The 144,179-nt window shown below is 40.1% G+C and overlaps 1 protein-coding gene and 1 long non-coding RNA gene across 2 annotated transcripts in view; one reads left to right on the top strand and one right to left on the bottom strand.

The window, feature by feature from the left end:
* Positions 1-42,928: 42,928 nt before the first annotated feature.
* IQCJ (IQ motif containing J) lies at positions 42,929-85,622 on the bottom strand. Its single transcript, XM_082461068.1, has 3 exons — positions 73,118-85,622; positions 58,389-58,469; positions 42,929-47,510 (listed from the first exon to the last, which is right to left on the bottom strand). The coding sequence occupies exons 1-3, from the start codon at positions 73,318-73,320 to the stop codon at positions 47,228-47,230; spliced, it is 567 nt and encodes a 188-aa protein (XP_082317194.1). The 5' UTR covers positions 73,321-85,622; the 3' UTR covers positions 42,929-47,227.
* Positions 85,623-134,241: 48,619 nt separating this feature from the next.
* LOC309660449 overlaps positions 134,242-144,179 on the top strand; it is an 11,090-nt gene continuing 1,152 nt past the window's right edge. The window contains exons 1-2 of the long non-coding RNA XR_014263407.1: positions 134,242-137,335; positions 140,691-144,179. The exon at positions 140,691-144,179 is cut by the window's right edge and continues 1,152 nt beyond it. This is a non-coding gene — a long non-coding RNA (uncharacterized lncRNA). The remainder of the gene's footprint in view (positions 137,336-140,690) is intronic.

Here is a 144,179-nt window from a genome sequence, read left to right as displayed (position 1 = left end):
GAGATCTCAGGGAGCTCTAAGAGCAACAACCATGAAGGAATAAGGTAGGAGAGAGTCAAGGGGGGCGTGGGCTGTTGTCAGAAGCTGAGAGGTAGAGGTGGGGATTTCTCAGGTGAACTCCTCTGGGTAGTAACAATGGTTTGGCCCAGCCTGGTATTAATCAGAGCCAAGTCGTCCAAAACAGAGCATGATATGGCTGAAGAATAAGGTCTGAGGCTAGAGACAAGATATAGGGTTAACTCTTCTGAGTGACTCAGGCTATATCTGAAGGAATTACAAAGAAGAAAACAAATCCAAAAGTTCAAAGTCATTAGAGATGCCAGTGAAATATGTAAATATTTCTCCAAGAAAATACTTTCTGCTTCTTTAAAGCAGATAACATGCACTGGATATGTTAGCATGTGCACATTTGTATGAAAAATGAATCTTGTTGCTTCATAGACACATGGCAGCTAAAGAAAGACAATGTATAAAACCCATATGAGAACTAGTTAGACTGTGGGAAAAAAAATATAAGAATGAAGATGTTGTTCAAGATTCATTTATGAAAGGAAAACATTGGAAACTTGAGAATCAACGAAGTATAATGATTAAGAGAATTGTGGGATATACCTATGATAGAATATTATATAGTTGTTAAATTGATGGTTATAAAGACTATACAATAACATGGAAAATATTTATTATAATAAATTAAGTAAAAATCAAATGTAGGATTCAGATATACAGGTACACCATGATTCTAAGTGTGTAGGAAACAAACCTAAGATGAGGACTTAAATTTACAGTTGGGTTTATGGAGGATTTCTCTTCTTTCTATTTTCTTGAATTTTTTATAACATGGCTATATTAAAATTTTAAATTATTAATGTTCAATTTCAACTCCTTCCTACTGCTTAGGAATCATCTTGTTGGACACCTGTAGGTTTCCTAAAACAGCTCAAGAAAGGAGCTCACAAACTCCCTTCTTCCAGCCTCAATCCCACCTCCTCCGCCCAGTTAGTGACCTTGCCTTTGACCAGAGGCTAATGAGTGGGAGGAGTATTCCAACTATTTTGGGGAGGGGGTGGAGATTTCTAGGAACTGGGTCACTGCCCACTTTTTGGCCTTTTATGGTTGGTTTTGGCGACTGAGGGTGTGTCATTTAGCATATGCTTATGTATAACAATGAGCACATAACGAGGTACAAGGTCCACTGGAAGTCGAATCATCTGCTATCTTGGACCTAGTTGGTTCTAACCAGTTTATGTCGTGTCCTCAATGGCTATGTCATTCTTTGAAAGGTCATGCCCTGCCCCCTTCCTGTCTCAAGAAGTCTGAAATAAGTGGGTTTCACTGGGCTAAAATCAAGTGTCTGGAAGCCTGCCTTCCTTCTGGAGACTCTAGAGGAGAGTGTGTCCCCACCTTCTAGAAATTGCCTGCATCCCTTGGCTCCTGGCCCCTTCCTCTGTCTTCAATGCCAACAGCATAGCATCTCTCTCTCTTACTCTGACTCTCCTGCCTTCCTCCTGTAAGGACCCATGTGATTACATTAGTCCACCTGGACAATCTAAGATAAACTCCCCATCTCAAGATCCTTTTAATCACATCTGTACTGTCCCTTTTGCCATGTAAGGGAACATATTCACAGGTTCCAGGAACATCGTTTGGGGTGGGGGGCATCATTCTGTCTACTACAACTGTTAGTAATCTCTAAGAAAAACATGTGTAGCCAAAGGACACCCTCATATGTTGTGTCTGGTTAAGGACATTGTAGAAAATAAAACCAAAGACTCAGATTTTTTTTTTCAAACTTAGAATTTAAAAAGAAACTGCTATTTATAAGAATTGTGCTGCAGGAAGGATGGATGGAGTCTTCCTCAGTCAGAAGCTTGGGCCTACCCTAACTCAGTTCCATACACATCAAACTTACTGGCCTTCTAAACATGAAAATAGCCTCTGAGCAGTGACCTGTGGTCAGAAAAGAGGACCACCTCTTGACACACAAGAGAAACAAGACCATTTGATGCTTAGCAGAGGAGGTAAAGGTAAATTTTGTAGTCATCAATTAGCAAACTCCAAAAATGTTATTTGGGGACTTCCCTGGTGGTCCAGTGGGTAAGACTATGCACTCCCAATCCAGGGGGCCTGAGTTCAATCTCTGGTCGGGGAACTAGATCCCGCATTTATGCCGCAACTAAAGTGTTCACATGCCGCAACTAAGAAGTCCACATGTCACAACTAAAAGATCCCGCATGCCGGAATGAAGACCCAGTGCAGCCAAAATAAATAAATAAATAAAATTTTTTTAAAAAAAGGTTATTTGAAAAAGAGCCAATTCCAGATCTTTCAAAAGGATCTCCCTCCCCTCTCCCTCCCCCCCCCCCCCACCCCTCAGTTGTTGCATTCAATTGTCTGCAATATCAGAGAAAGGGCTACTTCCTCTTCCACAGGCTAACTCCTTCCTGTCTCTGGAGATAGAAGGCTCTGCCTGTTCTTCACTCCATACCGTTGCTTGTGTGATTTCCTCTTTTTAACGACACCTTCATCTCTTCTTCCTAACTCCTTAACGCTGCTCACCTGAGCCAAGGTGTAGCCATCCAGCTCTTCCGTGATGCTTTCCGCAATGCTCCTGCCTCTACCAGCCTCTCCTGACAGAGAACTTTCCCGAACACCACTTACTGTACGTGGTATGTGCTCTAAAGCCAAACTCCCCGAGTTTAAATTCTTGCTTCTCCACTAACTAAGTCGTTTACCCTTGCTATGTCTCAGTTTACTCATCTTTAAAATGGGGACAGTAATAGAACTTACTTCACAAGCACTCAATAAATGCAGGTTTTTATTATTTGTGTTCCTTGGTTGTTGGGGTGTTCAATTTGTTTTCCTTGCCACAGTGAAAAATTTTGGCGACTATTTTAGTCTTATTTGTTTTCCCCTTGTATAGTAACCACTGTCTCTGTTTGCCCAGGACTTATGGGTTTCCCAGGACATGAGATTTTTAGTGCTAAAACTGAGGAAATCCCAGATAAATTGGGATGGTCACCCTGCATTCATGCCTCAGACAACGTTTTACATGTAGGAGATGTTTAAGGAATTATTATTGAATGAGTGTGTATGTAAAATACATGCAAAATCATGATACACACACAGAAATATTTCCTGTATAAACATAAATCTACAAATCAGTATTCAATCTAAAACAGTGAGTTCTCTTTTCCTGTGTTGATACAGCAACTGATATATTAAACAAATCCTTTCTTTAACAGATAATGTATCCAATATTAAAGGTAGCTTTTCCTTGTTCATTTTACAACACTGATATTAGCCTTCTATAATGGTTTATATCATCCTTTGGGGAGATGCAAACTTTTTAAAACTTTTGTCCAAATTCTGAATCTGTATTAACTGCCAGGTTTCCTTCTGCCCTTAGAAAATAACTAGATTATAATTAATTATCTCTGTAGTTTAAGTTATTTCTGCAAGCTGAAACCAAGTACATTTCTACTTGTTTAGGATTGAGGATTCCTCATTCCAGAAAATCCTAGCCAATAGAATGTGAAGTTGAAGCAACTTTCCATCTTGCCATCACAAGCTTAATTCTCCTCCCCACCCCTAGCAACCAATATGCAAGCATAGCAACAGCAGCTGGTACACCGGAACAGCATTGTTTAAAATAAACACTCTCCCCAGTTGGCATTTGCAAGTGATCTCTTTCTTTCCATCGTTTAAAATATAAGTGTGAACATATCTTAAGAAAATGTAAAACAAATGAAAATGAAAACTGCTTGGAAAGGTATGCAGGAGAATAAAAATCATGAGAAAATGCTAACTGCCAAAAGGAATTTATGCTTTGCCCTTTATCACCACCGGAAATTCCATTCCCAGAAGTACTGAAAGTTTTTCCTAAGGGTTCCCAAAATTTAGAATTTTCAAGATCTCCTAAAAAAGTCATCCCCATAGAATTCCATTTTTCAAGTGTTTGGAGAGTACCATGTGCTAGGAGACACAGGGATGCAAAGATGGAAAAAAACCAAAAATCATGAGGCAAGTACACAGATAACCACAAAATATAAGATATAGAGAGAGGCTACATAGAATAATGGTTTGGAGGATGGTCTCTGAGCCAGACTGACTAGGTCTGAACTATGGCTTAGCCACTTAATAGTGGTGTGACTTCATAAGCCACTTAACCTCTCTGTGTTGCATTTCCTCCTCTGTAAAATGAGGGGCGATAGTAGCACCTACTTCCAAAGGTTGATGTGAGGCTTAAGTGAATTAATTTATATCAAGTGCTTAGAATAGGGCCTGACACAAAGCAAGTGCTGTATATGTGTGTATTATTATTAATTTTAAGATAGAATGTTACAGGTAACATAAGACAGATTAAGAAGACATGCAAAGGATGGTTCAGAAAGAGAAAGCACATCTCAGGAGAGCGAGACAAACTTCAAGGAGGAACTGAGTTGGGTTTTAAGTCATTGACAAGGACAATAAGAGAAGTGTAAGCAGTGGGAGAAGTGACCCAAGCAGAGGGAGAGATGAGGCATTAGAACTTGAGGAGGAAGAAGGCAGAGGGGTCATGGGGGGCAGGGAGGGGGCATGGGGGCCTCACCCAATAAGATGCTCCTCACTGTCTCTCTGAGGGTAAGTACGACTCTGTAAGGCCTGGAGGTGGGAACAGGCCACTGTGGTCAGTGCAAAAGCTCTGAATTTTGATGTAACTCCACGTGTTTGGAAAACGTTAAGGGTTCAGTTTTGGCCAAATAATAAGTGCATGGAGTTGAGGGTTGGGTGAAGGAGTACAGGAGAAGAGCAAAAGAGGAAGCTGAAGAAGGGGCAGAGGGAGGCCAGGAAAGGCCAGGAAGTACACCGACACCATGCTAAGGAACTTGCTTCATTGTGCAGGCCATCATTTCTCAGAGTGAGTGTGGTCTCCTTGGAGCATTCCCCTTAGGATTTATTACAGTGTTGGTTTAAAATGCAGATTTCTTAGGAGGAAGGGAGGATATTGAGATTAAGTGGGAGGGCTGCAGAAAAAGGAGGCAGGAAGGTGCTTCAGGGGAGGAGAGGACAGACCCAGAGTCATCTTCTGAAGTTCCTGCTTCTGACCCCCACCTTCCCAAGATCCTCCTTCACTATAAGGTACAAGTGGATAAGGCAGCTAGATCGGGCAATTAATAGCTCTCCTGCTTTCTCCTCCATGGGTTTGCAATTATCACATGAACCAGTGAATGTATGCTTAAACCTTCTTTGAGGTCCAGCGCATGGGAGCTCACATCCTTAAATAGTAGCCAAGGCCACACCAGAGAAGGAATTACCCTCTGGCCATCTGTCAGCATCAGAAACACATGTGTTAGATCAGGAGTGACCTGTAGACAAACAGGAATCATTGCAAGGAACCCTCACCCCAGTGGGAGTGACCCACTTGGAGAGCCAGAAAGGAATGACATGGTACAGGTCACACCATGTTGTATGAAAAATAATGCAGTGGCAACAGGAACACAAACAAAGATGTTAAGGATATGAGCTACAGAGCCAGAAAAATGAGAAACACACATTTCACTTTTTTTTAAGCTCTGGTAATCAATCTAAAGAACGTCTCTTTTTGGTGTAGTAAATGCCTATGTGAGATCATCACCATGGTTTGATGTGTGTCCCTTTAGATTCTACTCTTTTGCCTTCATTTTTTGTTGTATTCAAAGAGCCATCTGTATCCTTTCCTTAATTTGACAGAACAAAGGCTAGGTCTGTTGTAAATTCCATTACTCAAAGCAGCACCTGTACAGGCTCCCAATTCATGTTCAAGTGGGTGAAAGGAAAAAACAGTTCTAGCTGAAGCTCAGACTACCAGAGATAAAGGAGATCCAAATGACTGAAACATTAGGGGTATGTCTTCCTGTGCAAATTAATCTGATGGTTTTGAGAGAGCAAAGTACGCACACACACACACACACACACACACACACACACATACACACATGCATGCACACACACGCAGGCAGTCAAATAATCTTGTTTGTCAAATCAATGAAGAATTCACTAAACCATGTATTTTAAAATTAAATAATGATTTAATGCTCTCTCTGTTAGAAGGCTTGAAAAGTCTGATTCATTATAAATCTCTCAGAATTCATATCATGAAAATGTAGATCCTAGAATTTTCAACAAAGAGTTAGGTGGTAAGGATATCCACACACTGAATGTATGAAAAAAAAAGAGTGGGGGAGAAAAGAGAGGAAATTTAGATTTCCTCCTTACAATAATCCCATAAAGTCAATAAAAAACATCCCATCCAGTGGTTTGCATTCCAAAGGCTCTACAAAACAACATTTCTGATATCTAGTACCTGGAAACAGTGCAAAGGTAATAATAACCATAATAACAATTGTGTCTGCAAACCATTTTCTATTTCATTTAATTTTTTTCCTCAAAGAAATCCTATGACAAGGAAGGACAGGAACTATTATCTCTGCTTTTCTAAATAAAAGTAATAAGTAAAGCTCAGAGAAGTTAACTGACTCAACCAGTGAAACCCAGTTGTACGTGAATTCCAAATATTGAAATTTCCAGGCCCACATTCTTCTTCTTCCCAAAGTCTCTTCTCAACAGAAACTGTTATTGAAGGAAACAGCAGTCACCCAAGCTGGGGTCTGCGGCCACCTCCCACCTTCTCCTCACCTTCCATCCCCAAAACCCTCATCTCACAGACATTGATGTGTGTCTTCCTGCTCCTACCACTGTTTGGAAGGTATTCCAAGGACATGGAAAGCTGCTGTCCCCATCGTAGCACATAAATTTAAATACTCATGGTATAAAACAACATATTTTTTAAAACACACACTTCATACAGTAGACTACTAAGAAGAAGGTATATATGTACTCATTAAAATGGGTAAATATTTAAGATAAATTAAGTGAAAAAAAGCAAGTTATAGGAAGATATGCATGATCCTTTTAGGGATATTTAACATTGTGTACTTTTTATAGAGACAGATACATACACATATACTCCTACACACATATATGTAAATGCAGCACATTGCACACTGAAGCTAACTGCAGTTACTTCCAAGGTTTTGGAAAGGGCACCACGTTTGGGAGTGTAATCAAAGGGGCTATGCCATGGTGTTGAGCACCCTGGCTCTGGAGCCACATGTGTGGTTTTGAATCCAGCTCATACAACAGCCATGTGACCACAGGCAAGCCACTCAGCCTGCTGTGCCTCAGTTTCCTCATCTGTAAAATGAAGATGATTACAGGGCTGATATAAGGACTACATGAAATAATAACATGTAATTCACTTAGCATCTGGTACATTAAAAAACAAAAGCTCTCAATAAATGCTAGGTACTAACTGTTCCAATTTTTATAAGAAGAATGTATTGCTTGTATATTTTCTTTTAGTTTAAGTAGAGTTTGAGATAATAACAGAAGAGAAGATGGCTGGTTTAGTTTCCTCAGGCGACTGTAACAAAGTACCACAGATTGGGGTTTTAAACAGCAAAAATTTGTTGTCTCACTGTTCTGGAGGCTGGAAGTCTGAGATCAAGGTGTCAGCAGGGTTGGTTGCTTCTGAGAACCATGAGGGAGAATCTGCTTCATGCCTTTCTCCTGGAGCTTGTAGATATATCACCCTGATCTCTGCTTTCATCTTCACATGGAGTTTTCCGTGTGTGTGTGTCTGTGTGTCCATGTGTGTCTGAATCCAAATTTCCCCTTTATGTAAGGATATCATTCATATTGAATTAGGGTCCACCCTAATGACCTCATCTTAACTTGATCATCTGCAAAGACCCTATTTCCAAATGTCACATTCACAGGTACTGGGGGTTAGGATTTCAACATGTTTTGAAGCAGACACAATGCAACCTGTAATAATGGGAGAAGACCAAGTTGGAGGTTATTGCAGTAGTCTAGGTTTTTCCTAGAATGCTGGTGAAATAGATTTTTTAAAATGAAAAAAATGCAGTGAGATTTGGTGACTGGATATAATGGAGAGAGGCAGAGACCCTGGGGTTTCTGGCTTAAGCATCTGTTAAATGCTGGCAGTGGCATTTACTGAGATGCAGTGAGGGCTGGAGTAGGTGAACTGGGGGTAAATACAAACAGATCATCAAAATTAACTATAACAAAATGCCCATATAGCTTCATTCCAATAAATATGTGGCATGAGCCAACCAGGTTTATTTTAAAAGGCTGAAGTTTATTTTTTAGATTTTGTTCCCTATGCTTTTAGTCTCCTTCACAATTTCTGACACTTGCCTTTCAGTGTCAGGGGTCGTTTATAAACACCTCTTTGTTGCTCTCCATGGCAGCTTCTACACTCTAGGCTTTGAGTACCAAGTGTTCAAGTGGCTTCAGGTGCAGACCTGATCCACAGGAACAGGACTGAGTCTCTGCAAGCAGTAAGAGAGTGTCCATTTCTTTTGTTATTCTATCTGCATCTAACTCAAAGGGCCCCTAATAAGTGTTTCCAGCATAAGCTACTGTAGCAAAGTAATGCAATAGGGAGAAATCTTGGCAATTAAAAATTTTTTTGAATCTCTAAATTGTGTGCTGAATTATATGCTGTAGTATCACTAAGACACTGGGGAGCCCATGGGTGACACATATGATTTGCTGCAAGAAATTCTGCAACAATATTAACAGCTCTAGGTTTATATGGGTGACTTGTGATGAAAGATGCCTGTGGCAAAAACAAGAGAAAAGGAGTTGTAGGGCGTAGTTTGGGAAGTGGTAGGGTGAGCAGAGGCAAGAACCTTCTGGACTGTAGGAAAGTAAATTGGAAAAAAAAAAGTTTTCTTCCAGTCATTGAGGAACTGTCAGTAGCACTAATTTTACATCAGTTAAGTAAGCTGTAGAATCATCTTTTCTGTGTTTGTTCATCCATTCAAGAAATATGTACTGGGAGTCTCCCATGTGCGTGTGCCAGGCACTCTTCTGTATGCTGAGGTTACATCAGTGAACAAACCAGAAAAAAGTTCCTGCCCTCATGCAGCTTACACTCTAGTGAGCAGAATACAGGCACTGAACAAGGAAACAAATGTATCGTAACGTGTCAGATGGGAATGAATGCTCTGAGGAAAGCACTGTACAGAGCAGAGTCTGGTGACAGAGGGGGGTTGCTAATTTACAAAGAGTGGTCGGGATAGGAAGCGAGTGTAATGTGATGGGAGAGCCAGGCCTTTGGCATCTGACAGCCCTGAGTTCAGATTCTGGTTCCAGCCCTTACTGACTGTGGGGCTGAACAGGTGGTTTAACCTCCTTTAAAAATGAGAAAGGAAATGCCTGTCTTAGGGCACCAAGCCCGGTCCTTGCCCTCCTCCCTCCTGTCTCAGGAAAGACACTATTTATTATTGGAAATTGAGGTTTGGAACAATGAAACATAACTGTGCAACCTGGTATGAAAAGCAAACAAATGCCTGAAGTTTCTACCTTCTTCACATTTAAACCTCATTTTACTTAGTGTTTTTCTCCTGTCATTGATGCACAGGAACAATATTAATTATATATTAAAAAGGATTAAATACTAGTGAATTCAATTCAAAAAGTTTTATGGGATATCTTTATGTATAAATATCTTGATAGAAATACAAAGGTCAAAAGCAACTGCATCTGCCTCTGGAAGGAAAAACATAAGCATGTACAGTCGTCCCTCAGTATCCATGGGGCATTGGTGGCAGGACCCCTGAGGATACCGAGATCTGTGGATGTTCAAGTTCCTTATATAAAATGGCATAGTACTTGCATATAATCTATGCGTATCGTCCTGTGTACTTTAAATGATCTCTAGATTACTTATATACCTAATACAATGTAAATGCTATGTAAATAGTTGCCTGTGCTTTTTGGAATTTTCTAGAACCTTTTTTTCCCTAATATTTTTGATCTGTCGTTGGTTGAATCCATAGACGCAGAACCCATGGATACAGAGGGCTGACTGTATAGTTCTAGCACAGGGAAAGGGCAACGTGGCAATAGATATGTACAAAGCGAATGTCACAAGGTTGGGGGGAGGGGTTAAAGTGCCATTTCTCAGAGGCTGCGAGGTAAGAACTTGACGTGGGCCTTGCCTGATGAGAGGAAGGGTGCTCCAGGTGGACATATCAGCAGGGATGGGAGAGGAGCCCTGCTGGATGCAGAAGGAGTCAAAGGAAAACATCAAGGGGGCAGGAGAGTAGAGGGTGCTGAAAATGTTGCTTTGAAACGGGCAAATCTTATTTCGAAATCAGGAATGAAATTGAATGAGACAATTTGGGGGCAGCTGCAAACCTCCCTTATTGGACACTTCTTTTATGTGGGGTGTGACTTCTACCTCGAATCTTTTAAGGGAATAGAAACATGCTGAGGATACATGCCATTTCTAGCTCCAAAGCCTGAATTCAGGTCACCTGGCAAAAGGACACTCTGATAAGGTAAGATAAGGAGGAGAAAAACTACCTTTTTCCCTCCCAGGAATGGTTTGGTTCTGATCCATTCTAAAATGCTTAGTAAGAGTATTCCTAATTCTTACACCCCAGCAGGACATAGGATGAAATACTTATGGAGACTGGGCAATGCAAGTTGCTAAAAAGAGATTTGTTGCCACCCTAGCTTTTCAACTGTAGTTTAAGACTCTAAAATCTACTTCAGGCTACTCTGGGTAAAGACAAAAAAATGGTCTCTCTCATTCTCTCTCTTTTTTTTTTTCCTCTGAAAGGTGCAATCTTGATTCTATATGCAGACTTTAAAATGTTTTGAAGGTGGAACTCTCAGCAGCAGAAAAATAACTGTAAATACATTTTGGCAGGATTTGAATAATTTTTCAACTTTCTGCAGCATATGCAGACAATAACCAAATAAAATTATAAATCAGAGTGTGCCACTTGAGAGTTTTGTTGAAAGAAAAATGTCATCTCAAATCTCAGCCAAAAGGTAGGCTATAAATAAATACCTATATATTCTCAAGTTAAATTTCCAAAGTTGTTTCACCCTACAAAGGGGAATATTTTAAAAGCATATCATTATCAGTTCCGGCTCGTGAGAGCTCATTGAAAACCCCAAATCAAATTGATGATATCAGTGTTTGTCATTTACTGTTGATACAGAGGTGGAACTACATAGTTATTCTGCTACCAGTAAGATAAAAGCAATCCACATTTATTGTATACTTGTGGGCTTTGGAAGCATGCTACTTGCCCTAGTACATGAAGCTATCAGAGGAGTACCTACCAAAGATCCTATGAGCAAATAATCCAACCTCCTTATCCTGTAAAAGTGGAAACTGAGTCCCAGAGTGGTCAAATAGTTGTTCACATGTCCAGCACCAGGTGACCCATTCAAGATGGATGATCACACAACCCCCCAAAGACATAGAATCTGCAGAGTTCTGTCTGTGCCTTTAGGGTGGACCCAAGAACATCTTGCCCTGTAGTTTCTGACCTTGATTTCTAAGCATGTATCTAACTCCAATTTATGCCCTTTGGTTCTCGTAAGCTCCCTGTATTACTTTAATTTTCCTCTAAAGAAAATAATTATCTGAAATAAGTTTCTGCCTATTTGCTTCTCACCTCCCTCCCTCCCATGCAGAGAGAGAGAGAAAGAAAGAGAATTATTTTCTATCCAATAACTGAGTCAAATTGTCCGAATGACATCCTGAGAATAATAGGCTTTCAAGAAAGCTCAGCAGCTAATTCGATATCCAGGAGAACAGAGGAAAGGAGGTCTGGAGGGAGAAAAAGACACATGCCTCCTATTTATCTGAGATCCCTTTTGCATTAGCCACCTGCTCTTTGCCTCATTTATAATTCTTCCAGACAGACTGCTACTTGGCATTGTCAACAGTGACCTATCAGAATTGCAGTATAGTTTCAGATCACAGATTGGAATAGGGAAAGGCCAGAGCAAGAAACAAAACTGTGGCTTCAATACCACCTTTTCACCTCTATCCCACCTTCTTACCTCCATACAAACATCAGCATCCATCAAGGTGAATGAATGAAGCAGATCTGGTTGCCCAGATAAGTTCACAAAGGCCCCGGGATGCTCTTGCATGGTCTCACCAGCCTTTTTTCAGAATAGATGTTTTCCCTTCTGAGTTGGTACCCATCTGCACATGGGGAACATGGCTGGGAAATGGATCTGGGATCATTCTTTCTACTAAAGAGGCCATAGCAAACGGTCAAACAAGGAACGAACTTCAAAGGCAATGCTAGAATTTGTTGTAGCTTATCTGGAAAATGCAGCCATTTAACACAGACTAACTCTACAAAATACCAAAACAACCAACCAAATAGGAACAAATATTTTAATTATTGTCTATCATGTGGCCCTTATGAAAGATTGTTTAATAGCTATTATTTTCAATTCATACAAAGAGATAGTAATTATGAACACCATCCTATGGTGCTAAGATTACCATCAGATGAGATGGTTATTGAGAAGATGCCCCTTTATTGGCAATCAACTCCAAAAAGGATAAAAGGGGAAAGCCAGAGACAGAATGATGAAGTCTGCACAGCCCAAGGAAGGTTGGTGCTCTTAGAATAGAGACCCTATTATATCCCATGATTCCCTAAAACAAACCCAAACTGAAATATGAGGCCAATATCCAGAAATCCTGTGCTATATAATATACCAATAAACAAATACATTGAAAAAACAAAACAGAAAATATGTATAATGTTGTAAAGTAACTAGGAACATATTAAAATATTGTTTTAATTATTTAGCTAGCACTTATACATGTGCCATGTGTTGCTGAAAGCAACTTGACAAACACTATCCTATCAGTCCTCATAGCATTTCTACAAGGTACATACTACATCCAATGCTGAGTTCTACCCTCTGGGTTCCCATCTTCTCCTAGGTTTTGGAAATTAATTCCTCCCTCTCTTGATAGTTATTTGATGTCCTTTAAAAGCACTGTAAAAAAAAAAAAAAAAAAGAAAAAAAGAGCACTGTAGTCCTAATGTCTTCATATTGAATGACTGGCAAACACTAAGGAGACATATCACTTATAATAAGGGATAAGTATTTGTCTCAGTTGAGTAGCCAACTAACCAAGACTCTTAATTTCCCAGGTCATAATCTCACTGTTCTTATGTATTTTTATGAAAAATATGAACATACAAAAATAAAGAATATAGCAATAAACCCCCATTATTCATCCTCAGATTTAGCAAATATCAAATATCAAGATTTTCCTACACTTCCTATCTCTCTCTCTTACCCTCCTCTCTTCCTTTACATTCCTTCCTCTCCTTCTCCCTCTCCCTCTCTCAGTTATTTTAAGGAGAATCCCAGACATCAGCTCATTTCACTCCTAGAATTTCAATATGTGTCTCTAAAATAACATGGAGATTTTTCTCAAATAATTTTGGTATAATTATTGGTGCATAATGTCATCATTGCACATAAGACAAGAAATAATACTTTGGTGTTATCTAATACCTACCCATACTCAAATTTCCCTGATTGTCTCGGTCAGTTTGAGTCAGAATTCAAACAAGGCCCACATACTGTACTTGGTTGTATGTCCTTTATGTCTCATTTAATCTAGAGTAGATCTCTATTTTTCTTTCTTCATCCCATTGATTTATTAAAGAACCTGGGTCAGTTGTCTGACAGAATATCACACATTCACAACTTTTCTGTTAGCTTTCTTCTGAGGTCATTTAAGTTGTTTCTCCATCTGCCTTCTTTCTTTTTTTTTTTTTAACATGTTTATTGGAGTATAATTGCTTTACAATGGTGTGTTAGTTTTTGCTTTGTAACAAAGTGAATCAGTTATACATATACATATATCCCCATATCTCTTCCCTCTTGCGTCTCCCTCCCTCCCACCCTCCCTATCCCACCCGTCCTCAGAGACTTGACTAGAATTGGATTTTACTGTTTTCACAGGGATATGTCACAGGTGGTGCTGTGTAATTTGGATTGAATTATGTCAAGAGGACACAACCTTACTGCTGCTGAGATTGATCAATCAGTGGGTTCAGGTGATGGCAGCCTGAAGCCTCCTTGGTACAATTACCCATCAACCTTTCATCTTGTGGCTTCAGCCATTTATGAGCATTGCCTGACTCTGTTGTTTCATTTGGGTTGCAAAATAATCATTCTTTCCATATTTATTGCTTGGAATTTTGTAAGGAAGAAATTTCCCTTTTTAGGTGGGTGTATTTGGTTGTCCAAAAATATAGTTTATACCGGAAAAACAAGAATATATGCTTAATTCTTTCATATTAGTTGTCTAATTTTAGAGTGAAGTTGTTGCTCTAGTTATTACAGTGGTGTCCAATAATTTCTCCTTCTATTTCTATAGTTTTATTATGACCCCTTGGTTTTCATGTGTTTATTCTGTGTTCAATAATTGCATTTATTTTCCCTTTCATGCTCAAATTGTCTCATCCTTGGCCAGTGGGAGCCTCTGTGTCCTCTGACAACTCTTTGGGCCTTTGGAATCTCCCCTGTGAATTTTGTATATTTTCTACCCCAAACCTGGAATCAGTCATTCTTCTAGAAATCCTGGTTCCTTTCAGAGTGGAATGGTATTTGGATAGCATGATGCTCATTTCTGTTGGGTTATTATTGCTTCTATGCCTTTTCACTGGACAGAACTAAGAAATATATAATTTTAAACAAAAATAAAACTTTAAGTTTATATTGCCATTTCCAATTACATTTAATAATGTAGGATTTTGCTTAGTTTATTTGGCTTTATACTGAATATATACTTTATACTTTTCTCATATCTGAAAATCTTGATTCCTTACAGTAGTAAAATAATCACTAACATGCATAATGTACGTAACTATAACACTAAAAAAAACAAAAAATAGTTTCAATATAATAATATCAACATCAGTAATGAGTGAACTTTTAGATTTCTTTGCAGCTCTATATGTCCTCAGACAACATTCCTTTAAAGATAGTAAAAATACCATGTTCTGGAATCACTTGAAATAATTCTTTCTGTGTGGTTATGGCACATACAATTAGATTCATTTGTTTCCATTAATTTTCAATTTTTAGACTGCTTTCTTTTCTTTTTTGTTTGATTTTATTCTCTGAATATATTTACATATTCCCAAGTTCAAAACTTTAAAACAAGATATATTCAAAGAGGTTTCATGTTCATCACTGCGTCCACCATGTTCCTTTTATCCACATACAGATTATCATTTTTATTAGTTTTGTTAGTTTGCTAAACTTATCCTTTCATTTCTTTTTGGCAAATAAAAATATTCAGTACAGATATTTATTTATTACCGCTCCCCCTCCTACTGTTCTTACACAAAAAGTAGCATACCATATATACCCTTCTGCCTCTTTCTTTTGTTTTGTCACCAATATGCCTTGGAGATACTTCATACTAGTGAGTTTAAATCTTCTGCATTCTTTTCTTACAAGTGCATACTGTGTTATCGACCTTTTTCAGTTGTCTTCAGTGGGAAGATTATTCCAAATTACTTAGTCCCCATTGCTAAAGTCAACTGTCTTCTTCTTGGGTCTGTAGGTAAAACATTAGTTTGATAAGCACAGCTCCATGCCCATAGGAAGCAGCTGTTCAAGTGTGGCTTCACTGGATGGTGGCAGGATCTTTCCTTACCCCACTGCCTGGCCCTCTGGTACTTTACTCCAGCGAAGCATAAAAAAGACCACAGTCCTGAGTGTGAATGCTACCAAGACTCTCCCTCTCTCTTATCCTTTACTTGAAGAAATGTTTCCAAATTGAAATATGCCAGCACTATTTACTTCTTCCCTTGATGTTTTCTGAGAGTTGCAGCATCTGACAGATTCTCTGATTTATTCATTCAAGAAATGTTTATTGAGCATCAACTATTTGGCAGGCCCTGGACATACATAAAAATGAAATATAGGTAGGACTTCCCTGGTGGCCCAGTGGTTAAGACTTCACCTTCCAATGCAGGGAGTGCGGGTTCGATCCCTGGTCAGGAAGCTAAGATCCCACATGCCTCGTGGCCAAAAAACCAAAACATAAAACAGAAGCAATAGGATATCAAATTCAATAAAGACTTTAAAAATGGTCCACATCAAAAAAAAAAAAATCTTAAAAAAGCAAAATGAAATTAGGCGTGGTCCCTGCCCTCAGAGGGCATTAAGGGGGGATTAATGAAAACGACATGTTTCTGTTTAAAACAAATTTCAACTATTACTGCTTATCAAATGATCACTTAAAACAAAATGACTCAAAAATGCTGAGAATAAATTTTGTAACTTATTTATCAGGGAAACAGAAAAATAAAGTAGGGGTAAAGAATATGAATATATAATTAATTAATACAGTAACTCTTTGTACCCTAAAGATCACCACTTCTTTTCAAGCATCCATAGAATGTTGACACAAATTAATCGTATATGTATGTGAAACCAAAAAATAACCCCTAAACAAATGCCCCAAAATAAAAACAACGAAGGCTATATTTTATAGCCTCGATTTAATAAAACAAGAAAGTATTTTAAATGCTTTTCTAAATAATAGTTGAGTTAAAGGAAAAATATGTAATTAGAAAATCTTTGAAAGACAGAATGAGGATACTGCTTATTAGATTGAAGACAAAACTGAATTAAAAGCAAATTTAAAACCTTAATTTTATTGTGAAAATATTAATTCACTAAAATAAATAAACTATATGAGTCCTCGGGAAGATGGCGGAAGAGTAAGACGCGGAGATCACCTTCCTTCCCACAGATACAGTAGAAATACATCTACACGTGGAACTGCTCCTACAGAACACCCACTGAACGCTGGCAGAAAACGTCCGACCTCCAAAAAGGCAAGAAACTCCCCCCGTACTTGGGTAGGGCAAAAGAAAAAAGAAATAACAGAGACAAAAGAATAGGGACGGCACCTGCACTAGTGGGAGGGAGCCGTGAAGGAGGAAAGATTTCCACGCACTAGGAAGCCCCTTCGCGGGCGGAGACTGCGGGTGGCAGAGGGGGGAAGCTTCGGAGCCACGGAGGAGAGCGCAGCCACAGGGGTGCGGAGGGCAAAGCGGAGAGGTTCCCGCACGGAGGCTCGGCGCCGAGCAGCACTCTCCAGCCCGAGAGGCTTGTCTGCTCACCCGCCGGGGCGGGCGGGGCTGGGAGCTGAGGCTCGGGCTTCGGTCGGATCGCAGGGAGAGGACTGGGGTTGGCGGCGTGAACACAGCCTGAAGGCGTTAGTGCACCACAGCTAGCCAAGAGGGAGTCCGGGAAAAAGTCTGCAGCTGCCGAAGAGGCAAGAGACTTTTTCTTCCCTCTTTGTTTCCTGGTGCGCGAGGAGAGGGGATTCAGAGCGCTGCCTAAACGAACTTCAGAGACGGGCGCGAGCCGCAGCTACCAACGCGGATCCCACAGCAACAGGGGCGCAGAGGGAAAAACGGAGAGATTCCCGCACAGAGGCTCGGCGCCGAGCAGCACTCTCCAGCCCGAGAGGCTTGTCTGCTCCCCCGCCGGGGCGGGCGGGGCTGGGAGCTGAGGCTCGGGTTTCGGTTTCGGTTGGATCGCAGGGAGAGGACTGGGGCTGGCGGCGTGAACACAGCCTGAAGGGATTAGCGCACAACAGCGGGCTGGGAGGGAGACCGGGAAAAAGTCTGCAGCTGCCGAAGAGGCAAGGGACTTTTTCTTGCCTCTTTGTTTCGCGGCGCGCAAGGAGAGGGGATTCAGAGCGCCGCCTAAACGAACTCCAGAGAAGGGCGCGAGCCGCGGCGATCACCGCAGACCCCACAGCAACAGGGGCGCAGAGGAAAAAAACGGAGAGACTCCCGCACAGAGGCTCGGCGCGGAGCAGCACTCACCAGCCCGAGAGGCTGGTCTGCTCGGCGGGCGGGGCTGGGAGCTGAGGCTCGGGTTTCGGTTTCGGTTGGATCGCAGGGAGAGGACTGGGGCTGGCGGCGTGAACACAGCCTGAAGGGGCTAGCGCGCCACAGCTGGCTGGTAGGGAGTCCGGGAAAAAGTCTGCAGCTGCCGAAGAGGCAAGAGACTTTTTCTTGCCTCCTTGTTTCGCGGCGCGCAAGGAGAGGGGATTCAGAGTGCCGCCTAAACGAACTCCAGAGAAAGGCGTGAGCCGCGGCGATCAGCACGGACCCCAGAGACGGGCGTGAGACGCTGGGGCTGCTGCTGCCGCCTCCAAAAAGCCTGTGTGTGAGCACAAGTCACTCTCCACATCGCCCCTCCCGGGAGCCTGTGCAGCCCGCCACTGCCAGGGTCCCGTGATCCGGGGACAAGTTCCCCGGGAGAACGCACTGCCCGCCTCAGGCTGGTGCAACGTCACGCCGGCCTCGGCCGCCGCAGGCTCACCCCGCCTCCTCTGTACACCTCCCTCCCCGCGGCCTGAGGGAGCCAGAGCCCCCGAAGCAGCTGCTCCTTTAACCCCGTCCTGTCTGTGCGGGGAATAGACGCCCTCAGGCGACCTACACGCAGAGGCGGGTCCAAATCCAAAGCTGAACCCCAGGAACTGTGCGAACAGGGAAGATAAGGGGAAATCTCTCCCAGCAACCTTAGAAGCAGCGGATTAAAACTCCACAAACAACTTGATGTGCCTGCATCTGGTGAATACCTGAATAGACAACGAATCATCCCAAATTCAGGAGGTGGACTTTGGGAGCAGGATATATTAATTTTTCCCCTTTTCCTTTATTTGTGAGTGTATATGTATATGCTTCTGGGTGCGATTTTGTCTGTATAGCTTTGCTTTACAATAGCTTTATTTTACTTCACTATATTATAGCCTCTTTCTTTCTTTCTTTCTTTCTTTCTATTTTTTCTCCCTTTTACTCTGAGCCGTGTGGACGAAAGGCTCTTGGTGCTCCAGCCAGGCATCAGGGCCGTGCCTCTGAGGTGGGAGAGCCAACTTCAGGACACTGGTCCACAAGAGACCTCCCAGCTTCACGTAATACCAAACGGCAAAAATCTCTCAGAGATCTCCATCTCAACATCAAGACCCAGCTTCACTCAACGACCAACAAGCTACAGTGCTGGACACCATATGCCAAACAACTAGCAAGACAGGAACACAGCCCCATCCATTAGCAGAGAGGCTGCCTAAAATCATAATAAGGCCACAGACACCCCAAAATACACCACCAGACGTGGACGTGCCCACCAGAAAGACAAGAGCCAACCTCATCCACCAGAGCTCAGGCACTAGTTCCCTCCACCAGGAAGCCTACACAACCCACTGAACCAACCTTAGCCACTGGGGACAGATACCAAAAACAACAGGAACTACGAACCTGCAGCCTGTGAAAAGGAGACCCCAAACACAGTAAGATAAGCAAAATGAGACGACAGAAAAACACACAGCAGATGAAGGAGCAGGGTCAGAACATACCAGACTTAACAAATGAAGAGGAAATAGGTAGTCTACCTGAAAAAGAATTCAGAATAATGATAGTAAGGATGATCCAAAATCTTGGAAATAGAATAGACAAAATGCAAGAAACATTTAACAAGGACGTAGAAGAACTAAAGAGGAACCAAGCAATGATGAAAACCACAATAAATGAAATTAAAAATACTCTAGATGGGATCAATAGCAGAATAACTGAGGCAGAAGAAAGGATAAGTGACCTGGAAGATAAAATGGTGGAAATAACTACTGCAGAGCAGGATAAAGAAAAAAGAATGAAAAGAACTGAGGACAGTCTCAGAGACCTCTGGGACAACATTAAACGCGCCAACATTCGAATTATAGGGGTCCCAGAAGAAGAAGAGAAAAAGAAAGGGACTGAGAAGATATTTGAAGAGATTATAGTTGAAAACTTCCCTAATATGGGAAAGGAAATAGTTAATCAAGTCCTGGAAGCACAGAGAGTCCCATACAGGATAAACCCAAGGAGAAACACACCAAGACACATATTAATCAAACTGTCAAAAATTAAATATAAGGAAAACATATTAAAGGCAGCAAGGGAAAAAAAACAAATAACACACAAGGGAATCCCCATAAGGTTAACATCTGATCTTTCAGCAGAAACTCTGCAAGCCAGAAGGGAGTGGCAGGATATACTTAAAGTGATGAAGGAGAAAAACCTGCAACCAAGATTACACTACCCAGCAAGGATCTCATTCAGATTCGATGGAGAAATTAAAACCTTTACAGACAAGCAAAAGCTGAGAGAGTTCAGCACCACCAAACCAGCTTTACAACAAATGCTAAAGGAACTTCTCTAGGCAAGAAACACAAGAGAAGGAAAACACCTACAATAACAAACCCAAAACATTTAAGAAAATGGGAATAGGAACATACATATCGATAATTACCTTGAATGTAAATGGATTAAATGCTCCCACCAAAAGACACAGGCTGGCTGAATGGATACAAAAACAAGACCCATATATATGCTGTCTACAAGAGACCCACTTCAGACCTAGAGACACATATAGACTGAAAGTGAGGGGATGGAAAAAGATATTCCATGCAAATGGAAATCAAAAGAAAGCTGGAGTAGCAATTCTCATATCAGACAAAATAGACTTTAAAATAAAGACTATTACAAGAGACAAAGAAGGACACTATATAATGATCAAGGGATCGATACAAGAGGAAGGTATAACAATTGTAAATATTTATGCACCCAACATAGGAGCACCTCAATACATAAGGCAAATACTAACAGCCATAAAAGGGGAAATCGACAGCAACACAATCATAGTAGGGGACTTTAACACCCCACTCTCACCAATGGACAGATCATCCAAAATGAAAATAAATAAGGAAACACAAGCTTTAAATGATACATTAAACAAGATAGACTTAATTGATATTTATAGGACATTCCATCCAAAAACAACAGAATACACATTTTTCTCAAGTGCTCATGGAACATTCTCCAGGATAGATCATATCTTGGGTCACAAATCAAGCCTTGGTAAATTTAAGAAAATTGAAATCGTATCAAGTATCTTTTCCGACCACAACGCTATGAGACTAGATATCAATTACAGGAAAAGACCTGTAAAAAATACAAACACATGGAGGCTACACAATACATTACTTAATAACGAAGTGATCACTGAAGAAATCAAAGGGGAAATCAAAAAATACCTAGAAACAAATGACAACGGAGATACGACGACCCAAAACCTATGGGACGCAGCAAAAGCAGTGCTAAGAGGGAAGTTTATAGCAATACAAGCCTACCTCAAGAAACAGGAAACATCTCGAATAAACAACCTAACCTTGCACCTAAAGCAATTAGAGAAAGAAGAACAAAAAAACCCCAAAGCCTGCAGAAGGAAAGAAATTATAAAGATCAGGTCAGAAATAAATGAAAAAGAAATGAAGGAAACAATAGCAAAAATCAATGAAACTAAAAGCTGGTTCTTTGAGAAGATAAACAAAATTGATAAACCATTAGCCAGACTCATCAAGAGAAAAAGGGAGAAGACTCAGATCAATAGAATTAGAAATGAAAAAGGAGAAGTAACCACTGACACTGCAGAAATACAAAAGATCATGAGAGATTACTACAAGCAACTCTATGCCAATAAAATGGACAACCTGGAAGAAATGGACAGATTCTTAGAAAGGCACAAACTGCCGAGACTGAACCAGGAAGAAATAGAAAATATGAACAGACCAATCACAAGCACTGAAATTGAAACTGTGATTAAAAACCTTCCAACAAACAAAAGCCCAGGACCAGATGGCTTCACAGGTGAATTCTATCAAACATTTAGAGAAGAGCTAACACCTATCCTTCTCAAACTCTTCCAAAATATTGCAGAGGGAGGAACACTCCCAAACTCATTCTACGAGGCCACCATCACCCTGATACCAAAACCAGACAAAGATGTCACAAAGAAAGAAAACTACAGGCCAATATCACTGATGAACATAGATGCAAAAATCCTCAACAAAATACTAGCAAACAGAATCCAACAGCACATTAAAAGGATCATACACCATGATCAAGTGGGGTTTATCCCAGGAATGCAAGGATTCTTCAATATACGCAAATCAATCAATGTGATACATCATATTAACAAACTGAAGGAGAAAAACCATATGATCATCTCAATAGATGCAGAGAAAGCTTTCGACAAAATTCAACACCCATTTATGATAAAAGCCCTGCAGAAAGTAGGCATAGAGGGAACTTTCCTCAACATAATAAAGGCCATATATGACAAACCCACAGCCAACATTTTCCTCAATGGTGAAAAACTGAAACCATTTCCACTAAGATCAGGAACAAGACAAGGTTGCCCACTCTCACCACTATTATTCAACATAGTTTTGGAAGTGTTAGCCACAGCAATCAGAGAAGACAAAGAAATAAAAGGAATCCAAATCGGAAAAGAAGAAGTAAAGCTGTCACTATTTGCAGATGACATGATACTATACATAGAGAATCCTAAAGATGCTACCAGAAAACTCCTAGAGCTAATCAATGAATTTGGTAAAGTAGCAGGATACAAAATTAATGCACAGAAATCTCTTGCATTTCTATACACTAATGACGAAAAATCTGAAAGTGAAATTAAGAAAACACTCCCATTTACCATTGCAACAAAAAGAATAAAATATCTAGGAATAAACCTACCTAAGGAGACAAAAGACCTGTATGCAGAAAATTATAAGACACTGATGAAAGAAATTAAAGATGATACAAATAGATGGAGAGATATACCATGTTCCTGGATTGGAAGAATCAACATTGTGAAAATGACTCTACTACCCAAAGCAATCTACAGATTCAATGCAATCCCTATCAAACTACCACTGGCATTTTTCACAGAACTAGAACAAAAAATTTCACAATTTGTATGGAAACACAAAAGACCCCGAATAGCCAAAGCAATCTTGAGAACGAAAAATGGAGCTGGGGGAATCAGGCTCCCTGACTTCAGACTATATTACAAAGCTTCAGTAATCAAGACAGTTTGGTACTGGCACAAAAACAGAAATATAGATCAATGGAACAGGATAGAAAGCCCAGAGATAAACCCACACACATATGGGCACCTTATTTTTGATAAAGGAGGCAAGCATATACAGTGGAGAAAAGACAGCCTCTTCAATAAGTGGTGCTGGGAAAATTGGACAGGTACATGTAAAAGTATGAAAATAGAACATTCCTTGACACCATGCACAAAAATAAACTCAAAATGGATTAAAGACCTAAGTGTAAGGGCAGACACTATCAAACTCTTAGAGGAAAACATAGGCAGAACACTCTATGACATACATCACAGCAAGATTCTTTTTGACCCAGCTCCCAGAGAAATGGAAATAAGAACACAAATAAACAAATGGGACCTAATGAAACTTAAAAGCTTTTGCACAGCAAAGGAAACCATAAACAAGACCAAAAGACAACCATCAGAATGGGAGAAAATATTTGCAAATGAAGCAACTGACAAAGGATTAATCTCCAAGATTTACAAGCAGCTCATGCAGCTCAATAACAAAAAAACGAACAACCCAATCCAAAAATGGGCCGAAGACCTAAATAGACATTTCTCCAAAGAAGATATACAGATGGCCTACAGACACATGAAAGAATGCTCAACATCATTAATAATTAGAGAAATGCAAATCAAAACTACAATGAGATATCATCTCACACCGGTCAGAATGGCCATCATCAAAAAATCTAGAAACAATAAATGCTGGAGAGGGTGTGGAGGAAAGGGAACACTCTTGCACTGTTGGTGGGAATGTAAATTGATACAGCCACTATGGAGAACAGTATGGAGGTTCCTTAAAAAACTACAAATAGAACTACCATACGACCCAGCAATCCCACTACTGGGCATATACCCTGAGAAAACCATAGGTCAAAAAGAGTCATGTACCAAAATGTTCATTGCAGCTCTATTTACAATAGCCAGGACATGGAAGCAATCTAAATGTCCATCGACAGATGAATGGATAAAGAAGATGTGGCACATATATACAATGGAATATTACTCAGCCATAAAAAGAAATGAAATGGAGGTATTTGTAATGAGGTGGATGGAGTTAGAGTCTGTCATACAGAGTGAAGTAAGTCAGAAAGAGAAAAACAAATACAGTATGCTAACACATATATACGGAATCTAAGGGGAAAAAAAAAAAAAAAAAAAAAAAAAAAAAAGGCCATGAAGAACCTAGTGGCAAGACGGGAATAAAGACACAGACCTACTAGAGAATGGACTTGAGGATATGGGGAGGGGGTGGGGTGAGATGTGACAGGGTAAGAGAGTGTCATGGACATATATACACTACCAAATGTAAAATAGATAACTAGTGGGAAGCAGCCGCATAGCACAGGGAGATCAGCTCGGTGCTTTGTGACCATCTAGAGGGATGGGATGGGGAGGGTGGGAGGGAGGGAGATGCAAGAGGGAAGAGAAATGGGAACATATTGTTTATGTATAACTGATTCACTTTGTTATAAAGCAGAAGCTAACACACCATTGTAAGGCAATTATACTTCAATAAAGATGTTAAAAAAAAAAAAAAAAAATAAATAAATAAATAAATAAATAAACTATGCATTAAACTGAAGAAATAAGAAATGGAACAACAAAATACACCTAAAGTTAACAGGCAAAGTAAACATTAAATATAAATATTAAAATGTGTTAATTAGAAAATACAGCAGAATTGATCAATAGCTGATTATATAAAAAGAAAAATTAAATTAAAATTAGAAGTATTAAAAGTATTATAATAAAAGAACATATGCAGATAAATTTTTGAAATAAAAACAACTCAATGAGGTGGATGGAGTTAGAGTCTGTCATACAGTGTGAAGTAAGTCAGAAAGAGAAAAACAAATACAGTATGCTAACGCATATATATGGAATCTAAGGAAAAAAAAAAAAAAAGGTCATGAAGAACCTAGTGGCAAGACGGGAATGAAGACACTGACCTACTAGAGAATGGACTTGAGGATATGGGGAGGGGGAAGGGTAAGATGTGACAAAGTGAAAGAGTGGCATGGACATATATACACTACCAAATGTAAAATAGATAGCCAGTGGGAAGCAACCGCATAGCACAGGGAGATCAGCTCTGTGCTTTGTGACCACCTAGAGGGGTGGGATAGGGAGGGTGGGAGGGAGGGAGATGCAAGAGGGAAGAGATATGGGAACATATGTATATGTATAACTGATTCACTTTGTTATAAAGCAGAAACTAACACACCATTGTAAAGCAATTATACTCCAATAAAGATGTTAAAAAAAAAACTTAATAACATGTTAATTAACCTTAAAGTATTCACTGATGTATCTTGAAAAATAAGCATTGGAGTTGGCTTATGATAATGTAGAAAGCCTGAATATTCAATAACCAAGGAAGAAATGAACATGTTATTAAAAAAAGAAGACCTATAAGACTTCATGTATGTACAGTTGTATTAAGAAATGTTTTCAAACTTTCAAGGAACACATAGTTATCATGCTATTGTATATACATATTAGAGGTCAAAGGAAAATCTAAGGAGCTTTCTGAATTCATTTTATGAAGCTGGTATAGCCCTGATTCAAAACTTGAGAAAAAAATCACAAACTATAGATAAATTTTATTTTATAAGCAGAGATGTAAAACTTAAATAAAATACCATTAAATAGAAATAAAAACCAACTTAAAAGGAAATTATCCATTAAAACCAAACAACGATTATATCATAATGCAAGAATGTTTAATTTCCATAATATAACTCATCACATCAAGTAAGGATAATAAGACAAAATATCAATACATTGAGTTGGATTTTCTAGTCAATATAATAAAACTACTGGCAAAGAGGAGCACACTTACTATTACTTAGAGACCAGAAAATTACATATTTGGAAACTCCAAAAGAATCAACTAAAAAACTCTTAAGTAATAATAAGAGATTTCAATAAGGTGAACAAATACAAATCGACATGCAAAAAGTCATTGCTTCTTATATTCTAGTGATATCCATTTAGAGGAGGAAAAAGGAAGGAAGGAACTGATTTGTAATAAGAAAAATCATAATAAGAAAAGCAGGAAATGTATATAAGGAAATTTCAAATTTTTCCTGATATCTATATCCATATCCATTTCCATATCTATCTGGTTACACTATATTCCTAGATAGGAAAAAAAAAATTGTAAAGATGACAATTCTTATATCAGTATATAATTTGGGACAATTCCAACTAAAGTCACCAAAGATTGCTTTTGGAAGTTTACACAGTTTTAAAGTTTATATGGAATGAGTATGACTAACCAAGAACATAAAAAGAAATGAAGAATTTCTCTACCAGATATTATAATCTATAATCAAAATGTAATATTTAAGACAGTCTGGATCAGGTGTTAGAAATTATAAATGTAACCAGGAAAATAGTTCAGAAAGAGACTCTAACAGATAGATTTTTAACATGTGATAAAGATCATGTCACAAACTGGAGAACAAAGAATTGGTCAGTAATTAGTGTTCAGGTAGTGGGTTAACTACTTGGTATAAGACAGGACTATTGCTTCTCTTCCTAGCCTATACCAAAATTTCAAATGAACTTAAGACAAACGTTAAAGATGAAACCATAAAAAAAATGGGAAAATACATAGGTAAAAAGAGATACTAAAAAGATTTCATTTAATAAAAGTCATTATTTAAAATTCTATAGATTGAAATAGCATAAACATAAATAAACATACCATTTGAGAAAATATTTTCCACAAATATGAAGGCAAAAGCTTAATATACATAATATTTAAGGAGCTTATACAATAATTGAGAAAAACAATGAAACATCAATAAAACACTAAGCGAAAACATAGCCACAAAGTGTGTGAAAATGTAAACCACAATAATTAAAAAAGAAATCTGTCTGACTTATTTCACTAAGCATAGTATTTTCTAGGTCTATCCATGTTGCTGTAAATAGCAGTATTTCATTCTTTTTTATGGCTAAGTAATATTCCATCATATATATATATATATATATATATATATATATATATATATATATATATATATATATATATATATATCTCACATCTTCTTAAGCCAATCATCTGTTGATGGGCACTTGGGTTGTTTCCATGTTTTGGCTATTGTAAATAGTGTTGCTGTGAGCATTGGGGTGAATGTATCATTTTGAATTAGAGTTTTTGTTTTTTTCCACATATATACCCAGATGTGGGATTGCTAGTCAGACAGCAATTCACTAAAATATTAACAATGGTGGCCTCTCCCTATTGGGTTAAGGGTGAAGAATATTTTTAAACTTTGTCTATATTTTCTAAAATGAGCATAAATTCATATTATAGAAGCAAATAAGCATTGCTATAAAAAGAGCAGAAAATTTTATAATGTAATTTAGAAACATTGTCATTCAAAATATGTTGATCGAAAAAAAGTAAACTGCTATTATTGGTAGATTTCATTTATGTAGAAGCCTCATTTCCTAACAGATTTTAGATGAACTAGTGGTCACTGTACTTTGTTTTAAAAATGAAAGTAGCTTCCTTCTTTCACTGACAAAGCTCAGGTAAGAAGCTTGCAGCTTCTTTATGAAGATGCAAGACCTATTTATTTGGTTGGCCAAAAAGCGCCTTTGGTTTTTAAGTAAAAATAAAAGACACATTTTTCATTTTCACAAAGAATTTGATTAAATAATGTATTCACCATTTTGTTCCACTACCTTCTGCCACTTTTCAGGCAACTTCATAATTCCATCTTTTTTTATAATCTTATCTTGTTGAGCAAAGAACTGTCCCAGGTGCCTTTTACAGTCTTCCAGGGAATTGAAATTTTTTCCATTAAGAGAATTTTGTAAAGACCAAAATAAATGGAAATCTAAAGGTGCAATGTCTGGTGAATACGGCAGATGAAACAGAACTTCCCAGACAAGCTGTAACAGTTTTTGCCTGGTCATCAAAGAAATGCCGTCTTGCGTTATCCTGATGGAAGATTATGCATTTTCTGTTGATTAATTCCGGACGCTTTTCATTGAGTGCTGCTTTCAGTTGGTCTAACTGGGAGCAGTACTTGTTGGAATTAATCGTTTGGTTTTCCGGAAGAAGCTCATAATAGAGGACTCCCTTCCAATCTCACCATATACACAACATTACCTTCTTTGGATGTAGACCGGCCTTTAGTGTGGTTGGTGTTGGTTCATCTCGCTTGCCCCACGATCTCTTCCATTCCACATTATTGTACAATATCCACTTTTCATCACCCGTCACAATTTGTTTTAAAAATGGAACGTTTTCATTATGTTTAAGTAGAGAACCACACGCAGAAATATGGTCAAGAAGGTTTTTTTCCACTTAACTTACGTGGAACACAAACATGAAAGTCATTAACATAACCAAGAGAGTGTAAATGATTTTCAATGCTTGATTTGGATAGTTTGAGTTATGTCGGCTATCTCCCACGTGGTATAACGTTGATTGTTCTCAATTAATGTCTCGATTCGATCGCTATCAACTTCAACTGGTCTACCCGACCATGGAGCATCGTCCAGCGAGAAATCTCCAGCACAAAACTTTGCAAACCACTTTTGACGTGTTCAGTCAGTCACAGCACCTTCTCCATACACTGCACAAATCGTTTTCTGCACTTCAGTTGTGTTTTTACCTTTCTTGAAATAATAAAGCATAATATCTCAAAAATGTTGCTTTTTTCTTCCATCTTCAATATTAAAATGGCTACACAAAAAAATCACCAATTCTGATGTTTTTTTTTTAAATGCATGCTGATGTGACAGCTGTCACAATACAATCTAACAAAATTGTTTCGAATGACGTTAAAGACAACTAAGCGCTACTGGAGCCATCTTATGGAAAAAAACAAAATTTTGGCCAACCCAATACTAAGAGTAAGCAGGTTCAAAGCTGTACTTTTTAGCTCTTGACACTAAACATTTATTTTTGCCCTGTTTTCAATTTTTTAAGATTAATTAATTAATTTATTTTTGTTTGCATTGGGTCTTCGTTGCTGTGCGTGGGCTTTCTCTAGTTACGGCGAGTGGGCGCTACTCTTCGTTGTGGTGCACAGGCTTCTCTTTGCAGTGGCTTCTCTTGCTGTGGAGCACGGGCTATAGGCGCATGGGCTTCAGTAGTTGTGGCACGCGGGCTTAGTTGCTCCGCGGCATGTGGGATCTTCCCGCACCAGGGATCGAACCCATGTCCTCTGTATTGGCAGGCAGATTCTTAACCACTGCGCCACCCACTGCGCCATTCGGGTAGTCCCTAAACAATTTCTATTAACAACTTTCACTCTAATGTATGGATGGCATATTGTTACTTTTAAAATGTACATAAATATGTATTTCAGGCACATATGTGGAAGCCTATGTATTTGAAAATGTTTCGGATCCAAATAAAGGAAACCATTTATAACCTTTCCATGTAATTATGATCACAAGGCTTAAACTTCAATCACATGAACAAATTCTTCCCTGGATCCCAACACGTTTTCCTGCCTTTCCCTTCCTTCCAAAAATCATTAAAATGAAGTTCCAAAAGTATGTACTTCTCCTCTCTACTTCTAATTAGCCCACTCTTCAGTTTAGTTGGCAAATGTGACATTTGCATAACCAATAGCTCTCTTTCAAAGAGGACTGTGATGTGGGCGATTTTGAAAGGTCTAAAAAAGGTTTTGTGACCTTCAATAGGGTCCATCTGACCACTCAAATAGAAGCTGCCCAGCCACAAATGGCCCGCGTGTCAGACAGGGAGCTTCCTTCACATATGCCTACATGCATCACTCCTCTCTCATCCCTTTTCTGCTGGCACAAGTCAGAGGTGCTGTTCCAAGTGTGAAATGTGGGTACGAGCAGCGATTTACAGAATGTGCGTTGCTTTTTTGTGTCTGTTGGTGGCACATTGGAAAATGGGTCTGGCACAGCTCACCCCTCACAAATGCTTAATGCCGTCCCTGGGGACAGGAATATCACAAGCCCAGAAAAACACAGCTTTTAGCTGCTTGGTACTGAAAATTTCAGGCAAAATTCCAAAAGCCTTCAAAGCTAATGTCGAATTGACAAAGTGCCAAAAACCTCTCTGGCATTAAATATCCACTCTTTATTTTCTCCCTTCAGGTGAACAGCTTGTGAAAATAATAATGTGATAATGCCACCCTGTGTTCCAAATATCTCGAAGCACCATCTTGTTAAGCCTCTCGGCATCCCTTTGAGACTAATGGGAATTGAGCTGACTTATTCATTTTAGAGATGAGAAAATCCCACAGGAGATGGGTCAAATGTCTGGGAGACGGCCATGCAGACTTATCACATAGGTCCCAGGTCTGAATTTAGTTTTCAAAACAATGCCAAGTGCTGTAGGAAAGGACCTGAAAAGCTAGCATCAAAAAGGGCCAAAGCAAGTTTCACACAGGGTGCTAGGTGGGTTGGGGTAATGAACTGGCAAAAGCGATCAAAACACATCCCAGGAGGAACAACAAGGCATAGTCTAGGCATAACAATAAGGCACAGTGTAGGTGTGCAGCCAGTTGGAATCAGTGAGAATTGGCATGGACCATCAGAAGATCTACTGTGGCATTACGGGCATCTTACAACAGCAGGCACAGTAGATTTCTGTCATTTTAAATTTTTTAGTGCATCTGAGCCCCCATCCCATAATTACAGATTCCACTATTAAGGGAGTTACAGCAAGGAACAGGACTCTACCCCTCACTACAGAAGTAACTTCCCTTCCCTACATCCTAGCAATCTGGCTTCGAACACATGATCTAAACCAGTCAATGGGATGGCCCTGTTAAGGACTCTGCATCTAGAGGAAGTGTGTCAGAGAAGCAAGGCACGTTTTAGAGCTTCTTATGACCGTTGCATCCAATGGCCCAGCAGCCCTCCAACAATATTGTCTCTCAGGTGTGCCTCTGCCTGGAGTTCTGGCCAACAAATTTCCCTTAGTGCCTCTTTTGTTTCCTGAGCCTCATTCTCCAGCCTTCCTGTTAATTCAAGGAGATAGCTGATATCTTTCTAATAAATTCATTTTTAGCTGAAATTAACTAGGGTCAGATTCTGTAGTTTGCAACCTGGAAGATTGAAATAGGCAACCACCAAGGCTATAGAGAAGTTAACATTAAGCAGATCTAGTGGCATATGTCAACTTTATAGCAACAGGAACTAAAGGTTTGGAGGAAGAATCCCTCCCAAGTATGGCAGACAGTACTGAGTCATCTAAAATCCATTTTCTTGTCTTATTTTTATGTATCCTGTAGAATTATGTTTACCAATCTCCCTTGCAGTTAGCTATGGCATATGACTGAGTTCAGTGAAAAGAATGTGCATTGAGTGATGCGTGTGTCTCTTTCAGACTTGGCCCATTAAAACCTTCTACGTATGCTGCTCCATTTCCTTTTCCCTTTTTGGTTTGCTCTAAGTTTTGACTCTAGGGTAGTTTCGGACACCACATGTTGAAGATGGCAGAGCCCACACCATCCTGGGTTCTCTGAATGACTGTATGAAGGAAGGTCACCCCACTAACCTGCTCACCAGTCCAGTACTGATCCTTAATCGAGAAATAAATTTCTGTTGTGTTTGAACTATTATACTTATGGGGATCTACTTATTACAACATAGCATAAATATACAATGTATAGTACAAACCCAGGTAATCAAGGACATTCAAATTCAGAACAACACCAGCAGCAAGACTGACTTGATGTTGAGTCCCTGAATTGATGGTCTACAGCTTTGGAATTTCTCTCAATTAGGAAAAATACAGATAACAACGGGGATAAAATCTCTCAGGGTCGATTATGCAACTACAGCTACACAGGTTGAAAGGATGCAGGCACAAAAGCTCATTAGAGATTTGACAATCCTGAATAGAATTGAGGAATTTATTAGAGATCAATAAATCCTAAATTTTTGTTTCTCTTTCGTGCATTAAAGTATCTCCAGACTAGAGATAATGAAAAAGATAAATTATAACTTTGGTTCTGCTTTTACCCCTTTAACCTAGTTTTTTCCTTCTCAAATAGATCCAAGTAATGCATCTTACTCTCCCTCCTGGGTCTCTTTTCCCATCCTTTCATTTTAATTCATTTCCCAATCTCCCCCTTTTTAACTCCCTCTCAAGTGGATGGTTTCTTGGTGTCTCAGGCAGACTTGGGTAATCAGTTCTTAGAACCACACAGTACCTTGAGTATGTACCTAACGTTTGTTGAACCAAGAAATTATTCTTGTTTTCTATTTTTAATGAGACAACATTGCACTAATGTCTCCTCTCCGTGTTCAAGTTGAAAGAGACCTTAGAGATCATCTAGTCCAGTCATTACACACACGCACACACACACACACACACACACACACACACACACACTCACACACCCTTCCACAATATAGAGTTCCCTTTTACAGCATCTCTGATGTGGCCCATCCAGTCTGTACATGCATATTTCTGGTGATGAGAAGCTTACTGCTTTACAAGAAAGCCTATGCCATTGAATGACAGCTCCAAAGTTTTAAAAGTTGTTCTAATGTTAGATAAAAAATATTTCTCCATAAAACTTTCACTGATTGCTCAACATTGGGGTTCCTTTGTGATCACATATCCCAGTAGAAATTCCCTTGCTTGGGAGTCAGAAAAATCTGGTTTCTAGCTCCACTTTTGCAGCTGACCAACTAGCTGACCTCAGGCAAATTGTTCCTCCTCTCCCACATGAAATGTCCTCAACTATGAAATAAGAGGTAGGAAAAATATTATATTTAAGATCATTGATTAAAATAATGCTTACAACAGAAACCTATTACACACCATTACATGCTTACCTCCAGGCTAGCTCTGATTCATCAGTTAACACAATTTTGGTAAGGCTATTTAACCAGCCAAAATATTACCAATTTGTATTACTATTCCATCCACAATTATCTATCTTCTCCACAGAGATATCAGAAAAAAATCTTCATAGTCGTACTGAAGTCCAGATACAACACCTGTGTTTATATTCCTCATAATCCCAACAAAAGTTAAATATGAGTAAATTTGTATGACTTGCTTTAAGGCATTGAAACTTGACATTCTTTTCTAAATATCCTCAAATCATTAGGCTGAGTCTATCTTTGACCAGTTCTTAAAATATAAAGATACTTAGTAAATCATGGATAGTCAAAGGACATGCTTTCTGTGCCAACACCATGATCTGCCCAGTACAGTTCCACCAGTTCCAATGCACCCAAAATGAAACCCCAGGCGAAGAGATGTTTCTTTCCTGCCACTGTGGTACACAAAGGTCAGACATCAAGCACCAATACTGCATCTTGGAGAAGCATGCTACTGAGATAACAGCAGAACATTGAATTAAAAATGGGTTTTCCTTGGGGCTTCCCTGGTGGCGCAGTGGTTGAGAATCTGCCTGCCAATGCAGGGGACACAGGTTCGAGCCCTGGTCTGGGAAGATCCCACATGCCGCAGAGCAACTGGGCCCGTGAGCCACAATTACTGAGCCTGCGCGTCTGGAGCCTGTGCTCCGCAACAAGAGAGGCCGCGATAGTGAGAGGCCCGCGCACCGCGATGAAGAGTGGCCCCCGCTTGCCACAACTAGAGAAAGCCCTCGCACAGAAACGAAGACCCAACACAACCATAAATAAAATAAATAAATAAATAAATAAACAAACAAAAAATGGGTTTTCCATCAAGATGGGTCTTATTAATGGAGTCAGAGGCTGTGTAATGTACTGTGTCAAGTGTATAAGTGCATATCAGATGGCATCAAAGACACAGGTAAAATCTAAAAAAGATATGTATGTGTATAGCTGATTCACTTTGCTGTACACCTGAAACACAACATTGTAAATCAACTATGCTCCAATAAAACTTTTTAGAAAAAGACACAAGTAAGATGAGAATTAGGAGCACAGGATAAATTAGACAAGATGGAAGTGGCCTGAATCCACCCAATGACTGGCTGCCTGGATGTGTTGTATATGCTCTGGCTTGAGTTTACTTATGGGAGGGAGTCAGCTTCATACAGAGGGACTGAGAGTTGAAAGACTAGTTAAAATGAGAAAAGCCTGGTACTATCTCTTTGGAGGATATTTCTGGTCTTTCAGCTTTCCTTGGAAAGTCTCTAAGCTCTGTTTAGTTTTCTGAAACAGTTCAGATTACTCCACAGTTTCTAGTAATATTTAATATAAATCTCAAATCAGTTAGGTCATATCTACTTAGGCCCAACATGTACTATAAAGTAGGAAGGTTCATTGTGAGTACAATAGGGAGAGGGAAGGAACGCTAACAATAAACATAAAAACTGAGGACAAAAATCACTTGATGGAAATCTCTATGCAGAAGCATCAGCCCAGGGTGATTCTCTAGGAAGCTGGAGAACTGCCCTGGGGTACCTGATGTCATCTGATCCCTATCCATAATGCTAGAAACATAGTAAAACAAGCCTAAAATCCACTTGGAACCAGTCAGGGTCCTGCTTCACTGCAATAATCTCAAGAATACCCATTCCCCTCTAAGAAGCTGCCCTTTGGGATGTTCCTGTAACGCATCCCAGTTTCAGGCTCTCTCCTACTGAAACTGGTCCTGTTGGGACTGTAGCCGGAAGAGTTGCTTCTGGTTGGAAGCTTTGATGGAGATGTCCAAGAGAAATGAGTCTGTGAGTACCTGGGATGGAAGAACTATTTCGCAGAACCAACTTTTCTCTCTTAGTGTCAAAAAGGGTTGAAATCAGTAGGAAGAACCACCCCTGTCAGTCAGCTCCCTCTATGTTCAGCTGCCCTGTAAAGTATCCTAACTAGGGTGGTTTTCATCAAGTAAATATGCCCTTAAATCCTTTGTAGCCAAAGGTTACAAAGCCTTTGCAAGGGTGGGTGGACCACAAAAAAGAGATCCGTGAGCATATTTTTACATTGGCAAGAAAAGCAAAATGTCACTCAACTAAATTTAAGATTGTTCACACACATCTGCTACCACCAGAATGTTATAAAAAAAAAAAAAAAAAAAGAAGAAGAAAGAAAGAAAAAAGAAATGCAAATAGCTCACAGTCTAAATAGCTCTGGACATTTTTCTATTCTTCAGATGACTTATGCTATTTCAACAATGATTGAAAGGCTATCAAAGCAGAAGCCAAAACATGTTTGTGGTCTATCACATAGGGACAATTTTTGGTTAAATAAATACACAGACAACCCATATCTCAACTAGAAAATATATATGTTAGATAGCTGTTGTTATAAATATATCACTAAAATGTGTGCAAAAAATCTAGAAATATAAAATGTTACACTGCAGACAATATCATAAGTAAATCACATCCCTAAGAGATAGAGACAAAGACTGCTAGAAAATACATTTCTGAATCAGGTACATGTCCTCCCATTTCAGAACATAAAGCTGATGCATCTTATGACATGAGCCTCAAGTCCTCTAAATTAGAATGTTACAGTGTAATCAACCAGAGTGATTTGTCTAAAGACTACGGCTGCAAGAAATGGATACAGTTTATCAAAAAGGAACAATCAAAGTTTTAAAAACACAGAAGTCTGCTCAACAGTGTGTGAAAGGCCCTACTTATTCATCTCAAAAATCAAAGCATAATTGTAAAACACAGGGAAATTAAACTAAAACAGCTGGAATCATAAATCTACCTTTCTTTTCAAAAATGGAGTTCTTTTAAATATTGGCATCAATTAAAGAAATCATTGGTGGATCTATTAAACATAGCTGACAAAAATATATAACAAGGGCTCCTTAATATAAAACTAAGTCACAGCCTTTAAAATTTTCTACCAAATACACTGTCAAAATGTAAGTGCCATTTATCCAAAAATCAAATGCCAAATTACTGAAGACTTAAGAATCAACAGTAAATTCACTTGGAAGTTATCTATAACAGAAAAAATTAGTTATATTTTAATTAGGGGTTTAGCGAAGTAAATTGTATTTACAATGGTTTTTACATAGGAGGAGAACTACTGAGGGAAATAAATTCCATATTACAATAATATAAAAAGATAGTTTTATCAGACTTTAAAATAAGTGGTTCAGCATAAATAAATGTTCCAAACCTCACGTAACTGGCCTGAGAAAAGATAATTATTTGTTATATTACTTTTTTATGACACTCTGTTCCCTTAGACAACTTTGAATAGCTAATCAAAATATCTGTGGAGGTCATTCTTCATAGCATTTCAAAGTATCATTTCTTCATTGGCTGTGTGATATAACAGTATCATAAAACTATATCTTCGACAGTTTTAAGGAGGTTGTTATATGATATTTTTGAATAAACTATTTTTTAAATTTCTGGCTTGAACAGTTAAATTGGACTACTTTGAAACAAATTAAATACTTCAGTGATGCTAAGGGTACCTCTCCAGTGGTCCATATCTAATCATTTTATAAAAGGATCTGCACTTTCCACTTACTATAGGCTTTTACTGTACATATTTTATACCAGTAAATTTAAAATTTCATAAGTCATCAAATATCTCCTATGTGTGCCAACATTAGAATACCTAGACATTTTCTCTTTTGGTAAGTGAAATATAATCTGCAATTTAAAAGTTTAAAACTATCCTTTAAAATGAGTGCAAATCAGAAATAACTTTCCAAAGAGAGCCTGGTATTTACGAAAGGCAACAAACTGTACATTTAGAACTATTTAAATGAGTATTTTAAAATGCTATCCAAAGCAACTGTTTTGTCCAACTGCAATGCAATTAATTTGTGGTAAATTAAAACAAAAACTTAGATTATAAAGATTCAAAGTACCAAGCATTCACATGCCAACTGATGCAATGAGAAAGCAATTTTTCAAAATAACATAGTCACACTTTCTAATACAGTATTTTTAAATGGTTAATCCTGAATTTCAAATGAAGACCATTACATTTTATGGCTTAAATTTAAGCTTTAAGCTTATAGCTTAAATTTAGACTAACTCGGTTAGAGTTTGGAGTTTCCTCTCTCCATATGTAAAAATATGATAGACCTAAAATAGATGATAGACCTTTGGAAAACTTACACTGTCAGATTGCTTGCCCTGGTCACAGTCCCACGCCGTTGTTCGCTGGCCTGACCTCTCCATGGTGCTGAAGAGTTACTCTTGCCCATTTGAGAGGAAAGAGTTGTTTATTCAAACAGGCTTTGCAAGAAATCCATAAAGGGCTGTCTGTGTTAGCAAGTGAAGTTACCTGAAGAATTTCTGTAACACATACTACAAAGAAGATGCTTTACCCTTCAGTTATCAACCACGATGCTCACGCAGCTCCAAGAAGATTTTGGAACAGAAATCTTCAAGTATTGACAAAAAAGAGGGAGAGATCTTTGGGAGATGAAGTTTGCTGATTTTTCTCAGTGTTCTTCAAATTGAGGGAAAAAAAAGAGAGAAACTACAGGCTACTCAGAGAACAGAGGATTCCAGAAAAGTTCTTGATCTTAATGCAGAAAACAAGCTCCCATTAGTCCAAAGAAGCCAATTCACTTCATTCTATCATTGCATCTATTTTTTGATTAAACAAAAATAAAGCTCAGAATTCCACAAGGCACTGCACACACTATGTAAACAGGTATGCCTCAATCTAGCCCCAGCCTCTGTCTGCTGAAGACTATCACAGCAGAAATCAGGCTCTTGTGGCTTTCACAGATTACCTCTTTCTGAGGCTGAAACGTATAAAGAGCCACATGACACCCAATGAAGTCATCTCTAAAGCAGGTCACAGTTGCCGCTGTATGTAGATGGAGTTCTTCTAGTGAAGTGTTTGGCATAGTGATTTTCTTGAAAATCTACTTGCATTAAATAGTGTGGCCTTCTATCAATATACTTAACCCTATCAATACAGTGCCATGAAGAGAAAATCAATTTATTCCTCACAGGTAAAGAAGAGGTTTCCCCTCATGGAGCTCTAAAGGGAACTAGAGGAACCGTAGAGACAGATAGAAACTTCTAAAACGTCTCTCAGAATTTTTAGCATTTAAAAAAATCATTATTTTTTAATGCCAAGCTATGAAGATTGCAAAATAAAAATTAAGGCAACTGTCTTCAACTCCAGACAACATTTTATTTGATGGAATTTAAGAATGTTTCACTGACAAAAAATTTTTACTAACACCTGTCTCTGAAAGGATTTGAGTATGTTTTCAAATGTTGGTAGGAAATTTCTTTTACTCATTATTTCTAGATGTTTTTCAGCTCTGAATACAGTAACAAAAGTTTAACTATACTATAGGTAATTTTTACATGTAACTGGTAATAAATAGTATACAAAGATATTTAAAAGAATGTATAATAATGAGAAATATCCATTTCCATTCTGTGTAGTGTATTTTTCTCTTTCTCAACATGTAGTCACACATCATAACTTAGGATTTTCAGTCATAGTTGACTTTCTTGTCAGCTAATAGTTAAATCATCTAATCTCTCTTCATGCAAACTAAAAATCCTCATAGTCAAAGTGAAGATTAAATTGAAACTAATCTAATCAGTGCCTATTGACTGTATCCTCTTTTAATAAAAACCAAAATGGATCAAACAACAGAAACCTTCCTTGGTGAGCACAGTACTTATAATTTTGAGAAAGAAAAGAACTATAAATTCTAGGAAAACAGAATTTTCAACACAATCAGTGCCACTGGGAAAATTCTATTAAAACAATAATGGGTGTTTTGGTATCAGACCCAGGGAAAATTTGCTTAAGCATCGCCTCAAGGCACATCATTTATGATACAAAAATATCGAGATGAAAATTAGAAAAAATATTGATCACCTGGGTGATCATGTCTGTTTCTTAAATAAAATTGAATATTTTTGCAATTTCTCTAACTCACAGTTTTCTATTCTTTACGATAATAAGGATTACCTAAGACATTAAAAAAAAAAATACAGAATTCCCAGATACTCTAATTCAAAAGATCTACTGTGGTTCTGGAATCTGTGGGTTTTTTTAAAGCTTTCAAAGTAATTCTTTTGCAGAAAACACTGCAATAATGAATACATTACAATGTATACAATCATATAAAAGTCAAGATAAGTACAAAAATATATATGATACTTATCATAATAAAAGGCCAAATGGTTGCTACATGAAGCGTCCAATGCTGGAGGTTCCCTTCTTCCCATCTCCTCAGATTTCCATGAGGAAGAAATTTCCTAAATACCCCCAGACTCTGATTTCCACCCTTTAATCCACTCCAGGAAGGTAGAAGGAGTTACCTTAACTGCAGGATTAGGCAAAGGCACTGGCAACCCAACATCATTCTCCCTCCATTTTTAATGGGCTCCACCTCCCTGCACAAGATCTGTGGGTGAGGCTGGCAGTATCTAGTGCTTCCTGTGATTGATAAGATTCCCTAAATCCAAAGTTGAGTAGTAGAAAGCCCAATAGCCACAAGTTCGAATTCCACCCTCAAATCCAGCTTTGACAGGAAATAAAGCTGAGATTTTTATATCCCTCTGCCTAAATCTCTTGCCTTTCAAAATAAGTTTCCAAATCAAGAACAGAAAAGGAGTTATTTACTGATTCCCTAAAACCCCATCTTCCAACACTGTTATGTCGTTGACCAGACTTGGTCTTTTTATTTAAACCCTGCTAGCCAGTTAATGTAACAAGTTTTATATGTGAACTAACTTAGTAAAATTTGCATAATACAGCTCTATGATAGAGACCTATGAAAAGGAGATGTCATGTGTAAAAATTTCATTAGAAGCTTTCAAAATGCACTGTTCAATTCATTTGAATTTTATAACTGAGCCACGTAGAAGCTCCAGCTGTTGGCACTTTTCTTCAACAGCTACTAACTCGAGAATAGTATTTCCCGAAGTGTTCCATGGATCACTAGTCCAATAAGATGTGACTCTTAACGAGTTTCCTGGTCAAAGAAGTTTAGGAGACATGAAAACAGTGATCCCCATCTTGCAAATTCAAAATGTGTATTAGCTTAGTAAGGCTCTAAGAAGTCCTGAAGTAAATAAATTAGCTTATTTCGCCCTTCCCCCAATTAACATCTATCAATATCCTATGAGACTAGTATTCCAGGTTCCACATTTTGGGAAATTCTGCTCTAGAAGATGTTTCAGCAGTCAGATTTTTGTTACTAATAATACCTAAACATCTATATAATTAATCAATGAAATGTTATCAAGGATCTCCTCTAAGTTGTCAGTACATCTGTTACAAGAATTGCCAACCATGACTGGGGAATTATGTAAATTCTGCAAGGGCAGAGGTTGTGTGTATTTGGGTGTTCATGTTATCTCCAGTGCTTGGCAAAGGGCCAGCACACAGTAGGCACTCAATATTTGTTGAATGAGTGAACAAATGATGTTGACCTAATCCAAGGATGTGAATAACTCCCCTCCCCACCCAAGATGTCTTATTTACAAAAAGAACATCCTAAAGAGTTTTAGGCCAATGAGCTTTCCAGGAAAAAAAAGGAATACAGTAGTAGATCTCACTCCAGTTCCACCACATCCAATTTCTCCTTGGATCCTAAAGCATCTTTCATACTCATTCAAAGAACGAAACGCTGATTTGTAATGATGAAACTAGATTTTATAACAGAAGGTGAAACTGGGTCTAAACTGGGGATTCAACACTTTATCTCACCTAAGCTGTAGAATTAGGACAGGATCTATGTGAGGACAAATGCTGAGACTGGACTTAAGGAAAACTGCAAAGAGAACAAATTCTTTTTCAACCCTCTTTGTGTAAAGTGAGGTACTTAATGCCTAGATTTTTGCATCTGAATTCCTAGGTTAATGACTTTGAGACCGCTTAGGAGGATTTATTATATTACTGTGGATGAATGAGTTAGTTATCAAATAGGGAATTGTCAATTTTGCATATAGTTTTGAACTCAGGAAGTGTTCAATGTTAGCAGTCGCTAAAAAAATTTTTTTTAATCCTCAAACCTAAACAACATGCTCATTTTTAAACCTATCAAGAAAAATGTCCTCAAATCATTAAGTCAAAAGGTTGATTTGGAAAAAGGAATCAATATTATCAACCAATATTCAAATACGCAAAGAGGAGAGCATTTGTGGTATAAAGATATTATTTTTTGCTGGAGAGGGTGGAGAAGAGGGAAAATGTAATTTTCCTACACTGTTGGTGGGAATGTAAATTGGTGCAACCACTAAGGAAAACAGTACGGAGGTTCCTCAAAAAACTAAAAATAGAATTGCCATATGATTCTGCAATTCCACTCCTGGGCATATATCCAGAGAAAACTGTAATTCAAAAAGATACATGCACCCCAATGTTGATAGCAGCACTATTTACAATAGCCAAGACATGGAAACAACCTAAATGTCCATCTAAAGATAACTGGATAAAAAAGATGTGGTACAATATATAATGGAATATTACTCAGCCTTAAAAAAAGAATGAAATAATGTCATTTGCAGCAACATGGATGGACCTAGAGATTATCATACTAAGTTTAGTAAGTCAGAAAGAGAAAGACAAATACCATGTTATATCACTTATATGTGGAATCTAAAATATGACACAAATGAACTTATCTACAAAGCAGAAACAGACTCACAGACATAAAGAGCAGACTTGTGGCTGCCAAGGGAGAGGGGGTGGGGGAGGGATGAACTGGGAGTTTGGGATTAGCAGATGCAAACTATTATATATAGAATAGATAAACAACAAGGTCCTGCTGTATAGCACAGGGAACTATATTCAATATCCTGTGATAAACCATAATGGAAAAGAATATGAAAAAGAATATATATATGTATAACTGAATAACTTTGCTGTACAGTAGAAATTAACACAACATTGTAAACCAACTATACTTCAATAAAATAAATTTTTTAAAAAACAAGATATTTTGTACAATTCCATTTTATTCAAACTGTAATATATGGTTATGTATTATATAATTTCTAAAACTTTGGAAAAGAAAACATTTGTTCTCTAAGACCCTTGTTTGAAGAAAAGAGAAATGGATTTACCTCTATGTAAATACCAAGAAGTCTTCTCTTCTTGTATGATTACTATATTCTCTGAACCAAAATTTGGGACAAATAGATTGGCAAAAAAATTATGCAATTTCAGGGTCTGAAAGGCTAGACGTTAGATAGAGCTTGGGTGTTGAAACATTAGAACTCATGGGACCTAAATTTATAACAGCTGGGCATAATACTGTAACTTGTCCCTGACCTGGAAAATCTAGGTTATTAAATTATTAAGTAGCACAAGGCTTACATTCTCTATAATTTTGCAGCTCTCAGGACTGTATTGGGGGGGTGGTCCCAGGAAATCCTCTTTTTAGGGCTTGAGTTTCCTCCCAAAACAAGTACGACTTTGGAAGAAGACTTTCTCCCTTTAGTCACTAAATTTTTCCCTATGTATTTAAAACCTGGAGGTTTTAAATCTCAAAAAGGGCAATAGAACTTGAGGATAATTAAGCATGTTGAATATAGGCGCACCTGCTGTGTCTGGCAGGCAGGAACCATCCTGGCTTTTGGTGGTGTACTTGGGGAGGTGTGGTAGGTCACCTGGCTGCCCGCTGTTGGCTACCCAGCTGCTCTCACTAAAAGCCAGGACCACTCCAGCAACCCCATAAATATGAGGGCTCCATGGCTTCTCTCCAGGACAGTTGGCGTAACAGAGTCTTGAGCTGGCCCAGACCACTGCTCCTGAACCTGCTCAAGAATTATAAGAATTACAGAAACTGCTCAAGGATTACAAGAACTGTAATTCTCCCTGACCAGGAGTGAAACAAGGCTTTGCACTGACCGGCCTGAGAGGTGTAACTCTGTCCTCCCCGCCATGCTGAGGATCTTCCCATCTCTTTTTCCTCAGGTCTGAAGTGAGGAGAATAATCTAGGCTTTCTTCTACTACGTATGTGGGTGTGGTCTCTCAGAAGAGGCCGACTCATTTAGAGGCAAAAGTGCTTGCACCTGACTTAAACTTTCGATCTTGAAAATTAGTTTTTAAAGGAGCAACACTAAAATAAATGCTTAATTTATTACTTTTGTAAGTACAGCTCCAATCTCAGAACATACACATGTATACATATATACTCTGAACATATGTATACATTTATATATATATATATATATATATATATATATATATATATATATATATATATATATATATATATATATATATATACACACACATATTCTAGGACACAATTTGATTCTCATAGATTCATTCGGTGAATCAGAACAGGCTCTGTGCATCCCCGGCCCCCTCCGTGCAAATCTGGGTAAAAATTTCACCTCTGCTCTTCACAAGTTTTCCACAGTGTTTTGAAAGCATGGAGTGTTTTCAAGAGCGGATTCAGAATTGACTAACATTTACTGAGAGACTTCGGGGTCCCAGGCTCTGTGCTGTTTTACGTATATAGTGCCATTTAATCTTCACAGCAATAACAATCCACCTCTGAGATGGGTATCATTTTCAGTTTGCAGATAAAGAAGGGCCTCTCAAGGGATACACCTCAGACTCACAAAAAGTGACAGGTTTTAAGTCAGGTCCTCTTACCAAGCCAGGGCCTCATTCCATGAGCCACACTGCCCCCTACAGGCCAGACCATAATAGTATGAGAACCAACGGGAAAAGTGGGCGTGGCAAGGAAGGAAGGCCCAGGCATATGGAATCAATTCAAACCAAATGGGACTAAGAATGTCCCCAAACAATCCAGAGATTTTTCTGGATTTATCTGCAGGGATATGCTAATGATTTTTTAAAAAGTATAAACCTAATGGTTTACAACGTACCATGCTATAGTTTCTTTCCATGACATCCTATTAAACAAATTACAGGTTTCTTGAAGTTGGGAGCTAAAAGAATAAGTATTTGGTCACACGAAATTGATTAATAAAAAACACAAAGCATTTTCCAGTGTTGTCCTCTATTCAATAACTAATATTTTTATGGTTAAAAAAATGTTATTCTTTGCTTCTCACTTTGATACCCACAAGTTGCATTTCTTAATAACAGTTGCTATTCAAAGTTGCTATTTCTAAAACAAATTTTTCTGTTACCACATGCCACACTGTGGTATAAGGGCACTTGATATGCACATTGCTAACAAAACTTAATATTATCTTCCCTCCTGTTGCTCTGTAATTTGGCATTGAGCAGCTGAGGTTTGAGGTTTTAATCAAAGAGCATTGAATGAGGCAATTTATAAAATCAAATGAGGATTCTTTTTTCAATTATTCCATTCACTGTTTATACCTACTAAATTGTAAAATAGTCTTAGAAATGCATTAATGCACTGGTTATCTCTTTCACTGCTTGACCGTATCTAAATGCAGGCTTACTTTCAAATGGTACGATATAGTAGAATAGTGACCCATGAAGGCTCCAGCCCAAACAGTAACCCAGGGCAAGTTCTCTTTAACTCTCATTTTCATCATCTGTAAAATGGAGATAATAACAGTACCTCCTTCATATGGTCATAGAGAGGATTAAACGAAATAATCCATGGAAAACATTAGCGAAGTGCCTGCCACATAACAAGTGCTCAGCTCTTATTAAGATGAATTTGAGAGCTCATACTGAAACATTACTGTTGCTATTTATTTCACGGCAAAAGTATTCTAAGAACTACATTAACTATTATGCTTGGCCAAAAGAGAACAGGAGCATGCAAAAACTCATTCTCGTCTCAGCACAGGGACGCCCCCAGATCAGGTTGCTGGCTTCCCATGCAGCACATGCCTGGGGCAGACAGCTAGGATGAGCAGTAATTGCAGTTATTATAGGTATGGGGGCAGGTAGAGCAGCTGGCAAGGCCCACGGGTTACGCAAGGGCAGACTGGCCTCCAACTGAGGCTGTGTCAGAGGTTAGTAGAGGGTTAGGATGAGACAGGCAGCTGATCAGATTCGAGAAGACAGACAACGGTCTAGGCAGCAACCATGATAGATCAAGTGCAGAGAAAGAGGGCTGAGGTTCAACAAGCTGGAGGGGATCTAGTAGAAGTCAGGAGCCTGGAGAATTGCCTAGGGATACATCTCACTGAGAGCATTTGACTTGGACTGAAGACTTTTAACCCTGAAGTTCCAAAGGACTTTCTGATTATTAGAGGAAGCTCATCTCTTTATGACAGGCTTAGCCAAGGTGAGCCGGGGGTCATCCTTATCCCCTCCATAAACTTGAGGTCTATTCATCTACTCATCACTGGGTCTGGCAGGCCAGTCAAGGTAGAGCAGAGTCACTTTCCTTTCATGGGGCTGCGACCAACGAAAGATGTAAGAATGAATCTTCTCGAAAGGCCTCAGCTAAGGGATAATCATGGGAGATAATAACAACCTTAGCTAGTTACACCAGCTCCAAACAACCAAGCATAAAGTTTTAAACAATTATGGCTTGGGTATTTTACCTGTCTGACAAACGAGAGGCTTGGGAATGTCCCAACATCTTGTATTTTCATATTTTATTTTGTACATTTCGTGTCACACCATTGCCATCATCAATACCAAAGTTGTTCTTATAATTAATAATCTTACTAGAATTCTGGGCAGGGTCTGCTTGTTTTCTGAAGCTAATTCCAGTAATGTTTTTTGAAACCCTGTTTTGATTCTCACTGTTTCTAGGCAATCAGGAGTGAGCCAGACTTCCACACATGGAATAGGGTCATCTTTGTCCCACGAGCACAGAGATGAAGCGTGATGACGTGGTGGTGGAGCAGGTTGCCACTCCCAGTTCAGTCTGACACACCTTATGGGAAACCAGATTGCTGGGGACACTTGAGGGAGGAAATCTCCTCTATCAAGAAACCCCAGGGAACCTGGAGGCTAGGCTAAATTAAATAAGGTAAAACTGTTAGCAAAGCTGTGCAAAGATATACATAAACGTGATGACCCACGAGGGGGAAGAACATGCATTTATGCACAAAAACACTTGAGGTGCTAGAATCAAAGCGGTGTGGCAGCATAAATATAAAGCAAAGATAGATTCTTCCAGAATTTCAATAAGCCAAAAGGATAACTGCCCTAAAGCAATACTAAAACCGTTAGATATCACTAGACGGTTGATATTAGGGCTGAGAAAGTACAAAGGCAGTAGTAAACCCAAACCTTCAACTCACAGGCAGAGTGATTTCTGATACTCAATTTCCATCATTCAAATCCAGTCTTCAGAGTCGTTTAATCTGTACCTTCTACTGACATTCACAGCGAAGGCATCCTAGACACTCAATTTTCACATTCTTTTTCACTCACAAATCACAAGTTAAATACAAACTTTACTCAGACATTTTCCAAAGTGGTTCGTGAGCGCCCTCTAGTGATAGTGAGGCCAGTTACGACAACTCACTGCCCCAAAAAATTGTCTTTAAAAAGTACAGATTCACTAAGGATTCAATTTCTGCTGTCAGCTAAAAATAGATCTTCTGCCACTGTTATTGGCACAGCCATAAGCTGAACTTACTGCTCTCTCTTTAGAATCCATAACTAGATAAAGCCATGAATTAAAGAATATGCAACACAATCATCTGAAAACATTTCAAAGTAACCTTTGCTTGATCCCAATGTGAACGCATTATTTTGGCTGTTGGGAAGGCTTTTTCACAACGGAATAAACATGATTACAAAGTAGTCAAGGAAGATTTTTTTTTTTTAAATAATATACTTGTATAGTTCATTTCTCTTCCTAACTTCTTTCAGTACTCCAGTCACAATGGCAACTGATCACAACGGCCAAATCCACACAAATCTGCATTACAATTGCTTGATCATTTATTTCCTAACACATTTGGTGTGTTTTTTTGAAAAGTAAAGGCTTCCATCAGATTCTTTCATTCCTCAGCCCTGTACTCCAGAGTTCTTAAACTGGTGGACCCGGGACAACTGTGGTCTGCACATATGGTCTATTTACATTTAAAATTTTCTTAGTGGTTGCCAACATTTAAAAATCTGGATTTCTGGCATCTTATGAAGAAAGAAAATGACCTTTGGCAACATCTTTTCTGCTTACCCACCTGGCAACATACTTGCAGGAGCCGAGGGGGGCTGCGCCTTTAGGTGATGCCTTGGTTCAGTGAGCCAGTCACAACTCAACCCCCATCAGTCACATGGGTTACTTACCTGGCCCCAAAAGCCTTTGAGATGCAACCCCTGAATTCGTGACCCCTTTCAATTCTTCCTGTGAAGGTTCTCTTTAAAATCCTTATAACCAAGCTAATCTTCTATTCTGTTCTCACCACAAAATGCTACTGACACAGACTAAAAGGAACGCGCTATTATAAAGAAAAGTAAAAAGATGTTCTCCATAATGGAGGAATGCCAACACACAAACGAGCAGTTTAGGTTGATTTCAAATGCAATCAATTCCCTCAGACTTGATTAAGTTCACTGTGTGTTTATGAATCATGTCTTTGTTTTGAGAGGACAAAACCCTCACCATGGGTTCACGCATAGCAAACAAGCAACTTGTAGATCTATCACAAACCACCTGCTCACATCCCAAGATTTCTTTCTTGGAACCAAAGCCCTAGAGACCAGGTGATTGGCCAACCAAGTCATGAAAAGGAGACATGCACTCACAGGTGTGCTGCTGTCCGAGAAGGTGTTCATGCTCACGGAGCTGCTCAGCTTGTCTGAGGACACGGAAGGTGGGGATGGGCTCCTCTTCTCCACGGGGTCCTGCCGCTGCAGATACTCGCGCCACGCTCGCTGAATGCTGCCAAAAAACAACAACAAAAAAAACAGCGCACACACCGTCACTCCCCGGCCACACACTCGGCAAAGCACAAGGAATCTGAAGGAATTGGCTATGGGGATGGGGAAACTGACACACATAGAACGTGACACGGGAAATCAGAAGGCCTGGACTGTCTATGTTACTGGTTCGACTTTTACAGACTGGCCTGAGCTCAATCAGTCTCCAAGAATCAACTTAGTCAGAAAAAGTCATCCATCAAAGTGAAACTAGTTTGCACATGTAAATGTACATGCTTTGATTTATGGGACACAAAATCTTTCAACTTCTCATCCTTTTTTCAAATGAGAATAATAAATAGGCTGACGTATCACTTATTCATTCACTCAATACATCATTGTTGAAGGACCATTCTGTGCCAGGGTCAGCGCTTTGCTCTGGACAGAGACTACAGGGCCGCTCTAGTGGGGGCCATTCACAAAGACCTCAAGGTGAGGGGTGTTCTGTGGTGTTAGACAGTGTAGTCTGCGTGGCCAAATGCAGTGGCCCTGCTCCGGGCACATGTCAGATAAGAGGCCTACGGTCATGGATTTTACATACTGTGGAAGGAAACTGGTGTTGTATGATAAATAAACAAAGAAATGGACAGAGAAGACAAAATATTTGAAAGTATTATGTACTATTCAGAAAATTAAAGTAACCCTTGATTAGGTGGCTTCTTGAGATTTCACCCAAGGAAGCTCTTTATTTCCTGTGATTATTATCCCAAAAGTGTCATCTTCTGATTTGGATAATAGAAACCTCTTCTTTGTGAAAGCTAAGTGATTTCTTTTTCCATTTGAACTAGCTTCTAATCTTTGAGATTAAGATCTAGATTTCCACATGTAATCAGGGAACAGAATCTATTTTCTCCTGGGGGTTAGCCTGACATGAAGACCAACTGTCAGGGTTCAGCTTTTTAGAATAGTTTTAAATGTTTTCACTGATTCTATCACCATCTCTTTTTGACTTCTGGAAGCCTCTGATTTTCTATAATTCTTCCACATACAACCAAAGTCACTAAAGGTGTTTCTGTGTAAACAAACTGATTTATTTTCATTTGGCTAGAACGGTTCAAAGACCATCAGTTCTCAACAGCCAGAGGATATAAAGAACACGTTAATGCTACCACATTATTGAATTTGTATGTGTTCCCTAATTTATTAAGGCTCTGTGAGTTATAATGCTCAAGGAAAAGTCCAGAAACTACAGTGAAACAACCTTGGGATCAGAGGCCAATTTCCCTGAAACTATGAACCTTCAGCTTCTGGGGCCCTTACTGAGAGGCCAGAAGCTTCTTGCCTTGGGTCATATGTGGTCACTATTTTCTTATGCAATGTCTGCTCAAAATGCACCCTTATTTATTTATTTTCCTTTGGTCTAAAGATTTTAAACAGAATCTCAGAGAGGGTCCTGTAAGATTATGTGCCTGAATTTGGTAATCCCGTTGTTTCTTCTGGGATCCATTTTATTAAGGGAGTATCGCATTTTGGCCAGCTGATTTCCACGCCATCCAAAGTGCTTGAAGCGTTGGGCAACTCCCAGAGCCCTGCTGACAAGTTCTGCCACTTTACGGCACTTAAAGCCGTAAACCTGCGCATAAGGGCTTAAAAACGTGTGACATTTTTTAAGTAATTTAAAAAATAGAAAATACTGACAACCCATAAGATACCCACAAGTTTATAGGACTACAGGTATTCCTCTCCCAGCCCCCTCCCTTTTTAATTGCCTTGATTATTCAGAAAATATAGGAAGAAAATGTAGTAGGCATTTGAGACATTACAATTTAGCTTGTTGAACACCAGGGGGCAGCGTGACACCTTTAAAAAACAACGATGCTGGACAAAACCCAGGTGAGGTCTGCAAAGAATTTAAAGCATCCCCTTCCCCATCCTAGTTCTATGGAATCTGGAAAGTGACATATCAGTTTTCATTAAGTCAGAGATTAAAAAGACAATATTCTTTCCTTCCAAGTAGATGGATATCCTCTTCTTGTTTTAATTGACAAGAAAATGTGATAATATTAAATACGTTTAAAATGTGTATTAAAATCAGCTAAGCCCACTCGCTGCCTTAATACAGAAGCTATTTTAATTTTTGGATATTTACCTTACTATCCTTGTCTACATATATGAAAACAATTTTACTTAGTTGAAAGCATACTACACTATATTTCATTCTTTTTTTAAATTTCGGGGTCAAAAAAGAGAGGCCAGTCATGTCATACAAGGCTATTACTCTAAATTGCTACATTGTTTTTTTTTAATGGTGGAGCCATGCTACTCTCTGAATCATATAAAAGTGTTTACATTACACACGAACTCCCCTTTGACGACACTGATGTGACGTTCATAGGTTAAATTAGTCTAATATTAGCTCTCGGAATACCATCTCTAAATGCTATTTTACTGTACTAGGGAACTGAAACAAAATGTAGAAGCATTTGTCCTTCCGTCAAAGGGAATCACTTCTCATCTTCTCATCCTAGCTTTACCACAATTCCTACTCACCAGTCTCCTTTACGGCTGCAGAGTAAACCCTGAGCACCAACTACCTTGACATTCGTACTTCTGAAACTAAGCAGTGCCATCAGTATAATGCTTTAAAAAGCTGGTCGCAGTAAGGGAGCACATTTTGTGTGTTCCTACATTTTGAATTATAAATAAGGTATAGAAGTTTACTTCAAAAGAGATGATAAATACATTTTTCAATTTCCTTGCCAGGTCAATTCCAATTTATCTTCTCTCAGCTCAGGGATGGCATAATCGCTTGCCTCTGCCCTTTCGTTATATATCGTCAGCATGGTGCAGTATATGGCGCAGGTGGCTCCCTCCTGCACTCACAACTACTTGGGACTCACAGCTTGTGCTGTTCTGGTTGTCACTGGATGTCCTCACATAGAAGAGTAGAAGAGAGGGCTCTGTGAGAGCTGGCATGCTTAGAGGAGGTTTGAGGGAGTCCTGGTTACTTTAATTAGCTTTCAAGGATGGATGGGATTTAGATTGCTAGGGAGGAAGAGGAAAGACCTCTGGACAAAGGCATGGAAGGGAGGGTACCAGGCAGGATGCAGAACGGTCCCAGAAAATAGTGGTACGGCATGAGGGTATGAAGACAGGAAGAGGATTCTGATGTCACCCCGGGCCAGGCTGGGGGAACACTGAGCAGTACCTGCCCCTTGTGAGGGGGAACCCCCATCCTGGCACAATTGGTAGTTGCCAGACCCTCAACTTTTCAAAGACAGTCAGAAATCTGGATTCATCTGTGAAAGTTACTAGTTCTTAAATGTTACTAAATAATTGTTAAAATTTCAAAATACATTATTACCCAAGTAATCTGAATTTGAGGATGGGGAAAAAAGGGCACCATCAAAGAGGACACAAGTCTGAGTATCTTGGGAAACAACAACTAATTACATATAGCTCTTTTTGTGTGTATTCTCCCACACAATCCTTACCAGAAGTGGGCTATGGGAAAGACTCTTTTATTATCATAGAGGTAGGTTTTGCCTGCCCACCATTAACTTCTCCTTCTCTTGGTTCCAGCACTCATTTTCCCTTGAGGACCCACCAACCCTCAACCAATGAGCTATGGATGGGGCAGATCCTACCCCTCCACTGTAGAGAGCAGCCCGTGAGCTGGGGCTGAGCAACCAGAGGGCAGTGACTGGTTCATGGATGCTCACATGGCTCAAGCCGGGCAGTGAGAGGCTGCAGAGAAAGAAGCCCCCTCCTGCACCTGGAGCTTTTCAACTGGTAGCATGTAAGCCTAGAGCTGTCCGTGACCACTTTGCCACAATGCTGGGAGAGAAGCAATAATGTAGAGAGAGGAGCTTACAGAAGAAGAAGACAAGAGATGCCTGATGACCTTGCTTGAAACACATTAGCCCCCGGGTGTTTCTGTTAGGTGATCTAATAAAATCTCTTTTTATACACAAGTTAGTTTGAGTTGAGTTTCTGTTACTTGCAACCAACAGTCCTGGCCAAGTTCTGGGGGATAAGATGAGAACTGACTGATGTAACACTTGAACCAGTTTCCCCTGTCTCCCCTTAACATTGTAATCCCTCCTCATGGTTTGGCAAAAGGAAGAAATGAAGTAGGAGTAAGATGATGGGTTTGGCTTGTCACATAGTGACTTTGAGTAGGTAAGTAGAACCCCTATTTGTTTAAGTCTCTGTTAGTTAAATTTTCTACATGCAACTAAAATATACCCTAACAGATTTGCCATATTTGTATTATTTGGTGTCTGCCCCAACCCTGTATCTTGATACAGACCTGCCCAAATGCCAGGAAAGGGTCACTGAAGGCACTAGGCAGGTTTCCCACAGCATTTGCCCATAAATCTAGGCTGCTTCCCCTCCCCCCAGTTTCTGCCCAGTTTGTAACTCCTGGCTTCAGCTCCCTAATTTGACTGTTGGTACTTCCTAAGCATCACAGAGTTGTGTTCTTCTGGATCTTCCTGCAGGTTTCTTCACCAACACCTATGACCACCTTGAGTTTCAACAACACCCAACTCTCTCACAGGTGGAAATTTGGGCCACTTGGGTCTTGGCTCTATAATGCTCTTTTCTTTGTGAAGACTGAGAAAGCACTTCAGAAATAAGGCACACAGAGTCGACTGAGTCTACAAGTGAGAACAGTAGCTCTGGGAGGTATTAACCACTCAAAAACAAGAGTTATCAGATTAGCCTGGTCCACATACCTCTTTTCCAATGAGTCCTATTCCTCCACTAGATTGTGAAGCCCTGGAGGGCAGTGACCATGTGTATAGTGACCATCACATCTATATAGTTCTAGGAATATGGTAAGTTGGTGATCAACAAATATATTCTCCAAAGATTGTGTCCCAGAAATAGCTCAGTAAATGCTCAAAGCAGAAAAGGTTTTACCTCATGAGGAAGTGTGGTTATAAACAAGTGTGTTTACTGAATTCTTCAGCTCTGTGACTTTGGTTTGGTACTTTCTTATATTTTCTCTCTCTCTGTTGAAGTTCTCATTGTATTCATTCATTCTTCTGAGTTCAGTGAGCATATTTATGACCATTACTCTGAACGCTTTATCAGGTAATTTACTTATCTCCATTTCATTAAGGTTTTTTCCTAAGGTTTTATCTTCTTCTTTTATTTGGAACATATTTCTCTGTTTCTTTACTTTGCTTGGTTCTCTGTGTTGGTTTCTATGCATTAGATGAAACAGCCACCCCTCCCAGTCTTGAAGGGTTGGCCATGTGCAGGAGACAAACCTTATCATTCAACCTTGCCCCAGCTCTTGCTTGTCTCTCAAACCTCTGTTTATCCAAGCAACCCTTTTTATTTTTAATAACTCCCAGTAGGTAAGGGTGTTCCAAGACCAGTCAGTGTCACAAAGGGGAGGATCTCAGTCAGCACCTAGATCTGGACTGATTGGAAGCCAGACCCTCAGGCAGCAGCTTTCAAAAAATACAAATTTATACAGTCTTGTGGGACCACGGGCACAAGCTCTGCTGGCCTCCAGAACCAGAAGGAGATCAAGGGGGTAAAATCCCCTGGGTGGCAGCCACAATAAACAGGGCACCAGAGGTAAAAACTGGGGTACCAGACACATATGAGAGCTCCTCTCCAAGAGACGCTGAAGCTCTGAAGTACGGCAGAGGGAGAGCCTGAAGATAGTGCCCACCGTCCGAGGTCCCAGGCAAGGTTTACAGTCAGCCCTTAGATGCGTATTTAATGAGAAGCCAGCCCCTTTCACATCAAGACTGAGCTCCTGGGTCTCCTGTCTCTTGCTGTGCCCTGGGAGTGGTAGATATTTAAGAACACTTTCTCCAGGGACTTCCCTGGTGGTCCTGTGGTTAGGACTTTGCCTTCCAATGCAGGGGGTGTGGGTTTGATTCCTGGTTGGAGAACTAAGATCCCACATGCCTTGCGGCCAAAAAAACCAGAACATAAAACAGAAGCAGTATTGTAACATATTCAATAAAGGCTTTAAAAATGGTCCACATCAAAAAAGTCTTTTTTTAAAAAAAAAAAAGAACACTTTCTCCATTGGTTATAGTCTATATCCTTCCCCTCCAATGTCGAGAGTAGCCTGTGTGCTGGGGCTGACCAGCTTTAAAATTAGCAAATGAATTTCTTTCACATAAAGTCTAGGCACTTTTTAAAGGGCTGCTTCTGCGCTGAGCCCTGGAGTGGGTGAATCTGCATGAGGGCCCTTTAAGAGATGTTCCTTAGTTCACCACAGCCTCTAGGATCTCAGGGGCACAAGCTCCAATGGTCTTCAAAGCCAAATGTTTCAGGGGCTCATCTCTCAGGTTCCAGTCATGAAAGTTGGGGTGCTCAATGTGGGGTATAATTCTTTTGCTCCTCAGAGAGAAGCTCCGGGTTTTGAGTTCCCTCCCGAATGGGGGTCGTCACCAGGGATGGGGCTCATGGAGAGCTTGTGTCTCGGCCTTTCCTACCCATTTTGATGTGGTTTCCCTCTTGTTTGCCCAACGTGAAGGGGTCACTCCACCAGTTTTTCGGGGTGTTTTTGTTTTGTTTTGTTTTTTTCAGAGGGAATTGTTCCATAGGTAGCTGTAGATTCAGTGTGTCTGTGGGAAGAAATGGTTCAGGATCTTTCTATGTTACCATCTTGAAGGAACCTCCCAGAAACTAAATGTGTTTAGAGTGATATAGATTCTTGCTCAGTTTCACTTCTCAATAGCTGTGGCCTTGGGAAAAATACTAAACGTAGTGGCCTATATTTTGCTTATGCACAAAATGGGAACAACAATAACTTCTTTGTAATTCTTGCAAGGAGTCAAGGATACGGTATTTAAGTCACTTAGCCCCAAACTTGACAAATAGACGTCCTAGATAAATCATTATAATTACTTAAGAAAATCAAGCACTTTCAAATATTTTTAAGTAATATGTGCAAATCATATACATTGATATGATATGTTGGATTCCTGAGGATCTTTACTGGTAATATTTTATTAGCCCAATTTGATGTAAAAATATGTTTAGAAAAGGTACAACTGCATGGAACAGACACACTGGACTGAATGTTTTTCTTGGATTTTCTCATTGAAAGGCTCACTACAATCCTTTAAGACATGGTTACCATTCTCATTTTACAGAGGAGTGAAACTAAGGCCCAGAGAGGTAAGCAGTGCTCCCAAGTTCACACAGCAGGTAAGGAACAGAGCTGGTATTTGAACCTAGGGTGATCTAACTCCAAAGTCTGTGTTCTCAACCACTCTTCTCTCATATATTCATTTAATTAAACTTTTGACTAAAGTTGATAGGCATTACTCTCAAACAAATGTAATTAAACAAGCTTTTATTGAAAAATATCTTGACACTATTTTGGGAATTGTCCTCCTTCTCAAGAGTGTGTCTGTCTTTGTCTCTCTCTCTCCCCCTTTTAAGTCTAAATGTTATTTCATCAGTAAATAAAATATATTAATAAAAAATACAGAGAGGAATTGAACATATTTAATGAGCAGACTTTTAAAAGATGATTCATATTCAATAGATCTCTATGTTGTTCCATCACAAAATAAATATATTGTTAAAACATAAAGAGGGGGATTGCAAACAATTAATGAACAATTTTTAAATGATGGCTTGTATTCAGAAGATGCATTCTAGATCTCACTGCAACATGCAAGGAGTGACCCCAACGTAAAGGGCAGAGATTTGAAGGGATTTGGAGGGTCCATTTCCTTCTTCGGCAGTCAGGCCTCCCTGCTAAAACCTGCACTCCTTTGCTGTGTGCAGTCGTTCACAGACCCTCCGGCAGCCTTGGCCCTTAAGAGTACTTTTGTCTTCAGTCTTAGGGTTGCGCTGAGAGCCCTTGTTGTGGTGCTTTCACTATTACTTTTGCTTTCACTAAATTTTCCAACTTAAGAAGGTTGCCTTTGCTTGATCTTCAGAAAACTTGCCTTTCACCTCCTAAAGTGACTTTTTATTAATAGCTGTGCAATCCTGATTGCTTTCACCCTTTTGATGCAGTTCTTTGATCCTCCAAGTCTAAAACTCAAAATTACCTCTGAACAGTGGCATTCATGAACCAGGGAATGCGCTCTTCCTGAGAGTTCCTCTAAGTTCCACCCCTCAACACACATGTTCTTTCCCCACAGGCCTCTAATTCCTTCCACGGATACTTTGCACTGCCACATAGAGTTTTAGGCTTTCTTACCAGATTATTTCCTTTTTATGTTGTCCTGAGTGTGAGGGAACAATTGAGACCCTTTCCTGCCCCATCCAACCCCAACCCGGGTTCCCACTACTGCAGGTACACTGTGGAGGCAGCCCACATCTGGGAACAGTTCTCACCTTGCCTTATCTTTTACGTTCAGAGATTGGCCTGCCAAGGTACATCCCACCTCAGGGCTTGCAGGGGCTGGACTGTCCATAAAACCTTCACAGGAACCTACTGCTCTCTCCTCATCAGGGAGGGGACTGGAGAGTTTCCAGGAAAGCAGATGTTATGGTACAGTAACTCCTGCTTCTCCCTAACCCCCTTCTACTGGGGAAAGGTAGATGTCCAGCTGGATCCCACCCAGAGAAGACAGAAGACCCTAAGAGAAATCCTGTGGAGATTGACAGTGACTCTGGAACATGGGACGAGACCCATCTTTCATATCCAATGCTCTCCAGGTCTAAAGGTCCCTTGGGAAGCAGGAATGGGGATATGCCAAGATCCTCCCTGTTGAGGATGTCAAGGTCAGCCTGGGGGAGACAGCCAGCAAGGCAAGGGACACAACGAGGGGTGCAGCTCAGGGGAGACCCAGTGACCCTTTCCACAGGGTGTCAACGCTTAGAGCTATTTCTAAGGAAGGAACTGCCTGGGCGTGCAAGTGCTCATGATCCACGGGAAACCTGGGGCAGCCTTGGTGTTTAGCACGCAGAGGGTGTGAGAGGTGACAGCAGGAGGGGAGGAGAAGAGAAGGAAAGGGAGACGGCAGGGAGAGTGGAAAGAGGAGAGGGGAGAGGGAAGGGAGGGGAGCCGGCTGCACAGCTGTAGGGAAGGTCTAATATGTGTGGAGGGGAGGTGTTCAAACTGTCATGAGAGTTAAGAATTTAATAACCAGATTAGACAAGAGTCACTGAACTGGACTAAATTCTCCGATGGGACTCAAATTCCATTATTGGGCAAGATTAAGTCTTCTCTCCCTCATCCCTCTCCAGTGAGTGGAAATGGGGTTCAGAGTTATTAGAAGAGATAAAACCATTCTGTTTGCCCCTCACTGAGCTGAGACGCCTCCATTACACCAACTACACATAAAATCCCAGACTCTCTGAGCTGCTGGACTTCAGGCACAGAGATTTTTTTTCTTTGCCGGCTCCCTCTCCTGGCACCTGCCCCTCTGTCTCTACAGACTGGAGAAGACAAAAACTAAAAAAGACCAGGGATGTTTCTTAACTTCATTTCAGCATTCAAATTAATCACTCTAATTTTTCACACAACCAACTTTCCTTTCCAGTGCTTTTTCAGTTAAGAGGACGTTATCTTAATGAGAAAATTTCTAAGGAGAAGGCAACGTATGTTTGGAAACTAACATCTTGTGGAGTGAGGCTGACACACTGCTTACATAAAACCATTTGGTAGCCTGATTCATTATTCATTTAGTAAGAGTGACACCTAGCAGGGGACCCGATTGGTTCAGAAGCCACGTTTGAACTTTACCTTGAGAGACAGCCCTATGTGCTCGCTCAGAGGCAAGCATTTTACTGAAAACCAATGTTAACGTAGATTTACAGGGGTGTGTATTAATATTTGCTTTTATCCAGCAGGATATTGCATATCTGTGTCATTTCTGTTTCAATTCCTAAATCTAGAAATGGCTTACTTCTTCAAAGTTGTACACCTCAAGGCTCTTGTCTTTAAGGTGACTTCTTTTCTAAAAGATTCCTCTATGGGCTTTTTGTAAATGATCAGTGATCCCGGCCAAGGTCAGATATGTTTAAATTCTCCAGAAACATGCTTCTCAGAATGTTAAGCTCTGTGTGTGTGGGGGGTGTGTGTGTGTGTGTGTGTGTGTTTGTGTGTGTGTGTGTGTGTGTGTGTGTGAGAGAGAGAGAGAGAAAGAGAGAGATTATATACACCCTCACTGGTTATGCTTATAACGCACCCCTGAAAGAAAATCTGAATGGGAAAGGATCACAGAAAGCAAACATGAATAGTTTAAAATTGCTTCTAAAGTGATTATGATGGGCCCCTTTTCTATTTACTAATGGTTTTAGAAAGTTGTTATTTTGTTCTAGAATACAGCCTGTCTCACTTTGGATCTTATTAGTTTTCTTTTTGTTAATACTGAGGTGTATTTAGTAGTATTTTTATGTGATAGTCATTTTTTGTGGGGGAAGGGGACTCTCACTTGGCCAAGAAAGAATAAGAAAGAAAAGGACAAGAAATGAGAAAGAAAGGGAAAAAATATTTTCCCAAAATAACTGGACAAGAGCTGGACTGGAAACAGAAAGAAGGAAGAGGGTTGAAAGAATGCGTGTGTGTGTGTGTGTGTGTGTGTGTGTGTGTGTAAAAGACATGGTCTGAGGTAGAAATAACCAAGTTGTTCCAAGGTGGAATAAATCAAGTTACCAAGAAGAAAAGCAGTGGAAAATGCTGGTGGAAGCTCAAGAATGTTACTCTGCCTGAAAGGGAAAAACCAAGAAATGAGGAAGTGATGCCAGTCAAATAATTCCCTACATTATCCAGTGGATGGTGCTGTGTGCCCAAAACAGCTTTGTTGCTACTTACAACAGGGAAGAAATAATGTGTAACATATAAATGTGAACTCAATGTGTAATTCTTATACCCCCAAATTCCAGAATAGTTCAGAGATTAATAAAGCAAGATCTGTAAAACAAAAACTTTAATGTAAACTTTGAAATAACTTACATTTTCACCTTTGATTCCAAGAGCTGTAGATTGAGGTGATACTTTTCAATATTATTCTCCACATCCATGGCCAGCTGGTGACTACAAACAGAAATAATGCCTCAATATAGCTGAATCCGTAAAGTTATCATTTATATCAATAAAGCTGCCAACTTTGATTTAATTGAAAAAGCAAATATATATGCAATTTTGTTCATTTCATTAATAGAGTCCTAAAAGTTCCTATTGATGGATGGTGGATAAATAACCATACCATAGAAAGAAATTGTTGTTTTGCCTTTTAACATTGCTTTCTTTTGATTTCTACCATTCAGCTCAACATTCATATCTAAGGCATGTAAATCATTTACTTTAAGCAAAGAGGAAAGCAGAATATTAGACCAGTTCAGGGGAATAAAAACCGTAAGTAGAGTGTTACAAATCCCATTGTATTGTCCAACTAGTAAGTTGTAGAGAGAACCTCATTCATTCCCAATGGTGTCACTACCATTGAACCTTTCCTCCTTCATTCTGTAAGCGTTTTCAGAGCTCCCGCTATGAGCAGAGCATCAGTCTGCCCTGGAGAAAGACGGAGGACTATGAATATATGGTCACTGCTCCTATGAGCCTATAAGACAATCACTGGGTGCTACAGTGGTCAAGGAAGGCTTCATGGAGACTATGGCAGTTGTGCTCGGTTTTGAAGAATGGACAGGAATTAGTAAGTTGAGATGTAAAAGGTAATACATATGAGGAAGATATTAAAACAAAGGAGTAGAATCCAAAGAAAACAAAAACACTAATTTGAAAAGATACATGCACCCCAATGTTCATAACAGCATTATTTACCATGGCCAAGATATGGAAGCAACCTAAGTGTCCACCAACAGATGAATGGATAAAGCAGTTGTGGTGTGTATATATATATATATATATATATATATATATATATATATATATATATATGTATATTCACACACACACAATAGAATATTACTCAGCCATAAAAAAGAATGAAATTTTGTCCTTTGCAACAACATGGATGGACCTTGAAGGTATTATGCTTAGTGAAATAAGCCAGACAGAAAAAGACAAATACTGTATATTATCACTTATATGTGGAATCTAAAACATAAAACAAATGAATGAATATATCAAAACAGAAACAGACTCACAGACACAGAGAACAAACTAGCGGTTACCAGTGGGAAGAGGGAAGGAGAGGAGGGGCAAGATAGGGGTAGAGGATTAAGAGGTACACACTACTGTGTATAAAGTAAATAAGCTACAAGAATATATTGTACAGCACAAGGAATATAGCCAATATTTTACAATAACTTTAAATGAAATATAATCTATAAAAATTTTAAATCACTATGCTGCACACCTGAAACTAAGATAATATTGTAAATCAACTATATATCAATGTAAAAAAAAAAAAAACTTAAGTCATTGATACCAGAAATGCAACCTAGGCAGGCCCAGGCAGGACTAAACCCCACTGAGGTCCCATTCTGAAGATGCAAGAAAAGGGAGAGGAGTGTAGGAAGCTATTTACTGGGCCTGCCCACTCAAGATAAGGGGACCTTGGACACAACTATCGGTTGGGTCCAGTTAAATCTGGTCTCTTTCTGCACCACCTAAAGGGTTTTGTTCACCTGTGACTTTATTGAGACAGCAAAATGATTCACTGAAAGTGACTATACCCACATTATTGGAATCTCTGATGGCAATTTGTATCCATGACTGTGAGCATCAAACTAAACAAATGAATGTATTCTTTTATTACAATGACGGTTTGAAGTGCCACTGTTAAATGATTATAAAAGTGACCTATGTTCTTCAGAAAAAACAAGAGTGGAGGTGAAATGTTCAGGTTATTTGGGGACAATAAAGAGAAATTTTGTGGAAGAGGAAGATACAAGGAGGAGCATAAAAGGAAATGAGTTTGTACAAGCAGAAGAGGAATAGTCATTGGCCACACAATGTGTACAAAACACTGTCGTGACATTTTACTTGTATTAGCTCATTTAATTCTCACAGTAGCCTTTATCAATCAAGAATTATTTTCCCCAGTGTAGAGCTGAGAAATCTGAAGCTCAAAGAGGTTATGTTCAACTCAGCAGAAACCGCATTAAAACTCAAGTCTCACCACTACAAAGTACTGCTTGGAGGATTTAATATCAGTCTTTTATTAAATTTCTACTGACTGTGGTTTTCAGAGATAAAGTATTTGACAACCCAATCCAATACATATGCATGTGGTAAGGGTGTGTGTGTGTGTGTTTAAAACTGAAACAAAAGTTTCAAGAAATATTATTTCTCCAACTACATGTAAGGTACTCTGATATTATTTAAACATATTTCAGATTTTCTAAAAGGCCAGGGGTGACCCATCAAATCGGTTTAACAAACAATCAGTGGATTGTGATCTACAGTTTGAAAAACGTTGCTACAGGGAAACAAAGCATGTGAAGCAGGAAAATGTGATGAATGGGATGTTTTAGAATGGTTTGTGGTGGGTGTGAGCAAGGAGAATGAAGGAAATTATTTAGGTGGGTATTCAAATTAGCCAGGTAATGAAGACCAGGATTATAATTACAGTAAAGAAAAGAAAAAGATAAGAAAAAATTGTGCTGGAGACATCATTAGGATAATGAATGTATCCTCTCGAGAAAGGAATAACAAGTGGTGGGGAAAACATGGTAGATCAGATATATTCACACATGGCCACTAGGTGGTACCATCAGCCCAAGACAGCTCTGTGGTTGCCCAGGTGGGATGCTGAGGGGCAAGGAAAAAAACACTCTTGCCTGGTCTGTGCTGTTGGTATTCAGGTTTACCATTATTAATTTAACCTTATTCACTCATTTACAGATATATTAAAGGTCTCCTCTATGCCAGGAATGATGCAAAACATGGGGGACACAATGATGAAAACACTAGACATGTTTCCTGTTCTGATGTTCCTACAATCTAGGAGAAGATGTATATTGAATGAGTAACTAAAAATGTGATGGATGTTATTAAAGGGGAAACACGGAGAGACCTAATCCAGTGTTGGTAGGCTGGAAAGTCTCATTTTTATAATTCTATGGTCTTGTGGGAACAGCAGCCTTATAAAAAGGATATTTTAAAATACTGTAGAAAAAGAGGGGCAAGATGGCGGAAGAGTAAGACGCGGAGATCACCTTCCTTCCCACAGATACAGTAGAAATACATCCACACGTGGAACTGCTCCTACAGAACACCCACTGAACGCTGGCAGAAGACGTCAGACCTCCCGAAAGGCAAGAAAATCCCCACGTACTTGGGTAGGGCAAAAGAAAAAAGAAATAACAGAGACAAAAGAATAGGGACGGCACCTGCACCAGTGGGAGGGAGCCGTGAAGGAGGAAAGGTTTCCAGGCACTAGGAAGCCCCTTCGCGGGCAGAGTCTGCGGGTGGCAGAGGGGGGAGCTTCGGAGCCGCGAAGGAGAGCGCAGCCACAGGGGTGCGGAGGGCAAAGCGGAGAGATTCCCACACGGAGGATCGGTGCCGAGCGGCACTCACCAGCCCGAGAGGCTTGTCTGCTCACCCGCCGGGGCGGGCGGGGGCTGGGAGCTGAGGCTCGGGCTTTGGTGCTAGCCGGGAGGGAGTCCGGGAAAAAGTCTGCAGCTGCCGAAGAGGTAAGAGACTTTTTCTTCCCTCTTTGTTTCCTGGCGCGCAAGGAGAGGGGATTCAGAGCGCCACCTAAAAGAACTCCAGAGACGGGTGCGAGCCGCAGCTATCAGCGCGGATCCCACAGCAACAGGGGCACAGAGGGAAAAACGGAGAGATTCTCTCACAGAGGCTCGGCGCCGAGCAGCACTCACCAGCGCGAGAGGCTTGTCTGCTCACCCGCCGGGGTGGGCGGGGGCTGGGAGCCGAGGCGCGGGCTTCGGTCGGATCGCAGGGAGAGGACTGGGGCTGGCGGCATGAACACAGCCTGAAGGGGTTGGCGCGCCGCGGCTAGCTGGGAGGGAGCCCGAGAGGAGGTCTGCAGCTGCCGAAGAGGCAAGAGACTTTTTCTTGCCTCTTTGTTTCGCAGCGCGCAAGGAGAGGGGATTCAGAGCGCCGCGTAGACGAACTCCAGAGATGGGCGCGAGCTGCGGCTATTAGCGGAGACCCCAGAGACGGGCGTGAGACGCTAAGGCTGCTGCTGCCGCCAACAAGAAGCCTGTGTGCAAGCACAGGTCACTCTCCACACCGCCCCTCACAGGAGCCGGTGCAGCTCGCCACTGCCAGGCTCCCGTGATCCGGGACAACTTCCCTGGGAGAACGCAAGGCGCGCCTCAGGCTGCTGCAACGTCACGCCGGCCTCTGCCGCTGCAGACTCGCCCCGCCTCCTCTGTACCGCTCCCTCCCCGCGGGCTGAGTGAGCCAGAGCCTCCCAAGCAGCTGCTCCTTTAACCCCGTTCTGTCTGGGCGGGGAACGGACGCCCTCAGGCGACATACATGCAGAGGCGGGTCCAAATCCAAAGCTGAACCCCGAGAGCTGTACGAACAAAGAAAAGAAAGGGAAATCTCTCCCAGCAGCCTCAGAAGCAGCGGATTAAAGCTCCACAAACAACTTGATGTGCCTGCGTCTGTTGAATACCTGAACAGACAACGAATCATCCCAAATTCAAGAGGTGGACTTTAGGAGCAAGATATATTAATTTTTCCCCTTTTCCTTTTTTTGTGAGTGTATATGTGTATGCTTCTGGGTGAGATTTTTTTTCTGTATAGCTTTGCTTTCACCATTAGTCCTAGGGTTAGGTCCGTCCGTTTTTTTTTTTTTTTTCCTTAAAAAATTATTTTTCCTAATATATGTTTTCTTAATAATTTTTTCCATATTTTCTATTTTTAGAAATTAAAAAAAATTTTAATAAGTTTTTTCATATTTTTTATTTTAAAAAATTAAAATTGTTTTTCTTAATAAATTTTTTCTAAATAATTTTTTTCGTATTTTTTACTATAAAAAATTAATAAATCTATTTTTAAAAATTAAAAAAAATTTTTTCTGAATACATTTACTCTTAATAATTTTTTTCTTATTTTTTATTATAATAGCTTTATTTTATTTTATTTTATTTTATCCTCTTTCTTTCTTTCTATTTTTTTCTCCCCTATATTCTGAGCTGTGTGGATGAAAGGCTCTTGGTGCTCCAGCCAGGCATCAAGGCTGTGCCTCTGAGGCGGGAGAGCCAACTTCAGGACACTGGTCTACAAGAGACCTACCAGCTCCACGTAACACCAAATGGCGAAAATCTCTCAGAGATCTCCATCTCAACATCAAGACCCAGCTTCACTCAACGACCAGCAAGCTACAGTGCTGGACACCCTATGCCAAACAACTAGCAAGACAGGAACACAGCCCCATCCATTAGCAGAGAGGCTGCCTAAAATCATAAGGCCACAGACACCCCAAAACACACCACCAGATGTGGATGTGCCCACCAGAAAGACAATATCCAACCTCATCCACCAGAACACAGACAATAGTCCCCTCCACCAGGAAGCCTACACAACCCACTGAACCAACCTTACCAACTGGGGACAGATACCAAAAACAATGGGAACTACGAACCTGCAGCCTGTGAAAAGGAGACCCCAAACACAGTAAGATAAGCAAAATGAGACGACAGAAAAACACACAGCAGATGAAGGAGCAGGGTCAAAACACACCAGACCTAACAAATGAAGAGGAAATAGGTAGTCTACCAGAAAAACAATTCAGAATAATAATAGTAAGGATGATCCAAAATCTTGGAAATAGAATAGACAAAATGCAAGAAACATTTAACAAGGACGTAGAAGAACTAAAGAGGAACCAAGCAATGATGAAAAACACAATAAATGAAATTAGAAATACTCTAGATGGGATCAATAGAAGAATAACTGAGGCAGAAGAAAGGATAAGAGACCTGGAAGATAAAATCGTGGAAATAACTACTGCAGAGCAGAATCAAGAAAAAAGAATGAAAAGAACTGAGCACAGTCTCAGAGACCTCTGGGACAACATTAAATGCACCAACATTCGAATTATAGGGGTCCCAGAAGAAGAAGAGAAAAAGAAAGGGACTGAGAAAATATTTGAAGAGATTATAGTTGAAAACTTCCCTAATATGGGAAAGGAAATAGTTAATCAAGTCCTGTAAGCACAGAGAGTCCCATACAGGATAAACCCAAGGAGAAACATGCCAAGACACATATTAATCAAACTGTCAAAAATTAAATATAAGGAAAACATATTAAAGGCAGCAAGGGAAAAACAACAAATAACACACAAGGGAATCCCCATAAGGTTAACATCTGATCTTTCAGCAGAAACTCTGCAAGCCAGAAGGGAGTGGCAGGATATACTTAAAGTCATGAAGGAGAAAAACCTACAACCAAGATTACTCTAGCCAGCAAGGATCTCATTCAGATGTGATGGAGAAATTAAAACCTTTACAGACAAGCAAAAGCTGAGAGAGTTCAGCACCACCAAACCAGCTTTACAACAAATGCTAAAGGAACTTCTCTAGGCAAGAAACACAAGAGAAGGAAAACACCTACAATAACAAACCCAAAACATTTAAGAAAATGGAAATAGGAACATACATATCGATAATTACCTTGAATGTAAATGGATTAAATGCTCCCACCAAAAGACACAGGCTGGCTGAATGGACACAAAAACAAGACCCATATATATGCTTGACCCACTTAAGACCTAGAGACACATATAGACTGAAAGTGAGGGGATGGAAAAAGATATTCCATGCAAATGGAAATCAAAAGAAAGCTGGAGTAGCAATTCTCATATCAGACAAAATACACTTTAAAATAAAGAATATTATAAGAGACAAAGAAGGACACTATATAATGATCAAGGGATCGATCCAAGAGGAAGGTATAACAATTGTAAATATTTATGCACCCAACATAGGAACACCTCAATACATAAGGCAAATACTAACAGCCATAAAAGGGGAAATCGACAGCAACACAATCATAGTAGGGGACTTTAACACCCCACTTTCACCAATGGACAGATCATCCAAAATGAAAATAAATAAGGAAACACAAGCTTTAAATGATACATTAAACAAGGTGGACTTAATTGATATTTATAGGACATTCCACCCAAAAACAACAGAATACACATTTTTCTCAAGTGCTCATGGAACATTCTCCAGGATAGATCATATCTTGGGTCACAAATCAAGCCTTGGTATATTTAAGAAAATTGAAATCGTATCAAGTATCTTTTCCGACAACAACGCTATGAGACTAGATATCAATTACAGGAAAAGATCTGTAAAAAATACAAACACATGGAGGCTACACAATACACTACTTAATAACGAAGTGATCACTGAAGAAATCAAAGGGGAAATTAAAAAATACCTAGAAACAAATGCCAATGGAGATACGACGACCCAAAACCTATGGGACGCAGCAAAAGCAGTGCTAAGAGGGAAGTTTATAGCAATACAAGCCTACCTCAAGAAACAAGAAACATCTCGAATAAACAACCTAACCTTGCACCTAAAGCAATTAGAGAAAGAAAAACAAAAAAACCCCAAAGCTAGCAGAAGGAAAGAAATCATAAAGATCAGGTCAGAAATAAATGAAAAAGAAATGAAGGAAACAATAGCAAAAATCAATGAAACTAAAAGCCGGTTCTTTGAGAAGATAAACAAAATTGATAAACCATTAGCCAGACTCATCAAGAGAAAAAGGGAGAAAACTCAAATCAATAGAATTAGAAATGAAAAAGGAGAAGTAACCACTGACACTGCAGAAATACAAACGATCATGAGAGATTACTACAAGCAACTCTATGCCAATAAAATGGACAACCTGGAAGAAATGGACAGATTCTTAGAAATGCACAAACTGCCGAGACTGAACCAGGAAGAAATAGAAAATATGAACAGACCAATCACAAGCACTGAAATTGAAACTGTGATTAAAAACCTTCCAACAAACAAAAGCCCAGGACCAGATGGCTTCACAGGTGAATTCTATCAAACATTTAGAGAAGAGCTAACACCTATCCTTCTCAAACTCTTCCAAAATATTGCAGAGGGAGGAACACTCCCAAACTCATTCTACGAGGCCACCATCACCCTGATACCAAAACCAGACAAAGATGTCACAAAGAAAGAAAACTACAGGCCAATATCACTGAAGAACATAGATGCAAAAATCCTCAACAAAATACTAGCAAACAGAATCCAACAGCACATTAAAAGGATCATACACCATGATCAAGTGGGGTTTATCCCAGGAATGCAAGGATTCTTCAATATACGCAAATCAATCAATGTGATACACCATATTAACAAATTGAAGGAGAAAAACCATATGATCATCTCAATAGATGCAGAGAAAGCTTTCGACAAAATTCAACACCCATTTATGATAAAAACCCTGCAGAAAGTAGGCATAGAGGGAACTTTCCTCAACATAATAAAGGCCATATATGACAAACCCACAGCCAACATTGTCCTCAATGGTGAAAAACTGAAACCATTTCCACTAAGATCAGGAACAAGACAAGGTTGCCCACTCTCACCACTATTATTCAACATAGTTTTGGAAGTGTTAGCCACAGCAATCAGAGAAGACAAAGAAATAAAAGGAATCCAAATCAGGAAAGAAGAAGTAAAGCTGTCACTGTTTGCAGATGACATGATACTATACATAGAGAATCCTAAAGATGCTACCAGAAAACTCCTAGAGCTAATCAATGAATTTGGTAAAGTAGCAGGATACAAAATTAATGCACAGAAATCTCTTGCATTTCTATACACTAATGATGAAAAATCTGAAAGTGAAATTAAGAAAACACTCCCGTTTACCATTGCAACAAAAAGAATAAAATATCTAGGAATAAACCTACCTAAGGAGACAAAAGACCTGTATGCAGAAAATTATAAGACACTGATGAAAGAAATTAAAGATGATACAAATAGATGGAGAGATATACCATATTCCTGGATTGGAAGAATCAACATTGTGAAAATGACTCTATTACCCAAAGCAATCTACAGATTCAATGCAATCCCTATCAAACTACCACTGGCATTTTTCACAGAACTAGAACAAAAAATTTCACAATTTGTATGGAAACACAAAAGACCCCGAATAGCCAAAGCAATCTTGAGAACGAAAAATGGAGCTGGGGGAATCAGGCTCCCTGACTTCAGACTATATTACAAAGCTACAGTAATCAAGACAGTTTGGTACTGGCACAAAAACAGAAATATAGATCAATGGAACAGGATTGAAAGCCCAGAGATAAACCCACGCACATATGGTCACCTTATCTTTGATAAAGGAGGCAAGCATATACAGTGGAGAAAAGACAGCCTCTTCAATAAGTGGTGCTGGGAAAATTGGACAGCTACATGTAAAAGTATGAAATTAGAACACTCCCTGACACCATGCACAAAAATAAACTCAAAATGGATTAAAGACCTAAGTGTAAGGGCAGACACTATCAAACTCTTAGAGGAAAACATAGGCAGAACACTCTATGACATACATCACAGCAAGATTCTTTTTGACCCAGCTCCCAGAGAAATGGAAATAAGAACACAAATAAACAAATGGGACCTAATGAAACTTAAAAGCTTTTGCACAACAAAGGAAACCATAAACAAGACCAAAAGACAACCCTCAGAATGGGAGAAAATATTTGCAAATGAAGCAACTGACAAAGGATTAATCTCCAAGATTTACAAGCAGCTCATGCAGCTCAATAACAAAAAAACGAACAACCCAATCCAAAAATGGGCAGAAGACCTAAATAGACATTTCTCCAAAGAAGATATACAGATTGCCAACAGACACATGAAAGAATGCTCAACATCATTAATCATTAAAGAAATGCAAATCAAAACTACAATGAGATATCATCTCACACCGGTCAGAATGGCCATCATCAAAAAATCTAGAAACAATAAATGCTGGAGAGGGTGTGGAGGAAAGGGAACACTCTTGCACTGTTGGTGGGAATGTAAATTGATACAGCCACTATGGAGAACAGTATGGAGGTTCCTTAAAAAACTACAAATAGAACTACCATACGACCCAGCAATCCCAGTACTGGGCATATGCCCTGAGAAAACCATAGTTCAAAAAGAGTCATGTACCAAAATGTTCATTGCAGCTCTATTTACAATAGCCAGGACATGGAAGCAACCTAAATGTCCATTGACAGATGAATGGATAAAGAAGATGATGTGGCCCATATATACAATGGAATATTACTCAGCCATAAAAAGAAATGAAATGGAGGTATTTGTAATGAGGTGGATGGAGTTAGAGTCTGTCATACAGAGTGAAGTAAGTCAGAAAGAGAAAAACAAATACAGTATGCTAATATATATATACGGAATTTAAGGAAAAAAAAAAAAAAAAAGGCCATGAAGAACCTAGTGGCAGGATGGGCATAAAGACACAGACCTACTAGAGAGTGGACTTGAGGATATGGGGAGGGGGTGGGGTGAGATGTGACAGGGTGAGAGAGTGTCATGGACATATATACACTACCAAATATGAAATAGCTAGTGGGAAGCAGCCGCATAGCATAGGGAGATCAGCTCGGTGCTTTGTGACCACCTAGAGGGGTGGGATGGGCAGGGTGGGAGGGAGGGAGATGCAAGAGGGAAGAGATATGTGAACATATTGTATATGTATAACTGATTAACTTTGTTATAAAGCAGAAGCTAACAACAACAACAACAAAATACTGTAAGTTAAACCCCTTACAAACCAACTAGCAAATTGGGCAACAGAGATATATGTGAGGTGCTGTGGGGCCTGTTGATATATGCAGCAACCAAAGACAAGGCTCGAGTCTTCACAGAAAGAAATTTTTAAAATAGTATTAGCAATTTTGCTACTGTGGGGTTATAATTCATACATCCTCAACAAGCTATACACTACAAATACCAGTAGGTTTAAATTAGATAGCTTTAGCTCATTCTGTCAATAATTGCTTGTGGGTCACAAAGCGATTATACAGCAGAAGAATGTGTGAGTTGCAATCATGCATTTTCTACTCTGGTACCCGGCCTGATTCAACATTTACAAAAAATATTGATAGCAGTCAGCCTAAGGTCTTACTTAAGTTAATAAATGATTCTTCAAAACAATAGAGTTATAAGCAGCCTCCTAATTAATGGTCTTAGTAATTGCTCTTCTCTGTTTATGGGCACATGCCAAGCTTCACTGAGAGAGAGAGAGAGACAGACAGACAGACAGAGACAAATGCATCCAGTTGGCCCTGTAGATGGTGTCAGGTAGAACAGAGTTGCAGCTCCCCCTCCCTTCCCACCAACTGTCTACCACAAAACCCTGTTGAGCATTAAGAATAAATGTAACATTCCAAGGGGGAATAACCAATCAACTGCTATGACACCACTATCACTTAACTTATGGTCATTTCAAGTAGCTGAGATGATTTACATTAACATCTAAGTCAGCTACAGCTATAATGAAATGCCTAATCTGCTCACTCAAAGTACACCAATTTTTCAATCAAATTTGACAGCTTTCAAGGACACAGCCCTGCCCTGAAGCAGACCAGGAAAATCTTCAGAATTCCAGTCAAATGGGTAGAATTCTTAGGACTGGTAGCCACAGTTAGGACAAGCACGAAAGGGAAGCTCGCCCCAGAGGCCTGGGTGTTTTGAGGGAAGACTCTGAATCCCATCCCAGGAATTCCTCAATCATGACTGGGAAAATTAAGCATGCAAAGCAGACTGGCCATTTCCAGAAGCTTTCAGCTTTCTCAGGCTTCTAGATAATGAGAGGGAAAGAACAGAGGAAGGGGGAGGAGACCATTAATCTTCACATATCTTCCTGAGAGCATAGAGCTGGGAAAGATACATGTTGGTGTTAGCGAGGGGTTTAATATAGAGTTGTGGTCAATTAGCAGGAAAAAAACTTCTGGAGTTCACTTCTCACATTAAAATCGATAATGAAAAAACAGCATAACCAGATTTAATAAATAAATGACCTGAGCTGAACATCACAGAGAAAGTGTGTCCTCAGAGAATTAAGCTCAAAGAGATTATTGAATAACTCAAAAAAAATCTAAAATGCATGTAGACCACTGGCTCTCAACCCCAGATCCTCATCAGAATCACACAAAGGAAGCTTTTAAGAAGTACTGATTCTAGGATCTCTCCCCCAGAGATTCATATTTGATTTGTCTGGGGTGGGGCTTATGCATTTTTATTAAACTTCCTGGTGATTCAAAGTGTAGCCAGAATGAAGAACCACTGATCTAACATCATTACAACACTAATCTCCCCAGAGGAAAAATCTTCTTCCTAGTTTCAGCCAAAAAATCTTCAGTTATTATTGTTTACAAATAACTAGTGATGGTGGTGATGAGGGGGCAGGAGGGTAATCAAACAATTTTATTCTTATTTTTTCATATTAATGAATATGAATACCCTGGCATGACAAGAGTAAATTAAATCCATAGATAAGCCAGAAACTTCATTTGATCAAATGAACTGTTCTTCAAGTAGTAACATGGTCAATTCTTAGAATCATGGAGATGGGATGAACCTGAGAGGCCTTCTAGTTCAAACAGCCCCTGAGGCAAGGAGCCAGTATTGAAGGCACCATTCTGTTGATACAGAGCAGGACCCTGTGGGGCTCCTGGGCACAAAAGCCTTTCTGGGTCCCCCATTTCTTGATTACAGGAAATAGGCTTCATTCAGCCTCCAGGACCTTCCCCAAGTTCCAACCAGCAGGTTCCAACAGTTGCTAATTAGGGAAGGGAGGGGGTGCGGAGACTAAGGAGGAACAGTCAAGAAATGATAGTGCAGCCTTAGGGCAGGGTCCTCTTTCCCCATCAAGGGATACACATAACAACGTCTTTGAGCTGTTCTGCAGATACTGAAACCCCGGCCAGGTGGGAGAAGTTAACAGTATGCTGCCCACAAGCCCATACATAGACCCAAGACTGGTTGGAACCAGAAGGTTGATGATGCGGACTCCCACTTACCTCACCACCAACCAATCAGAAGAACGTCCACAAGCTGATCACACCCTCTTTGAACCATCACTGTAAAACTTCTCACTGCCAACTCCAGGTTGGGACACAGTTTTGAGGGCGTTAGCCCACTGTGGCCCCCTTTGCCTGGCAAAGCAATAAAGCTATGCTTTTCTACTTCACCCAAAACTTTGTCTCTGAGAACTAATTTGGTGTCAGGGTACAGAGCCGGATTCGGCGTCACTATCATGGGTGTCACATTTCATGCGCTCAGTAAGACTGTCAAGCCGGTATGGCTAGCTTCATTTTTAAACGTGGGGAAATGGGCTCAGGGTGGTTATGTAATTTGTCCAGACTCACAAAGCCAGGCAAAAGAAGAAAGAGCAACCAAATCCAGGCTTTTCGATTTTCAGGAATGTTTTCAACAGCATCTCAGATGGATGGTCATGTACACTCTTTTTAGGCACTTCCAGTGTCCATGAGCTCACTCCTTAACAGAGAAGTCCACTCTGTTGGGCAGGCTGAATCTTTACTAAATTCATTATTTTTTCTGAGTCATAAAGCTGTTTCTCCATAAATCCTGCTCATTGGTCCTTGTTCTGCTTTCTAGAACAAGAAGAGCAACGTAGCCCCTCTTTTATAGGAAAATTCCTTCAGATGTTTAAGAATAGCTGTATGTTCCCTCTAAGATTTCTTTTCTTCGAGCTACACATCCTCAGCTCTTTGTAGCAGTTTCACGTGGTTCCAGAACCCTCACAGTTTTAACCCTCTGGTGCTCTTGGGGATGTCAATGTGATTTTTAAATGTGGTGCCCAGAGTCAAATGTGGTGACATTCACATGGACTTGACCATGGGACTTAGCGGTTACAAGCAGGGCCTCTGGTGGCATTGAACCTGAGTTTCATTCTCCTCCTCACCACTCTTAGCTGAGTGTACTTAGACAAGTGCTGAAAGCACTCTGAGCCTCTTTCCTCATTGGTAAAATGGAAATAATAGTGCCTCTATCAAAAGGCCATAATCAGAATTCACTGAGGAAACATCTGTAAACATTCACTAGTACAGAGTACATTGTAAATGTTCAATTAATGATAGCTCATTTTTTCTTCTTTTAACTTGACAATGTATACCTATTAATCAGACTAATATTGTGGTAATATCTTTAGAAGCCATATAAAATCATAGTCTCATGTTAATGTCAGAAAAAACCTCTAAGCATTCACCCACATGGAAATCAGAATACGTCTTTCACATGCCCTAATTGTACAATTTTCTTACAAACCCAAATGGAAGACTTTACTTTTATCTCTGTTCAGTTTCATCTCTTTCTTCCTTGCTTTTAATTCCAGCTCAGTTTTGTTCCATTCTGCAGTATTATTTTGAATGTTCATTCTATTAGTCTTAATGTTACCCTTGTGTTTTACAAATTTTATGACTGCCTTCTATACACATCACTGATTAAAAGCCAAAGACAGGGCAGGGTTAAGTTTCAAGCCCTCATATATACCATCAGAGACATCTCCAGGCATCATATTACTCTGTTAATCAGTACAGCTTGTGTATTGTAGCTCAACTAGCCATAAATCTATTTAACTATATCTCAAATGAGCCACATTTCTAGGTCCTAACAATAATGATATCTTAAGATTAATTTACTTATTTATTGTTGCCTTGTCGAATAGCTTTCTTTAATGCAAGCTTTTCAACTTCAACTTTAATTTCCTTTAGTATTTTTACTTACTTTTCAAGTAAATATTTTCCATCATTAACTTGTTTTAAAGAATTCTGCAATCTTTTTAATTCTTCCTGTGAAAAAGAAAAGAAATGTCTTACAAATTGACTCCATGTACTTATAGGTAATAATATTTCAGGACAATTGTTAACAAAATTGAGATAATCACCATTAGGATTTCTGGACCTTGCAATGGATGAGTGCTTAAACATACAATTTGATTCTTGATCAAATTAAAATACAAAACTCCTACTCAAATTTTGTGACTTTATTTTTTTTTTTAACCACGAAAGATAATGCTTCCTGTTATTTTTCCAGAGTGGCAATATGTTTATATGGATCCACCCATACTCTTCCCAAATTTACTCTTGTCAGCAGTATTATGTTTGCTGGTTGCTGGGTGAGGAGTTCTAAGGAACATGCACTGGGTTTGGCTGTTTAGCAAATATCCCCTCTTGTCTCTTGGTAACTCTTGGTAACCTCAGCCCCAGTGCTCAGACACACACATACACACAAACACGTGCACACGCTCCTTCCCTGAATTTCAGGCATCCAGAGTCTGTGTAATCCCATTCCCTCAGCCGCAGTGATTGGTTCAGGAGTGCGACGGAAGTCGGCCCAGGTCCCTGGTGAGACTGCCTGGCTCCAGTCTTGTTGCCAGTCACAGCAGGATTTAAGGAAGGCCCACAGAAGTCTGGATCTGGGAAGACCACCATTCCCTGCTTTCCTTGTCGCTACCAACTGCTGAAGTGCCAAGAGGAAGCCCCGCTTAGCACTAATTACTCATTTGTCCCTAAAAGACCATCCAGACTAATCTCAGCGTGTTTCTAACCCACCAGACATCCAAGTCTCCGAGGTTACCCATTTTCTTTAACCTCATACTACACCGTACAACCTCGAATTTGACCAGTCACCCACCTCTCCCCAGTCCCTCCAATCTTGTCACTGGGTCCTTTGGAACTCACAGTCTGTCATCAGCAAAATCCTCTATCTCCTCAGTTTCTTTGAACATTCCCTTATCGTATTCTATCTGAACCCTTGCTCTTCCGGGGACAGCTGAGTTTTTGTTAGAGCAAGAGGATCAAAGAACCGTTTAGAAAAGACTTGTAGGCTGTAGAGGAGTCCACTGATGACAAACCTGGCTGACCCCTGAGCACCCTGCCTCCCCTGCGGTCCTCTTTAGAGGTGGCCTTTCTTCCCCCCGTGCTACACGCGACGCACTCTGGAGCAGGGGTGGGGCCCTTCTTGCTCCTCACCGCCGCTCCCAGACCCTCCTCACTCCTAGAAAACCTCAGCTCCTCTGGAAACATGCCAGCAGCCTGTCCTGGGCCTCAGTCTTCTTCTCTTGCCATCCATCTTCACTCCCTAGGAGCTCTTATCCAGTCCACAGCTTTAAATTTATACTTGCACCTGACCTCTCCTCTAAACTCCATTCTTACACATCCACCACTTGGGAGCTACGTGTGCACATCTGACAGGCATCTCACATTCAAACCAAAGTCTTGATTGCCCTGTCTAGACCCTCCCACTCAAATCTCCTGCTTCACCACTTCTTCCTCATTTTAACGAATGACTATTCACCTAGTCACTTAACAAAATTACTATTCACCTAGATATACGGTGATATGAGTCCTGAAACCTAGAAGTCAGCCTCTACTCCTCCCTTCCTCTCATGATCCACAGTCAATCAATCAGCTAATCATGTTGGTCCCAACTTCAAAATATATCTGGAAATTGACCACTACTTCTCAGTCTGGTCTAAGGCAACTGTGATAGTCTCCTGTCTCCCTGTTTTCCCTGTTAGTCCACTTCAGTCACTTCTCCTTACATCAGCCAGCATGATCCTTGAGTACTTGAGTTTGCTTTTTTAAGTGAGTGAAATGCACACATCATAAGTGTACAGTACAATGAGTTTTGACAAATGCACGCATTGGTAGAATTACTACCCTTAACAAAATACAGAACATTTATTTCACTCCAGAAAGCTTCTCTGTGTCCCTCTCCCAAAGGCACTCCTGTTCTGATTTTTATCACCATAAATTAATGTTGCATGTACTAGAATTTCACATAAATGTGTCTATTCTTTTGTATCTGGCTTAATTCCCTCAGCATTATATTTTGACATTAGTTACTCAACCAATGTTAATTGCTTAAACTTCATTTCAGTATTTGGAGAAGAATTTTGTTTCCTTCCTCTGAATTTTAGAGCATGAGGATTTTGAAGTGTGAGGAACCCTGAAGCTGCAATAGAACTCTTTGCTGCTCTGAGAGGCATTAACTGGAGAGAAAGATAACACAGCAAAGAGGATGGAAGCAAAGAAACAGAGCAAAGGAGCCAGAACCCTCGTGACACTGTGAACCTCCAGGTCAAACTGGAGCTTGAGACCAGCATACTGATGGACTTTTCAGTTTCCTGAGCCAATAGAGTCTCTCACTGGCTAGGCACTTTTGGTTGAGATTTCTGTTTTTTACAATTGAAAGAATCTAACTCAGAAGTGACAGTGTGAGCCATAACCTAGGACTACTAAATATAGAATCCTAACTAGATGAGCTATAGAACTATAGACATTCAGAACTAGACAGGTGTTGTCATCGTTAGATTGGTTAGTTGGTTTTGTTTTGTTTGGACAGTGTCTTGTTAAAAGATGTTTTATTGAGAAGACTAATGGATGAAGCAGGTCATGGTCTTCAGTTCCTTATTTTATTTATTTATTTATCTATTTATTTATTTATTTATGCCACACCACATGGTTTGCAGAATCTCAGTTCCCTGACCAGGGATTGAACCTGTGCCCCCTACAGTGGAAGCAAGGATCCCTAACCACTGGGCCACCAGGGAATTCCCAGTTCCTTTTTATTGAAGGCAGCTGCTTTTATATACAACACTGGGATAAAATAAACCTCATACGAAGACCGTTTCTGCACCTTCTGTAAAACTGCTATATAAGACACTGTACATTTTGCTACAGGCTCTCTCTTACATAAAAAGAATGAAATTTTAGAATTTCATCCTAGAGGATATTTTCCCCTTTTGATAAAATAGTGCACTTCTTTTCATCAACAATAACAACTCATAAGTCTCACAGAGGTGGTTTATTTTGCCTTGGCTGCCAGAAGCTTAAGCTAAATTAAATATTCAATTACCAGAACTATTCTCTCCAGGCTGCTAGTACAATTATTTCCTCCTCTTTCAATACATGATATGTAAACCTCTTTATTTAACTGTTTTACATGTGTGCTTTTCACGGTAAGTGGAAGCAAGTACTATATAGGCAGTTATATATGGTAATTGGGTATGAAGATAGAGATGATTAATAGGTGGGTAGATAGATATACATAGAAAGAGAGAGAGGCAGAGACAGAGAGACAGAACATCCTTTTCACTCTTACACATGGCATTTTATTTTCAAGGTAAAACTTACCCTTCAACCCTAGAGACCCTGGTTCCTAAGAATAAGTCTCCACCCCTATCTTCTATTTTTCTCCCAACCCTCCGTTCCTCCCACCTAATCCTTCAGCATAGCCCATCCCACCTCCAGTGACATAGCAATAAATCCAGGTCAGAGAAAAGGTCAGGCTTAAAGCCACTTTTATACAGAAAGGAAATAGGTTGGATAAGAATCCTTAGTCATTCTTGAAAACCAGAGGTGGATTTTTAGGTCATGAACTTTTTCTTTTTACCCCCTGCATTATGATTAGGAAGGAGACAGAACAGTGGTAGTCCCGGCACCTTTTCTTGTGTGTGTGTGTCTGTGGTGTGCTTTTTTCTTTTCTTTTTCCCTGGGCACCTGGGGGCAGGAAGGAACAGGCTTTTGCACTTTGTGCCAGCCACTCTCTCTTCCTCGGTTCTTTCATTGCAGGGAGACTTGGGGAGGGGGAGGGAGGGCTTCGATGCAGTACTTCATTCAATCTGACTATCCACGTTCTAGGAAATCATATTAAACATAAGGTCAATGACTAACAAGAGCCTTCTGAACAGCTGCTCTGCTGACAATTTAGAGGATTGATTTCATCATTTGGTTATTTAAGCTAACTATACAAAAACACTTCAATTCAATTGGCCCCTAGTTCCAAACTGTGTCCTTGTTTTCTGGGAGATGAATAAGGAAGTTGGCTTGCTCCATAGACCTTTGCTCGGAGCTTCACTCTTTGAGAAAGTTTTATTTTAACTTACCATTAAAAACATATACACATTGGTCTTTCCCATCATTGGTTTCTCCCACTAGCCTTCATTGTCTCTGATTTCATATCTAAACATGCCATTTCCCTACTAGAAACGAACGTGGCTCCCCAGTGCTTTCAGATGGATTCCAGGATCTCAGCCAAGGCCGCCTTGTCTCTCTGGGGACCTCACCTTACGAGCCCTGCCCGGTGCACTCCCTCTCCAAGTCTGCTCCTGTCAAAGTTCACCCAATCCTGAATTCACATGCTCTCTCACTGGACATTGGGTTCCCAGCTCTTCTACTGGCCCACTCTCATTCTTCCTTCAGGAAGCCCCCCACCTTTCCCCTCCTCCACAGAGCCTTTCCTAACTCCGCAGGAGGGTCTGGTACCTCACCTTGCTTCCTCAGCATCCTGCGGTGATTCCTATTTTAACATTGCCTCTTGACCTGTCCCACCCTACCACTGAGCTCTTTGAGATCAGGGATAGTGATTTATTCACCTTGAGGTGTTTATTCCCCAAATGAGGCATTTAGGTGGTGTCTAATTAATATATGTTGAATAAATGAATTGAATGCATTGATCTGACTGAGATGAAATCTTAGTGGCTTAATGGACCCCCAGGTCCCAAGATGTTGTATGTCCTCTGGTGATTTTCCTCTGCCCCTCCAGATATACTCTCTCTTTTTTTATTTTATCATTCTGTAGCTTTCTTTTTATTTAGCATTCTACTTTTTCCAGTTTTATTGAGGTATAACTGACAATTACAAATTGTATATATTTAAGGTATATATTTGAGATATGTATACATTGTAAAATAATCACCACTATCAAGCTAATTAACATATCTGTTGCCTCACATACTTACCATTTTCTTTTCTTTCTTTTTTTGGGGGATGGGGGTAGTGAGAACACCTAAGATCCACCCTCTTGGCACATTTCAGTTTCACACTGCAGTGTTGTTAACTACAGTACCTGTTGTATATTAGGTCTCTAGAAGTTACTCATCTTGCATAACTGAAACTTGGTACCCCTTGACCAGCATCTCCCCATCTACACTCTTTACTCATCTCCACTCTCCCCTGTGCTCTGGGAGGGTCAAAATTAGACTTTATCAAGCAGGGTCCTTTGTTCTGTGGCTTAGGACAGGGTTTGAGCGGTGGGAGGCACTGGCACGCGATCAGAGGGGAGCAGAAGAGAGAAGTTGGGGCATTTATTCCCTGTGCTCCCCTCTCTTACTGGAGTACAGGCTGGCGTCACTGAAGGTCACAGCTGCCATGGGGTGGTGGCCTCTCCCACATAGTCATTCTCGCCACGTTCCCATAACTACTATGTTTTCTCACCCCCCAAGACATTTCTTTCCCTTTCTTCCCTTCCCTTCCTTCCCCTTCTCTTTTTTTATGTTTTTCATTTTTGTTTTAAAGTCTTTATTGAATTTGTTACAATATTGCTGCTGTTTTATGTTTTGGTTTTTTGGCTCCGAGGCATGTGGGATCTTAGCTCCCTGACCAGGGATTGAACCCACACCCTCTGCACTGGAAGGCGAAGTCTTAACCACTGGACCACCAGGGAAGTCCCCCTTCCCTCTTCTTGCCCTTCCAGCTATTGATAGCCCCAGATGCTTCACCATCCCCTGTGGTTCTCCCCACACCCTGCCCATGTCTATACAGTCACTTCATTCAACTCTTTCAATCACCCTTTTAAGTGGGTCGTCTGTCTTCTCCCTGGACTCTGGCTCAGATGCCTCAAGGGTCTTATGTTTTCTTTGGTTTGCCCTATCCTTTCCATTCCTTTTCTATAATCCAACAAATTCAATTAATACTATTAATTAATCACATTAACTAACAGAAGAACATGTCTGTTTGATGGTTGACCCCTATCAGAGAAGTTGTCCCAACTCAAGGGCCTAACTCAATTTTCTGGCTCAGTTTGATTCACCAGATAAGGGTACACTTTCTACCATGCTCATTTTAACTTCTGTCTTTTTGACATGTGGGCTAAGCCCCTCTGCAAAGTGCAAGTTGAACTATTCACGTACAACCCAGACATAGAGCATTCCATATTCCTTAATCTCATTTCTCCAAATGAAATCTGTGTTATGAGTGGCTGTGAAATGTAGGCTGTACTATTGGGGGAATAACTGATCGACTACTTGCCAAACAAAGCCCATGCTTCCCACTGTCATCAGAGTTGTTCTGAAGTCATCACTTAGGTATGAACTGTTAGACTGGATGGCGGATTCTGGATTTTGTTCTTTTGTGTCTGGCTTCCCCATCCCACCTTAATCCTGCAGGGCTTTCTCCTGTCACAAACAGGAGAATACACCTAAGAGGCCAGACAAGCTCATCTCTGTGGCCACTTGGGCAGCCCCTTAACCTGACCAATAATAAAAATCTCTTCTCTTTTTCTTCTGTCCCTGCCACTTTTACTGTCTAAACAAGCAGGGTATATTCTTTGGACAAGCTTAAAATCAGAAATCCACTCAAAATTGCTTTTTCTCTAAAGTGTACTTGTGTCTAAGTGGCAACCTTTTAACTTTTCTGACTTATGCCCTGGCCATTTTATTCTCAGCATATCCTAGAGTATTTAAGGTAACTTAAAACATGTGGAAACAATCTACAATTTACTTCATTGTGTAGCTATGGGTGACAGAACCTATACCACTTACACACATAATTTTTGAGTTGGGAATAATTTCATTATTAACCTAAGGGTAACTATTTAACAAAAGTTAAAAGCCAAAATTACTTTTGACTATTCAATCATTCAATTAAACATCATCAGGCTTCCTCAATCCCCTCCTCCACCACCCCATTGCCCCTTTTTTAATGGAAATGTAATAAGGGCACTAAAAAAGGGGTTACTAATATTTGCATAATTTGGAAAAGTAGAAGACATAAAATCTATACTAATTTTAGCCCTGCATCATTAAACATGAAATATTGGTTATTGCTCTTTGCAACAGAATTTATGAAGCTAGCTAGGCGGCTGTGTCCACATAAAGTGATTCTGATGCTTTGCCCTCGGACCTCAGTGGCTGCAAATGATGCTCCTTGGTGACAGCTGGGAGGCTGGCATTCTGATCCACAGCCTTAAGAGATACATTTCCCAGATTAGACCAGGAATGACCCAGCTGCACAGCCCAACTTCAGAAAATTAAATTGGACAGAGTCCAAACCTCTGTTGAAATAACTGTGTGAATTACAATGCTTCCATGGGCCTTGTTATAATGTAAATGTGCTTTACAATTTACTGCACTTCCCTCCTTACCCTGCTGTGAATATGGGCATTAATAGTCATCTCATATATTTAAAGGCAAAAAGACATCAAAAATAAAAATGCAAGGTTCATGTTTTCTCCCTTTAGAAAGCAGAGACTAAACTCCTTTCTTTTTTCTTTGCCATTTTTTTTTTTTGCAAAAACAGCATAGGTTTTGTTTATGTATTATGCATTAATGTTTTTTATGGCTGACAGACCTGTAAATTTCACACAGGGAAGTTACCTTGCAGCTGAACATGAATTTCTTTGGGAGGAAAAAAATGGCTAATAGGACATCAACAGCTCATTTAAAGGATTCATTCAGGTAAGTTATGGGCACATGAGGCATATATGAGGTAGTAGACTTCAGAAGAGATTTGATTTGCCTGTTTCTAGCACTTTAAGAACATTCTGAATGTCCGATGAGATGCAGAGGGGCTATGGTTTTATGGTGACAATCACTTAGTGAGGTGATCCTGGCCTCACTATGCGAGGCCTCAGTAGCATTATTCATTGCTTCATACATAGTGGAACTTACAAGCATACACTATGATGATAGGAATCATTGTGGTAGCTCATTCTTTATTCTTGTTTGACCAACCAGGCTATGTTCCTAGGCGTTAGGACATAAAAGCCTTTGACTGCCAACTCTGAGCGTGCCAATCACCTGAGCTCATTTGAACAGATGCCAAAAAGAAACATCTTAAGTAAAAACCCAATTATGATGGTTTAAGTCGTTGGTCACCTTGACTCTGAGATGCTTTCAGCCCCTAAGATTCTCCTGGAATGATGGGTCGGAGGGTATCCACTTGGAAGGGTATACCTACAACCAGATCACCCATGTCAGCCCTGTGCCCTAATCTGAATAAGCACCTACAACTCCATCCAGCTGCACAAGACAGCCCCAGTGGATCCAGGATTGTCAGACAGGGTGAGCCAGCCCAATGTTATGTTGCAAAGCATCCTTTAGGCTTAAATGTCCCCTCTCTCCTTTTCCTAAAATTGTGCATGATATTCTCAAGAGCTTTTGCTAGTTTTACATCACAGACACTGTGACGTTATCATTACAGAATGAAGACCCAGCTCATTGCAAAAAGTCTAAACACTTCTACTAAATCTAGGATATGAGGAATTAAAACACTATTAGTAGTCATTTTAAATTGATTACTCAAGTTAATTCAGCTTAGTTTCAGCAGGACAACCATGAAAACTCGACTGAGACAGAAATACTAACCACTAGGATATAGATATTTTTGCATCTTATATATTTCTACATTTTGAAAAAAAAAATTCTAGATACCATGCTTGAAGCAGAAAACTCAAATACATGTAAGCACACAAGTCAGCAAAGAAACACCTCTCAGAATGCACACAGAATAGCAAAGGTGGATGAGTGAGTCCATACACCAAGTCCAGGTTTCCTGTGCCAAAGGACAAAAACAAAGTGCAGGCAATCAGAACAACATGTAACTCCCAAATCATTTATACCTGATTCTGGAATGATTTCACTGTAGTGTAGCAAATGCTGTCCAGATTAGATTTTTGGCTTAGTCCCATTGGAAAATGAGTTTGCAGTTCTTAGGTACTCACCAAATGATATTGTGAAGAAGCAACCCAAATGCATGCTGGGAGGAGCTCTCCTAACATGCTCTGCAGCACCTCAGACCTGCCCATCCCTTCTTCTCTATTCCCTCCACTACCACCATGTTCAGGACCTTGTTGACTCTCACCAGTTAGTGGGTTGCATTGGGTTGCCTAATTGCTTTTCTTTAAGTACATTTCTAATCATTTAACTCTCCTGATCATAAATCCTACTGCCAGCCTAAACAAAAGTCATCTTTAGGATTAAAAATACTGTTAATCTCTCAACCCCAGTATTGCTCCTTCCATATCTTCTGAAATCCTTTCAAGTTCATTGCAAATGCAATTCTGTATATTTTAATATTTCCTTCCACAGCTGTGTGTCATTTCTTAGAACTACTATTATTACTATTAACATTTATTGAATTTTATTAGGTGCCAGGCACTTTGCATAAATTATCTTTGTAAAATTATGACTTCAGCCCCATAAAAATAGCAAAAGATGCAATTATTATTCCCATTACCTAGATAAGAAAACAGACTCTGAGAGATTAAGTCACTTGACCAAGGTCTTAAAGGAGAAACACCATGCAAACCAAAGCAGTCTGATTCCAGAATCTATCCTCTCCAGTCTTTCCCCATGAATGACATGGAACAGCATGAGCAGCAGTGGTATCTCACCAGTGGTGCTTGTAAAGCAGAAGCCGTAGTGGTCTGCAAAGTACTCAGACCTCTTACCTGAACCAGACATGCCACCTACCCACTGTGTGACCTTAGACAACTGACTCACTCTTCGCATCTCGCTTTCATCATCTGTAAAATGATGACAAAGTCTACTACACAATGTTTTGTGAGGATCAACTAAAATAACATATTTTAAAGTGTTTTGCGTACAATAAAGTGTCAGCCACCCATAAAGAAAGTGCTTAAGTGCCTGTCTTCCTAAGGACAGCAATTATTGTCTCTCTTGTCATTCCCATGGTGCCCATCTCTGCTCCATTCTAGCTGTGCGCTCTTGGGCCGGGTGACCCCCCCCTCACCGAGCCTCAGTTTCATCATCCTTAAAATGGGAACACTGTACCAAATTCCAAGGATTGCTATGAGGATTGATGATTAAAATTCATGTAAATCATTCGGTCTTGCACTAGGCACAGAGTAGGTGCTCAATATGTTTGTAATTTTCATGGTTTTTATTAACGTATCTCTCTAGCCCCTCCAAACATGGGTCTACACCTTGACACCTTCTCCTGGCCCACTCTAAACCCACTGCCCATTAGTCATCCAGTTCTGCCATTTTGACTTCCAAATTGTGTCCACAGCATACCCTCTCTGTTTCCACTGTCCTTGGTTGAGGATTTATCACCTGCCAGAAGGAACAACCTAAAATGCTAAGCCCATCCTTAGGTGAGTCAACTGCTTGAAACCCTTCTTGCCTCCCCTCAACTATAAGGAGAGCCTAAGCCCCTGGGTCCAGCAGGACCTCATATCAGGTTCTGTGTGATCTGCCCTATCTCTCCCTCCAACCCCTTTCCCTGACTGTCCTACCCCCCACTCCACTTAATACTCTTGGAACATCAAGAAGTCATTAAAACCCCAATTTAAGATCAGGGGCTCAAAAACTTGAAATGAGTCAGTCCATGCATGAGTTGAAATAAAACAATGATAAAGATACTCTTTAAAAACAGAAACAAAAGAGTAATAATGCATTATAGTGTATATGTTATCATCAAATAATACAACATCACCTCAATTATCTGGAGACTGGTCTCTCGGAAAACTCTATACTACATTGGAACATGTCTCCTGGATATTAGGTGCTCTGAGTTCCAAACACCCCTCACACAGTCCCTAAGCCCACCCATTTTACCTGTAAAGTCTTCATTTAGAGTTTTCTTTAGAAAACAATTCTCAAGCAAACATAATTTTATTGTTTCCCAACTTGCAGCAAACAAAAGAATTTGAAAGAATGAGATTATCAGAAGCTGTGAGGTGAGGTGTTCTCAGACTAAATGTGGGAGAAAGAAACAGAAAAACTACAAAGTAGATCCTGATCCATATTTCACTGAACACATAAAGGAAGATCCTTACTGCCTGGAGTGTCACCTTTTCCTGAAAACTTCCTGCAAGTTCTCCCCTTTTGAAGTAAACTTTGCTTCTCTGAGATCTTGTATGTGTTTATGATGGGTATAGCCCTTATGTCGTCTATATAAGTTGTATTTTATTTTCCTTAATATAGCCTAAGTGTTTAAGGGTAGAATTTATTTTTTTCATTAAATTTAAGTATCTTTCAAACTTGTAAACCCTACTTCTGAACCTGGCAAACTGGGGTGTGCCAGCAACAGGCCAGGGGTACATGGAACCTAAGACTACGGCACAATTTCCCAGGATATCACTTTTACTCCATGGATAGCAAATGCATGATTTTAAAACGAAGTCCAAGGTTTACATTAATTTTATTTTTTTAAAGATTTTTATTTATTTATGTATTTTATTTTTTGGCTGCGCTGCACGGCATGCGGGATCTTAGTCCCCTGACCAGGGATCGAACCCGTGCCCCCCTGCAGTGGAAACATGGAGTCTTAACCACTGGACCACCAGGGAAGTCCCTGCATTAATTTTAAAATTAAAACAGAAGGCCTAAAAAAATGTTGAGGTTTCCATATGGCTACTTCTTCCCACACCCCCTAACAATAACATACATATTCACTATTTTCTGCTTTCAATAGTTCTGGGTGAGAATTTTGATAAGCACTACCGTAGTCAGGAAGGAAAGTGAATATCATGTATTTTTAAAATTAAGATTGCTGGGAAGTGTGCAATAGTATGATTTCTGTCAACACTGGATAAAATAAAAAACATTTTGTACTTGTAAGGGTAACACTGTTCTTTTTGATGCCATAGGACTTTATTTCTAGTTCTCTCATGGCATTCATTGGCTGTGGGGGGAAGTGGAATCCATGTATGTTTGTCCATATGAGAGCAAATGAAACAGACATCACTATACTTAGGGAAGGGAAAACTCACTCCTACACCTGATTGCCCACCAGATCCAGTGGATGCTGAGCTTTCTGAGCCTAGATTATGATCTCATGGGTACATCAATATGATAAATTTAGCACCCAGCATAATTCTGGGCACACAGCAATAACTTGAGTGTTAAGAGGAATATTCAATAAATATTCATTAAAAGACGCAGACGTAGAGAATGGACTTGAGGACTTGGGGAGGGGGAAGGGTAGGCTGGGATGAGGTGAGAGAGTGGCATGGACATATATACACTACTAAATGTAAAATAGGTAGCTAGTGGGAAGCAGCCGCATAGCACAGGGAGATCAGCTCGGTGCTTTGTGTTCACCTAGAGGGGTGGGATAGGGAGGGTGGGAGGGAGATGCAAGAGGGAGGAGATATGCGGATGTATGTATATGTACAGCTCATTCACTTTGTTATACAGCAGAAACTAACACACCATTGTAAAGCAATTATACTCCAATAAACATGTTAAAAAAAAAAAAGGAAGAAAGAGATATTTAGGGATTAAATGGAGGCCACAACAGTGAAAGCATATGAAAACAGAACTTGAGAAAGAACCTGAAGAAGAGGCGCCCCAAGTCAGCAAGCTTTCCTTTCGTCATTTATTCATGGTTTCACTCATTATTTAATAAAAATATAATCGTAAGTGTTAGGCACTATGCTAGGCATGAGGATACAATGGGGGCCGGGGAGAAAACAAGTAGATAAAGCCCTGTCCTCCCGCCCCTTGAAAGGCCCAAAATACCAGGGGAGGAAAGATGAGTTTTAAGTGGTCAAGGAGTTGTCTAAGACTGTTTTTATTCAAAAACTGTTTTAAACATTTTGACATTCAGGACAGAATGCAGATCAGTCAAATAAGCCTGACTCTTGTGTGTGTGACGATAGAGCCTGAACAATGGTATCCTAAGAGGGCCAAGAAAAGGCAGTGAGTGGGTCGTCCATGTGCTCATGCTGGGACACTTGCCCCTACTGGCCGACTAGAATGGTGTGCCTGCGTGCAGAATGTGCAAAGGGTGACGGAAATGGCACCAAAGTGCTAAGGTACAGATGAGGGGCTTATTCCATAAGAATGACATTGATTGAGAGGGATAGAGACAAGGCAGGCAGACAGGAGAACAGAAGACAGTGTGTCCAAATCTGCTTTGTCATGGGATAAGCCATGACACCATTACAAGTAAGAATGCCTAGTTACTCCTTGCATCTTATAACCTACTAACAATTGAGTCTAGTAACACCAAAGGCAGATCATGCAGAAGAATAAAGCTTCCTTCTATAGCTTATCCATTCTAAATCAAGCATTAATTTTCTTGAATAGAGAAACCCATATGGAAGAGCAAATATTACAGAAGGACAAATAAACAGAGCATTACTTTTCAAAACGAAAAGAAATTCCCAATGAGATGACTTTATTCTGTTCATACATGAAAATTCCTCTTATATTTAAACCATTACATTTCATGATTTTAGTGATTGCCCAAATTGCTTCATAACAAGTAGATGAACAACTCGATAAGGAGTAATTTATTCTAAACCGAGGTAGGTCATAATTGATATTTTTCCTTCAAACAGCTATAGCAGAATGTTCGGAAAGAACGCCAATATCCCAAAGAGGAAATTAAACTTCAGCTGAGCTGTCTGTTATTAAAACTACTATTACAAGGGCTTCCCTGGTGGCACAGTGGTTGAGAATCCGCCTGCCAATGCAGGGGACGTGGGTTCGAGCCCTGGTCCGGGAAGATCCCACATGCCGCGGAGCAACTAAGCCTGTGCGCCACATCTACTGAGCCTGTGTTCTAGAGCCCATGAGCCACAACTACTGAGCCCACGTGCCATATTTACTGAAGCCCAATCGCCTAGAGCCGGTGCTCTGCAACAAGAGAGGCCACCGCAGTGAGAAGCCCGCGCACCGCAACGAAGTCCCAATGCAGCCAAAAATAAAATAAATAAGTAAATTTATTTAAAAAAAAAACTACTATTGCATCTTTTAGACATATAATCTCTATGTACTCAAGACACAGTGACACTGTCATCTAAAAACCAAGAGGAAATACACAGGGGCAAAAATGAGTGGTTTTCTAAAGGTGAAAGATGAGGAAGAAGAGAGGAGAGAGAATAAGAACTTATTGGAACTAAAAAGAAAAAAATAAATAAAAAATAAAGAAAAAAGAAAAATAAATGATTGGAACACATATGGAATGCGTCGGGATTGCTAAACCCATGAGTGGTATTAGCTCTCCTGTGCAGCTCACTGAAGCTCCCATCCCCAGCCTGGTGACCAGACTGCTCGTCTCTCTTCTCCCTCTTCACTTTAAATTGCCTTAACTGACTATCACTCGGCTCTCCCTATTCAATATGAAATCGTCACTCTCAATATCTGTAAAATCTTCAAATTGAGGATCTCATCCTGAATTCTCCAATGACTGTGTTCCTGGACTTCATACACACCTGCTTTGTAACTTCCACGTCCCCACCTATGTTGGAAAGCTCTTCTGAAAATGCATTCCTTCTTTGATAAAACATTTACACCATACTCTTTGGGTAAACCTTTCTCCTTTGCCATGTGGAAGTCTGGCAGAATCTTCTCTGAGGAATGCTCCCAGCCAGAATCTTTGAGAAAAACCTGACGCACACAATAGGCTCCATCCAGTCAGCATTGGTTTAGAGTCCACTCTGGACTTGGTCATTCGCTGCAATCAAGCAGCTCTGAAGTGCTAAGGTGGACAGACAGCCAAGGAACCCACAACGTCACATTTAAAGGCCATTATCATACACCCTAGCATTTACCCAAGATGCAAGGTGAGCAGGGCAAATGCATTCTGGGACATTCCCTTGAAGGAAAACAGTCCTGCTTTTCCACTCCCCACCCTGATTCTGCACACAAAATAATAAAGATGCTCACTCTGTAAGAAGGTCTCAAAAAATATCAATGTAAGTGGTTATAACTTTAATAGGCCTTGGAATCCAATTAGCTGCTATTTTGTGGTGGCTTAATAATTTGTGATAATTGCAAATTCATTAGATTATAATGCACCACACCAAAATTATGGATTTCCTGATATCTTTAAAAACATGCATTCTCAAAGTGAAGCATCGTATTGTCTATGTTCATTGCTACCAAAATAGTCTAATTTTAACAATTCAGAATGCATCCCATTACTTAAACCTAGATCATTTGGAGGTTTTCCCTGTTAACGTAAAGACATAAACCCAAGAACGTTACGCCAGTTCATTAAGACTTCCGATTTCAGCAGCTGTCTAGTATTAGCTGAAAGCAATCTGTGTGTGCTTAAATGGTCCCTGTTCACCTCCTCCTCTGCTCCACAAACAAAAGCACGTCCAGAGAATGTACACATACATGTATGTGCATACCACACACACAACACTGTCACAAAAAATATAGAGTTTGGTGAATTATTATTACGTAAATTACTAGCACCATCTCCTAAGTCAAGAAATAGAACTTCTGCAGACATGTCAGAAGCCCCTTCACGTGCCCATCCTGATTACAACTCCCTCCCTCACTCCCTCCAGAACCACTTTTACCACAGCTTGTACAGGAACCACCTCCTTACATTTCGCTAGAGTTTTCTCACCCAATTGTGCATCCTTAACTACTATTGTCTAAGCTTGTCCATTTTTAAAACTTTTTTGAGAAATAATTATAGATTCTTAGGAAGTTGCAAAAAATGTGCAGGGTGGTTCCATGTGCCCTTCACTCTTTTTTATTTTTTATGAATTTATTTATTTTTGGCTGCGCTGGGTCTTCGTTGCAGCACGCGGTTTTCTCATTGCTGTGGCTTCTCTTGTTGCAGAGCACGGGCTCTAGGCGCGCAGGCTTCAGTAGTTGTGGCTCGCGGGCTCTAGAGTGCAGGCTCAGTAGTTGTGGTGCACGGGCTTAGGTGCTCCGCGGCATGTGGGATCTTCCCGGCCCAGGGCTCGAACCCGTGTCCCTTGCATTGGCAGGCAGATTCTTAACCACCGCGCCACCAGGGAAGTCCCAAGCCCTTCACTCTTTTCCCTCCAATATTAGCATCTTGAATAACTATTGTACACTATGAGCACCATGAAATTGACATTGATACAATTCACAGAACTTATTTGAATTTAATCAATTATATATTCACTCATTTGTGTGTGCATATGTTTATAGCGCTATGCTATATTTATCATGTATGTAGCTTTGTGCAACAAGCACCACAATCAAGATACAGAACTGCTACATCACCTCAAAGCTCTGTTATGCTACCCCTTTATAGCCACAACCACCTCTTCCTCTCCCAAAGCCTACCCCTTCCGACTAGTAATCTGTTTTCCATTTCCATAATTCCTTCCAAGAATACTCCCAAATGGATCCAAAAATCATGTAACTTTTTGAGAGTATTTATCACATAACATAATTTCCTTGAGGTCTATTCACGTTGCTGTGTGTATTAATAGTATTGTTCCTTCTTATTGCTGAGTAGTATTCCACAGCATGGATGTATCACAGTTTGTTTAAACAGTCACTCGTTGAAGAACATTTAGGTTGTTTCCAATTTCTGGCTATTATGATGAATAAAGCTGCTATGTGCATTCATGTTTATTTGTATAAACATAACTTTTTATTTCTCTGGGATAAATGTCAAAGAATGTAATTTCTGGGTCATATGGTTAGTGCATTTTTAATTTTAGAAGAAATTGTTGAACTGCTGTCTAGAGTGACTGTACCGTTTTACAGTCCCACCAGTGGTACAGGAGCTAGCCTATTTCTCTGTATCCTTGCCAATATTTTCTTTTTCCCATTTAAAAAAAAATTGATATGTACTTGAATTTTTTCTTTTTTAATTTACAGATTCCCCTTCCATCTCTTTCTTGTTCTAAAAATATGTTTGTTGAAAAACCCAGGCAAGTTGAACTGTAGAGTTTCCTAGTCTGGATTTTACTGAATTATATGTTCATGATGAATTTGTGCATGCAGCTGGATCCAGAGGCTTGATCATATTTTAGTTTGATCCCTTTGGCAGAGAGTTAGGTGGTGGTGTGTCCTTTCATCAGGAGACTCATAAGGGTCTGATGGTCTCTATATCTCCAAAGAGAGCAACCACTGAAGCTCAGTGCTTAGCCTACATCCATTAATTTGGGGGAGTGAGTTGCAAAATGATTGTGTGTTAATTATATAATTTTATTGTATTTATTATATGAAATAATTTTGTAAAGAAAATTTCCTTTATTTACTAGTGGGTACTATTTGCTTACCCACTAGTAAATTGATATAGAAGAGGCAGGATAAATCTTGATTATTTTCCTTTAGCAGTTTTCAATATGAAGTGGTTCTCTGTCATCCTGCAAAGGTGGCCAATTGTTTTTTTAACATCACTAGGAATTCATGAATGTAAACAAATTTGATGGGTTTTTTCCTTATTATTAAATACTAGGTATTTTAATTCTTATTGTTTTTATTATTATTAAAACTCAAATTGTTCCATTTTGGAGCAGTGGGAACCCCTTCAAATTGGCTCCTGAGTCTTTCTGATACAGCCCTTATAGTCTCTGATAGCTTCCAGGCTATTTGCTCTCACAAAATAATCCAGACTTATACATTTCCTGCCACAAACCAGGAATCAGCCAATTCTTCAAGAAGCCCTGGTTTCTCATAGTAGGAAATGGTATTTTAATATCATCATCTGGGCAGTAGGAATGCTCATTATCACTGCACTGGTCATTATTTTAAGAACTTTTCAATAGACAGAGCTAAGATATATAATAAAATACCTCATGCACTCATACTGAGATCTCCAATTCAATTTCAGGACTGCAGAGTTTTAACTTAACCTCTTTTATAAATGTCTGTATCTCCATCTCCCACACCAAAGCCTGCTTCTCAAGGACACAGGAGGTTATAGAATTAGAATACTGCATAATTACTCATTCCATAATTACATTATACACATAAGAACTTAACACATGTAACATTACTAATACTGCTACCACCCATTATGATTACCAAAAACAGTTAAATTTTTTACATATGTTATCCTCATTTTTTTATCCCTCTCTTTCTTTTAATAGTTTTATTATATCTACATTGTTGCATACAGCCATTGTATACTATAGTCTCTCTTTTTTGATCCTTATTTTTACCTTAATTTTTCAGTAAGTATACGTTTAATGCATACCACCACTCCATCAGCTCATGTCTCTCTAATCAGTTTGGTTGTCTGAAGATTTTTCTCTAGTAAATTCCTCTTAGGAAAAAATTCCCTAAGTTCTTATATGTCTATAAGAGTTTGTACAGAAGAATTTCAGAACATGCCACCTCAAAACATGCTGCTTTTTTATACTGATTATTTTGAGATGAAGGCACTTGAAAAATACCAAAAGTAGGGAGAGGCTTTCTCTGAACTCCCCTTATCTGCCTAAAGACAAATACTCCAAAAGGAACCCAATTGTCACAAATCCCATCTCTGGGAATTTTATCAACCTGGGAAGATTGACTCATTACAGGAGAGAAGACGAGATGTCCACACCACATTCAAACTTTGTCACAAACTATCATCTCACCCACCTGTTCTTCTAAGGGCCCATTCATCTTCCCTAAAAATCATTTGCTCTCCAATAAGTTGCCTACATCTCCCCTCCCCTTCCCCTATTATGATGGTATATAAACTCTTAAAACTCACTGCCTTTTTGAGTATTCACTTTTTTTCCCTGTGATACCCCTGTGCATGTAATATTACAATTTAATAAATTCTTATTTATTGTATTAGTTACTTTTCTCCTGTTAATCTACCTGTTGTCAGTTTATTTCAAGCCCCAGCTATTAAACTTGGAGGGTAGAGGGAAGTCTTTCCTCCCCTACAGTGCTCTTTATATTTGGAAGATTTCTTTCAAGTATGTAAAATCTTCGGCATACATTTTCTTTACTTGAGTCTCTTAAATATGTTACTCCATTTTCTTTGGACCTAATGAAAAATACAATGATAACCTAACTTTTTTCCCTTGTAAATCATATGTTCTTCTCACCTAGATATCCAATGGCTATTTGTCTTTTTCCTTTTAGTTAAAAAAGTTTACTAGAATATGTCTTCGTATTTGTCATTATGGATCGCTAACTTCAGGTGCACAGGGTCCTCTTTCAATATATAGTTTCAAATTATTTTTATTTCAGGGAAGTTTTCCTGATGAATTATAATTTTATTATTTTGTTCCCTTGCTTGATTTTCTTCTTTAGGGATTGAGTATGTTGGATCTGTCTTGAATGTCTTAAGTATTTGTCATATTCTCTCAAATCTTTCTTTCTCCTCCATTTATTTTTGATTTTAAGCATTTCTCTCTTTTCCACTTTTTCTTTCTCTTAAGGCACTATCCATGTGCTTATTCACTCATGTGTCTTCTAGGTTCATATTCCATTCATGAAGCAAAAATAAAGAAATTATTTCTTTATTTTTAATTCTTTCTTGGGCTCTGTCACCTCCTTGGCAGGGAGGCTGGCTCTAGTGGATGGGGTAGAAACTTCTGTTAAAAGCTACTTTGTTCTGGCTTAAGGGACTGAGACAGCAGGGCTTTTGCCATTTGGAAGAATCTGGACCAAGTAGAAAGCTGACAGGCATTCTATATTCATATCTCCATGAAGTCTGGGAGCAGAACATTATGTGCCTTTTAAAGCCCTAGTGATTGTCTCTACTTAGAAAAAATTGCTGTAATTTATAATGACTTCACTCTCTGTAGGAAAACTCTCAGGTACAATCACCTTCAGACTTTTTCCTTCAGAATTCTAGGGCTGCGACTCAGACCATTTTAAGAACAACTTTTCAGAAAAGCATTATGTAACCCTTGAAGGTCTCTTGTTAAGCATCTGTGGTACTGGGGAAAGGGGCCTGGAAATTATGGAGCACCTATTCCACATCAGGGACCTTACATTTATGATACAACTAAATTCTCCCACAAAAGCCTATGAGACTATTTCAATCATCATCATTTTAAAGAGGAAGAAACTAATACTCTGAAAGGTTAAGTACTTGTCTAAGATTACACAGAAGAGTAGGCATTTGAATTCAGGCCTGTTCTAACTCCAAGACCATAAATAATGTTATTTTCTGTTTGAAATTTGAAAAAAACGAAAGCCAGGTGTTGTTGTTGTTTCTGACTTCCTAATTTACCTGCTCTCTGCTGTCTTATTCTAAATTACCTTTCAAATGTTGGCAACCTGACTGTTATTCTCTGCATAACAGATTTTTTCTTCATATCATTAGGTTTCTCAAATTCTGAAAGAACTTGAAGGGTAGCACAATATGCTACCCCAAAATATGCCACTTCGGCATTTTGATTATTGAGCTGAAAGTTGACAAGAAGCAGATACTAGAAAAGCTCTCTGACCTTTCCTGCTTGCCTTAAAGCAAGACATAAATTTGTAAAGGTACCTCCTCTTCCCTCTCCACCAGGAAGGACAGAAGTTAATGCCCAGAGACAATTCAAGACCCTTATGAGCCCAGAGACCACCAGAGGAATCTACAGTACACATCTTGCTGAAACTAACACTTATCTACCATTAGTTCCCTTGTACATTTACTATTTTCACACCGTTTGCTGCCCTAGAAACTCAAAGTTCTTTTCCTCTGTCTTGTCTCCTCTCTAAAAATTGATTGTTCTTTTGTTAAGATGCTATGAAGCCCAAGTTTTAACCGCCCCTTTGAGTTACTCATCACTGACTGCTCCCATGTGTATATGCAATGCACATGCTAATCAACTTGTTTGTTTTTCTCTTGTTAATCTGTCTTTTGTCAGTCTAATATACAAGGCCCAAGCCTGAGAAACTAAGATGAGCAGAGGGAAAAGATTTTCTTCCCTCCACTACAAACCAAACATGTAAATGACAACTGGTGGGGAAGGAGCCTGGTATAGAAATGGAAGCTTTAGTTCAGGACACAGAAGAACTTGGGCAAGTCATCAGAATTATCAGCTTCATTTTCCAATGTTGAAGATGAAAATAACAACCACTATAGTCAGCAGCCAGGATATGCAGCCCCCAAATCTTAATGTTCTAAAACCACAAAGTTAGCGTTTTTGCCCATGTTCCATGTTCATCACAGACGTACTGTGGGGCCGCTGTGTCTTTGTTGTGCTGAGGTTGGGACCCAGGCCAATGCAGCAGCCACCATCCGACGCCATCTGACGTGTTTCCAGTGCCCATGACTAGAAAGAAGACAGTGTATTTGTTTTCTGGGGCAGCCAAGGCAAAATACTGTAGACTGGGGTGGTACAACCAACAAAAATTTATTTTCTCAAGTTCAAGATCAATGTCCCAACAGGGTTGGTTTCTCCTGAGGCTTCTCCTCTTGCTGTGTCCTTACATGTACTTTTCTCTGTGTGTACACTTCCCTGGTGTTTCTTTCTCTTTTTATAAGGACACCAGTCCTATTGGAATTAGGGCTCCCACTCTAATGACCTCATTTAACCTTAATTACCTCTTTAAAGGTCCTAGCTCCAAACACAGTCACCTTGGGGGTTAGGACTTCAACACAGGAATTTTTGGGGGGGGGTTGGGGGGGCGGTGGTGCAAAATTCAGACCAAAACAGAGACCATGGAGAGCTGTGTATTGACCTCAGTCCCATAACCTTACTCTCATTTTTAACCTGCTGCAGAGGCTGCCTTTTAAAGTCTGACAATGTGAGAGTGCAAAAGGAAATATCAGGGAGCACATGACATGGAAATCTGAGATATAGGAAGAATGGAAACAGACCCATTGTAGGCTCACTGCTTGTCCATTAGGTTTTGTTCATGCCTCAACAGAGAAAAAATTCAAAAAACATAAAGGGCAAAGAGAAACCTGTCAAACTTCTCCAGGGACACTGCTGAGTGCAGAAGAAAGCATCCCATTTAACTAGGCTTTCTCTTTCACTCCTCCAGGGCCTCATCCAGTGGGACTGAAACGGGAGAATATTTCAGACTTGGACGTGAAGTGGAAGTTATAAAGAAGTCTTTTTAGCTTAGACCAGAAGTCACTTCTCAAATATAGAAATATAAGTCAGCTTACATGTATATCCTAATGAGACCAGCCCTCCCATATCATTATGACAGGGATACAAGTCAATACAGGTAAAAGAAAAATATTAAAGTCTCTAGCAAAGGAGAGAACCTTAATGCTGTATTGGAAAAACATTGTGATCCTTTTAAAAGATCTGGAATTGGCTCTTTTTCAAATAACCTTTTTAAAAATATATATATTTATTTATTTATTTATTTTGGCTGCACCAGGTCTTAGTTGTGGCACGTGGGATCTTCATTGTGGCATGCGGGATCCTTTAGTTGTGGCATGTGGACTTCTTAGTTGCGCACGCGAACTCTTTAGTTGCAGCATGCATGCAAGATCGAGTTTCCCAACCAGGGATCGAACCCACGCCCCCTGCATTGGGAGCATGTAGTCTTACCCACTGGATCACCAGGGAAGTCCTCAAATAACCTTTTTGAAGTCTGCTAATTGATGACTACAAATTTACCTTTACCTCCTCTGCTAAGCATCAGATGGTCTTGTCTCTCTTGCATGTCAAGAGGTGGTCCTCTTTTCTGACCACGGGTCACTGCTCAGAGGGGGGTCTTAGGCTATTCTCATGTATAGGAGGCCAGTAAGTTTGATGTGTATGGAACTGAGATAGGGTAGGTCCAAGATTCTGACTGAGGAAGACTTCCATCCATCCTTCCTGCAACACAATTCTTATAAATACCAGTTTCTTTTTAAATTCTAAGTTTGAAAAAAGCTAATCTGAGTCTTTGGTTTTATTTTCTATAATGCCCTTAACCAGACACAACATATGAGGGTGTCCTTTGGCTACACATGTTTTTCTTAGAGATTACTAACAGTTGTAGTAGACAGAATGATGCCCCCCACCCCAAACGATGTTCCTGGAACCTGTGAATATGTTCCCTTACATGGCAAAAGGGACAGTACAGATGTGATTAAAAGGATCCTGAGATGGGGAGATTATCTTAGATTGTCCAGGTGGACTAATGTAATCACACGGGTCCTTACAGGAGGAAGGCAGGAGAGTCAGAGTAAGAGAGAGAGATGCTATGCTGCTGGCATTGAAGACGGAGGAAGGGGCCAGGAGCCAAGGGATGCAGGCAATTTCTAGAAGGTGGGGACACACTCTCCTCTAGAGTCTCCAGAAGGAAGGCAGGCTTCCAGACACTTGATTTTAGCCCAGTGAAATCCACTTATTTCAGACTTCTTGAGACAGGAAGGGGGCAGGGCACAACCTTTCAAAGAATGACATAGCCATTGAGGACACGACATAAACTGGTTAGAACCAACTAGGTCCAAGATGGCAGACGATTCAACTCCCAGTGGACCTTAAGCCTCGTTATGTGCTTATTGTAAAACATCAGCATATGCTAAATGACACACCCAAAGGTGCCAAGGCCAACCATAAAAGGCCAAAACGTGGGCAGTGACCCAATTCCTAGAAATCTCCACCCCCTCCCCAAAATCGTTGGAATACTCCTCCCACTCATTAGCCTAAGAAATTACCCAGCCCATAAAAACTAAATACCCCATATTTTGGGGCCACTCTCACTTTCTGAGATGCACCTCATTCTGTCTATGGAGTGTGTATCTTTCTAAATAAACCTGCTTTCACTTTACTCGCTCTTGAATTCTTTCCTGCATGAAGCCAAGGACTCTCACTTGGCAGCCTGTCCCAGGGACTCACTGAAGACCTGGGGCATGACCCTCCTCTCATGCCTCATTTTTCCTGAAACATTCTGACCATCAGGTCTGTAAGATAATAAATTTGTGTTGTTTTAAGCTACTAAGTTTATAATTATTCATTACAGCAGAAATAGAAAACTAATAAAAAGGTTCAATCCATACAGCCCCTGAATAGGTTTCGAAATAGAGAATTATGTCTGCTTTTTATTTACCCCACTGACAATATAAACAATTCTGAGACTTATGAGCTCCCAAATTCTTTTCCCCATGCTAGGTCACCTAGGGAGTTTTAAATGGTCTGGTTAAGCTATAGGTAGATTCTGACCCTACTTCTTGCCCTCTCTTCTTATACAAAAGACAAAGACGAGCTGATTCAAAAAGCTTTGTGACATGGTACTGCATATTTACGATTCTGACTTGACTGCTGGGCCCATCCCAAACATGTCATTGACTGACTTGTCATAATCTTGCATCTTTCTTTTGTGTTTAAACTTCTGATAATACGTTATCTCTCTCTCCCTCTCACCTGTTTCTCTCTCTCTCACACACACACACACACACACACACACACACACAATTTCTCTTTCAGGTAAATGAGATTAGTGCTATCTCAATAATTCAGCATAACCACTTAGAGCACACCTAAGTGGGAACCATATTCACCGTGCCCCTAGGCGTCTATAACTGTGTACTTGTGCAGCTATACTTGTTTATTCAGCATATTCATTAAGAACTCAGAATCCAGAGCCAGATTACCTGGGTTCAAATCCCAGCCACTCTTCTTGCTAGCTGTGTGAACTTGAATATTCACAATATTATCTTCACAGCAGTAGTCAAAAAAGTTAATTAATTTTTTGCTTCATCATGTTTAAAATAGGAATAATGGCAATAACTATCATATAGGGTTGTTTATGAGACTTAAGTGGATAGATTATATAAAGTACTTAGAACAGCAACTGCTACCAATGCTGCAATAGTAAAGAGAACACAGCCTTTGTCATCAAGGAGTTTTCTAGTGGGAGATTCAGGTAAGAAAAGAGGGCAATGTGACTCAGGGTGAATGCTTCAATGGACAGGCTCTGGGAGCACTTAGGGGGGTGCAGAACCTAGGGTGAAGGGGCAGTTAAGAAAAGCTACTTAAGGAAAGTAATCCCTCGCTGAGACCTGAAAAGCAAAAGGAGTTGGCCAGGTAAATGGAGGAATTAAGGGAAGAGGCTGTGTGTGATGTGGAGCAGGCATAAAAAAGAAAAGGACAAGAGTGCTCTGGGCAGTGGGAATTAAGTAGAAGGGTGTTTCCTGCAGGGTCGACAGGATGTGTGTGGGAAGGAGAGTATCTTGGATTAAAAGTAACTTTCGATTTACTGGAACGCTGCAAGTTGAATCCTCCTTTTAGTATAATATGCAAATTCAAGATCATTGTTCCTACATAATAGAGATTGAGAATTCATGCTCCTGCTTCTTACATGACAGAAATTATACATCTCACAAAGTTTTAGGCCACCATGATGAAATCCAGCCAACCATGTCATAAATGCTCAGCAAACACGAAGGATATCATTTTATTTTTCTAAAGAAAAATGTCTTGACAGACCACCTTGAAATCTAGATGACAACTCAGTCATCCGATAATAAGAAAAGCACAATTCAGTGTTACTTATAAGAGTTCTACTGAGCAAAATTTCTAGAGGTTTTCAACCCTGGTTGGACATTAGAATTACCTAGGGAGCTTTTGAAAATTACCTATTCCCAGGCCTCATCTCAAACCAATTAAAGCAGAATATCTATGGATGGAACTAGTTCACTGGCATGTTTTGAAGCCTTCCTAGGTGATGGTAATATGCAGCCAGGGATGAAAATTACTGGCTTAGCACTCTCTGTAAGATTTTAAAGAGTTTTTAAATATCCCAAACTTCTCTATTAGGTGATCTATTCCAGTTTAGATTACTATTTCAAACTAAATTTGTTGGGCAAAAAAGGGAGAGATAATCGAGTTCTTAAATTGGTAAAATGGGAACAATTATTTCAATGATTAAAATGATTTTGCTGTTTGGATTGTCTATTTACCTTCACATATACTCACAGTCAAGTTAGTGACTTCTATTTTTTCAAGTCACTTTATTTTGTTTTTAAAGATAACTTTAGGGGTTGTTTTGATAACACCCCTCTGACATTTTACTGTATTGCCTAACTGAATGCATCATTAATGGGAAATGGACTGTGTACATTTATGCACTCATTTATTTTGAAGAAAAAATATTCATGTATGTCAATCAAGAAACAAGTCACAGGCTGCAGAAAAAATGTCCTGCTGAACAGAAAATTAGGCAATGGCAGGAAACAAAGGGCACCATAATGGAAATCTTTCAAGCTTGAATTAGGTTACTGACTAATGAGGATCCTGCAGGGAACAGTGATAAGGGGGCTGGATGTTTATTAAAGAACTATTCATGCAAATTACCTGACTGATGGTGTTGCTGGCAAGGCCCCTGTGATCCCCCTGATAAGGCAGGACCTAAAGGGCAGCAGCCATTAAGCAATTTGGATGCAGAAGCATCTGAAAAGAAAGTAATTAAGAATTTTCTTTACATGTATTCCAGGAGGAGAACTAGCATTATTTATCAAAAGGAAGATACTTTGGCAAATATGCCTTAAGAAATTAGACCTGGTTGACAGACAACTTAAAAAGAAGGATCTTTTATTTGATGTTCACCTGTAACAATGTGACACATTGCTGACTCAGGACACCAAGCGATGAAGGTGCCCTGAATGCCTGGACTTATGGAGAGAGCAAGTGGGGTGGAGGACGCAAGCTTCTCAGTTCCGTTTCTGAGTCATATATATTACAGAAATATAAATATTAATATATTTTTTCTTTCTTTCTTTCTCTCTCAAAATTTCTCCCTCTTTAAGGGAGGGGAGAAAATCCTTCAGTTTCTATATGAAACACATTTATTCATTTCATCTGTAGTTAGTGAGTCGTTTCCAAGTAACGTAAGGATGTTCTAGGCCCTAGATGTGTAACAATAACTTGAACCCAACCCCTATTCCTGGGGAAACTAGAAACAAACACAAAACAAATAATTACAGCATACTGTAGGGAAAAATAGTGCTTCAGTGGAAAACTACGCATTATCTAAATCCAGCACATCCTCTGGGTTACCTGGTCTAGCTGTTCATTGCCTTTTAGCTATTTCACAACTCTGCAAATTGTAAATAACAGATAACAATGCAAAATAATCCTTGCCTGCAGACAGGCAAACTCTCCTGTCCAGGAGAGGTTAATTGACCTCTCTCTGCCCTATAGAAGAAGTTAAGTTTACCTCTATTTGCATTATCATTTTTCAAAATTCCTGATCTATAATGGGTCTGTGTTTCAAATTCTTCCAGTTGCTGTAACATCTTTGCTGGTCTTCTCATTAATGAGTTAAATAAAATCTTTAACATGTTCATTTGTAGATTGGCATGAGGGTTATTTTAACTTCTTTTGAAATTATCTTTTAACAGTTGACTTCCCTTCAGTGTGACAAGCTGAGAAGGGGTAGCAATACCCCCTCCAACTCCAAACACATGGACTTGCTGGATAAACTTTCAAAAAAAATTGTAGATTCATAGCCAAGCTCAAAACTAAGAAAGGAAAAGCTCCAGCAGCCAGAAACAGAGAAGGAAACAAAAGCCATAGCGATAAGCCAGAGTTTAAATCATGCTGCTCACAGAGAAACTGGGTTAGTGCTTACCTCACAGGTAGGTTTTTATGTTTGTGAATGCCCAGTACCTGCTGATAAGGTGGAAAGGGTCTCTTCTATAGGGCTGGGAGCCAGAAAGAAGTTATGGTGTATGTGAATGAGTAAAGGGAGATCACTGCCAGCCCTTGGCCACATGGAGAAATTGAGACATCACTGACAGATAGGGAACTAAAGCTCATGCTATGCAGCTGAGAGGCCTGAATTTGAAACATGTATTTGATTAGAAACATCAAGCCAAGAAACTAAGCTAAGAATCATGCAGAACCAGTGAATCCTGTGAAGACCCTAAGATCTTGGAATAGTTCAAGCAAGATATGTTAGGGTTGAACTAGGTTAATGGCGGTGAGGATCTAGGGAAGTTGGGATGCAACTAAAAGATTTCTAGGAGGCCAAACAGCTAGCACTAGCCCCAGAGAAAAATCAAAGAAAGAGAGAGAGTTGCCTATAATAATTCCCAAGATTTTTACTCCATTAACAGGTGTCATTAATAAGAATGGACAAAGAGAGAGAGTGAAAAACAAGCTGGGGTGGGAACAGAGGTGATGATAGGTCCAGTTTTGTGTTTTGGTCATGTTGAGCTTAAGGTCTAGGTGTATATGCCCAGAAGGCAGGTCTGCAACCGAAGGAACGGTCAAGGATAAAGACAGACATTTGGGAATCTGCAGGTGGTAATAAGAAGGATGGGATTCCCCAGGAAAAATGTGTCAAGTGAGAATTAAAGAACAAAGATGGCTCTCAGGAACATGAACATTTAAATAATGAGTTGAAGAGAAGCCCACAGAAGAGATGGAACATCCCCAGCCAGTAAAATAGGAGGAGGAAATGGGGTCACAGAAGCCAAGTTAGGAGTTTCCAATAAAAGGCTAAAAATGATCAAGAAGATTAGAAATGAAAACTGGTTTTCACAGGTGGGAGGCTTTTTTGTGGCAACAGCAAGGTTTATGCGTCTGGTCTAATAGTGTACTGTTGGCAAATGCCAGCTTTCAGTGGTTGAAGATTAAATTCTTTCCAGAGCCCTCTGCCACTAAAGTAGGCATAGTTTCTCCCTAAGAAATTTCTAACTCCCTAAGAAATCCCTTTCAAAGACTGAGATTTGGAGAGGTGAATTGCCAGCATTCATTTGATCCATTCAATAAATACTTATCAAACAACTACTATTATGAAGAATTCTGCTAGGCAGTGGGATGTAAAAAGTATAAGACCTAATATTTGGTGGAAGGAGTTTAAACTGAGTTGGAAAATAAAATAAATGCTTACAGCATAGGACTGGCTGTGTACAGGGTCTTACGGGAGGTTCCCTGTCACAGCCTGGAAGTGGAGTTAGGAAGTACTTTCAAGAGGAACTGATTCCATGAGCTGAATTTTAAATAATAATAGCTAACATTCACGTAGTGCTTCTCAGGGGCCAGGTTCCAGTACTAAACATTTAAGTCATTTCACTGTCCCAAAAACCCCACAGGGTAAGCACTATCAATACCCACATTTTATAGATGAGAAAGAGGTACAGAGGCTGACTTACCTAGGATCACACGGCTAGAAAGTGATAATGCTGGTCCTCTGCTTCCAAAGTTAGTGCTTAAAACCACCATACTACACTGCCTTTTAAAGGACAGCTCAGAATTTGTTCAGTGGAAGAGATGGGAATGGTTGTTCCTAATCCAAGAAAGAGCACGCACTAAGACAAAGAGACACGGAGGAACATGCACAGTTATGCTGGGTTTCACTCACAACTACCCTGGGGAAGAAATTCTCTCCTGGCTTATATCATCCCAGTTTTACCTGCTATCTAATTCAGATTATGCTTTTTACTTTAAATCCGATTTATTCTCTCCACAGTCAGACACTCTTCTACTGAACCCCAGCTGTCTTTACCCATGCAGTCTACCACAAGAACTTCTCTGCCTACTTCAGCTCTCTCCATTGTCTCCCCTTCCATGCTGCCTAGTTTCACTCCAGCTCCGACAGTTTTCAAATCACGCTCTAAAACCTCTCTTCTGTCTAGATTGTGTGTCACCACTCTAGCATTCCTTCTAAAACTGTTAAGCAAAGAAATAGAAACTTGATGATCCACACCAGTGCTTTCCTTCTAAACTCATTTGCCCGCTCAACCAATGGAAAGAGTTGTGATTTATTGCCATTTAAATGGATTCGTAATCTCCCTTCACTATTCCCTGGTTATTTGACATTTATAACTCACAATTGACAGTAAAGTTGTCGATTGCCATTCCTACCAATAGACCACCCTTAATGTCCATTTATTTAGAACTACAAACAATATTTTCAATTCTAAACTTTGTTCTGTGTGGGCACAACTTGCCCCTCATCTAAAGGACGATCAATGGGACACACTGGTGAGTGGGAGGGTGGAGCTCCATTAACTATGATGCTGGGCAACAGGCTTAAACTGGAGGTGTCCTAGGAAAACCAGGACACATGGTGACCCTAATTATCTACATAGCCTCCTTCTTTGTTTTAAAATTTTTCATAAATACTGTTCAAATTGGCCAGGGTAATTGTAAGCAAAGGATTTAAATTTGGAGGAGTGAACTTAAAAGCCACCATTCCTCAAATTCTACATCTGCCCTTCCTCACCCACACAATGGCATAACTCATATATTTGACACCCAGGGTGGATCATTTTTTAATACCTCACCCAATATAATAAAATTTGTTTTCAGAAAAATATTTTCACTAATCAGCAATAATAATAGTTTCTTGCTCTGTTCTTTACTTTTTAAACAATTAACAATTTTAAAATCATTTAATTTTAAAGATATTTAAATTCAGTAAAATACTTCACGTATGAAACAAAATTTGTATTTACCCCGCAAAAATAGTACATCTTGTAATGTGCACTCCACTCTGTTTCACTGTTTTAAAACTCAGTCACAAATAAAATTTCAAAGTATTTGTACAGAGTGACAAAGTAACTCCAGTTATTTCTTGCTTTTTAGAATCCATGCGTCATCATTGCTTTTTATGAATCTACTACTTACACACAGGAATATGTAGCTCCAGGCGCTGAAGACATGAACTGTTCTAAAGTAACCTCAAACAATTCCTAACCCTATACACTGACTCTCAAAACAAGCACGTGTCGTTGACTCTGCCCATCAGGGGTCAACTGCATAACTTGAATTAACTCTATGTAGATACAATGTTTATTAAAGGCTAAGTAATAAAAATGTGCTCATGTGAAACTTATGTATATAGTATTAAAACTCATCAGCATTTCAGCAATTGTTTAAAACATACTAATGAAAGATTTGTGGGGAGGAGCATTTTGTCACTGACAAAATCATTTCTAATTGTTGGCCTATAGTGATAATAAAAAGCAGACTGACTTTTAGTGGTTTTTATTACTTTTTTAAGTTCCCTACAGACTATGCGCCCCTTATTGTCTGCCCTGGGCAGACGGCACTCACAGGCCCGCTCCCAGTCAGGCACAGCTTCCACAAGGCCATGGCCCCTCCAGCCCACTCAACCACTCCTTCCTCTGAGCTCTGGCCTCACTTCTCCTTAGCTTTGTCAGTTTATTTTGGTGTGCCTTGTGTCCGTCTTTACAGGTGTCTGTCTGTACAGGTAAGATGACTCATGACGTAATAGCATAACCCTTTTTTTTTTTTTTTAATGTTTAGGCACTGTGCTGACAACTAGAATATAAACTTCCCAGGGGGGGAGGTAGATTTATTCTCTCATCATCAGAGTGGGAATTCACTAGTCTTCACTTGTGTGATCTGTTTTATCATCACTGCCAAGACATCCCCCCCTCCAGCTTTTATAGTACAAATTCAGGTTAACATGGAGCAGTTTCATCTAAGCCCATCCTTGGCTAAAACAAAGATAGTTCATTAGTTTCTGAGGGCTGTCATAATGAATTGTCACAAACTTGGGGGCTTAAAACAACAGAAATTTATTCTTTCACAGTCCTGGAGACCAGAAGGCCAATGTCAAGGTATCGGCAGGATCACACTCCCTCCCAAAGCTCTAGAGGAGGATTCTTCCTTGCCTCTTCCAACTTCTGATGGCTCTAGGCATTCCTTGGTTTGTGTCTGCATAACTCTGTAACCAAGCAGGACCCTATGGGGCCTCGCCGGGACAGACCCCCTACCCCGTATCCTCTGCTTTGGCTCCTCTCTGAAGTACCTAGGTAATAGTATTTGATGCACATTTCCTGAGTTGTTTTACAGATACTAAAACCCCCACCAGATAGAAGAAATTAACTACTTGATGACCATGAGCACATAGCCCTGAGACATACTGGTGTCTAAGGATTGAAAATGTTAACACCTGTAACTCTGCCCTGTTACCTTACCATCAACCAATCAGAGAATTATGCAAAAGCTGATCACATACCCTGGGGGTCCCCCCCCTCACCTGGCCTTTAAAACTGCTTTGCTGAGGGCTTCCCTGGTGGCACAGTGTTTAAGAATCCGCCTGCCAATGCAGGGGACACGGGTTCGAGCCCTGCTCCGGGAAGATCCCACATGCCGGCAGGGCAGCTAAGCCCGTATGACACAACTACTGAGCCTGCACTCTAGAGCCCGCGAGCCACAGCTACTGAAGCCCGCGCACCTAAAGCCCGTGCTCTGCAACAAAGAGAAGCCACCACAATGAGAAGCCCACGCACCACAAGGAAGAGGAGCCCCTGCTTGCTGCAAATAGAGAAAGCCCGTGTGCAGCAACGAAGACCCAACACAGCCAAAAATAAATAAATAAATAAATAGATAGATATATAGATAAATAAATAATAAATAAAGTTAATCCAGTGGGCTTAATTTGTCTAAAAAAAAAAAATGCTTTGCTGAAACCCATCGTAAAGTTCGGGCTTTTTGTGCACTAGCTGTCCCGGCCTCCATGTCTGGCACCTACAAAAAATGCTGCACTTTCCTTCATCACAACCCCATGTAGGTAGATTGGCTTTACTGCATGTGGACCCAAGTTTGGTGTGGTAACCACTCCAATCTTCCAGTCTTCATGAGACAGGAGATAGTTGGGGCCCAGGCTGGGAAGCTGGAACTTATCTCCTGTTACTTCAAAATAAAGATAATGGCAGGAGCAGAGCTCTGCTTGAGTAAAAGATAAGGAGGCCACATTTTTCTTGTGATTGAGGAGACCTCTCAGACCACACATGTGCAGAAAAGATCCTCAGGGGTCAGGGAAGGGCAGGGGTGCCAGCTCATAATATGTCCTGCCAACCTCCCAGGAACCCTCATTCCAGAATCCATCCTGGCTAAACGGTGCACACACACATTGGGAAGGGCCCTGAATCAGACCAGATATCGACAATAAGCAAGATGATTGCCCAGAGGGAACCTAGAAAACTACCCCATATAAGCAATTTAAGCCACCCCAATAGCTCAACTCTCTCTCTCTGAGCCCGCTCGTGTGTCCTTTTCATACGTACTCTGCTTCTAATAAACACTTTATCCACTTCAGTACCCTCCATCTCTTTGCTGAATTCTTTCCTCAAAGAAGACAAGGATCTAGGTCCTGTTCCAAGGCTGCTAGCCCTCGTAGTAGTCAGGATTCAGCACTCTCACGACCGTGGCCCAGGTTTGATTCTCTGTCAGGGAACTAAGATCCTGCTTCAAGCTGCTGTACCCCGCAGGCCCCTGAGATCATTCACATGGTCTCCTCTCTGTGTTCTTTCTCCTATCTACTTTATAAGCACCTCTGCCATTGGATTTAGGGACCTCCCTAATCCAGAATAATCTCATGTCAAGAGATTCAGATTCTTAATTACATCTGTAAAGAGTCTTTTTCCAAATAAGGTCACATTCTCAGGTTTCTAGGGTTAGGACATGAACATATCTTTTGTGGACCACTACACAGCCCACTACAGACAGTGACAGTGTTGGGTTAATCCAAGAAACTTCCACAAATAAGTTGGAGAAAAGAGAATTCCCCTTTGTAAAGTGAGGATTGTTAGGAATTGAGTAGTTTCCAGCCCATTGGTCAACAATTCTGCCCTGAGGACAAGCTCCTTGGAAAGAGGCTAAAAAATATCAGAAACTCAAGAGGCAGAGAAAAAGAGGCTTAGGTTTGTGCCTGACCTCTCCACAGAGGAGAGCAGTGGCATCCAAGAGTATCGCGAAGAATACAGTAGGTGGGAGAAAGAATGTGGATGGGACGGTTTGTGGCCCCTAAAGGCTCATGAACTGGGACAGCTGACTGCTGACCTGGTCCCTTTTATGATGGAGAAAAGTGGAAAGTGTCAGTAGGACTAGCTGGGTGGGGTGAGGTGAGAGCAAAGGCCGGGCATGGCACAGTTGCTCTAGGGATGGCTTTTCCTGGAGGAATAGTCTGATAGTCTTTCTATCATCTGTGAGGAGTTCCTGGAAGCACTAATAAAGAGCCGTTTCTCACTAAAAAGTCTCTGGACCTGATGGTGCATGAAGACTTTCCTCCCTTCTAAGTTGCTCCACTCTCACACTAGCAAATGCACATTCATTTTCTTGTCACAACTGTGCTAAAGGGTAAGTTTTAAAATAATGGTGCTCTGCACCACAGCCCTAATTGCCTCTGAACTATTGTATGTTTGCTTTCTTAGCATGTGTACAAATGAAGTCAGAAGATCTGGCCGCATTTGTTTTTCTGCTTGTTCAGCTAGGGATGCATACTGGAAAAATCAGGGCAATTTCCAAGTGTCCCAAAGGTTCAGAATGAAGTTTGTTATTACCCCTCCCAACACCAACCAGATGGAGCTAGATTTCTGATAACAGCCACAAATTTTCCCAAAAAGATAGATCTTTTCAAAAACAACTTCCTAGCCTTGTTCGCTATATTCCCCAAATGCTAAACTTCCCTTCTTATCAGCTTTTGATGAATGATCAGAAATCTTATTTACAACTTCTGTGAGTGAGAATAGGACTCCTTTAGGCCTGCTAACCCCCATGACACCAGAGCAGCAATAGCTCTGAAACCCATCAGTGCAACAGTCAAGTGATTTTCAAAGTCATCTCTTTATTTTGTTTTTTCAAAATAATATACTAGACATTTATTTTTCTCTTTGATCATTTTATGGTATCTTAAATTTCCCCATAGCTCTTCATTTTGAAATGCCACCACTTTTAACTTCCATATTTTATTGATAAGAAAAAAATATTGATGGAAAATAAAACAATAAAGCCTTTATCAACAGTTTATCATGACTATACACAGTTGAATTCAGTAACCACTTGGATTTTGAAGTAAAGTTCTGAAACATGAAGAAAATCATAGAATATTAACTATTAAATTAACCGTTTAGGTCTATGGCATGAAAGCAAAAAGTAGGGCATGTAAATAGATGGAATGTATAAATGTCCCTCTTCTAGTATTGCATGTGAAACAAAGGCTGCTGGGCTCAGAGGCTCTGTACAGTAATTCTAGAGTTTAGTAAAAGTCTATTATGATGTTGACCATTGACTAATACCTTGGGATCTTAGAAGAGAGCAAGATAGAAAAACCAAATTACTAGGGTTCAGGAACTAAAAGTGGAGTCAGCAAATATAGATGTCTCAAGAAATTTGCAAGTGATAAAACCCTATGGAACTTTGGACAAGGTGCATAACCTTTGTGAATTTAAGCTACTTAAACTAGCTAAACTAGAAAATTTATTCAGTAAATATTAGTTTTCCTCCTTCCAGTACTTTACAAGATTAATGGAAGGTCAAATAAAAAGTTCCATTGGGATCCTTTGGTTGCTAGCAACAGAAATTGACAGGCTAACTCAGGGGAAAAGGAAAAATTTATCAAAAGAATATGGAGTAACTCACAGAATTATGAGAAAAGATGAAGAACTAGGTCTCAGGAAAGGGCAGGAATGAAGGCAGAGTTAGAGGATGCAGGTAGCAGAATCTAATGGTCCACCTGTCCCACCATTCACAGGGATGAATTATTTTCCACTTCCAGTCTCGTATCACTCAGCTAAGATTCCTGTTCTAGGGAGGGGACACCTGACTGACTGGCCGGGATCACACAACAACCCCTTGGCAAGAACAGGGTGGGCATCTTGACTGACAGTCCTAACAAGATTGTTAGTCCCAAATGGGGAAGATATTGTTCTGCAAAATTGGGGTATTGTTACTTAAAGAAAGGGAAACAGCTACTAGGTACATGAAAACAAGGGATCCTACGATGGTATGCAATACTGTTTGGTAAACTACACAGCACCACATAAATGCCGAATGCAGTCATTATGACTCTTCAGTGGAGAAAATTAGAAAAAAAAAAAAAAAAAGGAAATGTAAGAAATGGCTTAGTTTAAAAATAGAAGGTACCAAAATACAGAAGATGGTGGCTAGAGGGGAGCTGGTGGGTGTGCGCATGTTGCACTGAAGTAGGAGAAAGTGAAACTGAGAACAGGAGTGACTGAGGATAAAGAAACCAGAGGAGTGGGTGGGAGGTGGCATTTCCAGGATGGAGGGACTGGTGCAGGCCAACACTCCCGTCTCTGAGTTGGGAAGGAGGGAATATAGAAGATAAAGGAAACAAGGGAAATCTGTGACAGAGAGAAGCTGAGGCACTGCCCATCCCATTTATTTTCTTAATGCTTCTAACAGAAGGGAAGGTGGTACCCAGGGTTCTGGGGGTGGGGGGCTACAGAGAACACTGGGGGAAAAAAAAGAAAAAGAAAAACTGAAACATTTTACAATTTGGAAGCAGAAACATTAAAGTTGCCTGAATTCATATATTGTAAAGAAACATGTCATCCTAATTCTTGGATGCCACTCGGAGTGTTCACATGAGGGAAACCTATCCACACTACTAGCTGCCTTCTCTATACGAGACTGTGTAGTGAAGAATTTAACCTTACTGAAAAAGAGGTCTGGCCTGCGCCCTCGGCTCCTGTGAGATAATCTTTGTTCAGTTGTGGTCCTTGAGCTGGCCAAATTATTAACAATATGAATAAGGCTAGGGGCTGGCCACTTTGAAAAGACCATCAGTGTGATTTAGGGTAGAGGCTTTGAGTCACACAGCAGTAGTTGGCCCGGAAACTGAGATCAACCACATGGGAAATTAATCAATCATGCCAATGTAATGGAGCCCCGGTAAAAACTCTGAACATAATGGCTTGGATGAGCTTTCCTGGTTGGCAGTACTTTGTGTGTATTGTCACACATTGGTGCCAGGGACGTGACACGGCCTGACTCCAGAAGGAGAGAACTGTGGAAGCTCCGTACTCGGCACTTCCTTGTCTCTGCCTTATGTGCTTCATCCCTTGGCTGCTTTAATCTGTATGTTTTCCCTGTAATAAACCAAAACCACGAGTATAAGAGCTTTCAGTGAGTTCTGTGAGTCCTTCTAGCAAAGTATCGAAGCTGAGGGTGGTCTGGGGAGCCCCTTGAACTTGTAGCTGGTGTCAGAGGTGAGGGCAGTCTTGAGGACTGTTCCCTCTAACTTTACAGTTGGCCAAACTCCTCACAGAGACACAATGCATGGTGCAGAAATGTTTGCTACTTGTCAACCTGGAAACAAACGCGTGAGGCCAGGGGAGTTGGCCCAGAGTGGAAGCTAGGGAAGATCTGCCACTTGGCAATTCTCAGTCTGAGATCCACAGCAGGATCTGCCTGGCTTAGCACCCTTCAGAGCACCCATTTGCCACCAAGTGATACCAGAGGTGACAGGTGAAGCCAGCAATGTACCGAGTGCAGAAGCACAGCATTCATTCAGTCCCACTCAGAAACCTCCCTGTTCCATCAGATTCCCCTACTGCCAGCACATACCCACAGTGGTCACCTCTCTCTGGAGTCTACCCAACAAGGATCCCTTCCTTTCCACACACACAGATCCTGTCTTCTCAAATACCTGAGGACCCAGCCCTGTTAGGCACAGAGAGACTCATCCATCATTACCGCAGATTGAAGATGGCCACACATTTTCTGACATTCCTCCCACTGAAAGATGGGTTGTTCCCTCCCCTTGAATCTGAGCAGGCGCTATGACTGCTTTAGCCAACAGAATATGACAGAAGTGACACTGAGCCATTTTCTGTATGAGAAACACAGCTTCCATCTCCTGTCTCTTGGAGCACTGGCTCTGTGGGAAGCCAGCGGCCCTGTAAGAAGCTCAATCTAGCCACTAGAAAAGATGACTGACCAGCTTCAACTGTTCCAGCTCTCTGAGCAAGGGGCCAAACCTGAGAGTGAAGAAGCCCTTGTGCACATTCCAGCCTCAGCAAATGCGATCGAAAGGAGCAAGGAAGAGCCAGAACTGAGAGGGCCCCAGGCGAGCCATTCTCACCATCCACAGTTATCTGATCCATCCCGCTGAGGCCGCAGTCATGGGGGGGTGAGGGGGGGGTATGCAGAGAGGAGCCAAGCAGCTCTGTCCTGTGCAGATTTCTGACTCACAGAGCTGGAGAGATAATAAAAGGGCCATAGTTTTATGATATTAAGTTTTAAGAAGTTTGGTATGCAACAGTAGATAACCGTAGCACTCCCTCATAAACGGGGCCCAGTCTTTCATAATTGAGTCTCTGCCATCTCATGCCCAGTGGGGCCTGATTCTCTCTCTCACACAGAGCCGTGACCCTCTGACAGCTGCAGAAACCAACCCTGCTGCACACACAAGAATTCAATCCTCTCTTTCCTGGGGACCCTTTGTCCTCCTACCTCACAAGGACAAAGCTGTTTCATACACGGGGACACAGCCCTCTTACACCCATGGAAAAGTGCCGTTAACACACATGCAAGGACTGAATCCTCTCCCATCCGGGGACTGAGCTCTCACTTGCCTGGAATACCGCCCTCTTATGCCCACCTGGAGATATTTTGATGGCCTGCCCTCCCATGCTCAGAGATGCCTCTCTCTCTCTCAAACAGGATTCAGCCTGTCTTCCTCACCGCCCCGCTCTCGTGTACACACCCACAAGAATCCAGCAGCCCCCTCATACACTGTCTTTCTCTCTTCAGCTACAACTTGCACTTAACAGTGGCCTTGTAAAGACCATGATGCAACTATTAAGATCCAATGTGTAAGTCACTTCTAAAGATCCACATTTCAAACCTCTTAGGAGGAAAGGGTGGTGATGGGGTAGACTGTTGGGCAAATGAGTGAGGCTGAGAGTGATACTTGGGGCCATGCTGTGACAAAAGGAACACACACTAAACCAGAAAACCCAAGACACAGGATGTCCATCTCTTCTCACTACTGTGAACTTGATAAGTGACCTTACTTCACAGAGCTGCAGGTTCCTTGTCGCTAAAGTGGGCAGAGTCACTCCACAGACCACACCCTCCATAACTGTTGTTGACCTGCTCAAACCAGTGCCCTGAGCCCCTTGAGTACACAATCCTATGTTAGATGACCACTGAAAAGGGAGCAGAATCTCCTCTTTAACTCACTCACTGATGTTGGGAGTTCACATCTTGAACAAAGGAGGAAAAGTCTTCCTAGGATATCAAGTTATTTAATTTCTGGGTAAGAATAAACAGGCAGCAGAAAGGGATTTAGTTAATGACACATTTCCTAGAATGCTGATCCTCTAACAGCTATCACATGTAGGTCAAAAAGCAGTTAGAAATGTAAGAGTCAATTAAAAGCCCATGGTACCTTATCAAAAAGAATCTGAGTTACTTGTCTGTGGACTCAGCTGTAATCATCGAGCTAAAAAGAAAGCTGACTGAGGCAGCTCCCTCCTTTTACAAATGGCACATGTAGCAATCTGCACCGTTATGCTCAACTGCCGCTTACACAACCACAGAACAAGCATGTGATTGGCATTTACAATTCATTTAGCTTGCCGCCATGGGGCCTCCCTCTGCTGTGGCAGTTGGGATGCCTATCAGGGAAGGCCAAGGGCATCCAGAGGAGCCATTAAGGAACGGCCACCTGTTTATCCTTATCTGCTTTAGGAGAGAACCAAGTCCGACCCTTTCAGAAAGATTCTGAGGGGATCCCCAGAAGGCATCTGAGAAACAAAGACAAGAGTATGGAAACTCCCTCAGGGAACAGAAACTGAGGAACCTGCTGTTAAATCACGTCTTCATATTTTGATTTGCTTCTGTTTTCATAAACCACCTGTCTCTTAGTTTTCATGTTTAGCAAAGGATGTTGATCCATCAAATGATTTCACCTTCCCTTCCAGCTCTCAGACTGAAAACTGTTCTTGTCTTGGAACATTCCAGAAGAGAACTAGGGTTTATAGATGAGAAAAACTTTTAACCACTAGGATCTTAAAGAGTCTTTCAAGTTGCAAATTAATCTTCAAGAGGCTAATGAAGCTATGGACACCGTCCTCTGGAAAATATGAACATGAACTCACACACAAAATTTACATACTTTTTCAGGTAACCTATGAGTCAATAGGATCTTGGAAGTGAAGTGACTTGCCCGAGGTCACACAGTAATTACAGAGGACTGGGAAAGAACCCACATCTCCCAGTTTCCAGTGTAGTATATTTCACGATCTCACATTCTATGCATTGGAAAAACAGACTCAAGTGAATCAACTAAACTGTAAGCACCATGACGGCAGGGATCAGAGGGATTCTGCTTTCTAACCTAGACAATAATTGACTCACTCACTCATGGAGAAGAGTGAAAAAATTAGATTAAGAACCACTGTCAACAGTTTTGTTTTTATTTTTATTTATTTATTTATTTTTTAACATCTATATTGGAGTATAGTTGCTTTACAATGGTGTGTTAGTTTCTGCTGTATAACAAAGTGAATCAGCTATACATAAACGTATATCCCCATATCTCCTCCCTCTTGCCTCTCCCTCCAACCCTCCCTATCCCACCCCTCTGGGTGGTCACAAAGCACCGAGCTGATCTTCCCATGCTATGTGGCCGCTTCCCACTAGCTTTCTGTTTTATATTTGGTAGAGTATATATGTCCATGCCACTCTCTCACTTCGTCCCAGAAGTTCTCTTCCAGGACACTGAATCTTCAGCAAGGGACCAGGACAAAAGAAACAGATTCATTTAGGGGTCACACTCCAACCTGGCCCTTCCTGCTGGAGGACCATGGCTGGGGCTCTTGCTTCCCTGGTCTTCAGCCTTCCCATCAATTGTGAGAGCCGCCCCTACCACCACCAATCCTGCCAATCAGCTCCCTTTCACTTAAATCAGCCCAAGCAGTTTCTGTGGTTGCAACCAAAGAACCCTGACTGATTCATGAAGAAACCCAGGGGGCAGGCTAACCCAGATCACTCCACTTCCTCCCCGATGCCACAGCCTCATCATAACGCTAGGTGGCTAACTGCTTCTCCTCTCCCAGCTATTCACGGGGTCACTCCATCTACTGGTAAAAAAAAAAATCCCTGAACCAGGAGACAAGACATCTTGATACCAGCCCTGGCTGTGCCAATAACCAGCTATAAGTCTCGCTGCTGTTCATTCACCCTCTAGGTAGCAAGTAGTAGTACCCCCTTACACTCCTTATCATGAGCCGCATACTGTTCTAAGTGCTTTACATGTAAGTGATTTATCTCTCACAACCGTTTTACAAAGATACTACAGTTATTCTTCTTTTTCAGATGGAAAACTGAGGCATGGAGAGGTTAAGTATCCTCAAAGTGAAACAGCTTAGAAAGTAGCTTGAACCCAGAAAATCTGAAGGCTATGTGTTCTTAGCCACTACACAATGCTGCCCTTCTGGGCTTTGAGCTTTTCTCTGTGTTGTAATTGGACTACTTTGAGGATCTTCGTCTCTGTCTGGAAGAGATTTATACTCTAATTGTAGAGCACTGTGACCGAGCATGAAGGGTCCAGGACTGCTCTGCCCTCTCCTAAAGGTCTTGGTCCCTCCCTTCAGCTCCTAGTTCAGCTAATGCCCTCAGAGCCTATTTAATCAAGACAGTGAAAAGCTCTCTTCTTGCCACACCTATGATCTTCAACTTATCTAACTGTTCCTATTGCTGCCATAACAAATTGCCACAAACATAGTGGCTTAAACCATTACACATTTATTATTTTCAGTTCTGGAGATAGTAAGTATGAAATGGGTCTCACTAGGCTAAAGTCAAGGTGTTGCAGAGTTGCGTTCCTTCCAGAGATACTTGGAATCAGTTTCCTTACCTTTTCCAACTTGTAGAGGCTGCTTGCATTCCTTGGCTCATGACCCCTTCCTCCAACATCAAAGCCAACTCTGTAGCATCTTTTCAAATCTTTCTCTGACTCTCTTTGCTTTGGTCATCGCATCTTCTATGACCCTTTTAAGCATCTTTGTTATTATAGTTAAAGCCCACCTAGATAATCTCCTGATCTCAAGGTCCTTCACTTCACATGTGCAAGGTCCCTTTTGCCATGTAAGGTAACATATTCACAGGTTCCAGGGATTAAGATGCAGAAACAGTAAGGGCCATTATTCTGCCTACCACACTGCCTGAATGCACAACAGTTAAATCTACCACAACAATGGAAAGTAATTTAGACATCTAAATCCAGAAACAATGATGGGAATTCCACATTTCTTGGACTATTCTAAATGAATATTTATTAAAGGATCTAATCCTCCCTCTGTACCAGAGAAATGGGGGCAGACATCCAGAAGAAGGGAAAATCATAAGTTGGGACTCACTCTGAATAACTGCAAAAACTGTGTGAGCTATTATTTTTCAATGCTTTTTTGAGTCTATCTTTTATTGTTTAGATTCAGAAGCAGTTGGCTTTTCAAGCCCAGTGAAGACCCAAATTTCTGAATTCTCTATATTACCTCCCACTTTTAATCTCAAACTAGCCAATTTTTGCTTGAATATCTTGTCTAATGAAGCAAGAAAAACCATTACCAAATGTCCTGCCACTGAAGTTTCCAGCTTTCCAGGCTGAAATATCTATTTCCTTGCTCCCTGACTGCAAATTTAGAACCACATATTTTAGGTTTGCATAAGGCAATACTCACTTCATGGTACTCATTTCTATACTAGAGTAAGATCACTTGTTGTAACAAATTGATTTCAAAGGGTCTCCTGCACAACTGAAGTTTATTTCTTATGTAAGCCAATGAGAGTGTTCCAGGTTGGTGAGTGGCTTTCTTTCATGAGGTAATTCAGTGCCCTGGGTCCTTTGCACCCTGTGGCTCGGCCATCAGTTCCCACGTCTTAGTTGCCATCATTTACATCTAGCTCACATAAAGGGGAAAAGAACATGTAAGGACCACAGACACATCTTTTAAGTTTTGGGGCCCAGAAATGGTACACTTTTTTTCAGCTCAAATTCCATTGGTCAAAACCATTGGTCAATCTGCAAGGGAGGCTAGAGTGTGGTCTACTTCTACTTCTGTTTCCAAAAAGTGTACATTTTAGTTGGTTTATCTGTTCACCAAAGTGAGAGTTCTGGGGTGACTGCCCCATTTGCTCTGTTTTAGAATGTAGTAGATAGTATCTTGGAGTTATGCCTCTAAGATTCCATGATTTTCCATTTTTAATATTATTTAGATCACTGATTTCAGAACAGCATCACCCAACTTTCAACTCCTTTCATTAAAAGTAGAAAAATGGTGGAGTGGAGTGCAATGGAAAGGACACAGATTTTATCATTAAAATAGAACTGTGTTTGAATCCTGGGTTTATACCTTCACTAGCTATTTCATCTCTGATGAGTTACTTCATTTCTTTGAACTCTCATTTTTTTCCCAAGAAAAAAAGAAAACTTTACCTTTACCTTTACCTTTTCCATATATCTCATGGTCTAACCACTCATATCTCAATGGCAAAGCTAATAGCTTCTCATCATTCTTTTAATATCACGTCAACCTATTACTTTTATGGAGAATGTGCCCAGGGGAAGTAACTGCTCACCCAGCTCCATTTCTAGGTTGTAGGAAGAGTTAATACCATATTTATTATACCTAACAGAATGCTTTGTATATACTAGATACTCAGTAATGTTAGGTCCCATTATTTTCTCCTTTCCCTTTTCCAGTTGTTATTTAGAATCAGAGAAACTTGCCTCTCTGAGAAATTGTTGGTGCAGTGAAGTACACGTGCTTTTCTACTTGATTAAAATTTCACAGTCCATCTAGTTACCCTATAACCATTGAGGAAATGTCTCCATTTCTGCCACACATTCTTTGTTTAATAGGATAAAGCTCATTTCAGAGATTGCTGGAGAGCACTTTTCATTAGGATTTATAGGACCTACTTTTAAATTCAAGGCCTTTGGGTATTTACAATTCAACCAGGGAGTCAGAGTACACAGAGCAGAAAACAACCTTCCCTAGACCAGTGGTTGCAAACTGGAAGCCGCAGAACACATCAGCCCATGGGCATGGTTTGTTTGTAAGTACTATGATAGTAAAAATTTTGATTTGGTTTCTAACATTTAAAAGCCAGGAGATATAATATTAAATTGGAAGTTTTGGCTTCTGGAGAAAAATGGGAAGAGCCAGCCATGCAGGGGCCACAGTACCACAAGGTAACAATGTGCTCGGTTGACAGCGACTACTCTTTGCACAGGGAGAAATGCTCCAGTTTGCTTCAGCTCCCCGCCTCCCTTGCCCCTGTACCTACCTATATTCTCTGGCTGGCCCTTGTAGGCAACTGAGTTCGTGCCTCATGTTCTGGATCCTATGGCCTATAAGGTACAACTAGGATTGTTACTTGCATAGTTCCTATTCCTTCGGGAGAAAATCTGTTGGATCAAGTGACATGGTTTTCTAAATTTTCTAATATTCTAGGAAAATCATTCTCACATTTTGAGAACGTACTTCTCACCAGCTGATCCAAGGCAGGCTCAGATGCCATGATCAGACCTGTGTTTCAGCCAAGCTTTATCTGGATCTAAGGTGGATTGGAGGTGGGAGAAAACAGAAAACAAGGGCAATAGTTTTGAAGAGAGGGAGGGAATGGTGGTTTGAATCAGGGCAATGGTAGTGGCAATGGAGAAATGCCAGATGTGGGAGATTTTAAGGAGGTAGAATCAACAGGAGCTAACAACTGATTAGATTTTTAATATTAACCTACCCTTCACCAACTTCACAGATCTTACTGGACTTTCCACTCACACAATCCCCACTTCAGTCAGACTCTACTGCTCATTTTCCAATTTCTACCTTACATTCTAATAGGTCACTTATACATAAGTGCCAAAAGAAATGGAGGCATCAAAGATGAATCCAGTTTTAGGTGCCTTTAGTGAAGACAAAGAATGCAGGAGAACAGAAAACATTTCTTTTGTGGAAGGTGGGGCATGGGAGAAGGCTGGAGGTGGGAGAAGTTAAAAGGTTTGTTGTGGGACATAAGAATCGAGGAATGGATGGAGATGTCTAGGAAGTAGTGACATAATATAAAAGCAAATCACACGGACTCTAGAACCAGAATGCTTCGGTTTGCATCCTAGCTCTATGACTTCCTAGCTATGTGACATTGGGTGAGTAAGTTACTTAACATCTCAGAGCCTTGATTTCCTCTGAAAAATGGGAATTAATAATTGTGCCCACTTCATAAGTGTAGTGCAGGAGTGAGTCTAGGACCTTAGAAAGAGACATGAGCCGTCACAGTCGTGGACAATGAATGTGCTCCCTGGAGAAGACACTGCAGAGGGAAGAAAGCCAAGAGCAGAGCCCAGCTAGGAGGCAGAGAGGCAGATGGAGCCCTAGGGCAGCAGTTCTAAAATATGGCTGTATATTATAACCACCTGGAGAGCTTCCAAAAAGTACTGATGTCTGATCTCACCCCCAGAGATGCTGACTGAATTGTTTTGGCATGTGGCCTGAGTGTTAAGAGTTTTAAAAGTTACCCAGGTGATCCTAATATACAGACAATTTTGAGGACCATATTCCTACAGAAAGGATTTCTCATTTTAAAAAATTTTAAATTTTTAAAATTTAAAAATTTGATGGATGGGCTCCATCCATCAAAATGTAGCTCTAAGTGTAAATTCCAACAAAGCCCTTTCTTATAACATTACTGTAGGTCAAGGACTTGTTAGAAGATATAATAAAAATAATAGCCACCATTTACTAGCAATTAGAGTAGAATAATGTACTGATTATGAGCATGTGCTCTGAAATTAGGCCTGGGTTCAAATCACAGCTCTGCCACTTACTTAGCTATGCGAGTTTGAGAAAGTTACTTACCTTTCTATGCTTTAGGATCATATCACTGTCTATCACAGAGGGTTGTTTGTGGGGAAAATGTATTAATATGCGAAAAGAACTTAGAACAGTGCCTGGCACAGAGTAAACACTTAATAAAGGTTTGCTATTATTATCCTTATTGTCATCATTGAGCATTTGTTGGTGCAGGAGTGACCCAACCAAGGAGGCTGTAAGATGGGATTTTGGAAAGAGGTTATCTGCTAGCCAGCTGCAATGATGATTCCATCACTACTAGGAGAGGAAGAATAGATAGTCCCTGGCACATTTTAGCAGTGCAATTGTTAAAGTTTTAACCAACAGTGAACTGGAAAAAGATACCAGAGGAAGAGAGTGTACTGGCAGATGCAATATATCAGATGTTTGATAAATCCTGGGAAAATAATCAGTAATTGATAATAACTGAATACCACAGCAAGTGTATATAGTAATATTAACTCAGTCCTTCCCAAAAGGGATCTATGACCATTTATTCAGGTACCCATACACTGAAGAAAGAGAAATATTGAGACATTTTTAGGACTCTGGACACTGATACCCCTTGACAACTAAGTAGACAGAATGACTGAAGCACATGATGACAGCCAACCTCTGTCATTGGGCCCTACCAGTTCTGGCCAATGGCCATATGAACAAAGTAGCCATGGGGATATGGATGGAGGGTACACAAGGGCCCAACAGCATGGGGTTCCTTGCACCAAGTCTTATCTAGCTTCCACTGCTGTCAAATGTCCCATCTGCCAGTAAAGAAGACCAGTGATCCTCCACATGGCACCATCCCTTGAGAAGACCAACATCTACTTAGAGGCAAGTTGATTAGATTGAACCCCTTCTATTTAAAAGTGATAGTGATTGATCTTGACTGGAATTGACACATATTCTAGGTATAGATTTGCTTTCTCTACCCATAGGATCTCAACCTGCCCTACTATCCAAAGGCCTACAGAATGTTTGGCCCACCAGTATGGAATCACATATAGTATTGAGGAACTTGAACCAAGTTCCTTGAACCAAAGAATACACTTTGGAGCAAAGAAGGTACAGCAGTGGACATATGAGTGTGCAATCCAGTGTTCCTATCAGTTACTGCAGAAGCCATAAGCTGCTGTACTCAGCTGATCTTTGGAAGGATTATTGAGGTATCAGTTTGGAGATGACACTTTTCAAGTACTGTCTGCCATGAATAGAATACATGGCTCTGAAACCAAGGGGTGGAAGTAGGAGTCCCAGTGGCGTACTTGGGGAGACCATGTCTCCCATCTTCACAACTCCAGGCTCATCAAGTCCACAGGTCCTGGCCAGCAGAGAGGGAGTATTTCCTTCTGACCAGGTGTCTACTGGGGTATCTCTTGGTAATCTCCTGCCCAATTTTGAAGGTCAAATGTAGCAGTCACAGACCAAGAAGAACATGGTAACCAGGAATTCAGACCCCTCAGGGATGAGAGCCTGGGTTGCCTCACAAAATAAGCCACTTTGACCTGCAAAAGTGCTGAGGGCGAAGGGTGGGTAGTTGAGGAAAGAAATGATGAATATAAACGTGGCCCTGAGACCAGCAGCAGTGAAGGGGCTGAGGTTCATCTTCTAACCTTCCTCTTGTAAGCTTCCCCTGGAAAGAGGCTAACCAGAATTCTTGATGACCTATTCCCAAATGGGATGAACTTAATATTTGAAGACAGTGGATCTGAGCATGCAAGTGGTGACTATAGTAGATGCTGGGGTGCACGGTCCAGGTTGCTCTTCAGGACTAAGACACCCATTGCCCCAGATGCCAGTAGTGCTGGCCACTGGTGGCACACAGCAGCATCCCTCCCAGGAATTGCTTTTGGCTGAAGAAGGCTTCCTGGCTCAAAGGGGTTGCACCACCTCCCACAGGTGGTACATTTCCAATGGCTGGTAATGCAGGGATATGAAGGCCAGACCCACTTGCCTCAACTCTGGACAACTCTGATAGGCCATTCTAGTTCTAGGGTTCCCAGCTGAGGCCTCTGTTACAACCGCTTCACAGTTCAACTCCTCCCTCTGCCCAATCCTACTTCCTTTGCTCCCTCATATAGGTGATTAATAAGAGTACTCTCCCATAAGTGTCTTGACACAAACAGCCACCTCAGATTCTGAGGGAGTGAATCGACAACACCAGAATAAAGGTTTTGTACTTAATGGGTAAAAAAGAAACTTCCCTCCACCCTAAATTCACTCCTGATGAGAGTGGCAATGCATGGATTGTAAAGGAAATTTGTTTGTCTCCAAAGCATGTAATTATTATTAATAAAAGTAAAAATGAGAGAGATGGCTGGGAGAGCATGCTTAAAGGAGCCAAAATTCTGATTTTTAAGACAAGATCATCTACCAAGATATCTTGGAAAGCAAACTCCCTCTAATGCCTTCAGCATAAATTCATGTGTGAGCTTAGTTAAGAGGGAAGATTTTACTCTCGCCCCTCTGGATTTAACAGGACAATGTCATTACTCTGGGGAGAAAATGTCAGCTTCCTAAGGGAAATTATTTTCTGCAAAAACGTCTGAAAGGGCTTCAATGGCCCCACTGGTCTCCTGTACAGAGAAATGTACCAGAGATACTGACAAGAAGATCATCATAATGATAAAATATAGACCTCTATATAGTCCCTAATGGGGAGAACAGAAAACAGAGCTTGTGTCCAAATGCCTCAGTTGCCTGAGCAGAATTCCTAACCTTGGCCAGAGTGTTTTCAGAACGCTTTATACTAACTTGTAACAGAGATAAAATCTCCCTGTTAAAATAGTTATAATATTAGTCACCTCAGGGAGATGCTGTCAGGCTTTGCAAAGTGCTTTGTGGCTCCTCAGATAAAAGCAGAGATAAAGCTACAGTGTTATTATTTTTCAACTTGGAGGGCTATCTGGCTAACCCTCTGCATGAACTCACTCTAATCAACCAACTCAAAAGCCTTATATAAGCTATAAATCCCACTGCCCACTTCATTTCAGTGATGACAGGGAAAACAACATGACCACTTGCTCCCTGGGCCTGAGGAAGTGTCAGACTCCCAGCCTGGGGAACAAGAGAGACTGAGCAATGAATTTCAGACAGCGCCTTATTGGGGGGAGAGGGGGTAGCACTGCTGTTCCCCTCACAACAACCATTACATCCTTGGGCAAAATCTAGATTCCCAATCTGGAACCAAGATGCTTATGATAAGTCCCCAGCCTCCCCCTCTTTCTCTTCCTCTCCATCCTCCTAACTAACAGAGGCAGGGGCAGCTAACTCTACACCAAGATCCATACTCCCCCTCCTGAGTATAAAGCTGTTCCGGGAAGCAGCTGACGGCCATGTAGGGCCATGGGACCTGTTCTCACCATGTGGTATGTGTCACTTTCAGGCCTGGGTTAAGGTTAAGAGCAGTTGTGTTTTTCCACATCCATCTGCTGACTAAATGCCAAGCGCTCTGACATCCTAGGGGATAAGAACTCCTGAGAATAGGAATATCAACATAGTACTGTTATATGAATGAAAAATAGACCTCTATTGTGTTAAGCACTGAAATTTGGAGGTTTATTTGGTACGATGTCTAGTGGTACCCTAAGTGTTCAAAAACACTTCTTGAGCCATTGCTATGTGTCACAAACTTTTCCAAGCATATATCCTGAATATCTCTTGTAATGCTGACAGCAAGCCTACAAGGTAGCTACTACTGTTATCCCCATCTTATCGATGAGAAAATGAGGCACAGAAGAGTTAAGCAAAATGTCCAAGGTCACACTGCAGGTAAACAGTGCTGAACTCAGTGCTGGATCCTTTCTACTGGCCCCAAGACAATGCCTCCAATAATCTCTCCTCCTTTCTCCTCTGTGCTCCTCAGGCTACAGCCTAACCAGACCATATACCTCATGAGTAGTCTTACTGTTGGGAATGACTTTCCTTTCCTCCATCTTTTCTTGTCAAATCCAACAAGGCACTGCTGAACTTCCAGTTGCTTCTGAAGCAGTCCTTTCCAACAGGACTCACCCCTTCGCTCCAAAGCCTTACTCTGTCCTTCACTGGTCATCTGTCACCAGAGAAGAATGCACTCCCTAACGGGCCTCCTGGCAGAATGGCTGGTCCTTTTGTAGGCCTCCCAGATGAGACTTCCAGCCTGGGAATTCAGTGCTAACTTACCTAGCTCAGAGCTTCACACATTACCTGGCAGAAGTAGGTGCTCAGGAAATGTTTATTGGATTGAACACATGCACATAAAATACAAAGCCACCAACCAGTGGTTGTTAACCTAAATAACATGTCAAGAGAAATGCAAGACTCCTGTATCAAACCCAGAAGAATGTGGCCTGGGAAAGGAGAGGCTTTCTCCAATTCATTACAGCTGAGCAGGTACTAATCCTGACTCCAGGGCCCAACTGTGGTCACACACGAGTGGGTGCTGCGTACTTACAGCCACATTTCAGGAGCACTGGCATGGAAGGAATTCTACCTAAAGCTGGATCTACCCTACACGCCTTAGTCACAGCTGTCTAGTGCCTGAAATTTTACAATTAAAAGTCCATTCCTTGACAAAAATTAAACATTTTCAGATATTCATATCCTGATACAAATGGATTTCTTAGGCCCTTTCCCAAAAGTGGGCTGTGAAAGGTAAACAAAAGAGTATAAAGACCTTAGCACAACAGCCGTGCAGCTTAAAAAGGGGGGAATCAGAATCAGCAATGAGGGGAGAGATGGGAAAAGAACAACTGGGACATGGAACACAAGGCTTGCCTGCTTTACAGGTGTGCTCAAGGTTGGTCTGAGTCTGAGACAGACCCCCACAGGATTCCATGCTTTTTTGTGGAAGGAGGAAGCCATTGACCCAGTCTCCTATTTTTTTCAACCTAAGTCTCCTTGAAAGAGGACTCAGAAAAATCCTACCCTTGGCCAAGACTAACTGCTAACTGCCCTAGGGCAGCAAATATCACACAATTAGTTTCTAGAGCTTCACTTACTATCTCTGTCAGTTTCAGGAACTGCCTGTCAGTAGAGCTCTCTAGTGCCAGAGGATGAAGCTATGTGCAGTATAAAACAATGAAAGAGCTAGAATTTGCTAGAATAATCCTGGTCTTAGATGGTCCAGGGCTAAAGGTTACAGCTGGCTATTAGCAAACTGTGAAGGGCTAAACATTGATTTGTTAATTACAGATAGCTAAAGTAGGCTTAAATATATATATATATAGCTCAACCTTTCTTCTCCCCACCTTCAAGGGCTATGAAAGTAAAAAATAAATAATCAAATAAAAATCCTATCTTCTACTGTAGCCCCAGCTTCCCTTTCCAAATTTCCTTTGACAAAAAGAAGGTTAGCTGTAGTAGTTATTTCCTCGACTAGTAATTTTCCTTCCTAAGCTTCCCTACCACAGTTGCTATCTTCTGAATCCTATCCTCCATTATATCAAAGTTCTATTCATGACACAGGATCTGACATAAGCCTGCCTCTACCATATGAACTCAGATGTGCTATGAAGTCCCCAATGGCCAAATTCCTTCTCCCCACTCCCATTACCACCACCTTCCCCAACTGAACCTGTAATTTCATCTTAGAGCATCATCCTCTCCAGCTTAAATCAAATTCCAGTTTAAAAATATAAATCTTCCTAGAGGGAAAATTCCTAAAACCATTAAATGAACTGAGACTATAAGAGTCAGCTTGTATGAATTCAACTATCCAACAAGTAATTTCTTCAACTCCTACTATGAGCTGGACACACTGATTCAATATAGGTAACACACGATTTTAAACCACAAGATGAAGGAGGGGGATACCAAGGAAGGTCTGAGAAACTGCCACAACCAAGAGGAGCCTAAGAAGAAATGAAAACTAATTATAATATAGTACCCTTAATGGGATCCAGGAAGAGAAGAAGGATATTAGGTAAAAATAAGAGAATCTGAATAAAATATGGACCTTACTTAATAATAATTTATGAACATTAGTTCATCAATATGACAAATGTACCATATACTGTAAGGTGTTACTAATAGGGGAAAGTGGGTATGGAGTATATGGGAACCCTCTGTATGATCTTACCAATTTTTCTGTAAATCTAAAACTGTTCTAAAAAATTAAGTCTATTTTAAAAAAGAAAAGAAAGGAAGGCTGAGAACACTAAAGACAGTGGCAGAGGCATCCATACCCCCTCCTTTTCCTAATAGTGCCTGAATTTCCTTTAAATCACCTCTCCCTTAACATCAGTGGGCAACGTGGGTGGGATTCATCCCTGTTCCAGCTCCAATGAAGGGCTCTCATGGTCTAAGTCAATTAGAATATCCCACTCACCTGGGCCACTGTGACTGGTTCAAAAATGGACAGGTAACCAATCAGAGCAGTAGGATTCCAGGAGCTGCTTGCTGAGGCCTTAGGAAAGAAAAGCTTTCACTCTTCCTCTGGACCAGGGTGTGAGAATCTGAGGCTTCCTAGGCTGCAGCAGATATCTTGTTACCATGAAGAGAATAAGACTGAGGGATGCTATGAGACAACTCACATCCAAACGAAGCAAAGCTGAGAAACAGGTCCTGCTGCCATTATATGAGCTTCCTAGTCTATGACTGCTCCTGAGAACAGCAGTGCATTTGGGCTCCTGCCACCTGCAGCATGAAAAATTGTAACTAATCTTATGGACGTGCATACTTCACAGCATTGTCCGTGGTGGCCACCTGACTGAGCAGGGAAGGGCACGCCCAGAGAGATGGTCCTGCCTTGCTGAAGTCACCAGGGCTTGTGGCAGAGCCATGCTCACTTAAAGAGGCACACACAGTCACAATTTCATAGGGCTTGCTTATGAGTTTGAAAACAGGGCAGCAAAAAGAGTGAGATGGTGTTAGACAATAGGCCCCTCTGTTTTCTTTCCAAAAGGTCTGTCACAATCAAGTCACCTTCCAGTTCTAGGCAAGACTAAGTAGAGGTCAAAGGGTCATGCTTTACTTGAGTTTGACACTGAGTTTTCAGTCAGGAATAAAAAGTTGGACTTCAACAGCCATGGAGGCAGGGAACACTTCTCTCTTGTTCACCCTGTATCCCCAGGGCTTAGCATACCAGTAAGTGTTTAACAAGAGCTCAAGAAATGTCTGCTGAAAAAAAATAAATTGCTAAACGTTGTCCTTATTTAACTGTAGACTAAGTTCTCTAGATTGAAGGAAACATTCTGCTATAACAGCATGCCCAATCCAGTGTCTTCAAAACAGAAACCTTGAGGCAAGCCACAAGATTGGATGCCCAAAACCAACATCTTAAAGGGGAGCTCAGTGGATTCCTCAGAACTCCTTGCCTGAGCAATGGGATGTTGTCACCCTTAGGCTTCTTTTTCACTCTTGAGAAAATTAGCCAAGTGATTCAAGAAAGCCTTTCAAAGATGACCAACCTGACATTCCATTTTATTTCTCCAACGGCATGTTCAAAAGTGCTGTACTGGTTTAGACCTGCTAGTTCAGATTGATGGGTGAGAAACTTGCTGCTCTGTCATTAACTGCCTCTTGCTAGATGGGAAGCAACTTTTTAAAAATAGCTAGCGATTCAGGCTGGTGAAAAAAAGAAGGGTAGAAGAGTAACAGTCACCTTTCCTCCCATCTGAATTTGCTGAGCCAGGACGGTGAGCACATTTTCTGCGGCTCAGAAGCAATGGTTGTCTCCTTAATAATGTCTACAGCATGTGGGGCTACTGACCCGCTCTTGACTGTAGCTTCTATTCGCTGATTACAGACCTGAACAACAAATACATCAGGGTTTCAATCTGGCTTTCCATGATGTTTGGGTTTTATGAACTATTTTGAAATGAGCTGTCTTATTGTTAAAGAAGCAGCTTAGAACCAAATGCAAGCAGACTGGACACTGAATCACTGTATTTGAAGGATTATTTTCATTATGGTTTGGGACCCTAAAAGTTGGGATTCGTTCATCCAGCCATTATCTACCTATTCAATCAATCCAACTTTCCTTCCTTTATTCATTCAGCATTCATAGTGTCTACCATGTATTGTAGTATTTACATGGTGTTAGGTGTTGGGGATATACAATTGCTTATGCTGACCTAGATCCATTATATTTATCCAAGACCCCAAAAGTTCAGCCCTTACTGGATCAATCTTTACTGTAGCATTATTTCCATCTTGACTATCCTACTACCCTGTCAACTCTTGATGGATAATGTAACTGTGGTCATTTTTAATGATGTCCACAAATTCTGTGATACTCTTCTTCAAAAGGTGGAAACTAATTCCCCCCACCTTAAGAATGGACTGGATATTGTGACTTGCTTCTAATAAATGGAATATGACATAACTAACAGTGTGTGTCTTCAAAGACTATGTCTTAAAATGTTTATGGCCTCCTCCTAGTTCTCTCTCTTAGAACACTTGCTCTGGGGGAAGCTATTTACCATGTTGTAAGGACAATCAAGCAGCTCTAGGGAGAGGCCCACATGGTGATGAACAAAGGCTTCCTGCTAAAAGTCAGCAAGGAACTGAGGCTCCTGTGAACAGCCATAGGAATGAGTCATCTTGGAAGTGTACTCTCCAGACCTGGACAAGCCTTTGGATGACTTCAGCCCCAACTAACATCTTGACAGCAACTTTGTCAGAGATGCTGAACCAGAACCATTTAACTAAGCCATTCCTGAATTCCTGAACCTGAAAAACTATGAAATAATAAATATTTGTGGTTTTCAGCTGCTAGTTTGGGGGTAATTTGTTATGCAACAATAGATTACTAATACAATGACTGTCCAACAACCACAGGTTTTGTGAATGACATTTAAGATCCTTTCCAACTTTCTTCTACTGTTCCCTAACATACTACAGACATTGAAAAGCTGAAAACCTTACTTCTGAAACGTCCTTGTAGCTAGGGTTCCAAATGTGATTTAGATTCCACCAATCAGAATCAAAGCGACTTGCGTTTGAGATGACTATGGAAATTTCAGGTAGCCTTCTCAGTCAGCCATGAGATCTGGAGACTGAAGTTCAAGTGAGAGTTCAGAGACAAAGAGGTAGATTCAGATATCATCAGAATATAGGTGGAAGTTAAAACCATGTGAGTCAGAAGAGACCTTCAAGATGGCAGAGGAGTAAGACGTGGAGATCACCTTCCTCACCACAAATACATCAGAAATACATCTACGTGTGGAACAACCCCTACAGAACACCTACTGAACATTGGCAGAAGACCTCAGACTTCCAAAAAGGCAAGAAACTCCCCACGTACCTAGGTAGAGCAAAAGAAAAAAGAAAAAAACAGAGACAAAAGAATAGGGAAGGGACCTGCACCAGTGCGAGGGAGCTGTAAAGGAGGAAAAGTTTCCACACACTAGGAAGCCCCTTCGCTGGCGGAGATGGGGGGTGGCGGGGGAAGCTTTGGAGCCATGGAGGAGAGCGCAGCAACAGGGGTGCAGAGGGCAAAGAGGAGAGATTCCCGCACAGAGGATCAGTGCCAACCAGCACTCACCAGCTTGAGAGGATTGTCTGCTCACCCACCAGGGCAGGTGGACACTGGGAGCTGAGGCTCCGGCTTCGGTAAGATCGCAGGGAGAGGACTGGGGTTGGCGGTGTGAACACAGCCTGAAGGGGGCTAGTGCACCACAGCTAGTCAGGAGGGAGTCTGGGAAAAAGTCGGGACCAGCCTAACAGGCAAGAGACCATTGTTTCGGGGTGCGTGAGGAGAGGGGATTCAGAGCACTGCCTAAACGAGCTCCAGAGATGGGTGCGAGCCGTGGCTATCAGCATGGACACCAGAGACGGGCATGAGACGCTAAGGCTGCTGCTGCAGCCACCAAGAAGCCTGTGCGCAAGCACAGGTCACTATCCACACCTCCCCTCCTGGGAGCGTGTGCAGCCCGCCACTGCCAGGGTCCCATGATCCAGGGACAACTTCCCTGGGAGAATGCAAGGCATGCTTCAGGCTAGTGCAAAGTCATGTTGGCCTCTGCCGCCGCAGGCTCGCCCCACATTCTGTACTCCTCCCTTCCCCCCCTGGCCTGAGTGAGCTAGAGCCCCTAATCAGCTGCTCCTTTAACTCCGTTCTGTCTGGGCGGGAACAGAGGCCCTCAGGTGACCTACACATAGAAGCGGGGCCAAATCCAAAGTTGAACCCCGGGAGCTGTGCGAACAAATAAGAGAAAGCCGTGTAGCTGACAGGGTCTTGGTGCTGCGGCCGGGTGTCAGGCCTGAGTCTCTGAGGTGGGAGAGCCGAGTTCAGGACATTGGTCCACCACAGACCTCCTGGCTCCATGTAATATTAAATGGCAAAACCTCTCCCAGAGATCTCCAGCTCAACGTTAAGACCCAGCTCCACTCAACGACCGGCAAGCTAGAGTGCTGGACACCCTATGCCAAACAACTAGCAAGACAGGAATGCAACCCCACCTATTAGCAGAGAGGCTGCCTAAAATCATAATAAGGTCACAGACACCCCAAAGCACACCACCGGACATGGTCCTGCCCACCAGAAAGACAAGATCCAGCCTCATCCACCACAACACAGGCACCAGTCCCCTCCACCAGGAAGCCTACACAACCCACTGAACCAACTTTAGCCACTGGGGGCATACACTAAAGACAATGGGAACTACGAACCTGCAGCCTGCAAAAAGGAGATCCCAAACACAGTAAGTTAAGCAAAATGAGAAGACAGAAAAACACACAGCAGATGAAGGAGCAAGGTAAAAACCCACCAGACCAAACAAATGAAGAGGAAATAGGCAGTCTATCTGAAAAGAATTCAGAGTAATGATAGTAAAGATGATCCAAAATCTTGGAAATAGAATGGAGAAAATAAAAGAAACATTTAACAAGGACCAAGAAGAACTAAAGAGCAAACAAACAATGATGAACAACACAATAAATGAAATTAAAAATTCTCTAGAAGGAATCAATAGCAGAATAACTGAGGCAGAAGAGTGGATAAGTGACCTGGAAGATAAAATAGTGGAAATAACTGCCACAGAGCCGAAAAAAGAAAAAAGAATGAAAAGAATTGAGGACAGTCTAAGAGACCTCTGGGACAACATTAAATGCACCAACATTCGAATTATAGGGGTCCCAGAAGAAGAGAAAAAGAAAGGAACTGAAAAAATATTTGAAGAGAATATAGTTGGAGACTTCCCTAATATGGGAAAGGAAATAGTTAATCAAGTCCAGGAAGAACAGAGAGTCCCATACAGGAAAAATCCAAGGAGAAACACGCCAAGTCACATATTAATCAAACTTTCAAAAATTAAATACAAAGAAAAAATATTAAAAGCAGCAAGGGAAAAACAACAAATAACATACAAGGGAATCCCCATAAGGTTAACAGCTGATCTTTCAGCAGAAACTCTGCAGGCCAGAAGGGAGTGGCAGGACATATTTAAAGTGATGAAAGGGAAAAACCTACAACCAATATTACTCTACCCAGCAAGGATCTCATTCATATTTGACAGAGAAATTAAAACCTTTACAGACAAGCAAAAGTTAAGAGAATTCAGCACCACCAAACCATCTTTACAACAGATGCTAAAGGAAGTTCTCTAGGCAGGAAACACAAGAGAAGGAAAAGACCTATAAAAACAAACCCAAAACAATTAAGAAAATGGTAATAGGAACATAAATATCAATAACTACCTTAAATGTAAATGGATTAAATGCTCCAACCAAAAGACACAGACTGGCTGAATGGATACAAAAACAAGACCTGTATATATGAGGTCTACAAGAGACCCACTTCAGACCTAGGGACACATACAGACTGAAAGTGAGGGGATGGAAAAAGATATTCCATGCAAATAGAAATCAAAAGAAAGATGGAGTAGCAATTCTCATATCAGACAAAATAGACTATAAAGACTATTACAGGAGACAAAGAAGGACACTACATAATGATCAAGGGATCAACCCAAGAAGAAGATATAACAATTTTAAATATTTATGCACCCAACATAGGAGCACCTCAATACATAAGGCAAATGTTAACAGCCATAAAAGGGGAAAACAACAGTAACACAATCATAGTAGGGGATTTTAACACCCCACTTTCACTAATGGACAGATCATCCAAAATGAAAATAAATAAGGAAACACAAGCTTTAAATGATACATTAAACAAGATGGACTTAATTGATATTTATAGCACATTCCATCCAAAGACAACAGAATACACTTTCTTCTCAAGTGCTCATGGAACATTCTCCTGGATAGATCATATCTTGGGTCACAAGTCAAGCCTCAGTAAATTTAAGAAAATTGAAATCGTATCAAGTATCTTTTCTGACCACAATGCTGTGAGACTAGATATCAATTACAGGAAAAAAATCTGGAAAAAATACAAACACACTGAGACTAAACAATACACTACTTAATAACCAAGAGATCACTGAAGAAATCACAGAGGAAATTAAAAAATACCTAGAAATAAATGACAATTAAGTCAGGATGACCCAAAACCTATGGGATGCAGCAAAGGCAGTTCTAAGAGGGAACGTTATGGCAATACAATGCTACCTTAAGAAACAAGAAACATCTCAAATAAACAAACTAACCTTACACCTAAAGCAATTAGAGGAAGAAGAATAAAAAAAAAAAAAAACAAAGTTAGCAGAAGGAAAGAAATCATAAAGATCAGATCAGAAATAAATGAAAAAGAAATGAAGGAAAAAATAGCAAACATTAAAAAAACTAAAAGCTGGTTCTTTGAGAAGATAAACAAAATTGATAAACCATTAGCCACAGTCATCAAGAAAAAAAGAGAGAAGACTCAAATCAATAGAATTAGAAATGAAAAAGGAGAAGTAACAAGTGACAATGCAGAAATACAAAGGATCATGAGAGATTGCTACAAGTCACTCTATGCCAATAAAATGGGCAACCTGGAAGAAATGGACAAATTCTTAGAAAAGCAAACCCTCCGAGACTGAACCAGGAAGAAGTAGAAAATATAAACAGACCAATCACAAGCACTGAAATTGACACTGTGATGAAAAATCTTCCAACAAACAAAAGCCCAGGACCAGAAGGCTTCACAGGTGAATTCTATCAAACATTTAGAGAAGAGCTAACACCTATCCTTCTCAAAGTCTTCCAAAATATAGCAGAGGGAGGAACACTCCCAAACTCATTCTACGAGGCCACCATCACCCTGATACCAAAACCAAAGATGTCACAAAGAAAGAAAACTACAGTGCAATATCACTGATGAACATAGATGCAATGATCCTCAACAAAATACTAGCAAACAGAATCCAACAGCACATTAAAAGGATCATAGACAATGATCAAGTGGGGTTTATCCCAGCAATGCAAGGATTCTTCAATATATGCAAATCAATCAATGTGATAAACCACATTAAAAAATTGAAGGACAAAAACCATATGATCGTCCCAATAGATGCAGAAAAATTCGACAAAATTCAACACACGTTTATGATAAAAACCCCCCAGAAAGTAGGCATAGAGGGAACTTACTTCAACATAATAAAGGCCATATATGACAAACCCACAGCCAACATCATTCTCAATGGTGAAAAACTGAAACCATTTCCTCTAAAATCAGTAACAAGACAAGGTTGTCCACTCTCACCACTATTATTCAACATAGTTTTGGAAGTTTTAACCACAGCAATCAGAGAAGAAAAAGAAATAAAAGGAATCCAAATCGGAAAAGAAGAAGTAAAGCTGTCACTGTTTGCAGATGACATGATACTATACATAGAGAATCCTAAAGATGCTACCAGAAAACTACTAGAACTAATCAATGAATTTGGTAAAGTTGCACGATACAAAATTAATGCACAGTAATCTCTTTCATTCCTATACACTACTGATGAAAAATCTGAAAGAAAAATTAAGGAAACACTCCCATTTACCACTGTAACAGAAAGAATAAAATATCTAGGAATAAACCTGCCTAAGGAGACATGAGACCTGTATGCAGAAAATTATAAGACACTGATGAAAGAAATTAAAGATGATACAAACAGATGGAGAGATATACCAGGTTCCTTGATTGGAAGAATCAACATTGTGAAAAAGACTATACTCCCCAAAGCAATCTACACATTCAATGCAATCCCTATCAAACTACCACTGGCATTTTTCACAGAACTAAAACAAAAAATTTCACAATTTGTATGGAAACACTAAAAACCCCGAATAGCCAAAGCAATCTTGAGGAAGAATAACGGACCTGGAGGAATCATGCTCCCTGACTTCAGACTATACTACAAAGCTACAGTAATCAAGACAATATGGTACTGGCACAAAAACAGAAATATAGATCAATGGAACAGGATAGAAAGCTCAGAGATAAACCCACGCACATATGGTCACCTTATCTTTGACAAAGGAGGCAAGAATATACAATGGAGAAAAGACAGCCTCTTCAATAAGTGGTGCTGGGAAAACTGGACAGCTACATGCAAAAGAATGAAATTAGAACACTCCCTAACACTATATAGAAAAATAAACTCAAAATGGATTAAAGACCTAAATGTAAGGCCAGACAGTATAAAACTCTTAGAGGAAAACATAGGCAGAACACTCTATGACATAAATCACAGCAAGATCCATTTTGACCCACGTCTTAGAGCAATGGAAATAAAAACAAAAATAAACAAATGGGACCTAATGAAACTTAAAAGCTTTTGCACAGTAAAGGAGACCATAAACAAGACGAAAAGACAACCCTCATTATGGGAGAAAATATTTGTAAATGAAGCAACTGACAAAGATTAATCTCCAAAATTTAGAAGCATCTCATGCAGCTCAATATCAAATAAAAAAACAACCGAATCCAAAAATGGGCAGAAGACCTAAATAGACATTTCTCCAAAGAAGATATACAGATTGCCAACAAACACATGAAAGGATGCTCAACATCACTAATTATTAGAGAAATGCAAATCAAAACTACAATGAGGTATCACCTCACACCAGTCAGAATGCACATCATCGAAAAATCTACAAACAATAAATGCTGGAGAGGGTGTGGAGAAAAGGGAACCCTCTTGCACTGTTGGTGGGAATGTAAATTGATACAGCCACTATGGAAAACAGTATGGAGGTCCCTTAAAAAAGTAAAAATAGAACTACCATATGACCCAGCAATCCCACTACTGGGCATATACCCTGAGAAAACCATAATTCAAAAAGAGTCATGTACCACAATATTCATAGCAGCTCTATTTACAATAACCAGGACATGGAAGCAACATAAGTGTCCATCGACAGATGAATGGATAAAGAAGATGTGGCACATATATACAATGGAATATTACTCAGCCATAAAAAGAAATGAAATTGAGTTATTTGTAGTGAGGTGTATGGACCTAGAGTCTGTTATACAGAGTGAAGTAAGTCAGAAAGAGAAAAACAAATACCGTATGCTAACACATATACATGGAAACCAAAAAAGAAAAAAGTTCTGAAGAACCTAGGGGCAGGACAGGAATAAAGACGCAGACGTAGAGAATGGACTTGAGGACACAGGGAGGGGCAAGTGTAAGCTGGGGCGAATTGAGAGAGTAGCATGGACATATATACACTACCAAATGTAAAATAGATAGTGGAAAGCAGCCACAAAGCACAGGGAGATCAGCTTGGTGCTTTGTGACCACCTAGAGAGGTGGGATGGGGGGGTCGGAGGAAGATGCAAGAAGGAGCAGATATGGGGATATATGTATATGTATAGTTGACTCACTTTGTTATACAGCAGAAACTAACACACCATTGTAAAGCAATTATACTCCAATAAAGATGTTAAAAAACAAACAAAGAAACAAAAAACATGTGAGTCAGTAAGACCTTCTGCCCAGGGAGAATGTCAGAGGGAAGAGAACCACAGACCAAGGACAGGGCACTGAGAAACAACAGTGTTTAAGGAACAGGGAGGCAGAGAGGCATGTGAAATTGCTGAGAAGGATCCAACTAAGGCAGGAAAGGCAGCAGGACAGAGTGGTGTCATGAAAGCCAAGAAGACAGGAAACCTCAAGAAGGAAAGGTGAGAAGACAGTAAGATGAGGACGGAAACGTGTCCACAGGACTTAGTGGTGGTTTCTGTTGCCCATGAAGGTTCCATGGAGATGCTGGATTTAAGTGGGTGGAAAAGTAAACAGAGGTTGAGGAATGAGAGACCACTCTTGAAGAAGCTTAGGTAAGAAGGGAATAGGAAAGGACAGTATTGATAGATATGTAGGCCTTGATCCAGGATAACTATTTTTTCATCAAGGGATTTCATTGATGTGAGAAAATGCTTGGGCCACAGTGCTAAGCGAAAAGCAGCAGGTTACAGAGTTGTACATACAACCTGATGAAGAAATCATGTAAATGAAAAACATAACTAGAAAAAAGACTGGAAGAAAATGCATCCAAATGTTATAATGTGTTAATGTGGCTATATCTGGTGCAGGGGTTTATGAGTGGTTTTTATTTACTCCTTTTGCCATTTTTTTATCTTCCATGTTTTCTCCTAACTTTTTACAGAAATTTTTAAACAAAGAAAAGTTAAAGGATAGGATAATGTATACCCACATACTCTTCATTTGGGACCTATATTTACTAATTGTTACCATGTTCCACAGTTTTCTTCTCTCTGTCTCTCTCTCCTTCCCTCTCTCCATCCATCCATTTATCCATCTATCTGTCTACCTAACCATTCATCCATCTACTCTACTTTACTTGTCTTTAATAGTGGTCTATATAATGTATAATATTACATATACATATATATGTTGAACTTTTTTGCTGAATTACTTTTAAGTGGCAGGCATCATGCCACTTTGTTTTTAAGTTCTTCTCCTAAGAACAAGGACTATCTGAGGAAGATAATTTTAAAAATCATACTAATTATACTATGAGTGTATGTGTTCACACAATCACTAGGATTGTGTGTGTGTCTGTGTGTGAGAGAGTGAGAGAAAGAGAGAGAGAGAGAGAGAGAGAGAGAGAGACTGACTCTAGGAGAGAGGAATAGCTCTGAGTTTTGACACATGGGTCAAGAATGGATTTCAAATAAAACTCCAAGAGCCAGAATTTGCATGTGCTGTTCTCTGCTGATAATACAGAATCAATGTTTCTATTTAAGCATATTTATAGACTACAGATAAACATCCTGTCTGCCACAATAGTCCTACCTTTCCTTCCAAACCCACCTCAGGTGCCACATCCTCCAGGAAGCCTCTTCTGCCTTTAGCCCCTTCAGCCAGGTAGAGTTTTGCTTCTTTTCACATCTCAAAACACATTTGCTCATCCTCCTCTTACAGCTCCCATCACATCTGCCAGGAGTTGTTATTTCTCTGCTTTCTTAAGTGTTTCTCAGGCTCCCCTGTACACTTTAACTTACTTGAGTAAAAAAGCTCTGTCTTGCTCACAAAGTCACGGCTAAGGTAGACCTAGATCGGAATCCCGGCTCTTCAACTTTTTAGTTGAACATGCTATTTAACCTCTAAGCCTCAGTCCCCCATTCAAAGTTTTCTCATAAGGCTGTTGTAGAAGTAAAGAAAAGATTAAAGTTGATCTTTATTAAATACTTAATAAGTGGTAGCTAGTTTATAGATATTATCACAGTCTCTCTTCATAGAAGTATACAATAAATACTTGCTTAATTATACTAACTCATTAGTAGCTGATACTGGTCAAATATCTCACAACTCCCCCTCCACCTCCCACACACCTATAGTAGATATTTCAATTCAAGCAGAAAAAGTATGATAATTTTAAGAACAGGCATGGATTCCAGTGAGAATCTATATGAGGGCTTTTCCATTTCCCCTTAAATAACTGCATCATGGTAAGTCTCACTTAATTGGTAAGATCAGGATTGTTACAAGCCCACCAACCAGTTACCAGTTTGTTAGATTCCTTGAAAAGTCTTTGAAAGCAGGAAGAATCACGGTGGATGTAAAACCTCCAGGATCACTACAGCTGGAAGCAGAGGCCTCTGTGGGAACATCTGACCATGTAAAAACAGTTCAGAACCAATGCTGCAGAACAACCTCTTAGATGCAGAAAACCAGGCAGCTACCTGCCTTCCATTTGAACTTAAATCAAGTGACACAAAGGCAATTGTTATAGAATATTTGGATCAAAGAAGGAAAGTAACACCATTCCTTCATTTAACACCAGTTTTGCATAACTTGTATTCATGGACATTGTGCTAGAGACAGTTGTGGGCACTGTGGGATCTGTCACCTGTCCTCCAGAATACTACTTAAAACAAACAATGTTACTGCCTCTTAAACCAAAATCCAGCACAATTAGTGATGAGGTGTCATGAGAGAGGGAAAAGTACGCTGGGCTAGGGATCAGAAAACTCAATCTTGAGAATTGATTCCATACCTTTCTTGTCGGGCGACTTGCATAACTTACAAGTTGGACTCTTGTTTCCTTCTACAACTGAGATAATAATAATGTCCTTTACTACTGCATAGAGCTGTTTGGAGGATTAAAGAGTTCAGTAGCTATTAAATGCTATGCAAATGTAGGGGTTATTCTCTACCTGAATGTCTTATAGGCCTGTTCCCTTCCATCTGGGCAGAATACAGTGAAAAGGTGAGACAGCCTACAACACAGGGGTGCAACATGAGGGGCAGATAAAGAAAAACGGAATGGGTATAAAGCACACATGGTTATAACCTTCAGCCACATAGAGGGTGTTGCACTCCGGAGTAATAATGCTGTTCTTGCTCTCTGAATATTCACTTGTGCCAGGACTCCTGCTGCATTCCCACGAGGAATGACTCTTCTGGCTGACTGCAGGACTGCAATGACTTCAGTCATCAGAGTGAGTGGTTTCATTACTAGGTAACAAGTCATTCACCCAAGATTAAGTGGTTGTCAGTCAAGTTGAGGCTTGGAAGGAGCCATCAGTCCCAGAGATGTGATATACCTTAGCATGCCCTAGCCCATGATGGGTCCTTTTCCGACTGTTCCCACTAATTAACAGGAAGATGCTCGTTTACTTCATGTCACCCACCTCATCATGAATTTACTCTCAGGGTACTGACATCACCAATATGAGGAGATAAAAATGAAGAAATGCTTCAAAAGCTGCTGCTGCTGCCTGGTGTTTCTTATGAACAGCTTCCTTGAATTTGCTCTAAAGCACCAAACATGATTAGAACTGAATTTGGAGGAGAGCAAATTATAGAAGTGTTATATGCCTGCTTATATCTCACAAAAAACACTGCTTCTTGCAGTCAGCAGCTGTGTCTTACTCACCATCTATCCCCGAATAAAGTACAGCGCCCAACACAGGCTAACCAGTCAATATGCACTTACCACGTTGAATTAAATGGAAGCAATATTGGTTTCCAGGTCAAACTTCATTACTTGTATGAACTGGTATTGTGTCATCTTTATATTCTCTTTCTTTTGCACCTCTTTTGGTCCTAGTATTTAATAATTACACAATACACATTTTTCTTAGTAACATCAATAGTAAAAGTCCTTCTGTTTCTGTGTGTACGGCCCTATGAGTTTGGCAAATGCCTACAATTGTGCAACTACCTCAAAAAATTCTCCTGTGCTTCTTCATAGTCATTGCCTCCCCCGCCCCCACCTCTAGTTCCTGACAATCTCTGCTTTGTGCGAACTTGAGTTTTTGTTCATTTTGGTAAATACCTAGGAGTGGGATTGCTGAGTCATGTAGTAAATATGTGTTTAACTTTATAAGAAGCTGCCACACTGTTTTCCAGAGTGACTGTGCCCGTTTCCATTTCTACCAGCAGTGTAGGAGAGTCCCAGTTGCTCCACATCCTTGCCACTACTTGATATTGTCAGTTGTTATTTTTCATCAGGCATTCTAATAACATGTGGTGATGCAGTAAATTGCTATATGTGAATTATTGAACAGGTGGAGGAAAGAAGAGGATACACCCAGATTCCTCCATAGTGTAGGAATTTTGTGATAATTAAACCAATGAAGACCATTCAGAAGGAGTCCCATTGATATGGGTTATTGAACAGTTACATTTCTAAACCATTAATTCCTTGGCCTGAAGGAAGAAACTTGGGTGTACAGTTTCTAACCAAAATCTTCCCCACTGTTTTCTGTTTAATGGTAGAAGTGTTTCTGTCACTAACACGATTTTCAAGACCTACATCCACTTTCCAGGATGTAACAAACAAACAGAGCTTTAATGAAATACCCAATGGTGTTTCCAGGAAATTTTCAAAGCTGAAATTGCTTTCTGATATTCCCCTGGCTACAAGCTTGAATCTTATATATTTTATCATCAACACTTTGTACAATGCTGTGTACACCACAGGAGATTATTCAGTTGAAATAAATTTTGCCTTTCCTCTAGAACTGCATTGGCCAACATGGTACACCCCTAGCCACATGTGGCTACAGAGCACTTCAAATGTGGCTAGTACCATATTTTAAAATTGTAAGCTAAAACAGTGTATGAAAGAAAAAATGTAAAATATCTCATTAATCTTATATATATATATATATTTTAGAAATTTATTTATTTATCTGTTTTTGGCTGCATTGGGTCTTCGTTGCTGCACGTGGGCTTTCTCTAGTTGTGGCGAGTGGCAGCTACTCTTGGTTGCGGTGCGCAGGCTTCTCATTGCGGTGGCTTCTCTTGTCATGGAGCATGGGTTCTAGGCACACGGGCTTCAGTAGTTGTGGCTCGCAGGCTCTAGAGTGCAGGCTCAGTAGTTGTGGCACATGGGTTTAGTTGCTCCACAGCATATGGGATCTTCCTAGACCAGGGCTTGAACCCATGTCCCCTGCATTGGCAGGCAGGTTCTTAACCACTGTGCCACCAGGGAAGTCCCTCATTAATCTTGTATTGATTGTATGTTGAAATGATAGCATTTTTGGACATATTTGGGTTAAATAAAATATATTACTAAAATTAATTTTGCCTATTTTAATTTTTTAATATAGCTATTAGGAAATTTTAAATTACATATGTAATTACATATACATTTTACATTATATTTCTTTTAGGCAACACTACTCTAGAATGTAGGACTATTGCTAAAGAGAGTTAAATTTGAGTTACATCTAAAAAAAATCTATGGGGCATTTCAAAATCTAGTGTTACTTTTAAATTAAAAAAATATATACACCATTATTAAGTGTAGTAAGACAAGTTAGATATTTACTAATTAAATGTTAGATATTTTTAAACTCATTCATTCTATATCAATATCCTAAAGTGGACATATCAATTGTTAAAGGAAAAGTATTTTTTAAAAATAGACAATAAAAATCAAAACAGTAAAAATAAAAATAATTAAAAATTTAAAATAGAAAAATTAAAGACAACTTCGGCCCTTTAAAAGATACGCAAAGAAAGAAAAAGGCAATTTAAAAACTGGGAGAAATTATTTGCAAAATACATATCTAAAACTGTTATTAAGAATATATAAAGAATTCCTACAATTAAATATTAAGAAGTCAAGTAATTTGATTAAAAATGGGCAAAAAATCTGAATAGAAACTTTACCAAAGACCTTACAAAAAGCGCAAACCAGTACGTGAAAAGATGCTCAACATCATTAGTCGTTAGAGAAATGCACAACTCCACTTAAAAGACTAAAATTAAGAAAACTGACGATTTCAATTGTTGATGAAGATGTAGAGCAACTGGAACTCATATGTTGATGTTGGAATGTAAAATGGTACAGCCACTTTGGAAAAACAGTTTGGCAGTTTCTTATACCGTTAAACATGTACTTACCATACAACTCAGAAATTCTAATCCTAGGTATTAATGGAGTCCACACAAAGACTTGTAGGTGAACAGTAGGTCTATTTATAATAGTCCCAATCTGGAAACAACCCAAATTTCCAACAATGTGCCATCAATATGTAGAATATCCATAAGGAATATTACTCAGCAATAAAAGGAAACACACTGTTGATGAAACTTAGCAGGACCCTATGGGGATCTCCTGGGTACAAAAGTCCTTCTTGTGCCCTCATTTGTTGTTTGTAGGAAAAAGGCTTCAGCCTCCTAGACCTTCCCTGAGTTCCAAAGGGCAGATTCAAGTAGTTACTAATTAGGGAAGTGAGGGAATGCAGAAATAAAGAAGGAGCAGTCAGGAAATAATAGTGTATCGATAAAGTAGAGTCCTAGTTCCTCCTCAAGGGATATACATAACAATATTTTTTTGAGTTCTTCTACAGGGACTAAGGCTCCCATCCAAGAGGAAGATGGTAACTTCAGGCTGAGCATAAGATTCCTGGAGCACTGCCCTGCTACCTCACCATCAACCGATCAGAAGAAAGTCACACACCCTGCAGCCTTCATCCCAAATTTTGCCTTTAAAAACTCTTCCCTGAAAACCATGGGGGAGTTCGGGTCTTTTGAGCACAAACCACCTGTTCTCCTTGCTTGACCCTTACAATAAACCCTTCTCTGCTCTGACGGCTTGTTTGGCCTCACTGTGCAGGCACATGAACTTGAATTATGCACTGATAACATACAACAAATTAGATAAATCTCAAACGCATTATGCTAAGCAAAATTCTAGAAAAAGAAAAATTAATGATTGAAAGCAGACCAGTGGTGGTTAGGGGTCAGAGGTGGGAAAATGGATTTATCAAAAAGAGGCAAGAAGGAACTTCTGGGATGAGAGAAATGTTTTCTATCTTAATTGCAGTGGACTGTATACATTTGTTAAAACTCATTGAATTGTACATTAAAATTAGCAAATTTTATTGTATACAACTATACCTCAATAAAGTTGATTTAAAAAGTAAAATCAGCAATAAAATTAGCAATGGCAATGTGAATAAATGGAAATTTTCATACACTGCTGGTGGAGAGGCGTATGAATTGGTGAAACAACTTGGTAGCAACTTAGCACTATCTAGAAAAGTTGGTGATGAACCCAGCTCAGGATACAGCTATTCTACTTTGAGAATCATCTTCTGAGAGATTTCCAAACATGTACATCATGAGATATGTACAAAAATGTGTGCTCTTTATGCATCAACATAGATGTTTTTTTTAAAAACATGGCTAAGATTTAAAAAAGGGACACTGCAAAATAGCACAACATACTATTTTTGTAATTTTTGAGAAATATCAAACAATATTAAATATTATCATGGATACATTATTGTGTAATTTATGTGCAAAAATATGGATTAAGTATGGATAAGTAATATAACCCACAACTTTTGGGTAGAGGTCAGCCTTTATAAGGCAGAAGAAACATAGGATAAATAAACCATGTACTTTAATCATATATTAAACATACATTTTAAGCATCTATAATAATTATTACTCTAAAAATGATCTGAAATATTTATAATAAAGTTTTAGTATTTTTTTCTGGGGTGGAAATAATAGGTGTTTGTTCTAATCTCTGTGCTTATGTGTACATTGGAAATATTTACGTTTTTTAAGTAAAGAATAATTTTTAAAGCTATCTTTAACCACAAAGCATCAGTAAAAACTATAACCAAATGTGACTTTCCACTCAAGAAAGATAAATATTTGAACAATCAGAAAATTATTTTGTTGTTAAAAATCTTTAAAGAGATTAAAGATAGCAACCATAAAACAAGATCTGGAGCTTATGAAATAAAAATAAAAGGATATAAAACTAGAACTGGAAGATTTTTTTAAAGGAGAAATTAGAAATTTTATAAATGAAAAATAAGGTCAATGAAATTTTAAAAACTCAGTAGATGAGTAAATTGAAAAGGAAATGCAATGAAATAATGAATGAATTAGAAGTTAAGGAAGTTGAGGAAATTTTAGATAATACAGAAAAGAAATATAAAGAGATGAAAATTGTGAAAAAGTTAAGATATATGGAGGATTTATTGAAAAGTTTCAAGATACGTCTAATAGAACTTTCAGAAGAAGAAAATTGCTAAGTAGTTTCCAGAATTAGAGAAAAACATGAGTCATTAGATTGAAAAGAAAACATGATACACAAGTAGAATAAGTAAAATTAAATTCACATCCATGTATACTGTAGTAAAATTGCAGAATAGCAAGGGAAAAAAAGGTATGGAAGGAAAAGAAAGATTACCCAGAAGGAATGACAATCACTTGGCAGCAAACTCATCAGCAAAGGGAGGTACAAAAGATGACAGAGAATATCTCAAATGTTTGGTGGCAAAATCTAGAATTCTTTACCCTAATTAATTAGAGAGGGTGGAAATAACGATATTTGGCGGTTCATAGGAGAGAATTATTACCTACAGATTTCTGAAAGAAGAGATGTACTTCAGCAAGAAGAGAAATTATCCTGGAAGGTAAGAGTGGAATAAAAGGAATGAAATTGAACAAAAAATTGGTAAAATTTGTTTAAAAATCTAAATATGTTTCTATTATAAACAACAATAATAATAATAGAAAATACACCCTCGGGCTTCCCTGGTGACGCAGTGGTTGAGAATCTGCCTGCCAATGCATGGGACACGGGTTCGAGCCCTGGTCTGGGAAGATCCCACATGCCGCGGAGCAACTAGGCCCGTGAGCCACAACTACTGAGTCTGCTCTCTGGAGCCTGTGCTCCGCAACAAAAGAGGCCGCGATAATGAGAGGCCCGCGCACCGCGATGAAGTGTGGCCCCCACTTGCCGCAACTAGAGAAAGCCCTCGCACGGAAACAAAGACCCAACACACCCATAAATAAATAAATAATAATTAAAAAAAAAAAAAAGAAAATACACCCTCTAAAAATACAGAAAACACTTTGGTTAAAGATATAAAAATCATCTTGGGTTCCAAGAACATTTCATTCCTGAACACTGTGTGAATGTCAAGAGCTTACAAAAGAAACTATAAAAAATGGCTAGTACAATTTTTTTTAAAGTTAGCATGAAGGAACACTTAAAGACCAAATGTAGAATATACTTTTTTTGCCTATTTCAGTTCTGTGTGCCATCCTAAGGGCTGCCCACAGTCTGATCATGAGGATGGCTTAGGTGTTTACGGTAGGTAATCTAGTTTTAATAAAGTCTGCAAAGCAACATTGCCCCTGGCCATCTAAGTCTTAGATCTATTTTAATTATAGTGAGCAATCTCCTGAAATAATATTCTCAGTCATGGGATTTGATCTGTTATATATCGTCTTACATGGTAACTTAGGAAAATAACTCTCAACATCTCTGATGAACCAGCACAGAACCAAAGAGTGTAATTGGAGTTTCTTACAGATCCTTTAGATATTGCAGGCATAGTGAATAGAGATGAGTTTCATTTGAATGCTTTATCATTCATCATGAAAAGGAAACATCAGCATGCCCCCTGCCTCTTTCTTTGGCTGCTCTCTACCTAATAGGAACCTTTAAGCTCTTTCTATTTCACCTCTGAGGTAATTAACATCACTCAGAAAATATCTGAACAGGAGCTGTAGGAGAGAGAGCAAGTGCTGTCACTCGGGAAAAGTTACAATCCGGATCTGCAGCAAATGTGGAATTCTTAGAAATTTTACTTCAAACTGAGATAAAACCCCATTGTCATGAAGAGAAATGGTAATGAGTAATGAGTAATATATATATATATATACACACACACACATATATATACACACACATATATAAAATATATAGTGTAGTTATAATTACAGTTATAAAACTGATAAACACAGTCATAGAAAATTTGGAAACAAAAGAAAGAAAAAAATCCCATCATCCTGACA

The sequence above is a fragment of the Balaenoptera physalus genome (genome assembly GCF_965194825.1).
Source record: "Balaenoptera physalus genome assembly, chromosome: 4".
Taxonomy (NCBI): domain Eukaryota; kingdom Metazoa; phylum Chordata; class Mammalia; order Artiodactyla; family Balaenopteridae; genus Balaenoptera; species Balaenoptera physalus.
Note: the sequence above shows the minus strand (reverse complement) of the source record. Positions and strands in the feature narration are given on the sequence as shown.

Excerpts from the sequence above, each read along its gene's own strand:
- IQCJ (XM_082461068.1), bottom strand. The coding sequence starts at position 73,320 with ATGTTTAAGCACTCATCCATTGCAAGGTCCAGAAATCCTAATGGTGAT. Across the intron at positions 58,470-73,117 it reads GGAAAATATTTACTTGAAAA|TCACCAGCTGGCCATGGATG; the intron begins GTAAGTAAAAAT and ends TTCTGTTTGTAG. Across the intron at positions 47,511-58,388 it reads TTGGAATCAAAGGTGAAAAT|CATTCAGCGAGCGTGGCGCG; the intron begins GTAAGTTATTTC and ends GTTTTTTGGCAG.